Genomic DNA, 102,500 nt, shown 5'->3' on the forward strand with positions numbered 1-102,500 from the left:
GTTTGTCAGACCACGAGACATCGCGAAAATCGGTATTCTCACAAAAACATCTGTAGCATCCGTACGGTTGGGGAAGACTATCATGAACATGATGGTGTTTTCCGTTTTGCTCTATGATCCCCATAAGCCCCACGTGACTCGTTTGAAGGTAACAAATTAATGGGGGTAAACTCAATAAAAAAAGAAACGTCCTCTCACTGTCAACTGCGTTTATTTTCAGCAAACTTAACATGTGTGAATATTTGTATGAACATGACAAGATTCAACAACTGAGACATAAACTGAACAAGTTCCCACAGACATGTGACTAACAGAAATGGAATAATGTGTCCCTGAACAAAGGCAGGGTCAAAATCAAAAGTAACAGTCAGTATCTGGTGTGGCCACCAGCTGCATTAAGTACTGCAGTGCATCTCCTCCTCATGGACTGCACCAGATTTGCCAGTTCTTGCTGTTAGATGTTACCCCACTCTTCCATCAAGGCACCTGCAAGTTCCCGGACATTTCTGGGGGGAATGGCCCCAGCCCTCACCCTCCGATCCAACAGGTCCCAGACGTGCTCAATGGGATTGAGATCCAGGCTCTTAGCTGGCCATGGCAGAACACTGACATTCCTGTCTTGCAGGAAATCATGCACAGAACGAGCAGTATGGCTGGTGGCATTGTCATGCTGGAGGGTCATGTCAGGATGAGCCTGCAGGAAGGGTACCACATGAGGGAGGAGGATGTCTTCCCTGTAACGCACAGCGTTGAGATTGCCTGCAATGACAACAAGCTCAGTCCGATGATGCTGTGACACACCGCCCCAGACCATGACGGACCCTCCACCTCCAAATCGATCCCGCTCCAGAGTACAGGCCTCAGTCTAACGCTCATTCCTTTGACGATAAACGCAAATCCGACCATCACCCCCGGTGAGACAAAACCGGGACTCGTCAGTGAAGAGCACTTTTTGCCAGTCCTGTCTGGTCCAGCGACGGTGGGTTTGTGCCCATAGGCGACGTTGTTGCCGGTGATGTCTGGTGAGGACCTGCCTTACAACAGGCCTACAAGCCCTTAGTCCAGCCTATTGTGGACAGTCTGAGCACTGATGGAGGGATTGTGTGTTCCTGGTGTAACTTGGGCAGTTGTTGTTGCCATCCTGTACCTGTCCCGCAGGTGTGATGTTCAGATGTACCGATCCTGTGCAGGTGTTGTTACACGTGGTCTACCACTGAGAGGACGATCAGCTGTCCATCCTGTCTCCCTGTAGCGCTGTCTTAGGGGTCTCACAGTACGGACATTGCAATTTATTGCCCTGGCCACATCTGCAGTCCTCATGCCTCCTTGCAGCATGCCTAAGGCACGTTCACACAGATGAGCAGGGACCCTAGGCATCTTTCTTTTGGTGTTTTTCAGAGTCAGTAGAAAGGCCTCTTTAGTGTCCTAAGTTTTCATAACTGTGACCTTAATTGCCTACTGTCTGTAAGCTGTTAGTGTCTTAACGACCGTTCCACAGGTGCATGTTCATTAATTGTTTATGGTTCATTGAACAAGCATGGGAAACGGTGTTTAAACCCTTCACAATGAAGATCTGTGAAGTTATTTGGATTTTTGCTAATTATCTTTGAAAGACAGGGTCCTGAAAAAGGGCCGTTTATTTTTTTGCTGAGTTTAGTTTTGTGTTAAATGTGTCAAAAAAATCTATATATATTTCCTGAGATTTCTTAGGACAGACACTTCGAAACCTTATTCCATATTATTTATTTTTTGACTGTATTTTTTGCCATTTTTGAATGTGTTATTCAATGGGTTTCTATGGGCTATAGTAGTAAAGGCGAAATTCAGTATGTTATCTAGGTTGTCCTAACATTGTCCTGAGGTTGTCCTAACATTGTCCTGAGGTTGTCCTAACATTGTCCTGAGATTGTCCTGAGGTTGTCCTAACATTGTCCTGAGATTGTCCTGAGGTTGTCCTAACATTGTCCTGAGGTTGTCCTAACATTGTCCTGAGGTTGTCCTAACATTGTCCTGAGGTTGTCTTGCGGTTGCAGAAGTTTCCATAAAGGTTTGTGGTATTCCTATCCGGGGTGAGCCCGGGCCACTTCCTAGTGTCTAATATATCATATTTGAGTAAAGATAAAAGACATATTGTATCCTAACTGAGTAAATAACTAAACATATGTGAGATCAACCACTGTTTCCTCTTCCTCGTAACCAACAGCCATAAAACAGACAAGAGGTGCAAAGTTTACTGAATCTCATGATGCAGTGTGAGCAGCAGGTGTGTGTAGTGTGTGTGTGTGTGTAGTGTGTGTGTGTGTGTGTGTGTGTGTGTGTGTGTGTGTGTGTGTGTGTGTGTGTGGTGTGTGTGTGTGTGTAGTGTGTGTGTGTGTGTGTGTGTGTGTGTGTGTGTGTGTGAGGGAGAGAGAGAGAGAGAGAGCGATTGAATAACTAGTCAGTCTTTAGCCATGCAAAAGACACTCTGCAGCATTCCTCTCCTCTGTCACCTCTACTCATCACCCGTCCTATCAGGTTAGACACACACACACACACACACACACACACACACACACACACACACACACACACACACACACACACACACACACACACACGGTTAATATGAGGGAACATTTGGGACCTTTGCAGTGAAAGTATGGGTGACCTGGTGACTGTGGCCTACCTCCCTGGAGCTGGCAGCAGAGCCTGGGACTATATTAATCTCTACCCCTGTCTGCTGTGTGACCCTGCTGGGGCACTGCCCATCTGGAGAGAGGTAGGCATCCTCCGCTCTATTATCTCTGTAACTCGCTCCTCTTTCCAGGCTCCCCTTTCACTCTTTCTCTATCTACTTCTGTCTCCAGTTCTCTCACATCCCTTCTTTCTTCCTTCCCTCCCTCCCTGCATACCATCTCTATCTTTCTCTCTCTATCTGTCTCTCACTCTCTCTCTCTCCTTCATGCCAGCATACAGAGTGTAAGGTATAGCCAGGTTGTCAGTGGGTCCCTGAATAATGAATCTAGGTGGTTAATGTTCAGTCATTGGTCAATCATGTGACTCTCTCTCTGAATTTTTTTCAATTCAAATTGCTTTATTGGCATGATGTAATAATGTAGGTACATATTTCCAAAGTGTACTTTGGAATTAAGTGATTACTTTAAAATATTAACATAATAACAATAATAATAATCAAGATTGTCAACAGGACAATCAGTAACAACAATAATTAAGGGTCAAAATAACCATACAATGGACAATAACAATAACAGTGGCATAGAGGACATGTGCAGGTTGATTGGTCTGTCAGACACTGTCCCTCATCTTATTGCAGGCAGCAATGTAGTGCGCTGCCAACCCACAGCTCTCTGTGTCCTCCCCCAGCAGGACGGGTAGCCTGTCCTCAGAGAGATCTTTGAAACCTTGAATAAGGGTTTCAAATTTGGGGGAAACGGCACTCTGATTGTTTTATATTTTCTGTCTCAGGTTCTGCTGTTGTGCAGTGGTTGCACAGCCTTTCCTCTACAGGGAGCCAGATTTTCCTGTGTCTACCCTTCTCAATGACTGTCACGTCCTGACCTGCAGAGGGCGTAATTGTGTTAGTCTTGGTCAGGATGTGGCAGTTGGTTTGTGTTTGTTAAATGTTGGGTTGATGATTGGGACTTCCAATTGAAGGCAGGTGTGTATAGTTGCCTTTGATTGGAAGTCCTATATAGGTGTGTGTGTTTTTCTTTGGGGTTGTGGGTGGTTGTTTTGCACTGCGTTTATTAGCCTGCAAACTGTTGCTGCTGTCGTGTTTATTGTGGATGCTTTACTCCTTTTGTTGGGTAATTAAATATGAATATTCACATACCTGCTGCGCCTTGGTCCATTTATGAAGACAGACGTTACAATGACAAGGCTGTGCTCACTGAGCCTGTACTTTGTCAAGGTTTTTCTAAGGTTTTGATCAGTAACCATGGTCTAATAGTTTGCCATGATGTACTGTCGATTTAGGGCCAGATAGCACTGCATTTTGCTTTGTGCTTGTGTTTCCCTATAAGTAATGTAGTTTTGTTTTGACTGTGTTGTAATTTGTTTTGATCTGATTGATTGGATGTTCTGGTCCTGAGGCTTCAGTGTGTTAGTAGAACAGGTTTGTGAACTCAGGACCAGCTGGATGAGGGTCCTGAGGCTTCAGTGTGTTAGCAGAACAGGTTTGTGAACTCAGTCCCAGGACCAGCTGGATGAGGGTCCTGAGCCTTCAGTGTGTTAGTAGAACAGGTTTGTGAACTCAGTCCCAGGACCAGCTGGATGAGAGTCCTGAGGCTTCAGTGTGTTAGTAGAACAGGTTTGTGAACTCAGTCCCAGGACCAGCTGGATGAGGGTCCTGAGGCTTCAGTGTGTTAGAACAGGTTTGTGAACTCAGGACCAGCTGGATGAGGGTCCTGAGGCTTCAGTGTGTTAGTAGAACAGGTTTGTGAACTCAGTCCCAGGACCAGCTGGATGAGGGTCCTGAGGCTTCAGTGTGTTAGTAGAACAGGTTTGTGAACTCAGTCCCAGGACCAGCTGGATGAGGGTCCTGAGGCTTCAGTGTGTTAGTAGAACAGGTTTGTGAACTCAGTCCCAGGACCAGCTGGATGAGGGTCCTGAGGCTTCAGTGTGTTAGTAGAACAGGTTTGTGAACTCAGTCCCAGGACCAGCTGGTTGAGGTTCCTACTTGTCGAGAGGAAAACTACAAACAATGCATGCTGGGCAGAATTAGGCCAATATCCACTAATAATAAAAACTACAAAAATGGCAATTCAGTTTTGGAAACATCTAAAATACATTGACCCCTTCTCATATCATTACCAAGCCCTGCAATACCAGGAGCTGAGCAAAGAAAAGAGTCCCCTCATGTTGTACAGCTTACTGGGCTGTGAATGTGTTGTTGTTTCCATGTCTGCCTTGACAGTGAATGAGCTGAGAGAGAAAGGGTCAATGTCTGTAATCATACATTGACTGTGCTGTGGCCTAGAGGTGAGCAATAGTTGAATCTCCCCAAAGAGTCCCTGTAACCTACCATTGACAAAATACAGACCCAGGCTTCGACAGAGCCGTAACAGATCCTATCCGGTTTGGTTGATGGTGCTGTCGCTGTTGTTTCTATGGGGGAGATGAAGGCAGTTAGAAACCTCGTGTGGTCGTTAGATCAGGTAGTGTTCCTGTGTGCGCATTTGTGTCCCCACAGATGAGCACATTTCCCTGGGTCTGGAAATGGCACGTCTCTTCCTCAAGGGTGGGGAAGATCTCCTCTGAGTAACATGGGGATTCTGAAGGGAGAATATACAGTGTGTTCTGGAAGAATACAGAAAGTTGACTTTTTCCACATTTTGTTACGTTAAAGCCTTATTCTAAAATGGATTAAATCATTTTTTCCCCTCATCGATCTACACACAATACCCCATAATGACAAAGCAAAAACAGGTAAAAAAAATAATTATAAACTGAAATCAAATCAAATTTAAATTTGTCACATGCACAATACAACAGGTGTAGACTTTACAGTGAAATGCTAACTTACAAGCCCTTAACCACCAATGCAGTTTTAAGAAAATACCAACAATATTTTTTTTAGTTACAAGAAAAAAAAATAAAGTAAGAGATAAGAGTAACAAATAATTAAAGAGCAGCAGTAAATAACAATAACAATACAGGGGGGTACCGGTACAGAGTCAATGTGCGGGAGCACCGATGTCGAGGTAATTGAGGTCATATGTACATGTAGGTAGAGTTATTAGACTATGCATAGATGATAACAACAGAGAACATGGGGGGGGGGGGGGGGGGGCAATGCAAATAGTCTGGGTAGCCATTTGATTAGTTGTTCAGGAGTCTTATGGCTTGGGGGTAGAAGCTGTTTAGAAGCCTCTTGGACGTAGACTTGGTGCTCCGTTACCGCTTGCCGTATAGTAGCAGAGAGAACAGTCTATGACTGGGGTGGCTGGAGTCTTTGGCCATTTTTAGGGCCTTCTGACACCGCCTGGTATAGAGGTCCTGGATGGCAGGAAGCTTGGTCCCGGTGAAGTACTGGGCCGTACGCACTACCCTCTGTAGTACCTTGTGGTCATAGGCCGAGCAATTGCCATACCAGGCAGTGATGCAACCCGTCAGGATGCTCTCGATGGTGCAGCTGTAAAACCTTTTGAGGATCTGAGGACCCATGACAAATCTTTTCAGCCTCCTGAGGGGGAATAGGTTTTGTCGTGCCCTCTTCACGACTGTCTTGGTGTGTTTGGACCATGTTAGTTTGTTGGTGATGTGGACACCAAGGAACTTGAAGCTCTCAATCTGCTCCAGTGCAGCCCCATCGATGAGAATGGGAGCATACTCAGTCCGCCTTTTCCTGTAGTCCACAATCATCTCCTTTGTCTTGATCACGTTGAGGGAGAGGTTGTTGACCACATGGTCAGGTCTCTGACCTCCTCCCTATAGGCTGTCTCATCTTTGTCGGTGATCAGGTCTACCACTGTTTTGTCATCAGCAAACTTAATGATGGTGCCTGGCCATGCAATCATGAGTAAACAGGGAGTACAGGAGGGGGACTAAGCACACACCCCTGAGGGGCCCCTGTATTGAGGATCAGCATGGCGGATGTGTTGTTACCTTCCCTCACCACCTGGGGGTGGCCTGTCAGGAAGTCCAGGATCCAGTTGCAGAGGTAGGTGTTTAGTCCCAGGGGCCTTAGCTTAGTGATGAGCTTAGAGGGCACTATGGTGTTGAACACTGAGCTGTAGTCAATGAACAGCATTCTCACATAGGTGTTCCTTTTGTTCAGGTGTGAAAGGGCAGTGTGGACTGCAATAGAGATTGCATCATCTGTGGATCTATTGGTGCGGTATGCAAATTGGAGTGGGTCTAGGGTTTCTGGGATAATGGTGTTGATGTGAGCCATGACCAGCCTTTCAAAGCACTTCATGGCTACAGATGTGAGTGCTACGTGGTGATAGTCATTTAGACAGGTTACCTTAGTGTTGTTGGGCACAGGGACTATGGTGGTCTGCTTGAAACATGTTGTTATTACAGACACAGACAGGGAGAGGTTGAAAATGTCAGTGAAGACACTTGCCAGTTGGCCTTACCCACATTGGCTGCGGAGAGCGTGATCAAACAGTCGTCCGGAACAGTTGATGCTCTCATGCATGTTTCAGTGTTACTTGCCACGAAGCGAGCATAGAAGTTATTTAGCTCGTCTGGTAGGCTTGTGTCACTGGGCAGCTCGCAGCTGTGCTTCCCTTTGTAGTCTGTAATAGTTTTTAAGCCTTGCCACATCCGACGATCGTCGGAGCCGGTGTAGTATGATTCGATCTTAGTCCTTTATTGATGCTTTGCCTGTTCGATGGTTCGTCAGCGGGCATAAATATCACATGTACATACGTTTTCAGACCCTTTACTCAGTACTTTGCTGAGGCACCTTTGGCAGTGATTACAGCCTCGAGTCTTATTGGGTATGAAGCTACAAGCTTGGCACACCTGTATTTGGGGAGTTTCTCAAATTCTTCTCTGCAGATCTTCTCAAGCTCTGTCAGGTTGGCTGGGACCCTCAAGGATATTCAGAGATGTGTCCCGAAGCCACTCCTGCATTGTCTTGGCTGTGTGCTTAGGGTCGTTCCCTGTTGGAAGGTGAACCTTCGCTCCAGTCTGAGGTCCTGATGGCTCTGGAGCAGGTTTGCTTCAAAGATCTCTCTGTACTTTGCTCCATTCATCTTTCCCTCGATCCTGACTAGTCTCCCAGTCCCTGCTGCTGAAAAACATCCCCACAGCATGATGCTGCCACCGCCATACTTCACCGTAGGGATGGTGCCAGGTTTCCTCCAGATGTGACACTTGGCATTCAGGCCAAAGAGTTCCATATTGGTTTCATCAGACCAGAGAATCTTATTTCTCATGGTCTGAGTCCTTTAGGTGCCTTCTGGCAAACTCCAAGAGGGCTGTTATGTACCTTTTACTGAGGAGTGGCTTCCGTCAGGCCACTCTACCATAAAGGCCTGATTGGTGGAGTGCTGCAGAGATGGTTGTCCTTCTGGAAGGTTCTCCCATCTCGACAGAGGAACTCTGGAGCTCTGTCAGAGTGACCATCGGGTTCTTGGTCACCACCCTGACCAAGGCCCTTCTCCCCCAGGTCTAGGAGGAGTCTTGATGGTTCCAAGCTTCTTCCATTTAAGAATAATGGAGGCCACTGTGTTCTTGGGGACTTTCAATGTTGCAGAATTTTTTTCGGTACCCTTCCCCAGATCTGTGCCTCGACACAATCCTGTCTCGGAGCTCTACGGACAATTCCTTTGACCTCATGGTTTGGTTTTTTCTCTGACATGCACTGTCAACTGTGGGACTTTATATAGACAGGTGTGTGCCTTTTAAATCATGTCCAATCAATTGAATTTAGGTATTCACTATTATTATTCTACAATGTAGAGTAGGTTTGTCCAAACTTTTGACTGGTACTGTATGCAAGTAAGTTATTTCTGATTTTTCTTTTTATAAAATTTTGCGAAAATCTCTAAAAAACAGTTTTTGCTTTGTCATTATGGAGTATTGTGTGTAGATTTATGAGGGAAATGTTTTATTTAATCCATTTTAGAATAAGGCTGTAATGTAGCAAAATATGGAACAAGTGAAGAGGTCTGAATACTTTCCGAATGCACTGTATATTGCGCAAAGGAACACATTTTTCTGTCAGTAAAAGTTATTTTTTCAGATTCAACCAAATACGATATTTACCAATTTTGAGGGGATCAATTAGATTTTGTAGTTCGGATTTGTATCAAATGATCAATCCTCCAGAGTCTCTGCTTCTATTGACAGAGCTGTGTTTCTTTGATGGCATGATTACCTCTGTAGCCTGTGTGACAGTGAGTGTCTGCCTTATACCATGTCTCCTGCAGAATGATGACATCAACATCTTTAAGATGTGTGTTGAACTCCAGTGCTAAACTCTTCAGTCCAAAGGTTGATGAGTTTAGGCCCTGAATGTTCCACATGTTAACTGATAGGTTGATGAGTCTAGGCCCTGAATGTTCCACATGTTAACTGATAGTGATTTCATGTTGCAAGAAGAGAGAATAACACTGTTTAAAAATGCAGTAACTATTAACTGATAAGTTGTTAAGAACAATGGATAACAGCAAACATTCCTTTGCTTTTGCTCACGTTTAGTGCAATAGTTATGTGTGACAAAAAATGGTCAGAGACTCCAGTCACCCAAGTCATAGACTGTCCTCTATACTATCGCACGGCAAGCAGTACCGGAGTGCCAAGTCTAGGACCAAAAGGCTCCTTAACAGCTTCTACCTCCAAGCCATAAGACTGCTGAACAGCTAATCAAATGGCCACCTGGACTATTTACATTGACCCCCCCTTTTGTTTTGACACTGCTTCTACTCGCTGTTTATTATCTATGCATAGTCACTTTGCAAATTACCTCGACTAACCTGTAGCCCCACACATTGACACGGTACCGGTACCCCATGTATATAGCCTCCACATTGACTCTGTACCGGTACCCCCTGTATATAGCCTCCACATTGACTCTGTACCGGTACCCCCTGTATATAGCCTCCACATTGACTCTGTACCGGTACCCCCTGTATATAGCCTCCACATTGACTCTGTACCGGTACCCCCTGTATATAGCCTCCACATTGACTCTGTACCGGTACCCCCTGTATATAGCCTCCACATTGACTCAGTACCAGTACCCCCTGTATATAGCCTCCACATTGACTCAGTACCAGTACCCCCTGTATATAGCCTCCACATTGACTCAGTACTGGTACCCCCTGTGTATAGCCTCCACATTGACTCTGTACCGTAACACCCTGTGTAGAGCCTCCACATTGACTCTGTACCGTAACACCCTGTATAAAGCCTCGTTATTGTTATGTAAATGTATTGTGTTACTTTTTGATTGATTCGATTTTTTTTTACTTTAGTTTATTTAGTAAATATTTTATTAACTCTATTTCTTGAATTGCATTGTTGGTTAAGGGCTTGTAAGTAAGCGTTTCACTGTAAGGTCTACACCTGTTGTATTCAGCACATGTGACAAATATGATTTGAAATTTGTGTGTGTGTGTGTGTGTTATTTATTTCATCTTTATTTAACTAGGCAGGTCAGATAAGAACAAATTCTTATTTTCAATGACGGCCAGAATGACAGATTTGTTGTCAGCTCGGGGATTTGATCTTGCAACCTTTCGGTTACTAGTACAACACTCTAACCACCAGGCTACCCTGCCGCCCCAGGTGCGTGCGCGTGTGTGAGTGTGAGGTGTGTGTGAGTGTGAGGTGTGTGTGAGAAAGAGCCTGGGGTGTAGGTATAGGCAGGTGTGGCCGTCTCATGTACTGGATGTACTGGAGGAGATGTGTTATCTCACTCAATCCTATAGAATTCTCCTGTCCTCTTAGGGCCTCCGCACAGCTGCGCTGGTCCTGCTGTTGGGCCCCATGGAGGGGGGCCAGGTCTGGGCCAGGGGGCTGTCTCTCTGGTCTGGTAGAGTTGGTGGTCTGGTGTGGGGTAATAGACTGGGCCCGGTCTAATCTGGAGGCTCTCTCTCTCTCTCTCTCTTAATTCAATGTCAATTCAAAGGGGTTTATTAACATGGGAAACATATGTTTACATTGCTGAAGCAAGTGAAATAGATAATAAACAAAAGTGAAATAAACAATCATAAATTAACAGTAAACATTACACTCACAAAAGTTTCAAAAGAATGAAGACATTCCAAATGTTATAGTATGTACAGTGTTGTAACAATGTGCAAATAGTTGAAGTACAAAAGGGAAAACAAATAAACATAAATATGGGTTGTATTTACAATGGTGTTTGTTCTTCACTGATTTCCTTTTCTTGTTGTAGAAGTTAACGGCTATTTTCTGGATTTTGATAATTAGTGGGTATCATCCTAATTCTGCTCTGCGTGCATTCTTTGATGTTTTATGTTGTACACGAGGAAGGTTGTGCGGAATTGGGTGTTTGTCCCGTTTTGTGAATTCTTGGTTGGTGAGCGGACCCCATGCCTCACAACCATAAACGTCAATGGGTTCTATAAGTGAAGATCCTAATTGGGATGTTGAATTGTATGTTCCTTGTCTTGTGTCTCTGTGCCGCTCTCTCTCGCTTTCTTTCTTCTCTCTCTCTCTCTCTCTCTCTCTCTCTCTCTCTCTCTCTCTCTCTCTCTCTCTCTCTCTCTCTCTCTCTCTCTCTCTCTCTCTCTCTCTCTCTCTCTCTCTCTCTCCTCTCTCTCTCTCTCTCTCTCTCTCTCTCTCTCTCTCTCTCTTTGTGTGTGTGTCTAGGTTAGATGGTAAGTTGTCAACCACTGGTCAATCGTGCATTTGATAGTTCTTTGCTACTTGATTTTATGTTGAGAGGTAGGCTATGCTACATTTTCATATAGCTGTTGTGTATTTTATTTGTATTTAACCTTTATTTATACAGGTTTTTCTCAGATAAAATCACATTTTCAAGAGAGACCTGGTCCAACACCAGCAGTCCATCAAGCAATAACTTTGTAGGGCAGGCTATCTGCACAACAGTAGCAATAATCGAAGATAACGTTGCACATTTATTACAACATCATAAATGTCGACTATGTGTTTGAGTGTTTCAGAGAAAGTTTTTGTCTGAGTTACAGTTGAAAAAGTAATAGATTGTAGAATGAAACCACATTGCCACTCACCGGTGTGTTGGATGCGTCATGAAAAAAAAAAATCAACCAATCAGAGAGCGACGTCGAGAAACGGGGTGCTGAGACGTATGAAGCTGCAACATGGCGTCTCTCCGAAGAGACTACGGAGAGTGGCGATACAACCGTTTTTAAACCATATAGTTACGACTCGTGCAATGTGGCGGGATTAGCACAAGCCTCGACACCCACAACATTGTAAACTATGTTTGCAGAGGTAAGTTTATACTCGCTCTAAGGCGTGTCTATAGGTTTGTTTTCTGCGCTGGGCAGTGACAGCTAGATAGCCACATAGCTAGCTAACCGTTTAGCATCGGATCACAGGTAAACAGGAAGACAAGCACAGACAGGCTTGTCTGTTTTGAAAAAGCCTCTTTGCTAACTCGGTGTTTGTCATTCCAGAATTAGACAGCTAATACGATGAGCTGAAGTTATCCTTAGTGACAACACTGTGCTGGAATTAGCTTGTTGGCTAGGTTAAATAACCAACGTTATGCGATCACATGAGTTGTAACGACGTTGCTAAGAGAATATCTTTAGCTCAGGTGAGAATCGATGTCTGTTGCCCTATTTGCTTCCTGGCAATATATATCTTCACCTGCTAGTTAACTAGTTAAAGGGGAACTCCACTCAAACTATATTTAGGGATGTTTTTTCTTCGTTAGTCCACTGTTGATACAGTCCCGAAATGTTTTGCATGTCAGCAGTCAAGTTTTGAAGATATTGGACTTTCAAGAAGCAAAGTGTATCACTGACCACATCACCAACTACCTTTAGCCCTACTGGACTATAGTCCGGGGGAATCCTGACACTCGATCTGAACATTAAAACGCATCTCTTGCTGTACGGTTTTGGAAACATAGGAACAGATCTTTAACATCAGGGAGAAATAAACAAAAACAGGTTAAATTACTACACACCTTTTTTTATTTTTTTTTTATAGGGGTAGGGTTAGTGTTCCCACAACGGAAGACAGAGGCGGCCACCTGTGTTAATAAGCTGTCTAGCGTGCTCTGAACATCTCTGTAAGCATAACTGGGCAGGAAGTGTAGTTCATCAACTGGAGGCACACGCAGAGTATGGATCTGTGCAAAACTGCTACAGTAAGTGTATATATGTTTTTTTTTTGAAAGATGATGGTCATATCAGCAGTGATTCCTCTGGAAAAATGTGCAGCAGTGGGAGGCAAAAGTCATAGGGGGTGGGGGTTATGTAGAAGGACTGAGAATCTCACTTCAGGTGTCTTTCTACTCCAAATTGAATGAAAATAAAATGATGCTACCATCTAAAATATGATATCCACCTCCAGAAATGAGCCCTATAACAAATTGGTACAGTTATTTGTTTAAATAATTTGTACATTTTGGACTATGCATATAGACTATGCAGGGCTCATATCATCAGGTATGCTATTAGCAATAAGCATTATCACCTGTAGCCCAACTGATGGGGCGGCAGGGAAGCCTAGTGGTTAGAGCATTGGACTAGTAACCGAAAGGTTGCAAGTTCAAATCCCCGAGCTGACAAGGTAAAAATCTGTCGTTCTGCCCCTGAACACCCACTCTCTCATATGCACTCACTGTGAATTGCTGAGTCGTAACTGCTTAACCATAATGCTGCTAAAAACTCTGGGTTTAAAATGGTGCAGTTTGTGCATATTTAGGAGTTGGAAAATTTTTACTTTTTTTTTTATATTCTTTTTTTTTTAACAATGGCCTTTAAAACGTCTGTTTTCCTCCTCGATGGCAATAATTGCTGTGCGTTGACTGCCTGTCAGAATGCAGGTTTCCTTCACTATGGCAACTTCAATGTGCCTCGAGAGGAATATTTCTCACATAAAACACAGCAGATGACGTAAATGGATGAACTATTCAACTATGGGCTTGTCTGATTTGTTTTATTCATTACTCATTTTGTTTTGCAGAGGAAAAGTACATTTGGACTGTTTTAACATCTGACAGTGCGCCTCGACAGATTTTTTGTTGTTGTTGTCATGTTTCATATGTGGCTACAATGATTTTGACAGTCGCAGCACCACAGTTAAATAAATGACTGCAGCAGAAACACTGCATATCGGCATATGTTTCAAAAAACCATTTCTCTAGCAACAATTATTGACGTTTCTAAAACGCCTCATCGGAATTGTAGTTCACACGCAGCCAACCGTGGGCGAGGCTAACTGCTGAAACCCAACAGAGAAGAGTTTTCGAGAGCTAAGTAGTTAATTGCTAGCTAGTATTTAATTCAATGGTTCTGATATGACATGTTTGGCTAGCTAGCTACTTATTACTACTCTGCCCTGGGCTGTGTAGACATCCATATATATGTTGGCCAGCTACATTTTGGTGATAATGGATGACGTTTAGTCTCTCTGCCTCATCATTATCTGGCTTACAACTGGAACTGTCACTACTGGTCTAGTGTGTGGGCTATGTATGTTGTGTGGGCTGTGTATGTTGTGTGGGCTGTGTATGTTGTGTGGGCTGTGTATGTTGTGTGGGCTGTGTATGTTGTGTGGGCTATGTATGTTGTGTGGGCTGTGTATGTTGTGTGGGCTGTGTGGGCTGTGCATGTTGTGTGGGCTGTGCATGTTGTGTGGGCTGTGCATGTTGTGTGGGCTGTGCATGTTGTGTGGGCTGTGTGGGCTGTGCATGTTGTGTGGGCTGTGTATGTTGTGTGGGCTGTGTGGGCTGTGCATGTTGTGTGGGCTGTGCATGTTGTGTGGGCTGTGCATGTTGTGTGGGCTGTGCATGTTGTGTATTCCTGTACTTTTGTAACCCTTAAACAATGTTTATTCTAGCTCTCTAGCTCGCTACATGCAAAGTAGCTACAGTTATCATCAGGCTTTTGAAGGTGGTAAGTCAGAGTTTCTGTCCAGCTCCATTTTCCCCCCCCCCTTGAAATAGGGATATATCAGACCAGTGTCAAGTCCAAAATAGATATGTATTGTATAGATCAGGTGTGATTGCATGTCATGGGGAATTGTTATCTCAGCAGCACTACTCAGTGCATTTCTATATCATCTGAACCCGCAGTGTTTTGCATCCGTAATGTTTAGAAAACTGGTTTAGATGCCATAGTTGACCACGGTGGTGTGTTGCACTATCTACCAGTAATGTAGTTAAAGTCACTATGTAGGCCCCTAAACAGTTCTCTGGGGTCTACCAGGTCAATACGTGACAGTTTTACCCTGGTATCAAGGCCCTTCTTGTGTTGGAGGCCTTTGGTGTGTAGCTCTCTGCCTAGTAGGGGTGCAACGGTACACAGTATGCTATCGAACCGTTCGGTACTCCCCCTACGGTTCAATACGCACACGTGAACCGCGGAATTACGGTATGCCTGTCATTTTCCTAGAATTTCCAAAACGTTCTTATTGCGCTGCAGATTACACACACGTTGTACATTCAGATCCAGAGATCCAGATGCTCAGCTTGTGGCCGTTAGGGAGCTCCTGAGGTCTGACAAACTTTACTCCACAGCAATGTCTCAAAATGTTGCATCCACAGTGACCACAACCCCCTCCCTTTAAACAACCAATGGAAGATTTGCGATGACATCTCAGTTGGAAACCTCCCTAAAGGGGTCACATGAAGATCGGGGAAACTAAAAATAAATATTCTCTCAGCTCCAACGTGACCATGGCGAGCGCTAGCGAGGCAGAGACGAGCAAATTTGAAGAAGCACCGCCGTCTTTGAAATCCGCTGTGTGGGAACAGCGTTCAATACAGTGACGAGGGTAAGAAGACAGTAAACAAACAAAGTACAATCTGCAAGCATTGCTTTGCCACTGTCAGCTACTCCAGTGGAAACACTTCTAACATGTCATTTACGTGGCCATCACTCGGCCGTATCCCTTGCAAGTGGAGCTGGAGCACAACAACAACCTCTCGCTGCTGCTTTCAACAACAACATTGTGACAAACGAAAGCAGTGGGAGTATTCATAGCCAAAGATTTTCAGCCCTATTCGGTGGTTACTGACTCGGGATTTCATCACCTGATGATTTTTTTCTTTTTTTTGCCACGTTACAATGTCCCCTCCCGCACACATTTCAGCAGCGAAGTAATTCCCAAACTCTATGAAACATCACGGAGAGAAATTAAAAAGGAATTGACACAGACACCCTATCTAGCTCTCTCCACTGACAGTTGGACCTCCAGAGCAACTCAAAGCTTCCTCTCTGTGACGGTTCACTATGTACTGGAAGCTACCGCTCTGTGACGGTTCACTATGTACTGGAAGCTACCGCTCTGTGACGGTTCACTATGTACTGGAAGCTACCGCTCTGTGACGGTTGACTATGTACTGGAAGCTACCGCTCTGTGACGGTTGACTATGTACTGGAAGCTACCGCTCTGTGACGGTTCACTATGTACTGGAAGCTACCTCTCTGTGACGGTTCACTATGTACTGGAAGCTACCGCTCTGTGACGGTTCACTATGTACTGGAAGCTACCGCTCTGTGACGGTTCACTATGTACTGGAAGCTACCTCTCTGTGACGGTTCACTATGTACTGGAAGCTACCGCTCTGTGACGGTTCACTATGTACTGGAAGCTACCGCTCTGTGACGGTTCACTATGTACTGGAAGCTACCGCTCTGTGACGGTTCACTATGTACTGGAAGCTTCCTCTCTGTGACGGTTCACTATGTACTGGAAGCTTCCTCTCTGTGACGGTTCACTATGTACTGGAAGCTTCCGCTCTGTGACGGTTCACTATGTACTGGAAGCTACCTCTCTGTGACGGTTCACTATGTACTGGAAGCTACCGCTCTGTGACGGTTCACTATGTACTGGAAGCTACCGCTCTGTGACGGTTCACTATGTACTGGAAGCTACCGCTCTGTGACGGTTCACTATGTACTGGAAGCTACCGCTCTGTGACGGTTCACTATGTACTGGAAGCTACCGCTCTGTGACGGTTCACTATGTACTGGAAGCTACCGCTCTGTGACGGTTCACTATGTACTGGAAGCTACCGCTCTGTGACGGTTCACTATGTACTGGTCTGGGAGATGAAGAGCTATGTGTTAACTCTTCCCCTGTATGAGAGTCATACAAGCGCACACATTTCTTAAATATTAAGAAACCGTACCGTGGCACACAAACCGTGATGCATACTGAACCGTGGGCCCACTGTACCGCTACATCCCTACTGCCTAGTGTGGTGGGCCTCATCTAATCTAGTTATATCTGCTGATAAAGTCCCTCTCCGACGTAACATCTCTCTGCTGTGAGATTGTATCTGCGTGTACTCAGTAAGTGCTAATATGTAACACTCTGATTACTAGCAGGTCTATATATGACCTCTCTAGGTAAGGTAAGGCTGTGGCCGACTGTGGCGCGTTGTCTCCAGTTAATCAGGGCTGTTATGGAAGAGGGAGAGCATGGTGTTGGGCCAGATATCACAACCCTGTTACAGGCCTTTTCTGTTTCTCAAACCCTCTTAACAAGTCACTGTTTCAGTGACCTGGGTCCAACTCGAGGCATATAATCAAATCCCATTTGGTCACATGCTTCGTAAACAACAGGTGGTAGACTACCAGTCCTGAGTCGATGTGCAGGGGTAAGAGGTAATGGAGGTAGATGCAGTATGTACATATAGGTAGGGGTAAAGTGACTAGATAATAGACAGTAACAGCAGTATACTGTAGGTAGGGGTAAAGGATAGATAATAGACAGTAACAGCAGTATACTGTAGGTAGGGGTAAAGGATAGATAATAGACAGTAACAGCAGTATACTGTAGGTAGGGGTAAAGGATAGATAATAGACAGTAACAGCAGTATACTGTAGGTAGGGGTAAAGGATAGATAATAGACAGTAACAGCAGTATACTGTAGGTAGGGGTAAAGGATAGATAATAGACAGTAACAGCAGTATACTGTAGGTAGGGGTAAAGGATAGATAATAGACAGTAACAGCAGTATACTGTAGGTAGGGGTAAAGGATATATAATAGACAGTAACAGCAGTATACTGTAGGTAGGGGTAAAGTGACTAGATAATAGACGGTAACAGCAGTATACTGTAGGTAGGGGTAAAGGATAGATAATAGACAGTAACAGCAGTATACTGTAGGTAGGGGTAAAGTGACTAGATAATAGACAGTAACAGCAGTATACTGTAGGTAGGGGTAAAGGATAGATAATAGACAGTAACAGCAGTATACTGTAGGTAGGGGTAAAGGATAGATAATAGACAGTAGCAGCAGTATACTGTAGGTAGGGATAAAGTGACTAGATAATAGACAGTAACAGCAGTATACTGTAGGTAGGGGTAAAGGATAGATGATAGACAGTAACAGCAGTATATTGTAGGTAGGGGTAAAGGATAGATAATAGACAGTAGCAGCAGTATACTGTAGGTAGGGGTAAAGGATAGATAATAGACAGTAACAGCAGTATACTGTAGGTAGGGGTAAAGGATAGATAATAGACAGTAACAGCAGTATACTGTAGGTAGGGGTAAAGGATAGATGATAGACAGTAACAGCAGTATACTGTAGGTAGGGGTAAAGGATAGATGATAGACAGTAACAGCAGTATACTGTAGGTAGGGGTAAAGGATAGATAATAGACAGTAACAGCAGTATACTGTAGGTAGGGGTAAAGGATAGATAATAGACAGTAACAGCAGTATACTGTAGGTAGGGGTAAAGTGACTAGATAATAGACAGTAACAGCAGTATACTGTAGGTAGGGGTAAAGGATAGATGATAGACAGTAACAGCAGTATACTGTAGGTAGGGGTAAAGGATAGATAATAGACAGTAACAGCAGTATACTGTAGGTAGGGGTAAAGGATAGATAATAGACAGTAACAGCAGTATACTGTAGGTAGGGGTAAAGGATAGATAATAGACAGTAACAGCAGTATACTGTAGGTAGGGGTAAAGGATAGATAATAGACAGTAGCAGCAGTATACTGTAGGTAGGGGTAAAGGATGGATAATAGACAGTAACAGCAGTAGGTAGGGGTAAAGGATAGATAATAGACAGTAACAGCAGTATACTGTAGGTAGGGGTAAAGGATAGATAATAGACAGTAACAGCAGTATACTGTAGGTAGGGGTAAAGGATAGATAATAGAGAGTAACAGCAGTATACTGTAGGTAGGGGTAAAGGATAGATAATAGACAGTAACAGCAGTATACTGTAGGTAGGGGTAAAGGATAGATAATAGACAGTAACAACAGTATACTGTAGGTAGGGGTAAAGGATAGATACTAGACAGTAACAGCAGTATACTGTAGGTAGGGGTAAAGGATAGATAATAGACAGTAACAGCAGTATACTGTAGGTAGGGGTAAAGGATAGATAATAGACAGTAACAGCAGTATACTGTAGGTAGGGGTAAAGGATAGATAATAGACAGTAACAGCAGTATACTGTAGGTAGGGGTAAAGGATAGATAATAGACAGTAACAGCAGTATACTGTAGGTAGGGGTAAAGTGACTAGATAATAGACAGTAACAGCAGTATACTGTAGGTAGGGGTAAAGGATAGATAATAGACAGTAACAGCAGTATACTGTAGGTAGGGGTAAAGGATAGATAATAGACAGTAGCAGCAGTATACTGTAGGTAGGGGTAAAGGATAGATAATAGACAGTAACAGCAGTATACTGTAGGTAGGGGTAAAGGATAGATAATAGACAGTAGCAGCAGTATACTGTAGGTAGGGGTAAAGGATAGATAATAGACAGTAGCAGCAGTATACTGTAGGTAGGGGTAAAGGATAGATGATAGACAGTAACAGCAGTATACTGTAGGTAGGGGTAAAGGATAGATAATAGACAGTAACAGCAGTAAACTGTAGGTAGGGGTAAAGGATTGATAATAGACAGTAACAGCAGTATACTGTAGGTAGGGGTAAAGGATAGATAATAGACAGTAACAGCAGTATACTGTAGGTAGGGGTAAAGTGACTAGATAATAGACAGTAACAGCAGTATACTGTAGGTAGGGGTAAAGGATAGATGATAGACAGTAACAGCAGTATACTGTAGGTAGGGGTAAAGGATAGATAATAGACAGTAACAGCAGTATACTGTAGGTAGGGGTAAAGGATAGATAATAGACAGTAACAGCAGTATACTGTAGGTAGGGGTAAAGGATAGATAATAGACAGTAACAGCAGTATACTGTAGGTAGGGGTAAAGGATAGATAATAGACAGTAGCAGCAGTATACTGTAGGTAGGGGTAAAGGATAGATAATAGACAGTAACAGCAGTATACTGTAGGTAGGGGTAAAGGATAGATAATAGAGAGTAACAGCAGTATACTGTAGGTAGGGGTAAAGGATAGATAATAGACAGTAACAACAGTATACTGTAGGTAGGGGTAAAGGATAGATAATAGACAGTAACAACAGTATACTGTAGGTAGGGGTAAAGGATAGATACTAGACAGTAACAGCAGTATACTGTAGGTAGGGGTAAAGGATAGATAATAGACAGTAACAGCAGTATACTGTAGGTAGGGGTAAAGGATTGATAATAGACAGTAACAGCAGTATACTGTAGGTAGGGGTAAAGGATAGATAATAGACAGTAACAGCAGTATACTGTAGGTAGGGGTAAAGTGACTAGATAATAGACAGTAACAGCAGTATACTGTAGGTAGGGGTAAAGGATAGATGATAGACAGTAACAGCAGTATACTGTAGGTAGGGGTAAAGGATAGATAATAGACAGTAACAGCAGTATACTGTAGGTAGGGGTAAAGGATAGATAATAGACAGTAACAGCAGTATACTGTAGGTAGGGGTAAAGGATAGATAATAGACAGTAACAGCAGTATACTGTAGGTAGGGGTAAAGGATAGATAATAGACAGTAGCAGCAGTATACTGTAGGTAGGGGTAAAGGATAGATAATAGACAGTAACAGCAGTATACTGTAGGTAGGGGTAAAGGATAGATAATAGACAGTAACAGCAGTATACTGTAGGTAGGGGTAAAGTGACTAGATAATAGACAGTAACAGCAGTATACTGTAGGTAGGGGTAAAGGATAGATAATAGACAGTAACAGCAGTATACTGTAGGTAGGGGTAAAGGATAGATAATAGACAGTAGCAGCAGTATACTGTAGGTAGGGGTAAAGGATAGATAATAGACAGTAACAGCAGTATACTGTAGGTAGGGGTAAAGGATAGATAATAGACAGTAGCAGCAGTATACTGTAGGTAGGGGTAAAGGATAGATAATAGACAGTAGCAGCAGTATACTGTAGGTAGGGGTAAAGGATAGATGATAGACAGTAACAGCAGTATACTGTAGGTAGGGGTAAAGGATAGATAATAGACAGTAACAGCAGTAAACTGTAGGTAGGGGTAAAGGATAGATAATAGACAGTAACAGCAGTATACTGTAGGTAGGGGTAAAGGATTGATAATAGACAGTAACAGCAGTATACTGTAGGTAGGGGTAAAGGATAGATAATAGACAGTAACAGCAGTATACTGTAGGTAGGGGTAAAGGATAGATAATAGACAGTAACAGCAGTATACTGTAGGTAGGGGTAAAGGATAGATAATAGACAGTAGCAGCAGTATACTGTAGGTAGGGGTAAAGGATAGATAATAGACAGTAACAGCAGTATACTGTAGGTAGGGGTAAAGGATTGATAATAGACAGTAACAGCAGTATACTGTAGGTAGGGGTAAAGGATTGATAATAGACAGTAGCAGCAGCGTATGTGATGAGTCAAAAGAGTCAGTGCAAAAAGGGTCTATGCAGATAGTTAAATGTTCACCAATAGCGACTAACTCTTTAGCAGTCTCATGGCTTGGGATTAGAAGCTGTTCAGGGTCCTGTTGGCTCCAGACTTGGTGCATTGGTACTGCTTGCTGTGGGGTAGCAGAGAGATTTGGGTGGCTGGAGACTGTTGACCAATTTTTAGGGTCTTCCCTCCAGGCCTTCACCACCGTGCCGGAGGACAACCCTGCTACAGTGTGCCGGCGCCTGACTGAATACAACCAGCAGTTTCCAGGCAAACTGAAGGGAGATTTGTTGTTGTGGTGTAACTGGTGTTAGTGTAATATAGATCCTCACTGATATGTGTTCCTCTCACAACTAAATCTCAATCATCTGTCTTAATCAAAGCTTAGTGACAGGGAGGCGCCAGTCCATCAGAGCTGCTCCTCTGCACACGTGGCCTTCATCAGCCTGGGGTCACCCTAGAAAGCTTTAACAGTCCACAGTCTATGGGAGAAGCATGAGAATTGAGCCTAGTATACATCATCATACTGAGGCCTGACTGTGAGTTGACTCTCCCAAAAACTTTTTCAACATACATCTGTAAAATTATAGTCTAGAAACTAAAGCTTTTGGTTGTCTACCCCTCAGGCTTCCATGTCTTCTCTGTGGACCTCCTCAATGTCCACCTCTTGAACATCAGACTCTGAGGCCTCATCTTCACTGTCACTTTCCAACCTTGTTGAGGATGGCTCGTTGTCAGGCTCAAAAATCTTTACATTTGCTCGGATGGCCACTGATTTCTCAACCCTTGTATTGGTCAGCCTGTTGTGTGCTTTGGTGTGTGTGTGTTCCCAAACAAGGACCAGTTGCGCTCTGAGGCGGCTGCTTCTCTTGCTTTGGAACCCTTCACTCTCATTTCGAACCCTTCACTCTCCACTAGCAAGGGAATGGAGGTCCTACTCAGTCTTTTTGGCTCAGGGCAGTTTCTGTTGCACATTTAGGACTGTACACTGACTGAACAATCCTCTCTGTGTTAAGCCAGTGGAGGAGTGGATCAGCTACATCACCCTGTAAATAGTAGAAGTTAACCCTGTAGTGGTTTAGTAAGCCCTGTCATTCTCTAGCTGATGGATGGACACTATACAGTGTCAGTATGAGAGACGAGACTGCCAGGCGTGACCACAGATGGCTATGTGAGACTCTTTACACTTGACTGAGTCTATCGTGGGCAGAGAATCATTTTTATTCAACCTTCTCAGACCCATTTCTGTTGGAATAGTTTCCCTGCACCTTCTTGCTACCCTACATTATCACCGAAGAAATGAACGTAATCGTTACGCACATTTCTGTTGTTTTTGATTTGTTGTGGCTGATGACTGTATTCTCTCCCACTAGCCTGCTCTTAATGCTGATAAGGTTAGCCTCGATCAGAATATGGAAGGCTAGCCACCAATAATATCATGACTACCTGTCTGTGCCTGTATTCAGACCGTGACTGTTCCCTGGAGGCTCCGGTGTGACGGCAACACTGTGATAACCCTGCTCTGGTCTGCTGATATGGGCCCACTAACACCATTACGCGTGTGTGTGTGTGTGTGTGTGTGTGTCAAGTCAAGGACATGTACTAGCAGCCAGGCACCTCGTGAATATGGAGAGGCCTCCTTATCCCTGCTGTTAGTAGTATAAAGACCCTGACTGTCTGATAAATAAATAAATAAATACCATGTGAGCCATATGTTTAAAAAATGTGTGTTGGACCGGCTGGTGGTGTCAGCAGTAGGAAGCTCTGACTAGTGACCGGGCGTGTTCATTCCTCAGTCAGGGAGAGTGACATGTTTTTAGGTCGTCTCACATGACAGCCTAGTAGTATGTTACTTCTCACCAGAAGTAGTCTAGGGTACCATTAGTGACAGCCCAGACCCTTAGCTAGTGTGTGTCGGATGCAGGCTAATGTTTTTACATTCCCCTGTGTGTAATAATGTGATGTAGTAGGCTGTAGCACTAAGGTCAACGACCTGTAGAAGTCAGACTGCTCTGTTGTTATTTGGCCATTGTGTTGTTTACTGTCAGGTGAAATGTGTGAGCAGGAAGACACTGACAAGGCTGTATGATTCTGTGAGTGAGGGGAAACGCTGCCCGTGTGTGTGTGTGTGTGTGTGTGTGTGTGTGTGTGTGTGTGTGTGTGTGTGTGTGTGTGTAATATAAAGTTGTGTAGGGATAGGGATAGCCCGGCTCGGTCCAGTGTGGTTGATTGAAACAGATGGTGTTGATGTTAAAACAGTGTCAGAATATTCTGCTGCTATCTCTTGCCTAGTGTGATGCTTATAGCTGGAAATACTGCTGAATTAGTCAACACCATCACCCTGATCCCTGGAAAGGTCAGGACCCATCCACTGTGTGCGTGTGGAACGGGGACGCCATTTTCTGGAATCCTCTTAACATTCCACACATCCGTCACATGACTGACCAGTCTTTTGAACAGACGACGGATACACGTGTGTGCGTGTACATGCTTGTGTATTGTGTGGTGCAGTCATATTTAACACAGTACATTGGAGTAGCTTGTAGTCTGTCACTGTTCTGGCTTTCTGTTCATTCTCAGTAGCAGGTAGTAGTGGGTGGCTATGACTGTCCTCAGACTACTGGTTTATAGGATTTAGACTAGGTCCTATTGTTACTGTGACAGAGGAGTGGCCATGTTTCAACACGTTCTAGAACACTGTTGCTATGGTTCTGACACGCTGAGTCATGATCTGTAGACTAGGTTTGGGTGTTATTCTGATTTTCCATACTGTTGCTGTACCGTACCAGGTTCTACGGTATTACCGGCAGTGCACAGAAGGAGTGCTATTTATTTCCAAAAATAAAAATACTCAATATTCAGTTGATGCGTAGAAACACGTCTTTGGGTCTAACGAGTCAGTAGGAGTCAGTAGGAGTGACATCGGCCAGAATCTAGGCTGTGCCTTTACATTAGGACAAAATTAACAACTAAGAAATCATTTTTAACTTCTCCTATTGACTTCTCAAGCCCCAAACCTCAGTCTGGTCTGCAGCGTTCCTGGAAGTCTTGCGATGTTGAACCTCTGTGTTTAGAAACTCTGTGGTTCTAGTTAGGGATGCACGATATATCGGTGAACATATCGGAATCGGCTGACATTAGCTAAAAATGCCAACATCTGTATCGGCCCGACGTCTGTTAACCGATGTCAAAGCACCCGTGCATACCTACATGATGTAATGACGCCACGTAAAATGTTGGACTTACACGTGCAACACAGCATTCTTAACCTAGCCCACAATGTCTGCTGTGTGGATCGAGCAGTTAACAAGTCAAGCAGTCATTTGAAAGAGAGAATTTCAGCGAGACAACTCAAAGGCGAAATCCATTAATGCGAAAATAATGTAATTCATTGCCCTTGACAATCAACCGTTCTCTGTTGTGGGTGATGTTGGCTTTCGACCGACTGGTCGAGCACCGGTACACACTACCAAGTGTGCTATTTTTCAGATGTTGCCCTACCGGAGTTACACAGTAATAGCGTCACTGCTATAAGCTTCACAACATGCATACTATGGAACACCATTTGGGTCTTTGTGTGTCAAAAAAAGATGTACAAAAAAGTCTGCAAACACCGGCCATGAACGATGTGTTTACGGTACTGCGTTGATAATAAAGCATTATTTGTTTTACTGCAACTTCTGGGGTAGCTAGCTTTAGCTTGGTACCTAGTTAGTACCAATACAACCAGCCTAAAAACAATGACCGATAGAAACTGCAGTCATTTTCATTATTCTTAGCAATGATTTAGGAATCCTTGTAAGTATTACCTAGGTTGCCACTTGTTGTTCGCCTATTGAAATTGAACTTCAGTTCATGAAAATAAATAGCAAGCCAGCTACTTAACCTCTATGGGACCGGCGGGACGAATTCGTCCCACCTACGTAACATCCACTGCCAGCCTGTGGCGCGATTTTCAAAATCTTCAAAATCCTATTACTTCAATTTCTCAAACATATGACTATTTTACAGCCATTTAAAGATAAGACTCTCGTTAATCTAACCACACTGTCCGATTTCAAAAAGGCTTTACAACGAAAGCAAAACATTAGATTATGTCAGCAGAGTACCAAGCCAGAAATAATCAGACACCCATTTTTCAAGCCAGCATATAATGTCACCAAAACCCAGAAGACAGCTAAATGCAGCACTCACCTTTGATGATCTTCATCAGATGACAACCCTAGGACATTATGTTATACAATACATGCATGTTTTGTTCAATCAAGTTCATATTTATATCAAAAACCAGCTTTTTACATTAGCATGTGACGTTCAGAACTAGCATACCCCCCGCAAACTTACGGGGAATTCGCTAACATTTTACTAAATTACTCACGATAAACGTTCACAAAAAGCATAACAATTATTTTAAGAATTATAGATACAGACCTCCTCTATGCACTCGATATGTCCGATTTTAAAATAGCTTTTTGGTGAAAGCACATTTTGCAATATTCTAAGTACATAGCCCAGGCATCACGGGCTCGCTATTTAGACACCCGGCAAGTTTAGCACTCACCATAATCATATTTACTATTATAAAAATGTCATTACCTTTTGTTGTCTTCGTCAGAATGCACACCCAGGACGTCTACTTCAATAACAAATGTTGGTTTGGTCCAAAATAATCCATCGTTATATCCGAATAGCGGCGTTTTGTTCGTGCGTTCCAGACACTATCCGAAATAGTAAAGAAGTGTCGCGCGCTTGGCGCAATTCCTGACAATAAAATTCAAAGTATTCCATTGCCGTACGTCGAAGCATGTCAACCGCTGTTTAAAATCAATTTTTACGTCATTTTTCTCGTAGAAAAGCGATAATATTCCGACAGGGAATCTCCTTTTCGGCAAACAGAGGAAAAAATCCCAAAGGCGGGGGCGGTCGGGGTCACGCGCATAAGCTAGTGTCTCTTGATGGGCCACTTGAGAAAGGCGATAATGTGTTTCAGCCTGGGGCTGGAATGACGACATTCTCTTTTTTCCCGGGCTATGAGAGCCTATGGAAGACGTGGGAAGTGTCACGTTAGAGCAGAGATCCTTAGTAAATGATAGAGATGGCAAAGAAGTTCCAGAAATGGTCAGACAGGCCACTTCCTGTAAAGGAATCTCTCAGGTTTTGACCTGCCATTTGAGTTCTGTTATACTCACAGACACCATTCAAACAGTTTTAGAAAATTTAGGGTGTTTTCTATCCATATGTAATAAGTATATGCATATTCTAGTTACTGAGTAGGAGTGGTAACCAGATTAAATCGGGTATGTTTTTTATCCAGCCGTGTCAATGCTGCCCCCTAGCCCTAACAGGTTAACCTGTTGCCCAAAGCTAATGTTATATGCAGCCAGCTAGTTTCAACTGGCTAGTGATGCTCGACCGGACCGGGTTATGTGTTGTGAAGCTAGCCAAGATAAGGATTAGGCACAATAGTGGAATTTGCGGTTTGCCTTCAAACTAAAAGTATGTCATTGACAGTGATTCAAATGAATACAAAAAGTAGAATTATGCCATACTTTTATTTTTAAGGCTAACCAAAGTCCACTACTGTGGCTAATCCTTATTGTGGCTAGCTTCACATAGATGGGTCCGACCACCATTAATCAAATAAGAACTGTCATATAAATTAGAGTTATTTTAGATGATGACACCTAGCTAGATAGTTAGCTTGCTAACTATATAGCTACTGAAACAGATTGTCGTTTTGCTATGTTTTTGGGGAAGAACATTGTTTGCATCCATGAACTAGCTAGCATTTTTTATGACCAGCACTGTAGGTGCACGAGACTTTACCAGCATCATAGCAGACGTATCGATGAATCGTTGTGACATATGAAATACGAGTCATAGCGTAATCAGTGTATAAAAACTACATATAAAAATGAATGAACGCGTTAAATTACTATGTGACATGCAGTCATATTCAGGTCCTGATTGGTCAAATAGTGTATCTTTTTTGACCCGCAAAGACCCAAACGGTGTTCCATAGAAATCCTGGTTGAGAATGAAACGACTGAACAATGAAACAGCACAGCAAGTAAGTGACATAAATAGTTTTTGATTATGTTTTACTGGTAATGGGGACATATGTTAATGCCAACAAAATAACATATGAAATACGAGTGATAGCGTAGTCAGTGGGTAATAACTACGTAAACAATGTATGAACGCATTAAACTGTGACGTCATATTCAGGTCCTGATTGGTCAACAAGCTTATTTGACATGTCAAATAGTGTTATTTGACACGTCAAAGACTCAAACGGCGTTCCGTAGAAAACCTGGTTGAGAATGAAACGACTGAACGAAATGAAGAACGAAACAACACAGCAAGTAGGTGAAAGAAATGTTTTGATTATGTTTCACAGGTAATGGAAACGTATGTAAATGCAAACAAATAACTTTTGTGTGTGTGTAACTTTTTTATTTAACTAGGCAAGTCAGTTAAGAACAAATTCTTATTTACAATGACGGCCCGGACGACGCTGGGCCAGTTGTACACCGCCCTATGGGACTCCCAATCACGGCCGGATGTGATACAGCCTGTATTCGAACCAGGGACTGTAGTGACGCCTCTTGCACTGAGTGCCTTAGACCACTGTGTGTGTGTGTGTGTGTGTGTGTGTGTGTGTGTGTGAACTATTTAACTGTACTAGAATTCTTAAAAGGCTGCAAAAAAAATTATATCGGTATCGGGTTTTTGGCAAGGAAAATGTCGGATACCGGTATCAGCCAAAAATGTCATTGAGAGACACTAGAACTAGTGATGCACCAAGGGGCATGTTTTTTTCGCGCAGAAAAGGAAGGATAAAACATAAATATCTTGCTGCGTCTTGTAAAAGCAGATATAAAATGCTTGTTTTTGTCAATTCTGCTCTGCTTCAGTCAGGGTTTGGTCCAAATCATGAATGTGGAAGGACTCATTTGGTGCTTCAGTTGCACTTTTCCACTCAGAGGAAATATCTTTGCTATTGTCGTTGGATCACCAGAGAGCTCTGAGTGATGTGAAGGCTACTTTTCTCCGGTACTTTCCTCCGGTATAGTTTTACTTTCCGCTGGTGTAGTTTTTCCTCTGGTTGGAAGTTAAAATGCTTTAGAAAAAGTATCTGGCTACGTTCTTTCAATGATAAACATTAGAAATATGATGCATCGCTTTTGCTAAACATACCTTGCTTTTTCATTGCACGCCCATTTACTTGTGTGTGTGTGTGGCTGCTAGCCAAATAGCGTTGCACTTCTGTTGTCATGAAACATGGGACCAAAACTTTACATGTTTCAATTATATTTTTGTTCACTATATGTTGGTTGGAACTTGGCCATTTGTTATGTTAGTGAGAACAATACCTACAGTTGAAGTCGGAAGTTTACATACACTTAGTTTGGAGTCATTAAAACTCGTTTTTCAACCACTCCACACATTTCTTGTTAACGAACTATAGTTTTGGCAAGTCGGTTAGGACATCTACTTTGTGCATGACACAAGTAATGTTTCCAACAATTGGTTACAGACAGATTATTTCACTTATAATTCACTGTATCACTATTCCAGTGGGTCAGAAGTTTACATACACTAAGTTGAATGTGTCTTTAAACAGCTTGGACAATTCCAGAAAATGTCATAGCTTTAGAAGTTTCTGATAGGCTAACTGACATCATTTGAGTCAATTGGAGGTGTACCTGTGGATGTATTTCAAGGCCTACCTTCAAACTCATTGCCTCTTTGCTTGACATCATGGGAAAATCAAACGAAATCAGCCAAGACCTCAGAGAAAACATTGTAGACCTCCACAAGTCTGGTTCATCCTTGGGAGCAATTTCCAAATGCCTGAAGGTACCACCTCATCTGTACAAACAATAGTACGCAAGTATAAACCCCATGGGACCACGCAGCCGTCATACCGCTCAGGAAGGAGATGCGTTCTGTCTCCTAGAGATGAACATACTTTGGTGCGAAAAGTGCAAATCAATCCCAGAACAACAGCGAAGGACCTTGTGAAGATGCTGAAGGAAACAGGTACAAAAGTATTTATATCCACAGTAAAATGAGTCCTATATCGACATAACCTGAAAGGCCACTCAGCAAGGAAGAAGCCACTGCTCAAAAAACGCCATAAAAAAGCCAGACTACGGTTTGCAACTGCACATGGGGACAAAGATTGTACTTTTTGGTGAAATCTCCTCTGGTCAACAAAAATGGAACTGTTTGGCCATAATGGCCATCGTTATGTTTGGAGGAAAAAGGGGGAGGCTTGCAAGCCGAAGAACACCATCCCAACCGAGAAGCACGGGGGTGGCAGCATCATGTTGTGGGGAGCTTTGCTGCAGGAGGGACTGGTGCACTTCACAAAATAGATAGCATCATGAGGCAGGAAAATTTTGTGGATATATTGAAGCAACATCTCAAGACATCAGTCAGGAAGTTAAAGCTTGGTCGCAAATGGGTCTTCCAAATGGACAATGACCCCAAGCATACTTCCAAAGTTGTGGCAAAATGGCTTAAGGACAACAAAGTCAAGGTATTGGAGTGGCCATCACAAAGCCCTGACCTCAATCCTATAGAAAAGTTGTGGGCAGAGCTGAAAAAGCGTGTGCAAGCAAGGATGCCTACAATCCTGACTCAGTTACACCAGCTCTGTCAGGAAGAATGGGCCACAATTCACCCAACTTATTGTGGGAAGCTTGTGGAAGACTACCTTAAACAATTTAAGGCAATGCTACCAAATATACTAATTGAGTGTATGTAAACTTCTGACCCACTGGGAATGTGATGGAAGAAATAAAAGCTGAAATAAATCATTCTCTCTACTATTATTCTGACATTTCACATTCTTTAAAATAAAGTGGCGATACTAACTGGCCTAAGACAGGGAATTAATACTAGGGATATGTCAGGAATTGTGAAAAACTGAGTTTAAATGCATTTGGCTACGGTGTATGTAAACTTCCGACTACTGTTCGTATCCTCAGAAACCTTCCTCCTGTACTGATGGTTATTTCATTCCTCAGGCACTCGATCCATCTAGTGTAGATGACCTGAACCCCGGGCTCTATGGCTCTATAGTGTAGATGACCTGAACCCCGGGCTCTATGGTGTAGATGACCTGAACCCCGGGCTCTATGGCTCTATAGTGTAGATGACCTGAACCCCGGGCTCTATAGTGTAGATGACCCGAACCCCGGGCTCTATAGTGTAGATGACCTGAACCCCGGGCTCTATGGCTCTATGGTGTAGATGACCTGAACCCCGGGCTCTATGGTGTAGATGACCTGAACCCCGGGCTCTATGGTGTGGATGACCTGAACCCCGGGCTCTATGGTGTGGATGACCTGAACCCCGGGCTCTATGGTGTAGATGTCCTGAACCCCGGGCTCTATGGTGTAGATGACCTGAACCCCGGGCTCTATGGTGTAGATGACCTGAACCTCGGGCTCTATGGTGTAGATGACCTGAACCCCGGGCTCTATGGTGTAGATGACCTGAACCCCGGGCTCTATGGCTCCATGGTGTAGATGACCTGAACCCCGGGCTCTATCGCTCTCAGCAGGGTGGTGGCTCTACAGTGAGTGATCAGCAGGGTGGTGGCTCTACAGTGAGTGATCAGCAGGATGGTGGCTCTACAGTGAGTGTCCTGGGCCTATAATGTGTAAACTGTACACTTCCTTTCAGGAGCAAGTCTGTGTTAACCATGGTCTAGTTCTCCCTTCCTTCCTGCACCTGGAGTGCCCTGCTTCATTGAGTGATACACACACACAGACACAGACACATCCTGTGGCGTACTGCATTAATATCGAATAGCCCCCGCGATATGCAACTTTTCGGGGAAGTCAGGAACACAGTCAGTTAGGAAAGAAAAGGCTAGCTTTTTCAAACAGAAATTTGCATCCTGCAGCTCTAACTCCAAAAAGTTTTGGGACACTGTAAAGTCCGTGGAGAATAAGAGCACCTCCTCCCAGCTGCCCACTGCACTGAGGCTAGGAAACACTGTCACCACCAATAAATCCACGATAATTGAGAATTTCATTAAGCATTTTTCTACGGCAGTCTGGTTAGACTGTAAACTCTCCTTCCAGACTCACATTAATCATCTCCAATCCAAAATTAAATCTAGAATCGGCTTCCTATCTCGTAACAAAGCCTCCTTCACTCATGCTGCCAAACATACCCTCGTAAAACTGACTATCCTACCGATCCTTGACTTTGGTGATGCAATTTACAAAATGGCCTCCAACACTCTACTCAGCAAATTGGATGTAGTCTATCACAGTACCATCCGTTTTGTCACCAAAGCCCCATATACTACCCACCACTGCGACCTGTATGCTCTCGTTGGCTGGCCCTCGCTACATATTCGTCGCCAAACCCACTGGCTTCAGGTCATCTATAAGTCTTTGCTAGGTAAAGCTCTGCCTTATCTCAGCTCACTGGTCACCATAGCAGCACCCACCCGTAGCACGCGCTCCAGCAGGTATATTTCACTGGTCGTCCCCAAAGCCAACACTTCCTTTGGCCGCCTTTCCTTCCAGTTCTCTGCTGCCAATGACTGGAACAAATTACAAAAATCGCTGGAGACTTATCTCCCTCTCCTCTCCAACTTTAAGCATCAGCTATCAGAGCAGCTTACCGATCACTGCACCTGTACATAGCCCATCTGTAATATAGCCCATCCAACTCCCTCATCCCCATGTTACTTTTTTTTGCTCTTTTGCACCCCACTATCTCTACTTCTGCACATCTATCACTCCAGTGTTAATGCTATATTTGAATTATTTTGCCACTATGGCCTATTTATTGCCTTTCCTCCCTAATCTTACTACATTTGCACACACTCTACATAGATTTTTCTATTGTGTTATAGACTGTACGGTTGTTTATTCCATGTGTAACTCTGTGTTGTTGTATGTGTCGAACTGCTTTATCTTGGCCAGGTCGCAGTTGTAAATGAGAACTAGCCTACCTGGTTAAATAAAGGTGAAATAAAAACACACCTGTCTCACCTCATTTAGCACTCCTAGAACGTTTACCTCTCACAGAAAACTATCAGAATAATGTCAACTAAACTAATTTAGAGCCTCTGGAAGACAATCCTCATGCAGAATAGATTTGGGACCAGCTTTAGCTGTTAGCCTGGCTGTCTTTCAAGTAGCCTGAATAATCCCTCAGATGTAGGCTAATCACCCGAGGTAATGAATTAACTCATTGTAGATTGTTAGCATGTATGATATGTGCCAGTATTGGCTGGAGACTGGGTTACGTAGACAGTCTGCTAGCATTAGCTTGCTCGTGTTAGCCTGCGCTGTAGGCTGTGTGAGACAAGGTCTGGATGCAGGGAGAACGCTACGATAGCATTAGCAGTTAGTTTGTTAGCGTGAGACTGGGTCACAGCTTGCAATGCGAGACATAGCATTAGCAGTTAGCTTGTTAGCGGGAGCCTGTAAGCTGTATGAGACTGGGTTAGGATGCAGTGAGAGAACTAACGCCATTAGCGGTGAGGTCAGCAGTTAGAACTTCTTTGTTTCCTGCTCTGACAATACTAGGAAACCTGAAGATAAGGAACTCTCTATCACTCTCTCCCCCCTCTCTCCCTTCTCCCCCCCCTCCCTTCTCCCCCCTCTCTCTCCCTTCTCCCCCCCCCCTCTCTCTCCCTTCTCCCCCCCCTCTCTCTCTCCCTTCTCTCCCCCCCTCTCTCTCCCTTCTCTCCCCCCCTCTCTCTCCCTTCTCTCCCCCCCTCTCTCTCCCTTCTCTCCCCCCCTCTCTCTCCCTTGTCCCCCCCTCTCTCTCCCTTGTCCCCCCCCTCTCTCTCCCTTCTCCCCCCTCTCTCTCCCTTGTCCCCCCCTCTCTCTCCCTTGTCCCCCCCTCTCTCTCCCTTCTCTCCCCCCCTCTCTCTCCCTTCTCTCCCCCCCTCTCTCTCCCTTCTCCCCCCTCTCTCTCCCTTGTCCCCCCCCTCTCTCCCTTGTCCCCCCCTCTCTCTCCCTTGTCCCCCCCTCTCTCTCCCTTCTCTCCCCCCTCTCTCTCCCTTGTCCCCCCCTCTCTCTCCCTTGTCCCCCCCCTCTCTCTCCCTTGTCCCCCCCCTCTCTCTCCCTTGTCCCCCCCTCTCTCTCTTTCTCTTCTCCCCCCCTCTCTCTCTTCTCCCCCCTCTCTCTCTATCACATTCCATCTGACTTTCTCTAGTGTTATGTAGCTAAAATGTGATATTGTTGCTGATTTGTTACTATACGTGCACCCCCTCTCTCTCTCTCTCTCTCTCTCTCTCTCTCTCTCTCTTCAAAGGGCTGTATTGTCATGGGGAAACGTATGTTTACATTGCCAAATCAAGTGAAAAAGCTAATAAACAAAAGTGAATTGGTCTCTTTCTGTCTCTCTGTAGGCCAGTCTGTCTGTGTGGGGATGGGGGGGTCTAGGAGTGGTGCTGTTCCTCATCACGTTTGGACCCTTCGCTGTCTTCTACCTGGCCTTCTATATCTTCTGCTTCGTAGGAGGGTAAGTGTATACAACAAGTTTTTCAGTTATGAAGTCATTTATAGATGTGTTCATATGAAATGGGCTGTCATCTTTGTTGTCTTAAAATCTGGTTTACCTGTTCTCTCCCTTCTCTCTTCACCCCTGTCCTCACCCTCATCCTTCCTCTCCTCTTCTCACCTCTCTCCTCACCTCTTTCCTCTCCTCACCCCGTCACCTGCCTCCCCTTCTCTCCTCACCAGTGGTTTTGCGGTCACTCTGTTGTTTGGTAAAACCAACTCAGAGAAACATCTAGAGAGGTGTGAACACTCCTATCTTCCGGCCACGCAAACGGGTATACTGAAGGTAGGACTCACACACACGCGCACACACCACACACCACACACCACACACACATAACTATCTCCCTCTCTCCCCTCTCCCAGACATTGGATGAGATGAGGCTGGAGCCAAAGCCTATCCAGATAGACAGGAGACTGACTGGCTCCAACTACATAGACGAGCCTCTTCAACAGGTTAGTGACTCAACAGAAGGATGAAGAATGGGTGTGTGAAAACAAACAGAGAGGGAGCACAGTGATGACACGGCCTGACGAGTTACTTTCTGCTTACTAGCTTCTTCTTCTCTCTATCCAACTATGACCAAGTTGGATAGAGAGTTGATTTTGCTTAAGTCTGTAATTTCCGTTCTTGTAGATTGATTGATTGATTGATTGATTGTTCTAAAAACATGATTTGGTCATCGTTAGTAGCCTATGCGTTACGTTGATTCCGGCTATTGAAGTATCTGCCTGTTTCGCTATCGGCTGCTGACTCTCACTCCTCCCCTCTGTGACATGGAGGAGGGAGAGATGATTCTGAGAAGCACAAGCATATGAACGTTGCTGAAAAATGCAATTGTGGGAAAATGACCTTTTTAAGGTGCAAAAATTAAATCAAGTACAAGGGGGGTGGGGTGGGGGTCAATGCAGATAGTCCGGCTAACTATTTGGTTAACTATTTGCTTAACTATTTAATATTGTTATGGCTTGAGGGTAGAATCTGTTCAGGGTCCTGTTGGTTCCAGAGTTGGTGCAGCGGTACCGCTTGCTGTGCAGATGGAACAGTCTGTAACTTGGGTGGCTGGAGTCTACACCGCCTGCTATAGAGGTCCTGGATGGCAGGGAGCTCGGCCCCAGTGATGTACTGGGCCATACACACAAGACTGCTCTCTAGCACCATGTGGTCAGATTCCAAGCAGTTGCCATACCAAGCGGTGATGCGGCCTGTCAAGATGCTCTCAATGGTGCAGCTGTAGAACTTTTTGAGGATCTGAGGCCCCATTCCAAATCTCTTCAGTGGCGTTGTTTTGCCCTCTTCACGACTGGGTTGGTGTGCGTGGACCATGCTAATTCAATAGTAATGTGGACACGAAGGAACTTGAAGTTCTCGACCCGCTCCACCACAGTCCCATCGATGTGGATGGGGGTGTGCTTGACCCTCCGTTTCCTGTAGTCCACGATCAGCTTCTTTGTCTTGCTGACGTTGAGGGAAAGGTTGGTGTCTTGGCACCACACTTTTTGGAAATCTGTTCCCAAGTATTCCCACACATAACAGAGACGTGATTGTATACAAATGTAAGCAAGGTTTGAAATGATCGTTTTAGTCATCTATCTGTTTGGGCTTCTTGCGGTCAATTTACAGTCTACAAATGATAAGTATGTTCCGGCATGCAGAAAAAAAAAACGGCCCGCGGCTGACTAGTTGATGATCCCTGCTCTATAGGCTGTCTCATCATCGATGGTGATCAGGCATACCACCGTTGTTTCGTCAGCAAACTTAATGATGGTGTTGGGAGTCGTGCGTGGCCACGCAGTCGTGGGTGAACAAGGAATACAGGAGGAGCACCCGTGTTGAGGGTCAATGTGGCTGTGTTGTTGCCTACCCTCACTACCTGGGCGAGTCCTGTCAGGAAGTCCAGGATCCAGTTGCAGAGGGAGGTGTTTAGTCCCAGGGACCTTAGCTTAGTGATGGAAGGCACTATGGTGGTGAACACTGAGCTGTAGTCAATGAACAGCATTCTCACATAGGTGTTCCTCTTATCCAGGTGGGAGAGAGCAGTGTGGACTACAATAAAGATTGCGGCATCTGTGGATCTGTTGGGGCGGTATGCAAATATGAGTGTGTCCAGGGTGTCTGAGATGGTGTTGATGTGAGCCATGACCAGCCTTTCAAAGCACTTCCTTCATGGCTACAGATGTGAGTGCTATGTGGTGATAGTCATTTAGACAGGTTACCTTGGCGTTATTGGGCACAGGGACTATGGTGGTCTGCTTGAAACGTAGTTCTTACAGACGGGTTCAGGGAGAGGTTGAAAATGTCAGTGAATATACTTGCCAGCTAAGCTGATCAGTGCATGCTCTGAGTACATGTCCTGGTAATCCATCTGTCTCCGTGTCCATGTTAAGCTGTTTAAAGGTTTTAATCGCATCGGCTACGGAGAGAGAGAGATCACCCAGTTGTCCGAAACAGCTGGTGCGCTCATGCATGGTTATTTTTGATTGCCTCTAAGTGAGCATAGAAGGCATTAAGCTCATCTGGTAGGCTCGTGTCACTGGGCAGCTCCCAGCTAGGTTTCTCTTTTGTAATCCCTGATAGTTTGTAAACCCTGCCACATCTGACAATTGTCAGAGCCGGCGTAGTAGGATTCAGTCTTAGTCATGTATTGATGCTTTGCCTGTTTGATGGCTCGTCGGAGGTCATAGTGGGATTTCTTATAAGCATCTGAATTAGTGTCCCACTCCTTGAAAGTGGTAGCTCTATCCCAGGGCTGCCCAACCCTCTTCCTGGAGATCTACTGTTTTGTAGGTTTTCAGTCTAACCCTAATTTTAGCATATCTGATTCAGCTAGTTAAGGTCTTGTTGAGCAGCTAATTAGTAAAATCAGGTGTGTTAAATTAGGGTTGGACTGAAAACCCACAGGACGGTAGTTCTCCAGCCAGAGGGTTGGGCAACCCTGCTCTAGCCTTTAGCTCAGTGAGGTTGTTGCGTGTGATCCATGACTTCTGGTTGGGATATGTACATACGGTGGGGGGGGACGTCGTGGATGCACATATTAATGAAGCCGGTGACTGATGTGGTAAACTCCTCAATGTTATCAGATGAATCTCGGAACATATTCCAGTCTGTGCTAGTGAAACAGTCCTGAAGCTTAGCATCCGCTTTATCGGACCACTTCTGTGTTGAGCGCATCATTGGTACTTCCTGTTTTTGCTTGTAAGCAGTAATCAGAAGGATAGAGTTATGGTCAGATTTGCCAAAGGGAATGCGAGGGAGAGCCCTGTATGGGTTTCTGTGTGTGGAGTAAAGGTGATCTAGAGTTTTGTCGCCTATACTTGGTGACATGCTGGTAAAAAATGAGGTAAAACAGATTTCAGTTTCCCTGCCTTAAAATCACCGGCCACAAGAAGTGTGTGTATGTGTATTTTCTTGTTTGCTTAAAGCCCTATAGATGGGTTAGATATACAGTTACATTTAGCCTGCGTTCTAAAACCGAGTGTTCCCCTTCCCCTTAAAGTCCTATAGACGGGTTAGATATACAGTTACATTTAGCCTGCGTTCTAAAACCTAGTGTTCCCCTTCCCCTTTAAGGCCTCATAGATGGGTTAGATTTAGAGTTAGCTGGCGTTCTAAAGCCTAGTGTTTCCCTTTAACGCACTATAGATGGGTTAGCTGACAATGTCACAAATTATGTGCCCACTTCCATGGGGCAGAAGTCAGCGTGTTGTTGTGATTCTGGATTGCCAGATTGCTAGCAAGAATGACAAGAAACAGGCCATGTGGGGAATCGTGACTCATTTCAGCATGTTTCATCTTGTTCTAGATGCAATGTCTAGTTTTGAGGTGTTTTACTACTGATTTCATGTCAATGCTAATATGGCAAAAATTTGCTAGCTAGCTAACCAACAACTGTAACGGTCTATTTCAGAGACAAAAAGTGCTAATTCAACACATTTATTCATGTTTTCAATAAACAGAGACACAATATAGCTTACATGTTGTCAAGTCTAATCCAACCGGTCTGTTTTGCCCCATAGTTGCTCATGTGTCGGATTTGTTGATAAACAACCAACCCGTCTATACAGCTCGTTTAGTGCCAGCATCTGTTTGTGATGATAAATGGACAGGTACAAAAAAAATAATATATATATATATATATATATATATATATATATATATATATAGCTGTAAACTCTCTTGGTAAATAGTATGGTCTGCAGCTTATCAGGTATTTTAGCAAGCAAAAACTTGAGGCTTCCTTAACATTAGAGATCGTGCACCAGCTGCTCTTAACGAAGAAACACCCCTCCCCACTTAGTCTTACCCGAGGCTGCCGTCTGGTCGAGACAATGCATGAAGAAACGGGTATATATTATCCATGTTCTTGTTCAGCCAAGACTACGAGAATCACAGAATATTACAGTTCTTCAGGTCCCGTTGATAGAATAGTCTTGGAGTTCATCCATCTTCCATGTTGCACTTTCGCTAACAGAACAGAGGGCAATGGTGGTCTATTCATTCGCCGACTTAATCTTGTTAGGAGGTCAACCTCACCTGGCTCTTTTTTGCTGCCGCTTCCTCTTTGAGTCCTGGGGATTAGGGCATGGTCCGGAGTAAGCAGAATGTCCAGGGCTGCCCACTCGTTGAAGTAGAAATCTTCGAGGTTCGTGATCGCTGTTCTGATGTCCAGAAGCCTTTTTCGGTCATAGGAAGTAATAGCGGAGACATTTTCAAGATGTATGACTTTCAAAATACAGAAATACAGCCGATATGGTGGAGTTGGCATCATATAATGCAACACACCGGCTGTATTTCTGTATTCTGAAGGTTATATGTATTTGAAACTTGATTGCTGACATGCAAAACATTTTGGGACTATATCAACAATGGACTAATGAAACAAATACCAAAAGATAGTGTTTGGCTGGAGTTTTCCTTTAAGATGAGCATTAAAGAAACACACAAAATAGTTAAATTCATCAGGAGTCCGTAAAACAGCAGCTACAGTGAGCACCATAATTCATTGGACAGTGACCATTTTTATGTTACTTTGGTTCTGTATTCTAGCACTTTGAGTTTGAAAGGATACAATGACAATGAGGGTGAAGTGCAGACTGTCAGCTTTAATTTGATGGTATTTTCATACTTATCAGATGAACCGTTTAGAAATGACAGCACCTTTTGTACATAGTCCCCCCCCATTTTCGGGCATCAAACAACATTGGACAGTTTAACATAATGTAGAATAAAAGTAATCATTGTTAATATTTGGTCGCATATCCTTCGCATGCAATGACTGCTTGAAGTCTGCGATGCATCGACATCAGACGCTGGGTATCTTCCCTGGTGATGCTCTGCCAGGCCTGTACTGCAGCCATCTTCAGTTCCTGCTTGTTTCGGGGACTTATTGCCTTCAGTCTCCTTCTCAGCATGTAAAATGCATGTTCAAATGGATTCAGATCCGGTGATTGACTCGACCAGTCGAGGATTTTCGACTTTTTGGTCATCAAAAACCCCTTAGTTCCTCTAGCAGTATGTTTAGGGTCATTGTCTTGTTGCGTGATGAAGTGCCGTCCAATGAGTTTGGAGGCATTTGGTTTTATCTGAGCAGATAAAATATTTCTGTAGACTTCAGAATGTATTGTTCTACTTCTGTCTGCAGTCACATCATCGATGAAGACAACTGAGCCTGTTCCACTGGCAGCCATACAGGCCCAAGTCATACCACCCCCTCCACGGATGAGGTGGTATGCTTTGGATCATGGGCATGTCTTTTTTTCTCCACACTTTCCTCTTTCCATCACTCTGGTACATGTTCATTTTTGTCTCATCTGTCCACAATACTTTTTTCCAGAACTCTTGGGGCTCTTTTAGGTGCTTTTTAGAAAACTGTAATCTCGCCTTTCTGTTCTTCAGGCTTATCAGTGGTTTGCATCTTGTAGTGTACCCTCTGTAGTCCTGCTGGTGTAGTCTTCTACGTATGGTAGACTTCGACACATCTACACCTGCATCCAGGAGAGTGTTTTTGATCTGTTGGGCTGTTGTCAGGAGGGGTTTTCTTCACCATAGAGAGTGGTCTTCCTCAGTCTACCGGGTCTTTTGACATAATTGAGTTCACCGGTTATTTTTTTCTTGTTAATGATGAACCAAACTGTTGACTGGGGCATGCCCAGGGATTTTGCAAAGTTCCTGATTGATTGATTTTCATTTCTGAGCCTTATGACGGCCAGCTTCATTTGCATCGACACTACTGTCTTCCTCATGTTGTCACACCCCAACAATAGCAAAGTCTAGAATCAATACTATTCACCAACAGCTTTCCTGCATTCACTAACGACACAAATGAATACACCTGCCTAATGACACAGGTCTGTGAAGCCAATTCAACAAATACTTCTAGTACCTTAAAATGGGGGGACTATGTACAGAAGGTGCTGTCATTTCTAAACGGTTCCTCCGATAAGTATGAAAATACCCTCAAATTAAAGCTGACAGTCTGCACTTCACCCTCATTGACATTGTATCCTTTCAAACTCAAAGTGCTAGAGTACAGAACCAAAATAACAAAAAAAGGGTCACTGTCCAATGAATTATGGTGCTCACTGTATATGGATTTATTTTTCTCGTCTCGCTCAGCTCTGGTACGATGAACATGGAGTTCTCAGCAACAATAAGGGCTGGCCTGTTTCTCTCTCTTTCTCTCTCTCTTTCTCTCCCCCCCCCCCCCCCAGGTCATCCAGTTTGCTTTGAGAGATTATATCCAGTACTGGTATTATACTCTGAGTGAGGATGATTCTTTTCTGCTGGAAATCAGACAGACGGTCCAGAATGCTCTGGTACAGTTCTCTACACGGTAATGTAATATTCTATTACAACTACTCTATTACTGCTTTATAACTACTCTATTACTGCTTTATAACTACTCTATTACTGCTTTATAACTACTCTATTACTGCTTTATAACTACTCTATTACTGCTTTATAACTACTCTATTACTTTTCTAACTCTATTTCTTTAACTAGGCTATTACTGCTTTATAAGTAATCTATTACTACTCTACTGCATTATAAGTAGTCTACTATTCAATTACGGCTTTATCTAGTCTGACTACTCTAACTAGTCTTACTACTCTAGTCTACTGCTTTATAAGTAGTCTATTACTTCTCTACTGCATAAGTAGTCTAATACTCTATGGCTTTATAACTAGTCTATTACTACTCAATTAATGCTTTAACTAGTCTACTGCTTTATGTAGTCTATTACTACTCTACTGCATTATAACTAGTCTACTACTCAATTACAGCATCATAACTAGCCTATTACTACTGTGTTACAACACTGTTATACAGGTCTAAAGAGGTGGACTGGCAGCCTTATTTCACCACCAGACTGGTGGATGACTTCGCTACTCACCTTCGAGTCTTCAGAAAGGCCCAAGACAGACTGGAGGACAGTAAACAGAGTAAGGACACACACACACACACACACACACACACACACACACACTCGCTTTCTCTCTGGCATGATGATGATTATTACGAAGACGTTGTGGATGATTATGAATATGGTGATGTTTATGATTGTGGTGGTGGTGATGATGATGATGATGTGGTGTGTTTCTAGGGGACTTGTCGGAGGAGATGGTGGAGTCATTCTTTGAGGCGGAGGTGGAGATGGAGAGGAACATCTGTAGAGACGTGGTCTGCACCTCCCTGAAGGATGAAGAAGGTCCCCCACACACACACACACACACACACACACACACACACACACACACACACACACACACACACACACCCACGCACACACACACACACACCCGGAAGAACGAGGGAGGTTCACACGTTGCACCTCGTCAAGGCATTTGGAACTCCTTTTAGCCTCCTGCGTGTGTTTAAATAGAAAGAAAAAGTTGAACACTATATATAATTGAATCGGTAAACCTCATTGTCTTACGTCAGATTGCAGACGGCGTCGTGCTGTGATCTGGCTGATAACTTGCAAACACTCATGGGATAGATTTAAAAAAAATAGTTTGGCTGCAATACGCTGTCATAAATTCCGAAAATGTTACCAAGGTGAGTCAGAGTTAATCTTACCAAAAGCTTTAAACGGTAGCTAATTGTGACATTTTCTTTAAGTCTTAACTACCTAATTCTACATCTATCTAGGGAGTATAGTGGTTGTAGAATCACTATTATGTGTATTAGTATTTTGAAATGTGCACCATTTGGCTAGCTAGCTATTTTTCTTGTTAGCTGAGCCAGTCTCCGTATGAAACCAAAGCGATGCTAACCCAACACCAGTTCACACACACTCAATGCTGAATAAATACTCCCTCAAGGTAGCTAGCTAGTGTAGTAAGATTCTAGCTATAGCACAATTCATGTTTCTCTGATAAGACAGTTGCTGTCCTGCCCTGTTTAGTGCACTGAGTTCCGCAGCAGCTGACTGTGCTAGCTGCGACATCGCGTTGGCCAAATGTTACAACTTAGCGAGTCACCAGTGCCAGCTATCAGAGTCAGATACATACTGATTTCTGAGAACAACTCTAGAACTTTGGTGCATTACTATTTCATCAGCAAGCTGGCAGACTAGCTGCAGTAATGGCTATTCAGACAAACTAGCTCTGGGCTGCTAACTGGGAACAAGTTTGCTCTACTGATCGAACATGGTTTAGAAGCCCCCTAGCCAGTGGGTCAGTCTGATATAACCTGGTTTGCCGTAGCAGCCCCCTAGCCAGTGGGTCAGTCTTATATAACCTGGTTTAGAAGCCCCCCAGCCAGTGGGTCAGTCTGATATAACCTGGTTTAGAAGCCCCCCGGCCAGTGGGTCAGTCTGATATAACCTGGTTTAGAAGCCCCCCGGCCAGTGGGTCAGTCTGATATAACCTGGTTTAGAAGCCCCCTGGCCAGTGGGTCAGTCTTATATAACATGGTTTGCCGTAGCAGCCCCCTGGCCAGTAGGTCAGTCTTATATAACCTGGTTTAGCAGCCCCTAGCCAGTGGGTCAGTCTGCCGGTGTTCCATAGTTATGGTAGTCCTGAGAACTAGTGTTAGGCAGATTACCAACATTTTAATTTTTTAGGTATGAGTTCCACAATTAGACAGATGGCTCCTGGAGACGCTTGTTCAGTTAGAATGACGCCATCGGACGAAAGACAATGGGGTAAACCTCCTAATCAACTGTTGGCATCGCAGTGCCTTCTTCAGGGTCAACCAAAACGTTAGTTATGATGTTTACCCATTTGAATTGTTGGGAGCATATATAAAGTGTAACTTCTCCAGTTTTCTCTCCGTTAGTCAGCAGCACTACTAAAACATGTTGCTGTGTGTCAGCTCCAGGTTTCTACCTCTGTGTGTGGGTTTATCATAAGGTTCACATTCAGATACTGACTTCTGTCTGTCTCTCTCTCGCTCTGCCTCTCTCTCGCTCTGTCTCTCTCGCTCTGTCTCTCTCGCTCTGTCTCTCTCGCTCTGTCTCTCTCGCTCTGTCTCTCTCGCTCTGTCTCTCTCGCTCTGTCTCTCTCGCTCTGTCTCTCTCGCTCTGTCTCTCTCTCTCTCGCTCTGTCTCTCTCTCTCTCGCTCTGTCTCTCTCTCTCTCGCTCTGTCTCTCTCTCTCTCGCTCTGTCTCTCTCGCTCTCGCTCTGTCTCTCTCGCTCTGTCTCTCTCTCTCGCTCTCTCTCTCGCTCTCTCTCTCGCTCTCTCTCTCTCTCTCTCTCTCTCGCTCTCTGTCTCGCTCTCTGTCTCGCTCTGTCTCGCTCGCTCTGTCTCTCGCTCGCTCTGTCTCTCTCGCTCGCTCTGTCTCTCGCTCGCTCTGTCTCTCTCTCTCTCTCTCGCTCTGTCTCTCTCTCTCTCTCTCGCTCTGTCTCTCTCTCTCTCTCTCGCTCTGTCTCTCTCTCTCTCTCTCGCTCTGTCTCTCTCTCTCTCTCTCGCTCTGTCTCTCTCTCGCTCTGTCTCTCTGTCTCGCTCTGTCTCTCTGTCTCGCTCTGTCACTCTCTCTCGCTCTGTCTCTCTCTCTCGCTCTGTCTCGCTCGCTCTCTGTCTCGCTCGCTCGCTCTCTGTCTCGCTCGCTCTCTGTCTCGCTCGCTCGCTCGGTCTCGCTCTGTCTCTCTCTCTCTCGCTCTGTCTCTCTCTCTCTCGCTCTGTCTCTCTCTCTCTCGCTCTGTCTCTCTCTCTCTCGCTCTGTCTCTCTCTCTCTCGCTCTGTCTCTCTCGCTCTGTGTCTCTCTCTCTCGCTCTGTCTCTCTCGCTCTCGCTCTGTCTCTCTCGCTCTCGCTCTGTCTCTCTCGCTCTCGCTCTGTCTCTCTCGCTCTCGCTCTGTCTCTCTCGCTCTCGCTCTGTCTCTCTCGCTCTCGCTCTGTCTCTCTCTCTCTCGCTCTGTCTCTCTCTCTCTCGCTCTGTCTCTCTCTCTCTCGCTCTGTCTCTCTCTGTGTCTCTGTCTCTCGCTCTGTCTCTCGCTCGCTCTGTCTCGCTCTGTCTCGCTCGCTCGCTCTGTCTCGCTCGCTCGCTCGCTCTGTCTCGCTCGCTCGCTCGCTCGCTCTGTCTCTCTCGCTCGCTCGCTCGCTCGCTCGCTCGCTCTGTCTCTCTCGCTCGCTCTGTCTCGCTCGCTCGCTCTGTCTCTCTCGCTCGCTCGCTCTGTCTCTCTCGCTCGCTCGCTCTGTCTCTCTCGCTCGCTCGCTCTGTCTCTCTCGCTCGCTCGTTCTGTCTCTCTCGCTCGCTCGTTCTGTCTCGCTCGCTCGCTCGTTCTGTCTCGCTCGCTCGCTCGTTCTGTCTCGCTCGCTCGCTCTGTCTCGCTCCGCTCGCTCTGCTCGCTCGCTCGCTCGCTCGCTCTGTCTCTCTCTCTCGCTCGCTCTGCTCGCTCGCTCGCTCGCTCTGTCCTCGCTCGCTCGCTCTGCCTCTCTCTCGCTCGCTCGCTCCTCGCTCGCTCTGCTCGCTCGCTCGCTCTGTCTCGCTCGCTCGCTCGCTCTGTCTCTCTCGCTCGCTCGCTCTGTCTCGCTCGCTCGCTCGCTCTGTCTCGCTCGCTCGCTCGCTCTGTCTCTCTCGCTCGCTCGCTCTGTCTCTCTCGCTCGCTCGCTCTGTCTCGCTCGCTCGCTCTGTCTCGCTCGCTCGCTCTGTCTCTCTCGCTCGCTCGCTCTGTCTCGCTCGCTCGCTCTCTCGCTCGCTCGCTCGCTCTGTCTCTCTCGCTCGCTCTGTCTCGCTCGCTCGCTCTGTCTCGCTCGCTCGCTCGCTCTGCTCGCTCGCTCGCTCTGTCTCTCTCGCTCGCTCTGTCTCGCTCGCTCGCTCTGTCTCGCTCGCTCGCTCGCTCTGTCTCTCTCGCTCGCTCGCTCTGTCTCTCTCGCTCGCTCGCTCTGTCTCTCTCGCTCGCTCGCTCTGTCTCTCTCTCTCGCTCGCTCTGTCTCTCTCTCTCGCTCGCTCTGTCTCTCTCGCTCGCTCGCTCTGTCTCTCTCGCTCGCTCGCTCTGTCTCGCTCGCTCGCTCGCTCTGTCTCGCTCGCTCGCTCGCTCTGTCTCTCTCGCTCGCTCGCTCTGTCTCGCTCGCTCGCTCGCTCGCTCTGTCTCGCTCGCTCGCTCTGTCTCGCTCGCTCTGTCTCGCTCGCTCTGTCTCGCTCGCTCTGTCTCTCTCGCTCGCTCTGTCTCGCTCGCTCTGTCTCGCTCTCGCTCTCTGTCTCGCTCTCTGTCTCGCTCTCTGTCTCGCTCTCTGTCTCGCTCTCTGTCTCGCTCTCGCTCTCTGCCTCGCTCTGCCTCGCTCTGCCTCGCTCTGCCTCGCTCTGTCTCGCTCTCTGTCTCGCTCTCTGTCTCGCTCTCTGTCTCGCTCTCTGTCTCGCTCTCTGTCTCGCTCTCTCTCTCTCTGTCTCGCTCTCTCTCTCTCTGTCTCGCTCTCTCTCTCTCTGTCTCGCTCTCTCTCTCTCTCTGTCTCGCTCTCTCTCTCTCTCTGTCTCGCTCTCGCTCTCGCTCTGTCTCGCTCTCTCTCTCTCTCTGTCTCGCTCTCGCTCTCGCTCTCTCTCTCTCTGTCTCGCTCTCTCTGTCTCGCTCTCTCTGTCTCGCTCTCGCTCTCTCTCTCTCTGTCTCGCTCTCTCTGTCTCGCTCTCGCTCTCTCTGTCTCGCTCTCGCTCTCTCTGTCTCTGTCTCGCTCTCGCTCTCTCTGTCTGGCTCTCTGTCTCGCTCTCTCTGTCTCTCTCTCTGTGTATCAGGGTTCCTGAGGGATCTGTGTGAGGTACTGCTCTACCTGTTACTACCTCCTGGAGACTTCCACAACAAGAACATGCGATACTTCCTCAGGGTGAGACACACACACGCACATGGACCATGTTAAGTCCTTAGTGACATGGACGCCAAGGAACTTAAGGCTCTTGACCCGCTCCACAACAGCCCCGTGGATGTGGATGGGGGCGTGCTCTCCCCTCTTTCTCCTGTAGTCCACAATCAGCTCCTTGGTCTTATTGATGTTGAGGGAGAGGTTGTTGTCTTGTAGCCTCACGTCTGCTTCATCTGACCACTTTGTATTGAGTGCTTCACTAGTACTTCCTGTTTGAGTTTATTCATTTTTTTAAAGTAGGAAGATGGAGTCATGGTCTGATTTGCTGAAGGAAGGGCGGGGGAGGGCCTTGTATACATTTGTGTGGGAAGAATAAAAGTGGTCTAGGGTTTTAGCGCCCCTAGTGCAGCAGGAGCCATGTTGGTAGAAGTGAGAGAGAACGGTTTTAATAAGCCTTGCTGCGTTAGTCTCCGCCCACCAGAAATGATGCTTCTGGGTGTGTGATTTCTTATTTGTTTATGGACCCATACAGTTCTGATGGTGATGTCATGTTATTGTGTCCATGTTCCAGGAGATTCTGGCGCGAGGCGTTCTCCTTCCCCTGGTCAACCAGCTGAGTGATCCTGACTACATCAACCAGTTCGTTATCTGGATGGTCAGTATCAGTAACAATATCAGGATTTGTGGGATTTTCAGGAGATTTTATCCATAGAATGGTCCTTTGGAGAAAGGATTGTTGACCGTATATTTTACATTTGTATCTAAAAGTCTTATTGAGAAATAATTCATCAAAATTGGCATATTTATGACGTTGTTGCCTTACCAAGGCCTCCTTTAAGACTCCATAATGTTTCATCTTTATGCACCTTCACCTTTCAAGACCATGACTTTAGATTCTACTGTATTCAACAAATTATTGAAACATGTGGCAAATAAAAAAATGGTGTTTTCAATATTCATGTTTATATTTTTCAATATTCATCAATTAATATAAGAAAATTGTTATTGGAATCAATGTACTACTCGTATTACAGAGCAAGCTGTAACGCTTCATATGACACAAATCTTTTCTTAGTAGCACCTTACTCTTTTGAAGAAATGTTAGTTTTGTGGTCACAGTGTCATAAATATGCCAACTTATATCAATTATGCTTTTGGATAAAAATGTCAAATATATGTCCACAATCATTCCTCTGAAGGACCACTCTATGGATGAAATATATTTAAACCAAAAAAAGATCTATCATTATCAATATAACCAGTTTATCAACTAGTTGTGGGTTGTTGGTAGAGATCAATAACTGTTATCAATACAGCTGTTGTAGCATCTATTGAGAAACCTGTCTGTGTAGATCCGGGACTCGAGCTGTAACTACGAGGCTTTTATGAACATCTTGAAGCTGACAGACAGAGTGTCTGAACTGGAGGCTGTTAAAGACAAGGCCCTGGAGGAACTACAGTACCTACGATCACTGGACACCGCAGGAGACGGTACATACACAGAGAGACACACACACACACACACACACACACACAGAGAGCAACATGCATGACCCCACACTTAACAAAGTATACATAAAATCCTGAAAATCTAAAATATTCATTTTTCGCTTAACTCTCCTCTCCATATCCCACTCTCCCTATCCTCCTCCTTCCTCCATTTCTTTCTCTCTCTGGCTTTCAGATATCAATGTAATAAAGAACCAGATCAACAGTCTGATGTTTGTGAAGAAGGTCTGTGAGACCAGGATACAGAGGCTACAGTCTGGGAAGGTAAGAGAGTCAGCCGTAACGCGTACTAAACCCCCTCTCGTACTCTCTCAATTTCACTTGTTCTCACCTTTTCTCTGTCTGTTTCCATCTGTGTACTGTAGGAGGTGGATGCTCTGAAACTAGCGACAAACTTGGGCAAGCTGTGTATTATACCACTGGAACACATTCTGGTACACAACATCGCCCTGCAGTTCTTCATGGGTTAGTACCACACACAACACTGGCTCTGTCCTGACATGCAAACAAGTACAGTTATTTTGCCTGACAAGATGGCTACAAAGTAACAACCCACACCTGACTCTGACCTTTGACCTCTACCCTCTCCTGAAGACTTCATGCTGGGGTCCAGGAAAAGCTGTTCTTCTGGCTGAAAGTGAAGGGCTACAGAGTAACAGCTGAGCCTGACCTCTAAGCTTTGACCTCTACCCTCTCCTATAGACTACATGCTGGGGGCTGGGGCCCAGGCAGAGCTGTTCTTCTGGCTGACAGTGGAGGGCTACAGAGTAACAGCCCAGCAACAACTCGAGGTGATGGAGGGATGGCAGAAGGATGGAAAGAAGGGAGGAGACACTACAGGACTGCTGAAGGCTGCAGCACTAGGGGTGTATGAACAGTACTTATCTGATAAGGTAACACACACACACTTTTACTTAACCTCTCTAGGGTCGGGGGACGAAATCGTCCCACCTACTCAACAGCCAGTTGAATCCCGTGGCGCGTTATTCAAATACCTTAGAAATGCTATTACTTCAATTTCTCAAACATATGACTATTTTACACCATTTTAAAGACAAGACTCTCGTTAATCTAACCACACTGTCCGATTTCAAAAAGGCTTTACAACGAAAGCAAAACATTAGATTATGTCAGCAGAGTACCCAGCCAGAAATAATCAGACACCCATTTTTCAAGCTAGCATATAATGTCACATAAACCCAAACCACAGCTAAATGCAGCACTAACCTTTGATCTTCATCAGATGGCAACCCTAGGACATTATGTTATACAATACATGCATGTTTTGTTCAATCAAGTTCATATTTATATCAAAAAACAGCTTTTTACATTAGCATGTGACGTTCAGAACTAACTTCCGGTGAATTTACTAAATTACTCACGATAAACGTTCACAAAAAACATAACAATTATTTTAGGAATTATAGATACAGAACTCCTCTATGCACTCGCTATGTCCGATTTTAAAATAGCTTTTCGGTGAAAGCACATTTTGCAATATTCTCAGTAGATAGCCCGGCATCACAGGGCTAGCTATTTAGACACCCACCAAGTTTAGCACTCACCAAAATCAGATTTACTATAAGAAAAATGTTATTACCTTTGCTGTCTTCGTCAGAATGCACTCCCAGGACGTCTACTTCAATAACAAATGTTGGTTTGGTTCAAAATAATCCATAGTTATGTTCAAATATCCTCTGTTTTGTTTGTGCGTTCAAGACACTATCCGAATGGTAAAGAAGGGTGACGCGCACGACGCATTTCGTGACAAAAGAATTCTAAATATTCCATTACCGTACTTCGAAGCATGTCAACCGCTGTTTAAAATCAATTTTTATGCCATTTTTCTCGTAAAAAAGCGATAATATTCCGACCGGGAATCTGTGTTTAGGTTCAAAGATGATAGAAAATAAAAACATGGGGTCGACTCGTGCACGCGCCTCAGTCTCATTGTCCTCTGATAGAGCACTTGCCAAAAGCGCTAATGTGTTTCAGCCTGGGGCTGGAATTACATCATTCAGCTTTTTCCCGCCTTCTGAGAGCCTATGGGAGCCGTAGGAAGTGTCACGTTATAGCAAAGATCCTCAGTCTTCAATAAACAGAGTCAAGAAGCTCAAGGAATGGTCAGAGAGGGCACTTCCTGTAAGGAATCTTCTCAGGTTTTTGCCTGCCATATGAGTTCTGTTATACTCACAGACACCATTCAAACAGTTTTAGAAACTTTAGGGTGTTTTCTATCCAAAGCCAATAATTATATGCATATTCTAGTTTCTGGGCAGTAGTAATAACCAGATTAAATCGGGTACGTTTTTTATCCGGCCGTGTAAATACTGCCCTCTACCCCCAACAGGTTAAAGGGATATTTCGCGATTTTAGCAATGAGGCCGTTGGTGCAATAGTCAGTATTGGATAGAACGTTGCGTCCCTGACCGGCTGGGGGGAAAACAACATGTGGTTACCCCATTGTTTTAGTCAATTACAAAACTACATTTAAGAAAAGGACAACATGTCTAAAGATTACTTTTCAACATTGCTTGCTCCCTAGAGTTCTCACTCCCTCATGCGCCTTTTCATGCTGGTGTTAACAGCAGAGTGAGTGAGTAGCTAGCCAAGACCAACAACACAAACAGACTATACAAGTAATGAGTGGAGTTACAAAGGCCCTGTACTAAACAAGTTAAAAGTCTTACCTGTGATTAAATGTTTTCCACACACATTAGCTACATGTAGTCTACATGTATACCGGCTTCCCCACATTTCCCACTCTACGTCGCTCAGTAGCCTGAAGTCACAGGGCTCTTCTCCCAGGCTCTATTTCCCTACGTGGGAGCGTTGCAAACCGTAGGTTGGGATTTCTGACCTGGTTACATGTACATTGAACAACACAGCTTCTTTTCAGCATGTTTTGTTATTTCTGTATATCAAGAAATCAACTGCGAAGTTTTTCCTCTTACATTAGGGGTCAATAGAAAAGAATGTCGTTTTGGTCGAGGGAATTCCTTATTATGTGAATACCGACTGGGGCTGTGGTCGAGGGAATTCCTTATTATGTGAATACCGACTGGGGCTGTGGTCGAGGGAATTCCTTATTATGTGAATACCGACTGGGGCTGTGGTCGAGGGAATTCCTTATTATGTGAATACCGACTGGGGCTGTGGGTCGAGGGAATTCCTTATTATGTGAATACCGACTGGGGCTGTGGTCGAGGGAATTCCTTATTATGTGAATACCGACTGGGGCTGTGGTCGAGGGAATTCCTTATTATGTGAATACCGACTGGGGCTGTGGGTCGAGGGAATTCCTTATTATGTGAATACCGACTGGGACTATGGGTCAAGGGAATTCCTTATTATGTGAATACCGACTGGGACTATGGCTGGAAGTCGATGGGATACCCATAGACTTCCAGCCATTGAGCTAACTTCTTTCAAACTGCACACAGAGACATACAAATGGTATCCATGAGTTCCTCTGTCTCTGGGGAAGTAAAGGGACTCATTGGCAAAATCCTGAAGTATCACTTAAAAACACTAATTTTCTCTCAATTGTATAATCTCTCTTCCTCTCTCTCCAGGCGTCCCCCAGGGTGCAGGTAGATGAGGCGTCTGTTCTCAAACTGGGAGAGAACCTACAGAAGGACAGTGACCCCACGCCAGAGATATTCGACGACATCCAGAGAAAGGTGGGTTTGTGTTTGAATGATCTATTTTTATCAGACTATCAACTGTAACAGCTACTGTAACCAGCATCTCTGAGATATTGGAGACCTTTGTACTTAATGTTTCATTGTCAATCCAAATAAAGTATTCACGTGTTCTGACGTGTGTGCGTGCCCGTGTGTGCGTGCCCGTGCGTGTGTGTGTTGCAGGTGTATGACATGATGCTTCGTGATGACAGGTACTACCCGTCGTTCAGACAGAGTCCTCTCTACGTCAGGATGTTAGCTGAGCTGGACATGCTGAAAGAACCCTCTTATAGAGGATCAGATGACGGAGATGGAGGTTAGTACAGCTTCTGTCTACGTTGTTAGCATAGCTTAACCCTGGGGTGTTACAATCAATTCCTGGAGGGCCGAGTGTCTGTGGGTTTTCACTTCTCCCTTGTACTTGAATAATCAATTAAGGTCATTGATCAGCTTCCCTCACCTGGTTGCCTAGGTTTTAATTGGACAAAAATATTTAAAAAATGAACACAGCCCCCCAGAAATTGAGTTTCTCCATGACTGTGAAGAGTAAATGTTGTCCTATATCAACTCAATTCAAGGGGCTTTATTGACATGGGAAACATATGTTTACATTGCCAAAGCAAGTGAAATAGATAATAAACAGAAGTGAAAAAATCTATAAAAAATTAACAGTAAACATTACACTCACAGAAGTTACAAAAGAATAAAGACATTTAAAATGTCATATGTCTATATATACTGTCGTGGAAATTCTACACATGAAACACTCAAAGTCAATCTTAAATGAATCATTCTTTATTATCAGCTCGCTTGAGAGGTTCTAACCAACTCAATGCACCAAGTACATCAGGAGCTCTACCGGGGCAGTCCCGTTGGATATCTTATATACTGGTTACAGACACGTTACGTAGTCATGGTTCATAGGGTTGGTTCTGGCATGTGTCTGGCACCGTCTCCTATCTTAACTTATGGAACATATTCTGGCCGTTCTGGCAGATGGTCCAACAGAGGATTTAATGACCCCCCCATCTTTACCAAGCACAGGCAGGAACCAAGGATTATTTATGATACTAAGACAAGATGAACATTTTCAAGGCTGTCTCTTCACAAGATAACATTTTCCACCACAATACAGTGTTGTAACGATGTGCAAATAGTAAAAAAGGGGAAATAAATAAACATAAATATTGGTTGTATTTAGTGGTGTTTGTTCTTCACTGGTTGCCCTTTTCTTGTGGCAACAAGTCACAAATCTTGCTACTGTGATGACACACTGTGGTATTTCACCCAATAGATATAGGAGTTTACAAAATTGGGGTTGTTTTCAAATCTTTGTGGGTCTGTGTAATCTGAGGGAAATATGTGTTTCTAATATGGTCATACATTTGGCAGGAGGTTAGGAAGTGCAGCTCAGTTTCCACCTCATTTTGTGTCTTCTCTTGAGAGACAGGTCTGCCTACGGTGGCCTCTCTCAATAGCAAGGCTATGCTCACTGAGTCTGTACATAGTCAAAGCTTTCCTTAAGTTTGGGTCAGTCACAGTGGTCAGATATTCTGCCACTGTGTTCTCTCTGTTTAGGGCCAAATATCATTCTAGTTTGCTCAGTTTTTTTTTTTTTTACATTCTTTCCAATATGTCAAGTAATTAATTATCCTTTTGTTGTCTCATGATTTGCTTGGGTCTAATTGTGTTGCTGTCCTGGGGCTCTGTGGGGTCTGTTTGTGTTTGTGAACAGAGCCCCAGGATTAGCTTGCTAAGGGGACTCTTCTCCAGGTTCATCTCTCTGTAGGTGATGGCTTTGTTATGGAAGGTTTGGGAATCACTTCCTTTTAGGTGGTGGAATTTAACGTCTCTTTTCTGGATTTTGATAATTAGTGGTTATCCACCTAATTCTGCTCTGCATGCATTATTTGGTGGTTTAAGTTGTACACAGAGGATATTTTTGCATAATTCTACATACAGTCACTCAATTTGGTGTTTGTCCCATTTTGTGAATTCTTGTTTGGTACCTTTAACTCAGCTTCCTTTCTTTTTCTCCCTCTCTTCCTCTTCAGAATCGTTCAACGGTTCTCCAACAGGAAGCATTAATCTGGTAAGTCCTGGTCAGCCCCTGAGACACCAGTTATCATTAACTACAGCCAGTCATAGTACTGTTACAACAGGTTTTACTGAACCACTGCTGATGTTAACTACCCTGCTGTAGACTTGTTAACATTTAACTAACCAGTTAGTTTTACTGCAGAGGTCACAGTAGCAGGCAGTATCGCTGCTGTTGATTGGCCGTTAGTACAGGGATTAACAGTATCACAGGTGTTGATTGGATGTTAGTCCGAAGATTGGCAGTATCTCTGGTTCTGATTGGTTGTTTCTCTCTCCTCTGTTTATAGTCTCTGGATGACCTGTCGAACTCCTGCCATGATGACAATATACAGCTACACGCCTTCATCTCTGATACAGGTGGACACACACACACACACATACACACACGTGATATAATCTCCAGTCAGATGAGTGTATTGTAGTATGATTTATTATAAGCTAGTGTGTTACTGAAAGTAAACCAGCTATCCATGTTCTCTCACTTGCATGTGTGACTACTGACCACTAATGAGGTTTCATTTAGAGATGTGTGTGTGTACGACTGTGGTAGCCTTAAAACCGTTCCCCTGTCAAAATGCAAAAAACTCAGACTGTCACTATTCCATCACTTTCACCATGTCAGTATTCCATCACCATGTCAGTATTCCATCACCATGTCAGTATTCCATCACCATGTCACTATTCCTTCACCATGTCAGTATTCCATCACCATGTCAGTATTCCATCACCATGTCAGTATTCCTTCACCATGTCAGTATTCCATCACCATGTCAGTATTCCTTCACCATGTCAGTATTCCTTCACCATGTCAGTATTCCTTCACCATGTCAGTATTCCTTCACCATGTCAGTATTCCTTCACCATGTCAGTATTCCTTCACCATGTCAGTATTCCTTCACCATGTCACTATTCCATCACCATGTCAGTATTCCTTCACCATGTCAGTATTCCTTCACCATGTCAGTATTCCTTCACCATGTCAGTATTCCTTCACCATGTCACTATTCCATCACCATGTCAGTATTCCTTCACCATGTCAGTATTCCATCACCATGTCAGTATTCCATCACCATGTCAGTATTCCTTCACCATGTCAGTATTCCTTCACCATGTCAGTATTCCTTCACCATGTCAGTATTCCATCACCATGTCAGTATTCCTTCACCATGTCAGTATTCCTTCACCATGTCAGTATTCCTTCACCATGTCAGTATTCCTTCACCATGTCAGTATTCCATCACCATGTCAGTATTCCTTCACCATGTCAGTATTCCTTCACCATGTCACTATTCCATCACCATGTCAGTATTCCTTCACCATGTCAGTATTCCTTCACCATGTCAGTATTCCTTCACCATGTCAGTATTCCTTCACCATGTCAGTATTCCATCACCATGTCAGTATTCCTTCACCATGTCAGTATTCCTTCACCATGTCAGTATTCCTTCACCCACCATGTCTTCTGCTTTTCCTTTTTCTCTTCCTTTCACTTCTCTTGTTTTTCCTTCCTCTATCTCACTACCCACGGCACCCTTTGTCTCACTACCCACGGCACCCTCTGTCTGCATATGCCCCATCCTATGTACCATCACCCCTCCCTACCTCTCTCCCTCCATCCTACCCTACCTGCCTCCCTCCTACCCTCCTCTCTTCACCCCTCCTGGGCTCTGTGTATCGGTATCTGATGCCTGTCTCCCTGGGGCTGGGTTGGGTATGGGGTTGGGGCTGCTGGGTGCTACAGGGGTGTGTAACGACCACGGCAAGACCTACGCCCTCTACGCCATCACTGTGTTGCGCCGTAACCATGACGGCAGCGAAGACTCCTGGAAGACCTACCGACGCTACTCTGACTTCCACGACTTCCACATGAGGATCACGGAGCAGGTAAAGGTAAATATGAGTGTGTGTGTGCCTATAGAAAAGAGCTTCTGACTACTAAGGTGTGTAAATAGATATGGAAAGATGGCATGGCTATGGCATCTTCTGTGCCAGCATGGGCAGCACCATTGAGGGCGATCTCATTTTTAAAGTAGTCCATTTATTCTTCTGCTTCTATAAGTGCAGTTTGTAAACTGAAAAGGTGGCTACTGCCACCTACTGTGCTGGAGGGTGTATAGTCTGAACCAGTATAAAGCCAAGGCTGGGGATATACTGCCACCTACTGTGCTGGAGGGTATATAGTCTGACCGTTATAAAGCCAAGGCTGGGGATATACTGCCACCTACTGTACTGGAGGGTGTATAGTCTGACCGGTATAAAGCCAAGGCTGGGGATATACTGCCACCTACTGTGCTGGAGGGTGTATAGTCTGACCGGTATAAAGCCAAGGCTGGGGATATACTGCCACCTACTGTGCTGGAGGGTGTATAGTCTGACCGGTATAAAGCCAAGGCTGGGGATATACTGCCACCTACTGTGCTGGAGGGTGTATAGTCTGACCGGTATAAAGCCAAGGCTGGGGATATACTGCCACCTACTGTGCTGGAGGGTATATAGTCTGACTGGTATAAAGCCAAGGCTGGGGATATACTGCCACCTACTGTGCTGGAGGGTATATAGTCTGACCGTTATAAAGTCAAGGCTGGGGATATACTGCCACCTACTGTGCTGGAGGGTATATAGTCTGACCGGTATAAAGCCAAGGCTGGGGATATACTGCCACCTACTGTGCTGGAGGGTGTATAGTCTGACCGGTATAAAGCCAATGCTGGGGATATACTGCCACCTACTGTGCTGGAGGGTGTATAGTCTGACCGGTATAAAGCCAAGGCTGGGGATATACTGCCACCTACTGTGCTGGAGGGTGTATAGTCTGACCGGTATAAAGCCAAGGCTGGGGATATACTGCCACCTGCAGTTATGGAATGTTTGCTCACAAGTATAATTAATTGTCTGATCCCTCCTGATGACCTGGATGTAATTATGTGATCCTTCCTTAACCTATAGGAAGTCCCACCCAGTTGACTACTTCCAAAATGGTGGAATCCTCAATGGCGCTGCCCCATGCTAAAACAGACTTTTGTCCAAATGCGGCCTCCATACATCCTCTATGGGTGTGTTGTACCTCCATTTCGGGAACCTGTGTGTGTTGTGTTCCAGTTTGAGAATTTGACGTCGATCCTGAAGCTGCCGGGGAAGAAGACATTTAACAACATGGACAGAGACTTCCTGGAGAGGAGGAAAAAAGACCTGAACTCGTACCTACAGGTAAGAGTGTGTCGAAGGAGTGTGTCATGCCTTAAGTACACCCGTTTACTTGGCTATAACCATTCCTCTGTTGTCTGTCTGTGTGTTAGCTGTGTTTACTTGGCTATAACCATTCCTCTGTTGTCTGTCTGTGTGTTAGCTGTGTTTACTTGGCTATAACCATTCCTCTGTTGTCTGTCTGTGTGTTAGCTGTGTTTACTTGGCTATAACCATTCCTCTGTTGTCTGTCTGTGTGTTAGCTGTGTTTACTTGGCTATAACCATTCCTCTGTTGTCTGTCTGTGTGTTAGCTGTGTTTACTTGGCTATAACCATTCCTCTGTTGTCTGTCTGTGTGTTAGCTGCTGCTGAATCCAGAGATGGTGAAGGCCTGTCCTACTCTGGTTCACTACGTCTACGACTTCCTGGAGAATAAACAGTACAGCAAGGGGAAGGGAGATTTCGCACGCAAGGTTCATACATACACACACACACACACACACACACACAGAGAGCACACACACACACACACACACACACACACACACACACACACACACACAGAGAAAGAGAGAGACACACAGACAGACCCACCCACACACAGACAGACAGACCCACCCACACAGAGAGAGAGAGAGAGAGACACACACACACACACACACACACAGAGAGAGAGAGAGAGAGACACACACACACACACACACACACACACACACACACACACACACACACAGAGAGACACACACACACACACACACACACACACCCACACAGAGAGAGAGAGAGAGACACACACACACACACACACACACACACACACAGAGAGACACACACACACACCCACACACACACACACCCACACACACACACACACACACACACACACACACACACACACACACACCCACACACACACAGAGAGACACACACACAGAGAGACACACACACAGAGAGACACACACGCACACACACACAGAGAGACACACACACACACCCACACACACACACACACCCACACACACAGAGAGACACACACACACACACACACACACACACACACACACACACACACACACACACACACACACACACACACACACACACACACCCACACAGAGAAAGAGAGAGACACACAGACAGACCCACCCACACACAGACAGACAGACCCACCCACACAGAGACAGACAGACAGAGACAGACAGACCCAGACAGACAGACAGACAGACAGACCCACCCACACAGAGAGAGAGAGACAGACACACACACACACAGAGAGAGAGAGACACACACTCACCTTGCCCAACTGCAGATAGTCCAGTTGCTTATCTACGGTATCTCACTACACAAACTCACCTCTCTAGTGTGTGTGTCCTCAGATGGATACGTTTGTGAACCCACTGCGTAGCTCGATGCGTAACGTGTCCAACGCTGTGAAGGGCCTTCCAGACAGCCTGGCTGGAGGGATGAACAAGGCTGCTGACAACATGGGACGCATGTCTGAGAAACTGGGACAGGACATCAAACAGTCCGTGTTCAAGGTAAGGACCCTAACTGCAACTTTAGTACAACCATAACCCAGCCAACATGGGATTAGGGCTGTTGCGGTGACCGTATTACCGCCACACCAGCCGTCACGAGTCACGAAGGCAGTCAAATGCCATGTGACCGTTTAGTCACGGTAACTAGGCGTCTCCAAGCTCTGATGCTGCTGATGGTCATAAGTAGCCTACCAAACTCACTAACTGCCTGCTACTCAGCACTCTATTGTCCCTCTAATCACTCTGACATCAATGCAAATGTGATCGAAAATCTAATCAAACACTTCATGAGAGCCCATGAGTTCATGTTGCACAACATTTCTATAGGCTGTGCAATTGTGTGAGAAAACAGTGATGGCCTCTATTAAAAAGAGGAGGATCCCATCAGCTTTCTATAGGCTAGGCCTACTATATTTATTTCTCAACTTTCCTAATATTAAGCACATTGCTTCTCTTTACAGCAGGAGTATAGCCTACCTGACCGGCATGAAAATGAATCACGGAAAAAGCTTCCTCCACTCGCTATTTAAGTGCATAAATGACATGTATTTCATATCACTTGTGAATGATACCCAGCATACATTTTTTAGAATCATAGTCACACACCTCATGTAGCCTAGCCCATTGGCCAATATTTTTTGTTAAGGTTTGTATCACAAGTGGCCAAAAACATAAGCAGCGTGTGAATTTCAAGTTTGGGGAAGATAATTTTCACCATAAAAAAATGCACCTTCATAATAAAAGCATTACATGCTAGATCGCATTTGCATTCACTTTTGATAATGGTGTTTTCCACTAATGGAACATTCGTGCTTATATCCTACTGCCATGTGCGCATTGCTGTGCTTATAATGTGAAGAAATAGCCTAATAGTTTATCAACATTTTAAGCTAAACGTTCTGATCTGTTGTGTCAGCCACATTGTGTAAAGCATGTTTTTGTTGATACTAGTGGTTGTATTAATTTGGGATCTATCACATCCCACTACTGTCCCAGACTATGTTTGGAATATTAATTTATTGCACAGAATAGAATAGATCAACTTTTGTACTATGGGGGATAGTAGATTGACGTAGGATAGTGCTTTTGCTGTTCGTTAGGCCTACTCATCTTGTTGGCTGACGAAACGTAAATGTGGCCAGTTCTTCCAATATCTTCAATATGCACCTCGGAATTGGATAAGGACACGCGCAGTTGCGTCCTCGTTGTCCATCTTCACTTGTAGCCTGTGAGAAAGACCCGATCATGTGATAGAGAGCACGCAGCACTCAGTGAGAAGGGTACAACAGACATGGATTTTAGGGTGCATTACGGCCAGAAAGGGAATGCTTGTCAAATTTGTGAATGAGAGACTGATGAAGTGTGTACAGCTTGCGCAAAAACAAACAAAGCAGAGCTCAAGCCTTTCAAGCAACTTTTTTCAAATCGTCATTAGAGTCGTGTCATGCAGCTTTAAAATGTATTAAAAATCAAAACTTATACCCCAACGTTTGTAGAACAACTAAAGTTGAGAGTGCATGATGACACCTAGATGACCCACTATATGGAAGAGAAGGAACGGGACACATCTGCTAACCCTTTGTCATGGTGGCGGGATTTTTTTATTTAACTAGGCAAGTCCGTTAACCTCTTGGGGCTATGTGGGACGCTAGCGTGCCACCCGTGGTGCACCCTATCAACAGCAGGTGCATTTCAAGAGCGGCAAATTTGAAACCAAATAAATGTCAAAATTCAAATTTTTCAAACATACAACTATCTTACACCCTTTGAAAGATAAACATCTCCTTAATCTAAACACGTTGTCCGATTTCAAAAAGGTTTTACGGCGAAAGCATAAAGTTAGATTATGTTAGGAGAGTACATTGACAATAGCTGTGTGTAATGTTTTGTCAATTCAAAGACAGGCGTCACCAAAACCATAAAACCAGCTAAAATGATGCACTAACCTTTGACAATCTCATCAGATGACACTCCTAGGACATTATGTTAGACAATACATGCATTTTTAGTTCTATCAAGTTCATATTTATATCCAAAAACAGCGTTTTACTATGGCGTTGATGTTCAGGAAATCGTTTCCCTCCAATAACCGGCAGTCAAGTCAGCACAACAAATTAAATAATTAATATTAGAAAACATTGGTAAAATATTATATTGTCATTTAAAGAATTATAGATTTACATCTCTTGAACGCAATCGACTTGCCAGATTTAAAAATAACCTTACTGGGAAATCACACTTTGCAATAATCTGAGCACTGCGCCCAGAAAAATACGCTTTGCGATACAGACTAACGGCCATGTTGGAGAGATCGAAAATACTATGTAAATAATCCATTACCTTTGATTCTCTTCATCAGATGTCACTTCCAGGAATCCCAGGTCCATAACGAATGTAGTTTTGTTCAAAAAAGCTCATCATTTATGTCCAAAAAGCTCCGTGTTGTTAGCACATGCTCTAAGCCCGCCGGACTTCACTTCATGAACGAGGGGAAAAAATATATTTACGTTCGTTCAAACATGTCAAACGTTGTATAGCATAAATCATTAGTGCCTTTTTTAACCAGAACATGAATAATATTCAAGGTGGACGAATGCATACTCTTTTAAAACGTATTGGAACGAGGGTACCCAACATGACCTCGCGCGCCAGAGTCTAATCGGCCATCACCGTTCCAAGGCTCTTGTTCGGTCAGATCTCACAGTAGAAGACTCAAAACACTTTGTAAAGGCTGGTGACATCTAGTGGAAGCAATAGGAAGTGCCAAAAGATTAATAAGCCCCTGTGTGTTTCAATGGCATAGGCTTAAAGGTAATTCAACACATCAGGTATCCACTTCCTGTCAGAATCTGTCTCGGGGTTTTGCCTGCCAAATGAGTTCTGTTATACTCACAGACACCATTCAAACAGTTTTAGAAACTTTAGGGTGTTTTCTATCCATATATAATAAGTATATGCATGTTCTAGTTACTGGGTAGGATTAGTAACCAGATTAAATCGGGTACGTTTTTTTATCCAGTCGTGAAAATACTGCCCTCTAGCCCCAACAGGTTAAGAATAAATTCTTATTTACAATGACGGTCTAGGAACAGTGGGTTAACTGCCTTGTTCAGGGGCAGAATGACAGATTTTTACCTTAAAAGCTCAGGGATTCAATCGAGCAACCTTTCGGTTACTGGCCCAACACTCTAACCACCTTTTGTTTTCCTTTATTGGCTCTGCTTGCTAAGAAGTAGATGTGCATTTGCGCTAGCAGCCCTGCGTCAGAGAGGGTGTTCAGCACGCCAGGGAACATGGTTACCTCTCTCCGGTCTTCACTGCAGCCCGACTAAGTAAACATGCTGGTGTTTCTGAATCGGAATCTCATAGTCTATAGCACTCGCCAGAGTTATGCTATGATAGTGGACTGAAACAGTAGACGTTATAGGCAACAGGGAGTTTTTTTTATTATTTTCTGTTGTGCTTTATTTATTTTATTTACATAATTAGAAATGTCTTATTTTATTCCTTTTTTGCTTTACATGTATTACTATTTCAGTGTTTTTATACATTTTTACATTTACATTATAACCAAAAAAAACCTTTCTAAACTAAAAAAGAGAATACTAAAGGTCCTATATGAAAGTAGCCTACAGGCACTATTTGTCACAATGCTGATATCACCAGTAAAAAGTGTTAATAAAAGACCATTAACAAAATGGTGTGTATGCTAACTCTTAACAGCTTAATCATTATATAATGGTGGTGGTTAGCCTGCCCAGCTGATAATTGACCATTTTAAATCAAATCTAATTTCACACATTTTACATTTTCTAATTTTACACTGTGACATGAAATGGTGTATGCCTTTGTTCCAAGTTTATTTTTTACATCAATATAGTGGAATCATGCAGCCCATATATGTTTTCATTTCCAAAGACATTCTAAGGTTTGTATCATTCACAACTAAAGTTGCCAAATAACTCAAAATCAAGCATATAACCTATTTCAAATGATCACTTTTTTAACACAGAATAACCTCTCCATGTGCACACTAGCTCGGGAACATATCCTTTCAATTTTATTCAGCGAAGTTCAATTCTATTCTTACTATAAAATAATGTCACTTCTTCATATTATAATGCTTCATAGGAAAGACCTACCTATAATAAATAATGGATTTATTGGGATGGTGTACAGGCAATTAAATGGCTTTATTACACTTTACACTAGGAACAGTGTAGATGTTTCAGAGGCACGCATCAGCTGCCTGTATGTGTGGAACCGCTTTATGTTAATAAACGGTCACTTCCCGTGAGACCGACAGTTCTTCGCTTGTCAATCACCGGTTGACTACATTTCGTGACCGCCACAGCCCTACATGGGATATCTGAAAGATTGGGACAGAATCAAACATTTTATATTCAAAATACAAACACAGTCTGACTACTCTCTGACTCTCCAGCTAGGGCTGTGGTGGTCAACACAGTCTGACTACTCTCTGACTATCCAGCTAGGGCTGTGGTGGTCAACACAGTCTGACTACTCTCTGACTATCCAGCTAGGGCTGTGGTGGTCAACACAGTCTGACTACTCTCTGATTCTCCAGCTAGGGCTGTGGCGGTCAACACAGTCTGACTACTCTCTGACTATCCAGCTAGGGCTGTGGTGGTCAACACAGTCTGACTACTCTCTGACTCCCCAGCTAGGGCTGTGGTGGTCAACACAGTCTGACTATACTCTCTGACTCTCCAGCTAGGGCTGTGGTGGTCAACACAGTCTGACTACTCTCTGACTCTCCAGCTAGGGCTGTGGTGGTCAACACAGTCTGACTATACTCTCTGACTCTCCAGCTAGGGCTGTGGCCATCAACACAGTCTGACTATACTCTCTGACTCTCCAGCTAGGGCTGTGGTGGTCAACACAGTCTGACTACTCTCTGACTCTCCAGCTAGGGCTGTGGCGGTCATTACATTATGTCAGTGATTGTCAAGCAAATAACTGTCGGTCTCACGGTAATTGACCGTTAATTAACATAAACACATTTAGCATCTCCTGGCTTCCACGTGTAGCCTACAAGCCACCGACGCAGACCTTCGGAACATCTACACTTCAAAAAGGTCTAATAAATCCATGTAATATAGTCTACACCTTCACAATAAATCCATGTAATATAGTCTGTCTACACCTTCACAATAAATCCATGTAATATAGTCTACACCTTCACAATAAATCCATGTAATATAGTCCACACCTTCACAATAAATCCATGTAATATAGTCTACCTACATCTTCACAATAAATCCATGTAATATAGTCTACCTACACCTTCACAATAAATCCATGTAATATAGTCTACCTACACCTTCACAATAAATCCATGTAATATAGTCCACACCTTCACAATAAATCCATGTAATATAGTCTACACCTTCACAATAAATACATGTAATATAGCCTACACCTTCACAATAAATCCATGTAATATAGTCTATACCTTCACAATAAATCCATGTAATATAGTCCACACCTTCACAATAAATCCATGTAATATAGTCCACACCTTCACAATAAATCCATGTAATATAGTCAACCTACACCTTCACAATAAATCCATGTAATATAGTCTACCTATACCTTCACAATAAATCCATGTAATATAGTCTACCTACACCTTCACAATAAATCCATGTAATATAGTCTACACCTTCACAATAAATCCATGTAATATAGTCTACCTATACCTTCACAATAAATCCATGTAATATAGCCTACACCTTCACAATAAATCCATGTAATATAGTCCACACTTTCACAATAAATCCATGTAATATAGTCCACACCTTCACAATAAATCCATGTAATATAGTCTACCTACACCTTCACAATAAATCCATGTAGTATAGTCTACCTACACCTTCACAATAAATCCATGTAGTATAGTCTACCTACACCTTCACAATAAATCCATGTAGTATAGTCTACCTACACCTTCACAATAAATCCATGTAGTATAGTCTACCTACACCTTCACAATAAATCCATGTAATATAGTCTACACCTTCACAATAAATCCATGTAATATAGTCCACACCTTCACAATAAATCCATGTAATATAGTCTACACCTTCACAATAAATACATGTAATATAGCCTACACCTTCACAATAAATCCATGTAATATAGTCTATACCTTCACAATAAATCCATGTAATATAGTCCACACCTTCACAATAAATCCATGTAATATAGTCCACACCTTCACAATAAATCCATGTAATATAGTCCACACCTTCACAATAAATCCATGTAATATAGTCAACCTACACCTTCACAATAAATCCATGTAATATAGTCTACACCTTCACAATAAATCCATGTAATATAGTCCACACCTTCACAATAAATCCATGTAATATAGTCTACACCTTCACAATAAATACATGTAATATAGCCTACACCTTCACAATAAATCCATGTAATATAGTCAACCTACACCTTCACAATAAATCCATGTAATATAGTCTACCTATACCTTCACAATAAATCCATGTAATATAGTCTACCTACACCTTCACAATAAATCCATGTAATATAGTCTACACCTTCACAATAAATCCATGTAATATAGTCTACCTATACCTTCACAATAAATCCATGTAATATAGCCTACACCTTCACAATAAATCCATGTAATATAGTCCACACTTTCACAATAAATCCATGTAATATAGTCTACCTACACCTTCACAATAAATCCATGTAATATAGTCTACCTACACCTTCACAATAAATCCATGTAGTATAGTCTACCTACACCTTCACAATAAATCCATGTAGTATAGTCTACCTACACCTTCACAATAAATCCATGTAGTATAGTCTACCTACACCTTCACAATAAATCCATGTAGTATAGTCTACCTACACCTTCACAATAAATCCATGTAATATAGTCTACACCTTCACAATAAATCCATGTAATATAGTCTACACCTTCACAATAAATCCATGTAATATAGTCTACACCTTCACAATAAATCCATGTAATATAGTCTACACCTTCACAATAAATCCATGTAATATAGTCTACACCTTCACAATAAATCCATTATTTATTTTAGACAGGTCTAAAGAAACATGCTATGAAGAAAATGTATATTTCAGAAGAGCAGAATAGGATACTCTGAGTTGTCCTTATGTTAGGTCCTGATCTGACTATGTCATATGGCTTTGGGCCGTGGCATTAGAATAATATAAAATATAGGATGAAAAATACAATTGAACAAATCCTGAATAAAATAAAGCAAATTTTCTCCAAATGATTTCCAAGGAAGTGCGCACATGCTGCTATTCTGTGTTGAGCGGTTAACAAAGAAACAAGTACTCCTGTATGCTTCATTTATAGTTATTAATGTTACTTTAGTTGTGATACAAATGTTGGGCTTTGTTTAGTCGTTTTATACATTCTAAGGCTGCATGATGCAATTAATGATGATTTGAAAAATGTAGCATGAAGGCATGTTCTCTGCTTTGTTTTTATTGAACCTTTATGTAACTAGGCAAGTCAGTTAATAACAAATTCTTATTTACAATGACGGCCTACACCGGCCAAACCCAGACGACGCTGGGCCAATTGTACGTCGCCCTACGGCCGGTTGTGATACCCTGGTTCAAATCCAGGCTGTGTCTGTAGTGACGCCTCTAGCCCTGAGATGCAGTGCCTTAGACCGCTGCGCCACTCAGCAGCCCTATAGTACAAAAGTTGACGGTTCTATTTGTCAACTTGTTCTTCTGTGTGAGAAATAAATATTCCAAACAGTTGTGGGATGCGATAGATCCCAAAATAATACAAAACCTTATTAAAACATATAGGACTATAGACTAGGCTACATGAGGGGTGATACAAACCTTATTAAAACATATAGGAGGACTATAGACTAGGCTACATGAGGGGTGATACTAACCTTATTAAAACATATAGGAGGACTATAGACTAGGCTACATGAGGGGTGATACTAACCTTATTAAAACATATAGGCCTATAGACTAGGCTACATGAGGGGTGATGCTAACCTTATTAAAACATATAGGCCTATAGACTAGGCTACATGACGGGTGATACTAACCTTATTAAAACATATAGGACTATAGACTAGGCTACATGAGGGGTGATGCTAACCTTATTAAAACATATAGGCCTATAGACTAGGCTACATGAGGGGTGATACTAACCTTATTAAAACATATAGGCCTATAGACTAAGCTACATGAGGGGTGATACTAACCTTATTAAAACATATAGGACTATAGACTAGACTACATGAGGGGTGATACTAACCTTATTAAAACATATAGGACTATAGACTAGGCTACATGAGGGGTGATACTAACCTTATTAAAACATATAGGCCTATAGACTAGGCTACATGAGGGGTGATACTAACCTTATTAAAACATATAGGACTATAAACTAGGCTACATGAGGGGTGATACTAACCTTATTAAAACATATAGGACTATAGACTAGGCTACATGAGGGGTGATACTAACCTTATTAAAACATATAGGCCTATAGACTAGGCTACATGAGGGGTGATACTAACCTTATTAAAACATATAGGACTATGGACTAGGCTACATGAGGGGTGATGCTAACCTTATTAAAACATATAGGAGGACTATAGACTAGGCTACATGAGGGGTGATACTAACCTTATTAAAACATATAGGACTATAGACTAGGCTACATGAGGGGTGATACTAACCTTATTAAAACATATAGGAGGACTATAGACTAGGCTACATGAGGGGTGATGCTAACCTTATTAAAACATATAGGACTATAGACTAGGCTACATGAGGGGTGATACTAACCTTATTAAAACATTTAGGACTATGGGCTAGGCTACATGAGGGGTGATACTAACCTTATTAAAACATATAGGAGGACTATAGACTAGGCTACATGAGGGGTGATACTAACCTTATTAAAACATATAGGAGGACTATAGACTAGGCTACATGAGGGGTGATACTAACCTTATTAAAACATATAGGAGGACTATAGACTAGGCTACATGAGGGGTGATACTAACCTTATTAAAACATATAGGAGGACTATAGACTAGGCTACATGAGGGGTGATACTAACCTTATTAAAACATATAGGACTATAGACTAGGCTACATGAGGGGTGATACTAACCTTATTAAAACATATAGGAGGACTATAGACTAGGCTACATGAGGGGTGATGCTAACCTTATTAAAACATTTAGGACTATAGACTAGGCTACATGAGGGGTGATACTAACCTTATTAAAACATATAGGCCTATAGACTAGGCTACATGAGGGGTGATACTAACCTTATTAAAACATATAGGACTATGGACTAGGCTACATGAGGGGTGATACTAACCTTATTAAAACATATAGGACTATAGACTAGGCTACATGAGGGGTGATACTAACCTTATTAAAACATATAGGAGGACTATAGACTAGACTACATGAGGGGTGATACTAAACTTATTAAAACATATAGGACTATAGACTAGGCTACATGAGGGGTGATACTAACCTTATTAAAACATATAGGACTATAGACTAGCCTACATGAGGGGTGATACTAACATTATTAAAACATATAGGACTATGGGCTAGGCTACATGAGGGGTGATACTAACATTATTAAAACATATAGGACTATAGACTAGCCTACATGAGGGGTGATACTAACCTTATTAAAACATATAGGACTATGGGCTAGGCTACATGAGGGGTGATACTAACCTTATTAAAACATATAGGAGGACTATAGACTAGGCTACATGAGGGGTGATACTAACCTTATTAAAACATATAGGACTATAGACTAGGCTACATGAGGGGTGATACTAACCTTATTAAAACATATAGGCTAGGCTACATGAGGGGTGATACTAACCTTATTAAAACATATAGGACTATAGACTAGGCTACATGAGGGGTGATACTAACCTTATTAAAACATATAGGACTATAGACTAGGCTACATGAGGGGTGATACTAACCTTATTAAAACATATAGGCCTATAGACTAGGCTACATGAGGGGTGATACTAACCTTATTAAAACATATAGGCCTATAGACTAGGCTACATGAGGGGTGATACTAACCTTATTAAAACATATAGGACTATAGACTAGACTACATGAGGGGTGATACTAACCTTATTAAAACATATAGGACTATAGACTAGGCTACATGAGCTGTGGCGCTATGATCTGAAAAAGTCTAGAGAAAAAAAAGCATTGTTTCTTGTCTTAAGCTGGGCATCATTCACTAGTGATGATGCATCATTTGCTGGTGATTAATACATCATTCACTAGTGGTAGATAATGCATCTTTCCCTTGTGGTAGATAATGCGTCATTCCCTAGTGATAGATAATGCGTAATTCGCTACAGATGTGCAACGCGCCACTCGCCAGTGATGGACTAATATTGTCACCCATCACATTATTCTTGATTGGATCTTGTCTTTACTAAATCATATATATGTGTGACATTTTGTTATAATTTAGAATGGACCATTATCATGCACCTGTCTCGAAACAGGGGCAGCGTGAAAAAATACATGTCATCTATGCATTTAAACAGCGAGTGGAGGAAGCTTTTCCCGTGGTTCATTTTCATGCCAGTCAGGTAGGCTATACTCCTGCTGTAAAGAGAAGCAATGTGCTTAATATTAGGAAAGTTGAGAAATAAATATAGTAGGCCTAGCCTATAGAAAGCTGATGGGATCCTCCTCTTTTTAATAGAGGCCATCACTGTCTTCTCACGCAATAGCATAGCCTATAGAAATGTTGCGCAACATGAGCTCATGGGCTCTCATGAAGTGTTTGACTGCGATCATGACTCGTGACCGCCAGTGTTGCGGTAATATGGTCACCGTTAATTCCTTAGTGATGTGGACACAGGAACTTGAAGCTCTCAACCCACTCCACTACAGCCCTGTTGATGGGGGGCTCCTTTCTGCAACAGCCCCAACTTCAACCATACTGACAATACTCTGACCATAATTTACCCATGCTCTAACACTACTCTGACCATAATTTACCCATACTCTAACACTACTCTGACTGTAATTTACCCATGCTCTAACACTACTCTGACTGTAATTTACCCATGCTCTAACACTACTCTGACTGTAATTTACCCATGCTCTAACACTACTCTGACTGTAATTTACCCATGCTCTAACACTACTCTGACCATAATTGAACTCTGTAATGTCTGGTGTCCAGGTACCTCCACTGCTCCCCAAGTCTGACTTTGACCCAGAGCACTGCCGAGTCTCGGCCCAGCTGGACGACAACGTGAGTACAACACCCCCACACACACAGGGACCCACCAGCTTATGGGGCCTCTGCTCTGAAACATCTTCATAAGTGAAAGGATTATAGTGGTGTGACGGTCGCTTTGGCATCGTGTGTGTGTGTGTGTGTGTGTGTGTGTGTGTGTGTGTGTGTGTGTGTGTGTGTGTGTGTGTTCCAGGTGGATGATAACATCCCTCTGCGTGTGATGCTGCTGCTGATGGATGAGGTGTTTGACCTGAAGGAGAGGAACCAGTGGCTCCGCAGGAACATCAAGAACCTTCTGCAGCAACTCATCAGAGCCACATACGGAGACACTATCAACAGGTACCACACACACACACACACACTCATTCATCAGAGCCACATACGGAGACACTATCAACAGGTACCACACACACACACACACACACACACACACACACACACACACACACACACACATTCATCAGAGCCACATACGGAGACACTATCAACAGGTACCACACCACACACACTCATTCATCAGAGCCACATACGGAGACACTATCAACAGGTACCACACACACACACACACACACACACACACACACACACACACACACACACACACACACACACACACACACACACACACTCATTCATCAGAGCCACATACGGAGACACTATCAATAGGTACCACACCACACACACTCACTCACTCACTCACTCACTCACTCACTCACTCACTCACTCACTCACTCACTCACTCACTCACTCACTCACTCACTCACTCACTCACTCACTCACTCATTCATCAGCGCCACAAACGGAGACACTATCAACAGGTACCACACACACACACACACCACACACACACTCATTCATCAGCGCCACAAACGGAGATCTGACTATTGTCTGCCTCTGGTCTCTGCAGGAAGATCGTGGATCATGTGGACTTCATGACAGCTCCAGAACAGGTGGCTGACTACGTCAAGAAGTTCCGGTAACACACACACACACACACACACACACACACACACACACACACACACACACCCCATCAGATCGTTGCGTGTGATTGGTTAGAAAGCCCATCAGTAACTCTGTGGTCCCGCAACTGTGCAGGGATTCGTACTGGCCCAACGGTATCCTGGCCGAGTCTCCACCACGCAGGGACAAGAACATCCGCATGAGGACGAGGGTGGCGGCCAAGACCAACCTATTGGGAATCATGCCAGGTAACACACACACACACACACAGAGTAAACACACACAGACTGAACAAACTTGTTCACTATTAATCAGCCATTTGTTCACCTCTTCCAGATGAGTTGAAGCACATCATCGGGGCGGATACGACTCGTAAGGGAATCCTGCGTGTGTTTGACATGTTCCAACACGGACCAATGAATCGTCGGCTGGTCTACGTGCTTCTAGAAGGATTCCTGGAGACCATGTTCCCTCATTACAAGTTCCCTGAGCTGTTTGTTAAACTGCACTCCCGCTCGCCGCGCACAGCCAGATACACACAGAAAGTCAAGAGCACCTTCCTGAAGAGGTGACAGGAGACTGGAAGTGGGCAGGGTACCAGGTGACACACGGCGTGAGAGAAGAGGGAGGAGAGTTGTGGGGAGGGTGATGAGCTGTTGAGAAGAGGTTAACGTGTGTGTGTGTGTGGTCTCTCGAAGGGATTGTTGGGACCGTCCTAGTTGTTAACTCTGCCCTGCTCTCCACTTCCCCCTACGTGCCTCACAAACACACTCCTGTAGCACCAACAAACTCATTTGGGTTTTATTTGTTTTATTTTTTGTTTTATGCTGTTTTATTGTAGATGTGTCAGACTGGCAGAGCTGCTCTGATATGCCCAGCAGGTGATTTCACTTCCTGATACCAGGCCACGTATACAGAAATACATGTACCGGTATAGAAATAGATTGCTAGTGGAGGGGGGAATATGGCATAGAGGATGCCATGGGTAGTGAGACAGGAAGCGTGATGCCATGGGTAGTGAGACAGGAAGCGTGATGCCATGGGTAGTGAGACAGGAAGCGTGATGCCATGGGTAGTGAGACAGGAAGCGGGAAGGGAAGTGTCAACCACATCCTGTTCTGCAAGGCGTTTGTCACGTTTTGTTGACTTTTGTTCTTTACTTTTTGTTTGTCAATGTGACATCATCATCCTGTCATAATCCTCTAGGACACGAGGAGGCTGAGTTTGATCTAAGTCCACTCCCCCTTTTTAATGCACCCGTCTGTAGCCATGACAACCACAGCTCTAACTGTTGTTTGTTGAGGGGGATGATGGACAGCTCTACTGTGCTTCATGTTAATCATGTGGAAAGCAGAATGAGCGTCTCCCCTGCCGGTGAGGCCTGGGTAAATGTGAAATGGCCCGTTCTAATGGACTGACACAGTCTAATAGTAATCCACTACATTTTGGAATGAGACAGAATGAAATGACAGGCCAGACTGTGAATGTTGCTGTCTGTAGAAGCAACTGTCTGTCGAGTAGAATGTACTCGCTGGGCGTGTGTGTGTGCGCGTGTGCGTTTGTGTGTGCGTGTGTGTGTGTGTGCATGGCAGTAAGATGCAGCCCTCCCCAGTCAGACACTGTGCCAGTGTGGGCCCATACCACTAAGTAACAAAGCGAAAACACACTGATAACCCTGCTTTATCACACTTTCATTCAGAGAAAATTTCATTTTGTGCAATATTTTTATTTGATGCATGAGTTTTTGAATAATTGTATAAAAATTGAAAACTATACTGTTTTGGAAGAATTGTAGGAAAGGTGAAAGAATTCTCCCCCCTTCCCAAAGAAATTCTAACCCTACATTCCGTTGTAAAAAAAAAAATCTACATTTAATTGCAGACTCGTTTTATACGTCTTTTTTTATTATTATTTTTTACTCCTGATGAATGTGGTTTCCATGCCGATGTGTCAACGAGTGATCTAGCCAGTGGAGCTAAAGCCTCTGGATAGGAAGCTATGGGTCATTGGTCTAGAGATATGGTGGGAGGGCTTATTATGCATATGAACCTGTTGATTGGAGAGTGAACAGAAATGATTCACTGTTGTATGAACCAATGACAGGAGAGACTTTGGGTCATCTGTCCAATCAAATCGCAGGAAAGCCATGTTTCTGTAGAATCACTGCTAAATAACGCTTAGTACCGGAGTTCTTTCATTCGCCGAACAGAGCTCCATTTCCACTGCTGCCATTGGATGGAACTGTCCCTCGTCTGCTGTGATTGGCTGGCACTGAACAGCTCTAGACCGTGATTGGCAGTGTGAGGACATGAAATCTGTGCTGTGTGACTTTTAAAAGGAAGTGGATATTTGTCAGCGAACAGGAGAGGTGACAAGGGGAACCCCACAGGACTTCATCTTTAAAGCCTCCACTCTCTCCCATTCAGGATGGCTCGGCTATCGATGTCCACAGGGTTTATCCCATGTCAACACGGTCCTGTGTTGTATTAATCATTAAATGAACGGGGCACAGAATCTAACGGAGGAACACAATATGAGACAACACAGCAAGCATCATGTACATTTGAATGAAGTGTTGCTGTGAAAAGCCGGGATCTCCTAGTACATTATGAATCTATGATAATGAACCGTGTGCATATCTGTGTGCAGTACGTGTCAATAGTGTGCCTAAATGTTCCGTCAACTCTATTTTCATATTTTTCTTTAACAAAAGATAAGGATCAAAAAGAATGTCATGGGCATTTTAGACTGAAGAGAACGCTAAAGACTCTGGAACCAGAGAACGCTAAATACTCTGGAACCAGAGAACGCTAAAGACTCTGGAACCAGAGAACGCTAAATACTCTGGAGCCAGAGAACGCTAAAGACTCTGGAGCCAGAGAATGCTAAAGACTCTGGAACCAGAGAACGCTAAAGACTCTGGAGCCAGAGAACGCTAAAGACTCTGGAACCAGAGAACGCTAAAGACTCTGGAGCCAGAGAACGCTAAAGACTCTGGAGCCAGAGAACGCTAAAGACTCTGGAGCCAGAGAACGCTAAAGACTCTGGAGCCAGAGAACGCTAAAGACTCTGGAGCCAGGGGAAGGTTCTAGAAGCTGGGGTGGTCAACCCTCCTCCTGGAGATTTTTTTTTTCTCCAACCCTGCTCTATTCTAACACACCCAATTTAACCAATCAAGGTGTTGAGGAGGAGCAGCTGTTTAGCAGGACCAGGTGTTTTAGAGCAGGGCTGGAGCAGAATCCTGCTCAGGATGGGTAGCTCTCCAGGAGCACAGTTGGAGACTCCTGTTCTGGGATGTTTTTTTGCATCATGCTTATCAAACTATTCCTTTGGAAATGCTGAACTCAGATCAGTATAACACTAATAATAAAATGGTAACTGACCACTGTGTGGTGTGTGGTGCATGTTGTTCTTCAGCGATTCTCTCTCTTTCTCTCTCTCTCTTTCTCTGGTTCTTCACACTCTCTATTCAATTTCAATTGAAGGGCTTTATTGGCATGGGAAACATAAGTTAACATTGCCAAAGCAAGTGAAGTAGATAATAAAAAATGTAAATGAACAGTAAACATTATACACACAACATTATACACAAGTTCCAAAAGAATAAAGACATTTCAAATGTCATATTTGACCCTTGCTCTGTCTTCCTCTCTCCCTCTTCATCTCCCTCTCTCTCCACTCACACACTCCAGTTAGCATCAGCAGGAGCTCCTGTTAGCAGCTTAACATGGTTTAGGACAGGGTTTCCCAAACTGGAGATTTCATTTTCCCTCCCCCAAGTTTTATTTTTTTATTGTTGGACATTAAAAGACTGTAAAAACACCAGCAAAACAGCTCCAATGCTATTTAAATTAATAATTTGTAAAATGTTTTTGGGCTTCTTGTGGTCAATTTGCAGTCTACAAATGTGCAATTATGTTCCGGCCCCCTGACCATCCGCGACTGAATCTAGTTGATGATCCCTGGCTTTGGAGATGTAGATTTACAGTGAGGGGACAAAGTATTTGATCCCCTGCTGATTTTGTACGTTTGCCCACTGATAAAGAAATGATCAGTCTATCATTTTAATGGTAGGTTTATTTGAACAGTGAGAGACAGAATAACAACAAAAAAATCCTGAAAAACTCATGTCAAATGTTATAAATTGATTTGCATTTTAATGAGGGAAATAAGTATTTGACCCCCTCTCAATCAGAAAGATTTCTGGCTCCCAGGTGTCTTTTATACAGGTAACGAGCTGAGATTAGGAGCACACTCTTAAAGGGAGTGCTCCTAATCTCAGTTTGTTACCTGTATAAAAGACACCTGTCCACAGAAGCAATCAATCAATCAGATTCCAAACTCTCCACCATGGCCAAGACCAAAGAACTCTCCAAGGATGTCAGGGACAAGATTGTAGACATACACAAGGCTGGAATGGGCTACAAGACCATCGCCAAGCAGCTTGGTGAGAAGGTGACAACATTTGGTGCGATTATTCGCAAATGGAAGAAACACAAAAGAACTGTCAATGTCCCTCGGCCAGGGGCTCCATGCAAGATCTCACCTCGTGGAGTTGCAATGATCATGAGAACGGTGAGGAATCAGCCCAGACCTACACGGGAGGATCTTGTCAATGATCTCAAGGCAGCTGGGACCATAGTCACCAAGAAAACAATTGGTAACACACTACGCCGTGACGGACTGAAATCCTGCAGCGCCCGCAAGGTCCCCCTGCTCAAGAAAGCACATATACATGTCCGTCTGAAGTTTGCCAATGAACATCTGAATGATTCAGAGGACAACTGCGTGAAAGTGTTGTGGTCAGATGAGACCAAAATGGAGCTCTGGCATCAACTCAACTCGCCGTGTTTGGAGGAGGAGGAATGCTGCCTATGACCCCAAGAACATCATCCCCACCATCAAACATGGAGGTGGAAACATGCTTTGGGGGTGTTTTTCTGCTAAGGGGACAGGACAACTTCACCGCATCAAAGGGACGATGGACGGGACCATGTACCGTCAAATCTTGGGTGAGAACCTCCTTCCCTCAGCCAGGGCATTGAAAATGGGTCGTGGATGGGTACTCCAGCATGACAATGACCCAAAACACACGGCCAAGGCAACAAAGCAGTGGCTCAAGAAGAAGCACAATAAGGTCCTGGAGTGGCCTAGCCAGTCTCCAGACCTTAATCCCATAGAAAATCTGTGGAGGGAGCTGAAGGTTTGAGTTGCCAAACGTCAGTTGGAGAAGATCTGCAAAGAGGAGTGGGACAAAATCCCTCCTGAGATGTGTGCAAACCTGGTGAAGAAACGTCTGACCTCTGTGATTGCCAACAAGGGTTTTGCCACCAAGTACTAAGTCATGTTTTGCAGAGGGGTCAAATACTTATTTCCCTCATTAAAATGCAAATCAATATATAACATTTTTGACATGGATTTTTTTTGTTGTTATTCTGTCTCTCACTGTTCAAATAAACCTACCATTAAAATTATAGACTGATCATTTCTTTGTCAGTGGGCAAACGTACAAAATCAGCAGGGGATCAAATACTTGTTTTCCCTCACTGTATACCCACATTCACACTCCCACACCAACTCCTAATACCAGCCTAGCCATTCACACTCCCGCACCAGCCTAGCGATTCACTCTGCCACGCCAACCTAGCACCAGCGCACCTAGCACCTGGTTAGAGCATTGGAGCCAGCTGTTCTGCAGTGTTTTCAATGTCAGAAATGTGGTCATGTAGTGTCAGTTTGTATGAAGGGAGCAACCTAGATGTGGAAGGGCTGGTGGTTATGTTTTTGTGCCAGTCGGTCCTTGGAAAGAGAGTGGCTGGTGCAAACAGAACTATACTGGGCTTTAACCCTCAGGAGCCCACTAGCTAGATGCGCAGGTAAGAGACACAAGTGGGAGCCACCAGCGAACCAAGGAACATGGTGTTTATGAAGATTCAGGGACCAGGTAAGTTCAGGCCCAGATGAATGCAGGGGGCTTACCGGGGCTGAAGCCCCTGGGCCCAGACCAAGAGGCAAAAAAAATATTTTTTGTGTATTTTTTAGGTTTAAAAATAAATGACGGAAATATATTTTTTACGTTTAAAAATAAATGACGGAAATATATGTGTATACAGTGCCTTTGGAAAGTATTCAGACCCCTTGACTTTTTCCACATTTTGTTATATTACAGCCTTATTCTAAAATTGATTAAATAAATATAAAATCCTCAGCAATCTACACACAACGCCCCGTAATGACAAAGTGAAAACAGGTTTGTAGAATTTTTTGCAAATCTATTACAAATAAAAAAACATACCTTATTTACGTAAGTATTCAGCCCCTTTGCTATGAGACTTGACATTGAGCTCAGTTGCATCCTGTTTCCAATGCTCATCCTTGATATTGATGATTTGGAAAGACACACCTGGCTATATAAGGTCCCACAGTTGACAGTGCATGTCAGAGCAAAAACCAAGGCATGAGGACAAAGGAATTGTCCGTAGAGCTCCGAGACAGGATTGTGTCGAGGCACAGATCTGGGGAAGGGTACCAAAACATTTCTGCAGCATTGAAGGTCCCCAAGAACCCAGTGGCCTCCATCATTCTTCAATGGAAGATGTTTGGAACCACCAAGACTCTTCCTAGAGCTGGCTGCCCAGCCAAACTGAGCAATCGGGGGAGAAGGGCCTTGGTCAGGGAGGTGACCAAGAACCTGATGGTCACTCTGACAGAGCTCCAGAGTTCCTCTGTGGAGATGGGAGAACCTTCCAGAAGGACAACCATCTCTGCAGCACTCCACCAATTAGGTCTTTGTAGTAGAGTGGCCAGACGGAAGCCACTCCTTAGTAAAAGGCACATGACAGCCCACTTGGAGTTTGCCAAAAGGCACCTAAAGACTCTCAGACCACAAGAAACAAGATTCTCTGGTCTGATGAAACCAAGGTTGAACTCTTTGGCCTGAATGCCAAGCGTCACGTCCGGATGAAACCTGGCACCATCCCTACGGTGAAGCATGGTGGTGGCAGCATCATGTTGTGGGGATGTTTTTCAGTGGCAGGGACTAGGAGACTAGTCAGGATAGAGGGAAAGATGTACAGAGAGATCCTTGATGAAAACCTGCTACAGAGTGCTCAGGACCTCAGACTGGGATGAAGGTTCACCTTCCAACAGTACAACGACCCTAAAGCACACAGCCAAGACAACGTAGGAGTGGCTTCGGGACAAGTCTCTGAATGTCCTTGAGTGTCCCAGCCAGAGCCTGACCGCGATATAACATCTCTGCAGAGACCTGAAAATAGCTGTGTAGCGACACTCCCCAGTCCTGCAGCCCAGTCCGAGGTTCTCAAAACATTCACACACACCGTGTTTTGGAAGAACCAATAGTAGGGTGTTTGGCGTCTTAAAGGACCATCTGGAGTGTCTGTGGCGGTAGGACGGCCCATCACCTTTTTGAATGACAGCCTAAGAATGCCAAGTGTGCAAAGCTGTCATCAAAGAATCTGAAATATAAAATAATATTTTGATTTGTTGAACACTTTTTTGGTTACTACATGATTCCATATGTGTTATTTCAGTTTTGATGTCTTCATTATTATTCTACAAATGTAGAAAATAGTAAAAATAAAGAAAAACCCTTAAATGAGTACGTGTGTCCATATGTTTTCTGTTCTTTGTTATAGAGCCAAATAGATTGGAGAAGTGGTTTATCCACACATCTCCAGTTTGGATAGATAACTCTTCATGTTGTTTGTTTAGACATATTCTCACACACACACGCCAGACAGACTCACTCATACTGTCTCTCTCCCTAGGTTATACCGTCCTGTGCTCTTAACAGAGGTGTTACCAACTGTCTCGCTCTCATCCTCAATTCCATGCTGCCCGCCTCAACCCCTGGTCTCCATGGCAACTCTTCCTGCTTCTCACCGGGTCACCATGGCATTCCTTCAATATGTCAATCACTATTCCAACCACCAAATAAAAGGAGTGGTCTTTGAGGCCTAACCACGCCTCCTACTCTGCTTCGTCCCACGTTGACCATAACAAGCTGAACCACTCTGATTCTGGGATGACCTGAAGACACTACTTTGGCTATACCTCCTCTTCATTGGCAGGATTTTAAGACTACTCTGAACCACTCACTCCACCACAAGGAGAGGTTTAAAACTAAAGGAAAACCTGGACTGGACTTGACTGGGTGTCAATAGAGGGTAGCTCCGGTCCTCTAGGATTGGTCCCTGCTACCAAACCTCTGCCCTATGACAATGAGAGGGCTGTGGCTGTATGTATGGAGAGAGCAGAGGGACAATCCTAGCCACAGGGACCAACAGAATCTACAGCTCTACTTCCTCCTTTGTATCTCCAGGTCTCTTCCTTTAGGGGGTTTATTCTAGCCTGGGAACCAGTCTGTTTATTCTAGCCTGGGAACCAGTCTGTTTATTCTAGCCTGGGAACCAGTCTGTTTATTCTAGCCTGGGTACCAGTCTGGTTCTAAGTTAGCCTGGGAACCAGTCTGTTTATTCTAGCCTGGGTACCAGTCTGGGTACCAGTCTGTTTATTCTAGCCTGGGAACCAGTCTGTTTGGTACCCAGACTGGTACCCAGGCTAGAATAAACAGACTGGTACCCAGACTGGTACCCAGGCTAGAATAGTCTGTTTATTCTAGCCTGGGTACCAGTCTGGTTCTAAGTTAGCCTGGGTGCCAGTCTGGTTCTAGGGTAGCCTGGGTACCAGTCTGTTTATTCTAGCCTGGGTACCAGTCTGGTTCTAAGTTAGCCTGGGTGCCAGTATGGTTCTAGGGTAGCCTGGGTGCCAGTCTGGTTCTAGGGTAGCCTGGGTACCAGTCTGGTTCTAGGGTAGCCTGGGTACCAGTCTGGTTCTAGGGTAGCCTGGGTACCAGTCTGGTTCTAGGGTAGCCTGGGTACCAGTCTGGTTCTAGGGTAGCCTGGGTACCAGTCTGGTTCTAGGGTAGCCTGGGTACCAGTCTGGTTCTAGGGTAGCCTGGGTACCAGTCTGTTTATTCTAGCCTGGGTACCAGTCTGGTTCTAGGGTAGCCTGGGTACCAGTCTGGTTCTAGGGTAGCCTGGGTAACAGTCTGGTTCTAGGGTAGCCTGGGTAACAGCCTGTTTAGCTAACATTGCACTCCTTGTACTCATGTGTAAAACTGTTTAGCATGACAGGACTGGCAAGGAGTGGAATGATAGCTAAACAGACTGGTACCCAGACTAGTTTTATTCTAGTTGAGTTCATCTATTATAATGGACAAACACAGAGATCACTGTTCACCTCCTAATGCTGAGTCAATACTGAACCGATTCACTGAGTCATTGATTCCTCCAGGAGAATTATACTACCAGTTACTACTACTGTCTGATTCATAGAGTTGATTCCTCCAGGAGAGTTATAATACTAGTTACTACTGTCTGATACATGGAATTGATTCCTCCAGGAGAGTAATAATTAAGCAATAAGGCCTGAGGTGTGGTATATGGCCAATATACCACGGCTAAGGGCTGTTCTTAGGCACGACGCAAAGCTGAGACAGGAAGTGTGTGTGAAACGTAGCCTTTTTCAGATGAGAGAAGTCTAAAGGCAGACTTAATATGGTGCAATGTTCTTAATAATGACATATGAAATAATTATTGTTTCTTTTGAAATGCCAGAGTCGTTCTCCAGACTGGTAAGAATAGATTTTGTGCATTACATAAGGAATAGGACGTGCATCCCAATAATCTCTAAGTGTGCACTTGTTCACTTCCCTTCATTGATTTGAAAGGAAATGACTGGCACATAGCCCATGTCTACACCAAATCCAATGCTTTTCAATTTTTGTAGTAGTGCACACTTTGGGAGGAAGTTGAGATTATTAGGGGTGGCAGGTAGCCTAGTGGTTAGAGTGTAGGGACGGCAGGTAGCCTAGTGGTTAGAGTGTAGGGGCGGCAGGTAGCCTGGTGGTTAGAGTGTAGGGACGGCAGGTAGCCTAGTGGTTAGAGTGTAGGGGCGGCAGGTAGCCTAGTGGTTAGAGCGTTGGACTAGTAACCGAAAGGTTGCTAGATCGAATCCCAGAGCTGACAAGGTAAAAATCTGTCATTATGCCCCTGAACAAGGCAGTTAAACCCACTGTTCCTAGGTTATCATTGTAAATAAGAATTTGTTCTTAATTGATTTGCCTGGTTAAATAAAGGTAAAATAAATACAATTAGGACTCACCCAGGGTGTCATATAATACACTCTATAGGGAATATGGTATCATGATGTATTCCACTAGGGAAGTGGTTCCCAAACTGTTTATAGTCCTGTTCCCCTTCAAACAGTCAACCTCCAGCTGCGTACCCCCTCTAGCACCAGGGTCAGCGCACTCTCAAATGTTGCTTTTTTGCCATCTTTGTAAGCCTGCCACACACACACTACATTTATTAAACATAAGAATGAGTGTGAGTTTTTGTCACAACCCGGCTCGTGGGAAGTGACAAGCTGTTATAGGACCAGGGCACAAATAATAATCAATAATTTTGCTCTTTATTTAACCATCTTACATATAAAACCTTATTTGTTCATTGAAAATTGTGAATAACTCAGGGTGGGCTTGAAAGGATGCACATAACTCTGCAATGTTTGGTTGTATTGGAGAGAGTCTCAGTCTTAAATCCTTTCCCCCACACAGTCTGTGCCTGTATTTGGTTTTCATGCTAGTGAGGGCCGAGAATCCACTCTCACATAGGTACGTGGTTGCAAAGGGCATCAGTGTCTTAACAGCGCGATTTGCCAAGGCAGGATTGAGCACAGACCAATCCAGAAATCTGGCAGTGGCTTCTGATTAAATTACATTTTCACAGAACCGCTTGTTGCAATTTTGATGAGGCTCTCTTGTTCAGATATCGGTAAGTGGACTGGAGGCAGGGCATGAAAGGGATAACGAATCCAGTTGTTTGTGTCATCCGTTTCAGGAAAGTACCTGCATAATTGTGCACCCAGCTCACTCAGGTGCTTCGCTATATCACATTTGACATTGTTCATAAGCTTGAGTTCATTTGCACACAAAAAATCATTCAATGATGGAAAGACCTGTGTGTTGTCCTTGTTAATGCAGACAGAGAAGAGCTCCAACTTCTTAATCATAGCCTCAATTTTGTCCCTCACATTGAATATAGTTGCAGAGAGTCCCTGTAATCTTAGATTCAGATCATTCAGGCCAGAAAAAACATCACCCAGATAGGCCAGTCGTGTGAGAAACTCTTCATCATGCAAGCGGTCAGACAAGTGAAAATGATGGTCAGTAAAGAAAACATTAAGCTCGTCTCTCAATTCAAAAAACGTCCCTTGACAACCAGCGCACTTCTGTATGTTGCGAAAGCGTTACATGGTCGCTGCCCATATCATTGCATAGTGAAAAAAATACAAGAGTTCAGGGGCCTTTCTTTAACAAAGTTAACCATTTTCACTGTAGTGTCCAAAACGTCTTTCAAGCTGTCAGGCATTCCCTTGGCAGCAAGAGCCTCTCGGTGGATGCTGCAGTGAACCCAAGTGTCGGGAGCAACTGCTTGCACGCGCGTTACCACTCCACTATGTCTCCCTGTCGTGGCTTTTGCGCCATCAGTACAGATACCAACATGAGCAGCAGCTACGTTTGGGTACACACGGACCGTTAGTGGAATTCCCACGAGAGAGTAACGGTTAATGTGATTGGATGTTAATTATTTGACTAGGCTACTCTGTATTTGACATTGTGTTGTTATTTCGCTGAACACTAGATGGTGACATTTTATTTTTGGCAGTGAAACGAGGCTACTCAGGAGAGAAAATAACCTCACCCAAATGTATAGCCCCTTTGGAAAATATAAATGTACTGTTTGAAAAAAGTAACAACAATGATTTTGGGGTTGAATCATATTTTTATTTGGCGTACCCCCGACGGCATTGCAGAATCGGGTGTCATGGAAACAGTTCAGAAACAGGATGGAAAACAAAAGAGAACATTTATTTACTGAGGTAGATCACTTTATGGGACCACACAATCATTTAACCCAAACACACACCCTCTCACTCACTCACTCACTGACTCGCATGCGGTCCCAACACTTAGGACACACCCTATCCCCTCAGCCCTCAAATTAAGTGGACACTTCTGATGACGTATCATGACGTCTGACGAGTTTACACTTGAGGGGCGAGGGAGGAAGGAATGATTTTTAAATGGACCACCCTTGGCTGGAAATTTGTCACTCGTTCATCCCGCAATGATTGTGTTTTCAGCCACCGGTAGCTTGTGGGTGCTTTATATGCGCTATAGTCAATTATGAGTGCATGTCTACTTAGATTAACTATATAATTATTAATATACCCCTACTGTATGATAGCTAGCAAGTGAATTGGCTAACTAACGTTAGCCTGCCTAGCTGAAACTTCTGAAGAAGAAAAATGTTTTGTTTCTACAATTTCCAAAAGATAACCAAACAAAAACATATTTACTTTTTACGAGACGTGTTTGTGCCGTTATGTGCATTAGTAGCACAATTTCTAATTTATTTACATTCGTTTTTTACTTACACTTGTATGTTGACTTCTCCATTGATGTTGTTTTTAAGTTTTCGCTGACTTTTGTTAGCAAATGTACAATCGTCGTGAATTGAATTATGGGGAGTTTCAGGCCCGGGAGTGAACATAATTATACACTCGCTAAGCCGACTAAAAACGATGGCTGAGGGGCTTACGTTGCTAACTTCCCTTGCTTGGCTCATCATTTGGACCGCCCGCCAAGATGGCGACGGGGATTTCCCCAAGGGCATAAGGCGAGGGTAAGTGGACGAGGGTGTATCTTTTAAGTGTTTGGACTGCAGCCTCTCTCTCACTTTCTCCTCTCTCTCTCTCTCACACACCTTAGTCCTGGTCGTACACCCTGCCGTAGAGACATGCGGTCACTAGTCCGACGGTCATCCCTGAGTGTTCCATGGCCACTCGACCACCTGCGGTCGTCTTGACCTGGTCAGGTTGTTCTAGAACCATGCCGCTACCTAGCAATGACGGGTAAACGTGACGGGTTCCGAACTTCCCCTCCAATAGGAAGTCGACTCTCGACTCTGCCTCCTCCACTTCCTGTCCACAGGAGCTGCCCTCCGACCCCAAGCAGCGGACCAACGCGCACACCTGGAGGGGGAGGGGTTAATCTTTAATACCATGAATGAACTGTTGTACTACTGCAAGAGGCTTAACTATGGGAAGATCACAGCTGGACATGAGGTAAAAACTCAAGCTTAGGAACTGGTATACTGTATACTGAGTAGAACTGGTAGACTGTATACTGAGTAGAACTGGTAGACTGTATACTGAGTAGAACTGGTAGACTGTATACTGAGTAGAACTGGTAGACTGTATACTGAGTAGAACTGGTAGACTGTATACTGAGTAGAACTGGTAGACTGTATACTGAGTAGAACTGGTAGACTGTATACTGAGTAGAACTGGTAGACTGTATACTGAGTAGAACTGGTAGACTGTATACTGAGTAGAACTGGTAGACTGTATACTGAGTAGAACTGGTAGACTGTATACTGAGTAGAACTGGTAGACTGTATACTGAGTAGAACTGGTAGACTGTATACTGTATACTGAGTAAAACTGGTAGACTGTATACTGAGTAGAACTGGTAGACTGTATACTGAGTAGAACTGGTAAACTAGACTGTATACTGAGTAGAACTGGTAGACTGTATACTGAGTAGAACTGGTAGACTGTATACTGAGTAGAACTGGTAGACTGTATACTGAATAGAACTGGTAGACTGTATACTGAGTAGAACTGGTAGACTGTATACTGAGTAGAACTGGTAGACTGTATACTGAGTAGAACTGGTAGACTGTATACTGAGTAGAACTGGTAGACTGTATACTGTATACTGAATAGAACTGGTAGACTGTATACTGAGTAGAACTGGTAGACTGTATACTGAGTAGAACTGGTATACTGTATACTGAGTAGAACTGGTAGACTGTATACTGTATACTGAGTAAAACTGGTAGACTGTATACTGAGTAGAACTGGTAAACTGTATACTGAGTAGAACTGGTATACTGTATACTGTATACTGAGTAGAACTGGTATACTGTATACTGTATACTGAGTAGAACTGGTAGACTGTATACTGTATACTGTATACTGAGTAAAACTGGTAGACTGTATACTGAGTAGAACTGGTAGACTGTATACTGAGTAGAACTGGTAGACTGTATACTGAGTAGAACTGGTAGACTGTATACTGAGTAGAACTGGTAGACTGTATACTGAGTAGAACTGGTAGACTGTATACTGAGTAGAACTGGTAGACTGTATACTGAGTAGAACTGGTAGACTGTATACTGAGTAGAACTGGTAGACTGTATACTGAGTAGAACTAGTATACTGTATACTGAGTAGAACTGGTAGACTGTATACTGAGTAGAACTGGTAGACTGTATACTGTATACTGAGTAAAACTGGTAGACTGTATACTGAGTAGAACTGGTAGACTGTATACTGAGTAGAACTGGTAAACTAGACTGTATACTGAGTAGAACTGGTAGACTGTATACTGAGTAGAACTGGTAGACTGTATACTGAGTAGAACTGGTAGACTGTATACTGAATAGAACTGGTAGACTGTATACTGAGTAGAACTGGTAGACTGTATACTGAGTAGAACTGGTAGACTGTATACTGAGTAGAACTGGTAGACTGTATACTGTATACTGAGTAAAACTGGTAGACTGTATACTGAGTAGAACTGGTAGACTGTATACTGAGTAGAACTGGTAGACTGTATACTGAGTAGAACTGGTAGACTGTATACTGAGTAGAACTGGTAGACTGTATACTGTATACTGAATAGAACTGGTAGACTGTATACTGAGTAGAACTGGTAGACTGTATACTGAGTAGAACTGGTATACTGTATACTGAGTAGAACTGGTAGACTGTATACTGTATACTGAGTAAAACTGGTAGACTGTATACTGAGTAGAACTGGTAAACTGTATACTGAGTAGAACTGGTATACTGTATACTGTATACTGAGTAGAACTGGTATACTGTATACTGTATACTGAGTAGAACTGGTAGACTGTATACTGTATACTGTATACTGAGTAAAACTGGTAGACTGTATACTGAGTAGAACTGGTAGACTGTATACTGAGTAGAACTGGTAGACTGTATACTGAGTAGAACTGGTAGACTGTATACTGAGTAGAACTGGTAGACTGTGACTGAGTAGAACTGGTAGACTGTATACTGAGTAGAACTGGTAGACTGTATACTGAGTAGAACTGGTAGACTGTATACTGAGTAGAACTGGTAGACTGTATACTGAGTAGAACTGGTAGACTGTATACTGAGTAGAACTGGTAGACTGTATACTGAGTAGAACTGGTAGACTGTATACTGAGTAGAACTGGTAGACTGTATACTGAGTAGAACTAGTATACTGTATACTGAGTAGAACTGGTAGACTGTATACTGAGTAGAACTGGTAGACTGTATACTGTATACTGAGTAAAACTGGTAGACTGTATACTGAGTAGAACTGGTAGACTGTATACTGGGTAGAACTGGTAAACTAGACTGTATACTGAGTAAAACTGGTAGACTGTATACTGAGTAGAACTGGTAGACTGTATACTGGGTAGAACTGGTAAACTAGACTGTATACTGAGTAGAACTGGTAGACTGTATACTGAGTAGAACTGGTAGACTGTATACTGAATAGAACTGGTAGACTGTATACTGAGTAGAACTGGTAGACTGTATACTGAGTAGAACTGGTAGACTGTATACTGAGTAGAACTGGTAGACTGTATACTGTATACTGAGTAAAACTGGTAGACTGTATACTGAGTAGAACTGGTAGACTGTATACTGAGTAGAACTGGTAGACTGTATACTGAGTAGAACTGGTAGACTGTATACTGTATACTGAATAGAACTGGTAGACTGTATACTGAGTAGAACTGGTAGACTGTATACTGAGTAGAACTGGTATACTGTATACTGAGTAGAACTGGTAGACTGTATACTGTATACTGAGTAAAACTGGTAGACTGTATACTGAGTAGAACTGGTAAACTGTATACTGAGTAGAACTGGTATACTGTATACTGTATACTGAGTAGAACTGGTATACTGTATACTGTATACTGAGTAGAACTGGTAGACTGTATACTGTATACTGAGTAAAACTGGTAGACTGTATACTGAGTAGAACTGGTAGACTGTATACTGAGTAGAACTGGTAGACTGTATACTGAGTAGAACTGGTAGACTGTATACTGAGTAGAACTGGTAGACTGTGACTGAGTAGAACTGGTAGACTGTATACTGAGTAGAACTGGTAGACTGTATACTGAGTAGAACTGGTAGACTGTATACTGAGTAGAACTGGTAGACTGTATACTGAGTAGAACTGGTAGACTGTATACTGAGTAGAACTGGTAGACTGTATACTGTATACTGAGTAGAACTGGTAGACTGTATACTGAGTAGAACTAGTATACTGTATACTGAGTAGAACTGGTATACTGTATACTGAGTAGAACTGGTGTACTGTATACTGAGTAGAACTGGTAAACTGTATACTGAGTAGAACTGGTAAACTGTATACTGAGTAGAACTAGTATACTGTATACTGAGTAGAACTAGTATACTGTATACTGAGTAGAACTGGTAGACTGTATACTGTATACTGAGTAAAACTGGTAGACTGTATACTGAGTAGAACTGGTAAACTGTATACTGAGTAGAACTGGTAGACTGTATACTGAGTAGAACTGGTATACTATACTGTATACTGTATACTGAGTAGAACTGGTAGACTGTATACTGAGTAGAACTGGTAGACTGTATACTGAGTAGAACTGGTAGACTGTATACTGTATACTGTATACTGAGTAGAACTAGTATACTGTATACTGAGTAGAACTGGTAGACTGTATACTGAGTAGAACTGGTAGACTGTATACTGAGTAGAACTAGTATACTGTATACTGAGTAGAACTGGTATACTGTATACTGAGTAGAACTGGTAGACTGTATACTGAGTAGAACTGGTAGACTGTATACTGAGTAGAACTGGTAGACTGTATACTGAGTAGAACTGGTAGACTGTATACTGAGTAGAACTGGTAGACTGTATACTGAGTAGAACTGGTAGACTGTATACTGAGTAGAACTGGTAGACTGTATACTGAGTAGAACTGGTAGACTGTATACTGAGTAGAACTGGTAGACGGTATACTGTATACTGAATAGAACTGGTAGACTGTATACTGAGTAGAACTGGTAGACTGTATACTGAGTAGAACTGGTAGACTGTAAACTGTATACTGAGTAGAACTGGTATACTGTATACTGTATACTGAGTAGAACTGGTAGACTGTATACTGAGTAGAACTGGTAGACTGTATACTGAGTAGAACTGGTAGACTGTATACTGAGTAGAACTGGTAGACTGTATACTGAGTAGAACTGGTAGACTGTATACTGAGTAGAACTGGTAGACTGTATACTGAGTAGAACTGGTAGACTGTATACTGAGTAGAACTGGTAGACTGTATACTGTATACTGAATAGAACTGGTAGACTGTATACTGAGTAGAACTGGTAGACTGTATACTGTATACTGAATAGAACTGGTAGACTGTATACTGAGTAGAACTGGTATACTGTATACTGAGTAGAACTGGTAGACTGTATACTGTATACTGAGTAAAACTGGTAGAGTGTATACTGAGTAGAACTGGTAGAGTGTATACTGAGTAGAACTGGTAGAGTGTATACTGAGTAGAACTGGTAGAGTGTATACTGAGTAGAACTGGTAAACTGTGTACTGAGTAGAACTGGTATACTGTATACTGAGTAGACCTGGTAGACTGTATACTGTATACTATATACTGAGTAAAACTGGTAAACTGTATACTGAGTAGAACTGGTAGACTGTATACTGAGTAGAACTGGTAGACTGTATACTGAGTAGAACTGGTAGACTGTATACTGAGTAGAACTGGTAGACTGTATACTGAGTAGAACTGGTAGACTGTATACTGAGTAGAACTGGTAGACTGTATACTGAGTAGAACTGGTAGACTGTATACTGAGTAGAACTGGTAGACTGTATACTGTATACTGTATACTGAGTAGAACTGGTAGACTGTATACTGAGTAGAACTAGTATACTGAGTAGAACTGGTATACTGTATACTGAGTAGAACTGGTATACTGTATACTGAGTAGAACTGGTATACTGTATACTGAGTAGAACTGGTAAACTGTATACTGAGTAGAACTAGTATACTGTATACTGAGTAGAACTAGTATACTGTATACTGAGTAGAACTGGTAGACTGTATACTGTATACTGAGTAAAACTGGTAGACTGTATACTGAGTAGAACTGGTAAACTGTATACTGAGTAGAACTGGTATACTGTATACTGTATACTGAGTAGAACTGGTAGACTGTATACTGTATACCGTATACTGAGTAAAACTGGTAGACTGTATACTGAGTAGAACTGGTAAACTGTATACTGAGTAGAACTGGTAGACTGTATACTGAGTAGAACTGGTAGACTGTATACTGAGTAGAACTGGTAGACTGTATACTGTATACTGAGTAGAACTAGTATACTGTATACTGAGTAGAACTGGTAGACTGTATACTGAGTAGAACTGGTAGACTGTATACTGAGTAGAACTAGTATACTGTATACTGAGTAGAACTGGTATACTGTATACTGAGTAGAACTGGTAAACTGTATACTGAGTAGAACTAGTATACTGTATACTGAGTAGAACTAGTATACTGTATACTGAGTAGAACTAGTATACTGTATACTGAGTAGAACTGGTAGACTCTATACTGAGTAGAACTAGTAGACTGTATACTGAGTAGAACTGGTATACTATACTGTATACTGTATACTGAGTAGAACTGGTAGACTGTATACTGAATAGAACTAGTATACTTTATACTGAGTAGAACTGGTAGACTGTATACTCTATACCGAGTAGAACTAGTATACTGTATACTGAGTAGAACTGGTAGACTATACTGAGTAGAACTGGTAGACTATACTGAGTAGAACTGGTAGACTATACTGAGTAGAACTGGTAGACTGTATACTGAGTAGAACTGGTAGACTGTATACTGTATACTGAGTAGAACTAGTAGACTGTATACTGTATACTGAGTAGAACTAGTAGACTGTATACTGAGTAGAACTGGTAGACTGTATACTGAGGAGAACTGGTAGACTGTATACTGAGTAGAACTGGTAGACTGTATACTGTATACTGAGTAGAACTGGTAGACTGTATACTGAGTAGAACTAGTATACTGTATACTGAGTAGAACTAGTATACTGTATACTGAGTAGAACTGGTATACTGTATACTGAGTAGAACTGGTATACTGTATACTGAGTAGAACTGGTCAACTGTATACTGAGTAGAACTAGTATACTGTATACTGAGTAGAACTAGTATACTGTATACTGAGTAGAACTGGTAGACTGTATACTGTATACTGAGTAAAACTGGTAGACTGTATACTGAGTAGAACTGGTAAAGTGTATACTGAGTAGAACTGGTATACTGTATACAACTGGTAGACTGTATACTGTATACCGTATACTGAGTAAAACTGGTAGACTGTATACTGAGTAGAACTGGTAAACTGTATACTGAGTAGAACTGGTAAACTGTATACTGAGTAGAACTGGTAGACTGTATACTGAGTAGAACTGGTAGACTGTATACTGAGTAGAACTGGTAGACTGTATACTGAGTAGAACTGGTAGACTGTATACTGAGTAGAACTGGTAGACTGTATACTGTATACTGTATACTGAGTAGAACTAGTATACTGTATACTGAGTAGAACTAGTATACTGTATACTGAGTAGAACTGGTAGACTGTATACTGAGTAGAACTGGTAGACTGTATACTGAGTAGAACTGGTAGACTGTATACTGAGTAGAACTGGTAGACTGTATACTGAGTAGAACTGGTAGACTGTATACTGAGTAGAACTGGTAAACTGTATACTGAGTAGAACTGGTATACTGTATACTGAGTAGAACTGGTATACTGTATACTGAGTATAACTGGTAGACTGTATACTGAGTAGAACTGGTAGACTGTATACTGAGTAGAACTGGTAGACTGTATACTGAATAGAACTAGTATACTGTATACTGAGTAGAACTGGTAGACTGTATACTGTATACTGAGTAGAACTAGTATACTGAGTAGAACTAGTATACTGTATACTGAGTAGAACTGGTAGACTGTATACTGAGTAGAACTGGTAAACTGTATACTGAGTAGAACTGGTATACTGTATACTGTATACTGAGTAAAACTGGTAGACTGTATACTGAGTAGAACTGGTAAACTGTATACTGAGTAGAACTGGTAGACTGTATACGGAGTAGAACTGGTAGACTGTATACGGAGTAGAACTGGTAGACTGTATACTGAGTAGAACTGGTAGACTGTATACTGAGTAGAACTGGTAGACTGTATACTGAGTAGAACTGGTAGACTGTATACTGAGTAGAACTGGTAGACTGTATACTGAGTAGAACTGGTAGACTGTATACTGAGGAGAACTGGTATACTGTATACTGAGGAGAACTGGTATACTGTATACTGAGTAGAACTGGTAGACTGTATACTGAGTAGAACTGGTAGACTGTATACTGTATACTGAGTAGAACTGGTAGACTGTATACTGAGTAGAACTAGTATACTGTATACTGAGTAGAACTGGTATACTGTATACTGAGTAGAACTGGTATACTGTATACTGAGTAGAACTGGTATACTGTATACTGAGTAGAACTGGTAAACTGTATACTGAGTAGAACTGGTATACTGTATACTGAGTAGAACTAGTATACTGTATACTGAGTAGAACTGGTAGACTGTATACTGTATACTGAGTAAAACTGGTAGACTGTATACTGAGTAGAACTGGTAAACTGTATACTGAGTAGAACTGGTATACTGTATACTGTATACTGAGTAGAACTGGTAGACTGTAAACTGTATACTGAGTAGAACTGGTATACTGTATACTGTATACTGAGTAGAACTGGTAGACTGTATACTGAGTAGAACTGGTAGACTGTATACTGAGTAGAACTGGTAGACTGTATACTGAGTAGAACTGGTAGACTGTATACTGAGTAGAACTGGTAGACTGTATACTGAGTAGAACTGGTAGACTGTATACTGAGTAGAACTGGTAGACTGTATACTGAGTAGAACTGGTAGACTGTATACTGAGTAGAACTGGTAGACTGTATACTGTATACTGAATAGAACTGGTAGACTGTATACTGAGTAGAACTGGTAGACTGTATACTGTATACTGAATAGAACTGGTAGACTGTATACTGAGTAGAACTGGTATACTGTATACTGAGTAGAACTGGTAGACTGTATACTGTATACTGAGTAAAACTGGTAGAGTGTATACTGAGTAGAACTGGTAGAGTGTATACTGAGTAGAACTGGTAGAGTGTATACTGAGTAGAACTGGTAGAGTGTATACTGAGTAGAACTGGTAAACTGTGTACTGAGTAGAACTGGTATACTGTATACTGAGTAGACCTGGTAGACTGTATACTGTATACTATATACTGAGTAAAACTGGTAAACTGTATACTGAGTAGAACTGGTAGACTGTATACTGAGTAGAACTGGTAGACTGTATACTGAGTAGAACTGGTAGACTGTATACTGAGTAGAACTGGTAGACTGTATACTGAGTAGAACTGGTAGACTGTATACTGAGTAGAACTGGTAGACTGTATACTGAGTAGAACTGGTAGACTGTATACTGTATACTGTATACTGAGTAGAACTGGTAGACTGTATACTGAGTAGAACTAGTATACTGTATACTGAGTAGAACTGGTATACTGTATACTGAGTAGAACTGGTATACTGTATACTGAGTAGAACTGGTATACTGTATACTGAGTAGAACTGGTATACTGTATACTGAGTAGAACTGGTAAACTGTATACTGAGTAGAACTAGTATACTGTATACTGAGTAGAACTAGTATACTGTATACTGAGTAGAACTGGTAGACTGTATACTGTATACTGAGTAAAACTGGTAGACTGTATACTGAGTAGAACTGGTAAACTGTATACTGAGTAGAACTGGTATACTGTATACTGTATACTGAGTAGAACTGGTAGACTGTATACTGTATACCGTATACTGAGTAAAACTGGTAGACTGTATACTGAGTAGAACTGGTAAACTGTATACTGAGTAGAACTGGTAGACTGTATACTGAGTAGAACTGGTAGACTGTATACTGAGTAGAACTGGTAGACTGTATACTGTATACTGAGTAGAACTAGTATACTGTATACTGAGTAGAACTGGTAGACTGTATACTGAGTAGAACTGGTAGACTGTATACTGAGTAGAACTAGTATACTGTATACTGAGTAGAACTGGTATACTGTATACTGAGTAGAACTGGTAAACTGTATACTGAGTAGAACTAGTATACTGTATACTGAGTAGAACTAGTATACTGTATACTGAGTAGAACTAGTATACTGTATACTGAGTAGAACTGGTAGACTCTATACTGAGTAGAACTAGTAGACTGTATACTGAGTAGAACTGGTATACTATACTGTATACTGTATACTGAGTAGAACTGGTAGACTGTATACTGAATAGAACTAGTATACTTTATACTGAGTAGAACTGGTAGACTGTATACTCTATACCGAGTAGAACTAGTATACTGTATACTGAGTAGAACTGGTAGACTATACTGAGTAGAACTGGTAGACTATACTGAGTAGAACTGGTAGACTATACTGAGTAGAACTGGTAGACTGTATACTGAGTAGAACTGGTAGACTGTATACTGTATACTGAGTAGAACTAGTAGACTGTATACTGTATACTGAGTAGAACTAGTAGACTGTATACTGAGTAGAACTGGTAGACTGTATACTGAGTAGAACTGGTAGACTGTATACTGAGTAGAACTGGTAGACTGTATACTGTATACTGAGTAGAACTGGTAGACTGTATACTGAGTAGAACTAGTATACTGTATACTGAGTAGAACTAGTATACTGTATACTGAGTAGAACTGGTATACTGTATACTGAGTAGAACTGGTATACTGTATACTGAGTAGAACTGGTCAACTGTATACTGAGTAGAACTAGTATACTGTATACTGAGTAGAACTAGTATACTGTATACTGAGTAGAACTGGTAGACTGTATACTGTATACTGAGTAAAACTGGTAGACTGTATACTGAGTAGAACTGGTAAAGTGTATACTGAGTAGAACTGGTATACTGTATACTGTATACTGAGTAGAACTGGTAGACTGTATACTGTATACCGTATACTGAGTAAAACTGGTAGACTGTATACTGAGTAGAACTGGTAAACTGTATACTGAGTAGAACTGGTAAACTGTATACTGAGTAGAACTGGTAGACTGTATACTGAGTAGAACTGGTAGACTGTATACTGAGTAGAACTGGTAGACTGTATACTGAGTAGAACTGGTAGACTGTATACTGAGTAGAACTGGTAGACTGTATACTGTATACTGTATACTGAGTAGAACTAGTATACTGTATACTGAGTAGAACTAGTATACTGTATACTGAGTAGAACTGGTAGACTGTATACTGAGTAGAACTGGTAGACTGTATACTGAGTAGAACTGGTAGACTGTATACTGAGTAGAACTGGTAGACTGTATACTGAGTAGAACTGGTAGACTGTATACTGAGTAGAACTGGTAAACTGTATACTGAGTAGAACTGGTATACTGTATACTGAGTAGAACTGGTATACTGTATACTGAGTAGAACTGGTAGACTGTATACTGAGTATAACTGGTAGACTGTATACTGAGTAGAACTGGTAGACTGTATACTGAATAGAACTAGTATACTGTATACTGAGTAGAACTGGTAGACTGTATACTGTATACTGAGTAGAACTAGTATACTGAGTAGAACTAGTATACTGTATACTGAGTAGAACTGGTAAACTGTATACTGAGTAGAACTGGTATACTGTATACTGTATACTGAGTAAAACTGGTAGACTGTATACTGAGTAGAACTGGTAGACTGTATACTGAGTAGAACTGGTAGACTGTATACTGAGTAGAACTGGTAGACTGTATACTGAATAGAACTAGTATACTGTATACTGAGTAGAACTGGTAGACTGTATACTGTATACTGAGTAGAACTAGTATACTGAGTAGAACTAGTATACTGTATACTGAGTAGAACTGGTAAACTGTATACTGAGTAGAACTGGTATACTGTATACTGTATACTGAGTAAAACTGGTAGACTGTATACTGAGTAGAACTGGTAAACTGTATACTGAGTAGAACTGGTAGACTGTATACGGAGTAGAACTGGTAGACTGTATACGGAGTAGAACTGGTAGACTGTATACTGAGTAGAACTGGTAGACTGTATACTGAGTAGAACTGGTAGACTGTATACTGAGTAGAACTGGTAGACTGTATACTGAGTAGAACTGGTAGACTGTATACTGAGTAGAACTGGTAGACTGTATACTGAGGAGAACTGGTATACTGTATACTGAGGAGAACTGGTATACTGTATACTGAGTAGAACTGGTAGACTGTATACTGAGTAGAACTGGTAGACTGTATACTGTATACTGAGTAGAACTGGTAGACTGTATACTGAGTAGAACTAGTATACTGTATACTGAGTAGAACTGGTATACTGTATACTGAGTAGAACTGGTATACTGTATACTGAGTAGAACTGGTAAACTGTATACTGAGTAGAACTGGTATACTGTATACTGAGTAGAACTAGTATACTGTATACTGAGTAGAACTGGTAGACTGTATACTGTATACTGAGTAAAACTGGTAGACTGTATACTGAGTAGAACTGGTAAACTGTATACTGAGTAGAACTGGTATACTGTATACTGTATACTGAGTAGAACTGGTAGACTGTATACTGTATACCGTATACTGAGTAAAACTGGTAGACTGTATACTGAGTAGAACTGGTCAACTGTATACTGAGTAGAACTGGTAGACTGTATACTGAGTAGAACTGGTAGACTGTATACTGTATACTGTATACTGAGTAGAACTAGTATACTGTATACTGAGTAGAACTGGTAGACTGTATACTGAGTAGAACTGGTAGACTGTATACTGAGTAGAACTAGTATACTGTATACTGAGTAGAACTGGTATACTGTATACTGAGTAGAACTGGTAAACTGTATACTGAGTAGAACTAGTATACTGTATACTGAGTAGAACTAGTATACTGTATACTGAGTAGAACTAGTATACTGTATACTGAGTAGAACTAGTATACTGTATACTGAGTAGAACTAGTATACTGTATACTGAGTAGAACTGGTAGACTCTATACTGAGTAGAACTAGTAGACTGTATACTGAGTAGAACTGGTATACTATACTGTATACTGTATACTGAGTAGAACTGGTAGACTGTATACTGAATAGAACTAGTATACTTTATACTGAGTAGAACTGGTAGACTGTATACTCTATACCGAGTAGAACTAGTATACTGTATACTGAGTAGAACTGGTAGACTATACTGAGTAGAACTGGTAGACTGTATACTGAGTAGAACTGGTAGACTGTATACTGTATACTGAGTAGAACTAGTAGACTGTATACTGTATACTGAGTAGAACTAGTATACTGTATACTGAGTAGAACTGGTAGACTGTATACTGAGTAGAACTGGTAGACTGTATACTGAGTAGAACTGGTAGACTGTATACTGTATACTGTATACTGAGTAGAACTGGTAGACTGTATACTGAGTAGAACTAGTATACTGTATACTGAGTAGAACTAGTATACTGTATACTGAGTAGAACTGGTATACTGTATACTGAGTAGAACTGGTCAACTGTATACTGAGTAGAACTGGTCAACTGTATACTGAGTAGAACTAGTATACTGTATACTGAGTAGAACTAGTATACTGTATACTGAGTAGAACTGGTAGACTGTATACTGTATACTGAGTAAAACTGGTAGACTGTATACTGAGTAGAACTGGTAAAGTGTATACTGAGTAGAACTGGTATACTGTATACTGTATACTGAGTAGAACTGGTAGACTGTATACTGTATACCGTATACTGAGTAAAACTGGTAGACTGTATACTGAGTAGAACTGGTAAACTGTATACTGAGTAGAACTGGTAAACTGTATACTGAGTAGAACTGGTAGACTGTATACTGAGTAGAACTGGTAGACTGTATACTGAGTAGAACTGGTAGACTGTATACTGAGTAGAACTGGTAGACTGTATACTGAGTAGAACTGGTAGACTGTATACTGAGTAGAACTGGTAGACTGTATACTGTATACTGTATACTGAGTAGAACTAGTATACTGTATACTGAGTAGAACTGGTAGACTGTATACTGAGTAGAACTGGTAGACTGTATACTGAGTAGAACTGGTAGACTGTATACTGAGTAGAACTGGTAGACTGTATACTGAGTAGAACTGGTAGACTGTATACTGAGTAGAACTGGTAGACTGTATACTGAGTAGAACTGGTAGACTGTATACTGAGTAGAACTGGTAGACTGTATACTGAGTAGAACTGGTATACTGTATACTGAGTAGAACTGGTAGACTGTATACTGAGTAGAACTGGTAGACTGTATACTGAATAGAACTAGTATACTGTATACTGAGTAGAACTGGTAGACTGTATACTGTATACTGAGTAGAACTAGTATACTGAGTAGAACTAGTATACTGTATACTGAGTAGAACTGGTAGACTGTATACTGTATACTGAGTAAAACTGGTAGACTGTATACTGAGTAGAACTGGTAAACTGTATACTGAGTAGAACTGGTATACTGTATACTGTATACTGAGTAGAACTGGTATACTGTATACTGTATACTGAGTAAAACTGGTAGACTGTATACTGAGTAGAACTGGTAAACTGTATACTGAGTAGAACTGGTAAACTGTATACGGAGTAGAACTGGTAGACTGTATACGGAGTAGAACTGGTAGACTGTATACTGAGTAGAACTGGTAGACTGTATACTGAGTAGAACTGGTAGACTGTATACTGAGTAGAACTGGTAGACTGTATACTGAGTAGAACTGGTAGACTGTATACTGAGTAGAACTGGTATACTGTATACTGAGGAGAACTGGTATACTGTATACTGAGGAGAACTGGTATACTGTATACTGAGGAGAACTGGTAGACTGTATACTGAGGAGAACTGGTAGACTGTATACTGAGTAGAACTAGTATACTGTATACTGAGTAGAACTGGTATACTGTATACTGAGTAGAACTGGTATACTGTATACTGAGTAGAATTGGTAAACTGTATACTGAGTAGAATTGGTCAACTGTATACTGAGTAGAATTGGTCAACTGTATACTGAATAGAACTAGTATACTGTATACTGAGTAGAACTAGTATACTGTATACTGAGTAGAACTGGTAGACTATACTGAGTAGAACTGGTAGAATGTATACTGAGTAGAACTGGTAGACTGTATACTGAGTAGAACTAGTAGACTGTATACTGTATACTGAGTAGAACTAGTATACTGTATACTGAGTAGAACTGGTAGACTGTATACTGAGTAGAACTAGTATACTGTATACTGAGTAGAACTGGTATACTGTATACTGAGTAGAACTGGTAAACTGTATACTGAGTAGAATTAGTATACTGTATACTGAGTAGAACTAGTATACTGTATACTGAGTAAAACTGGTAGACTGTATACTGAGTAGAACTGGTAGACTGTATACTGAGTAGAACTGGTAAACTGTATACTGAGTAGAACTGGTATACTGTGTACTGTATACTGAGTAGAACTGGTAGACTGTATACTGAGTAAAACTGGTATACTATACTGTATACTGTATACTGAGTAGAACTGGTAGACTGTATACTGAATAGAACTAGTATACTGAGTAGAACTGGTAGACTGTATACTGAGTAGAACTGGTATACTATACTGTATACTGTATACTGAGTAGAACTGGTAGACTGTATACTGAGTAGAACTAGTATACTGTATACTGAGTAGAACTGGTAGACTATACTGAGTAGAACTGGTAGACTGTATACTGAGTAGAGCTAGTAGACTGTATACTGTATACTGAGTAGAACTGGTAGACTGTATACTGAGTAGAACTAGTAGACTGTATACTGAGTAGAACTGGTAGACTGTATACTGAGTAGGACTGGTAGACTGTATACTGAGTAGTACTGGTAGACGGTATACTGAATAGAACTGGTAGACTGTATACTGAGTAGAACTGGTAGACTGTATACTGAGTAGAACTGGTAGACTGTATACTGAGTAGAACTGGTAGACTGTATACTGAGTAGAACTGGTAGACTGTATACTGAGTAGAACTGGTAGACTGTATACTGAGTAGAACTGGTAAACTGTATACTGTATACTGAGTAGAACTAGTATACTGTATACTGAGTAGAACTGGTAGACTATACTGAGTAGAACTGGTAGACTGTATACTGAGTAGAGCTAGTAGACTGTATACTGTATACTGAGTAGAACTGGTAGACTGTATACTGAGTAGAACTGGTAGACTGTATACTGAGTAGGACTGGTAGACTGTATACTGTGTAGTACTGGTAGACGGTGTACTGAATAGAACTGGTAGACTGTATACTGAGTAGAACTGGTAGACTGTATACTGAGTAGAACTGGTAGACTGTATACTGAGTAGAACTGGTAGACTGTATACTGAGTAGAACTGGTAGACTGTATACTGAGTAGAACTGGTATACTGTATACTGAGTAGAACTGGTATACTGTATACTGAGTAGAACTGGTATACTGTATACTGAGTAGAACTGGTAGACTGTATACTGAGTAGAACTGGTAGACGGTATACTGTGTAGAACTGGTAGACTGTATACTGAGTAGAACTGGTAGACTGTATACTGAGTAGAACTAGTATACTGTGTAGAACTGGTAGACTGTATACTGAGTAGAACTGGTAGACTGTATACTGAGTAGAACTGGTAGAACTGGTAGACTGTATACTGAGTAGAACTGGTAGACTGTATACTGAGTAGAACTGGTAGACTGTATACTGAGTAGAACTGGTAGACTGTATACTGAGTAGAACTGGTAGACTGTATACTGAGTAGAACTGGTAGACTGTATACTGAGTAGAACTGGTAGACTGTATACTGAGTAGAACTGGTAGACTGTATACTGAGTAGAACTGGTAGACTGTATACTGAGTAGAACTGGTAGACTGTATACTGAGTAGAACTGGTAGACTGTATACTGAGTAGAACTGGTAGACTGTATACTGAGTAGAACTGGTAGACTGTATACTGAGTAGAACTGGTAGACTGTATACTGAGTAGAACTGGTAGACTGTATACTGAGTAGAACTGGTAGACTGTATACTGAGTAGAACTGGTAGACTGTATACTGAGTAGAACTGGTAGACTGTATACTGAGTAGAACTGGTAGACTGTATACTGAGTAGAACTGGTAGACTGTATACTGTGTAGAACTGGTAGACTGTATACTGAGTAGAACTGGTAGACTGTATACTGAGTAGAACTGGTAGACTGTATACTGAGTAGAACTGGTAGACTGTATACTGAGTAGAACTGGTAGACTGTATACTGAGTAGAACTGGTAGACTGTATACTGAGTAGAACTGGTAGACTGTATACTGAGTAGAACTGGTAGACTGTATACTGAGTAGAACTGGTAGACTGTATACTGAGTAGAACTGGTAGACTGTATACTGAGTAGACCTGGTATGCTCTTTACTTGCAAGTGAAACATAATAATGAGAAACCAGAAGTTGAATACTAACAAATGCTGCAAGTTAACACAGTGCAGGAGTCCTCCAAGCAGTTCCAAATGGAAGTTGTATTGTGAGTAAATTTAAACGTTGGTCCCTACCTGTACATTGTAGCGTCCGTTAACCGTGTGTGTGCCAGAGAACGCTCCTAGAGCATAGAGCTCCGTATTGTCCCCCTGTGGGGAGCGTCGGTACTGCAGACGGCAGCAGAAAGGACCGTCACACACAGTCAGCTGGCCCTCTGAACCACTCAGCAGGAGGAAGGAGAAGGGATCATACATCATAGAAGAGGTGAAGGGTAAGGGGGATGAGGGAGAGAAGGTAGGAGGAGAGGTAGAGAGAGAATCCTCCTGGCAGTGTTGTCTGTCCTGTAGACAGAACCCAGAGTTGCCCTCCCTCTTACCAGACAGAGGCTTAGGTGACCTGGTATAAGCTTCCACTGCCTCTCCTCCCGTCTCCCCCTCTCCTCCTGCCTCCCCCTCTCCTCCCGTCTCCCCCTCTTCTCCTGCCTCCCCCTCTCCTCCTGCAGTCTTTCCTCCTGCAGTCTCTCCTCCTGCAGTCTCTCCTCCTGCAGTCTCTCCTCCTGCCTCCCCCTCTCCTCCTGCAGTCTCTCCTCCTGCAGTCTCTCCTCCTGCCTCCCCCTCTCCTCCTGCAGTCTCTCCTCCTGCCTGCCCCTTGGCCCTCTTCTCTGTTCCTAGCCAGGCAGTGTCCAGTACAGGTACCCTCAGCACCAGCAGCCTCCCCTCCTCTGGCTGCCCAGCCCTGGCATGGTGGTAGATGGCAGTACTAGGGGTGAAGATGCCACTTCCTGTCATACCCAGGCTGTCTGCCCTGATATTAGCCGCCAGCAGAGTGGTGTTGGCTCCCAGACTGAAGGCTCTCTGGAACTGAACGGCTGACAGCAGAGGAAGCTGGTTCATCCAGGCTGTGGGGTAGACCATCTGTCTGATACCCTGAGGAGAAATATAAAGACAGAAACATTAACACAGACTGTTAACAACAACATTTGGATGCATAATGAAACATTGTGGAATAAAGGTGTGTGTGTGTTTGTATAATAATAATTTGGTGAGAGCTTATATTTGTCCTATTACACACATATACCAGTGTGTATTAATATGCATGTGTGAATTGTAAATGTTTTTTTATTTCTCCCTGAGACACCCGCGGGTCAGTCAGGGTCTGCCATCGACAACAGCGATGCAGGAGGAATTAGGATTAAATATCTTGCTCAAGGGCAACTCGACCAATTTATTTTTTAAACCTTTTGGTTACTGGCCCAACGCTCTAACCACAAGGCTTCCTGTCGCCCTCTGAGCTTCCTGTACGTACCTGCTCCAGTAGTCTGACGGTAGCCACAAGGCTTCCTGTCGCCCTCTGAGCTTCCTGTACGTACCTGCTCCAGTAGTCTGACGGTAGGGTCATGGAACAGGATGTCGAAGCAGGTAAACACTCCAAACCGTCCGGCGAACGGCGTGTCAAAGGTCACCACCTCTAGTCTGGGCGGGGCATCGAAGGCGTTTTCAAAGTACAGGTTGTGTTTGTGATAGCGTGCCGCCAGGGAACCATCCGACCTGCAGTGAATGGGAGAACAAAATGTATTTTTCATCTATATATAACTCAACTCAATGTGTAAAAAAGAATGCAATTATTATTAAACATACTGCACATACAGAGAATGGTTGATGGTGGGGGCGCGCTTTGAATGATCCTGTATATAAACGCAATATAATGTAAGTCCCCTATTCCAAGAGCACCTCTGGAGGTTGTGGAAAACCTGAAACTCCCTGTCCACCTTTTATTCTCTAGCAGCTCATGAACGGCGTGTTGAAAACAGAAACAACACAGGTACTACCAACCTGAAAACTACATCAGTGTTGAACTGCCAGCGACCATCAGGGGGGCAGGTGGGGTGAAAGGTCTGACGGCAGGGCTGGAGGTCAGCCATGTTGGCCACCAGGTAAAGACTGTGACGTCGAGCCATGCAGCTCAACCTCTGGAGGACCTGAGAGAGAACAGGACAGAATACACATTTGACGATATTTGATCCCCCAAAAATATACCAAAAGAC

General features: G+C 43.1%; 2 protein-coding genes across 6 annotated transcripts in view; one reads left to right on the plus strand and one right to left on the minus strand.

Moving 5' to 3' along the window:
• Positions 1-2,461: 2,461 nt before the first annotated feature.
• Positions 2,462-73,883, plus strand: LOC106570616 (sorting nexin-13). Of its 5 annotated transcripts, XM_045694954.2 has the most exons (27): positions 2,462-2,514; positions 2,632-2,758; positions 33,807-33,919; positions 34,141-34,243; positions 34,324-34,413; positions 40,669-40,790; positions 41,288-41,400; positions 41,562-41,666; positions 46,129-46,217; positions 46,765-46,848; positions 47,546-47,684; positions 47,878-47,966; positions 48,068-48,167; positions 48,405-48,595; positions 51,278-51,385; positions 51,572-51,704; positions 53,443-53,480; positions 53,776-53,845; positions 55,230-55,378; positions 56,588-56,695; positions 57,035-57,145; positions 58,049-58,210; positions 69,481-69,552; positions 69,731-69,876; positions 70,445-70,513; positions 70,636-70,748; positions 70,837-73,883. In XM_045694954.2, the coding sequence occupies exons 2-27, from the start codon at positions 2,639-2,641 to the stop codon at positions 71,070-71,072; spliced, it is 2,973 nt and encodes a 990-aa protein (XP_045550910.1). In that variant the 5' UTR covers positions 2,462-2,514; positions 2,632-2,638; the 3' UTR covers positions 71,073-73,883. The 5 variants fall into 5 exon arrangements, with proteins under 5 accessions (XP_045550910.1, XP_045550911.1, XP_082817426.1 ...); XM_045694955.2 differs by lacking the exon at positions 2,462-2,514 and having other exon boundaries at positions 2,574-2,758; positions 55,230-55,372; XM_082961300.1 differs by lacking the exon at positions 2,462-2,514 and having other exon boundaries at positions 2,575-2,758.
• An 8,467-nt stretch (positions 73,884-82,350) lies between these two features.
• LOC106570600 (biotinidase) overlaps positions 82,351-102,500 on the minus strand; it is a 26,856-nt gene continuing 6,706 nt past the window's right edge. Inside the window, exons 3-6 of the mRNA XM_014143060.3 lie at positions 102,289-102,434; positions 101,826-102,003; positions 100,531-101,382; positions 82,351-83,622 (exon numbers count right to left, since the gene is read on the minus strand). Of these exons, the coding sequence (XP_013998535.2) occupies positions 83,356-83,622; positions 100,531-101,382; positions 101,826-102,003; positions 102,289-102,434 (1,443 nt within the window). The 3' untranslated portion in view covers positions 82,351-83,355. The remainder of the gene's footprint in view (positions 83,623-100,530; positions 101,383-101,825; positions 102,004-102,288; positions 102,435-102,500) is intronic.

This window comes from Salmo salar, chromosome 14 (genome assembly GCF_965601325.2).
Source record: "Salmo salar chromosome 14, fSalSal1, whole genome shotgun sequence".
Classification (NCBI taxonomy): domain Eukaryota; kingdom Metazoa; phylum Chordata; class Actinopteri; order Salmoniformes; family Salmonidae; genus Salmo; species Salmo salar.

What these genes read in the sequence shown, in the direction of transcription:
- LOC106570616 (XM_045694954.2), top strand. Translation starts at nt 2,639, where the DNA reads ATGGGTGACCTGGTGACTGTGGCCTACCTCCCTGGAGCTGGCAGCAGA. An exon ending in CGCCCTGCAGTTCTTCATGG is followed by an intron (nt 48,168 to 48,404) that starts GTTAGTACCACA and finishes CCTCTCCTATAG; the next exon opens with ACTACATGCTGGGGGCTGGG. An exon ending in CCTATTGGGAATCATGCCAG is followed by an intron (nt 70,749 to 70,836) that starts GTAACACACACA and finishes CACCTCTTCCAG; the next exon opens with ATGAGTTGAAGCACATCATC.